This window comes from Triturus cristatus, chromosome 3_1 (genome assembly GCF_964204655.1).
Source record: "Triturus cristatus chromosome 3_1, aTriCri1.1, whole genome shotgun sequence".
Classification (NCBI taxonomy): Eukaryota; Metazoa; Chordata; class Amphibia; order Caudata; family Salamandridae; genus Triturus; species Triturus cristatus.
The window spans coordinates 727,368,621-727,512,799 of NC_140583.1; the positions used below are offsets into that span (position 1 = coordinate 727,368,621).

At 45.9% G+C, this 144,179-nt stretch overlaps 1 protein-coding gene across 1 annotated transcript; it reads left to right on the plus strand.

Annotated features, from left to right (window-relative positions):
• The first annotated feature begins 32,600 nt into the window (after positions 1 to 32,600).
• On the plus strand, positions 32,601 to 92,633 carry TALDO1 (transaldolase 1). Its single transcript, XM_085644864.1, has 8 exons — positions 32,601 to 32,838; positions 41,583 to 41,706; positions 44,650 to 44,757; positions 50,975 to 51,106; positions 51,536 to 51,711; positions 53,269 to 53,466; positions 68,705 to 68,850; positions 92,387 to 92,633. The coding sequence occupies exons 1-8, from the start codon at positions 32,745 to 32,747 to the stop codon at positions 92,423 to 92,425; spliced, it is 1,017 nt and encodes a 338-aa protein (XP_085500990.1). The 5' UTR covers positions 32,601 to 32,744; the 3' UTR covers positions 92,426 to 92,633.
• Positions 92,634 to 144,179: the final 51,546 nt, after the last annotated feature.

A 144,179-nucleotide genomic window follows, 5' to 3' on the forward strand; every position in this document is an offset into this window, starting at 1 on the left:
ACATTTCCTAATAATAGCTAATAAAATTCTGTTCTTCTGCACGCCTGCATTGGAGCTTCCAACAAAATTAATTAGGTACATGACGGAAAATTTCATTCAACAGTCTATTTGTGCTTGGAGACTTTAATTGTCATTTAGAAAAACAGGACGATCGTAACACAGCCCTCCTGGAGGACTCCATGGCCAGCTTCTCTCTCAGACAGATCATGGAACAAGGTACTCACGTTGCAGGACCCACATTGGATGGTATTTTTACGTTGAACCCTCTTTTAAAGAGAAGTATTACCTGTCCTACGGTCAGATCATAAGGCTATAATGTTCTCTGTGGGTATCAACCAGCACCCCATAAAATCTTGCAGCCCCGGGGTCGTAGCCAAAGGGTGGGACTGGAGCATCATCGATGCTCCCTCCTTACAAGCATCCCTCTCTAGAACACAGCTAGACCTTTCTACAGATGCTAATAAGGCAGCTCACAGGTTCTCTACCTGGATTAAAAATGCTGTTGACCCTTTGGCCCCGATTAAGACCTTTTCTAATAGACGGAACAAGCCTTCAGAACCTTGGTTCTCCGACAAACTAAGAAACCAGAAACAGATCTGTAGGAGGAAGGAGAGACGGTGGAGACCGAATTATGAAACAACTGATTAAACACAATACACGCTATCATTGGCCGAATATAAGAAATTAATTCTGATGAGAAAAGCAAATACTTCACAAGAAAAATACTACAGGCAAAGAACTCATGTAAGGAACTGTTTTCAACAGTGAAAAGCCTAGATAAACTTCCAGAGCCTCCTAGGCTGGTTTGCAGCACTCAGTTCTGCAATCTACTGGCCCAATTCTTTAGGGACAAAGTGGAGATAGTGTATAATGATCTTAATTGATATGGTAATACCTTAACTGGGAATCCCTCAGCAGACATAGCATAGCACCCTCCCCATCTGGCCTGTTGACCTCTTTTTCCATACCTCCCATAGAGCAGATCATCTAGGTGGTCAAGATCTCCAAATCTGGGGACCCACTAGATCCTTGCCCTCCGACAATACTGCACCTGGCCCCTGAAATTGCCATTGAGCAATTGTGGGTCGATTTCAAAGAGATCATTGGTTCAGCCATTTCCCCCACTGCGTGGAAAATAACGTCAATCTTGCTGCTCTTGAAGAAATCTGATTTCGACCCGGCTGAGACTAGCAGCTATAGACCCATGTCAAGACTACCCTTCCCGGCGAAAGTACTGGAGAAAATATTAAATATGCAACTTACAACCTTTATCTCCTCCTCTGACCTTTTGGATCCATCGTAATACAGTTTCCGGGAGGGGCATAGTACAGAAACAGCCTTGATTATGGCCACTGAAGAATTGAGATCTATTCTGGATGTCGGGGGGAGGGCCGCATTGATATTATTAGATCTACCGGCGGCCTTTGATACGGTGAGTCACGCTATTCTATTAAATAGGCTCTCAGAACTTGGAATCAGAGGATTGACCCTCAAATTGTTGGCCTCCTTCCTTTCTGATAGAGACCAATCAGTTGAAACCGGGGCCTTCGCCTCAGAACAATTCTCGCTCCTGTGCGGGGTGCCACAGGGCTCAGCCCTTAGCCCTACGCTGTTTAATCTATATGTCTCCCCTTTGGCCAAAATCATCAGGAAATGTGGTTTCTCAGTGGTTTCCTATGCTGATGATACCCAACTAGTGGTGTCATTATCCCGCAATATTGAAGAGACAGCAGATCGTTTTAAACTCTGTATGACTCAGGTACATCAATGGATGAGTTGGAACTGTCTGAAACTGAATGGAAAGACTGAGGTTCTTCTTTTTGGTTCAGATACCTCTTTGTGGACCCCTAGATGATGGCCGTCCAGCCTATGAGATAACCCAATCCCGGGGGACTAAGGCTAAACATTTAGGCTTTCTATTTGATGATAAATTAACCTTTAATAATCAGATCAGTTCCCTCACTTCCTCAATATTTTTCATCTTAAAAATAATTAGAAAAATCCGTCCTTTCATTCCATCGGAAGCAGTGAAAACCCTGGTGAAAGCACTGGCATTGTCCAAATCGGACTACGGGAATGCGTTGTATGTAGGGATCCAAAAGCAGAATCTTCAAAACGCAGCAGCTAGATTGCTGCTGGATATCCCAAAATCCCAGCCGGTCTTGCATAAATTGAGGACCCTGCACTGGCTCCCTGTGGACAAGAGAATTGTATTCAAAGCCCAATGCCTAGCTTTTAAGGCACTCCATGGTTCCGGTCCTGACTACCTGAAGAAGCGACTGAAATTGTATATACCAACTAGAAATTTGAGGTCTGCTCAATGCAAACTTCTACAAACACCCAGAGTCAAGAGAGCTTGATGGGGTAGAAGAAGTTTCATGATAGGGACTGTTAAAACCTGGAAAATGCTTACATCTGATATAAAGAACAGCCCAACAGTTTTAGCTTTCAGAAAAGCTCTAAAAACCTGGCTCTTCGTAAACTAACCCCATTCCCAGGTCTATGTGGCAACTTTACAGTTTTGAAAAAGTGATACTAGAGGTTCTCTAGAGTCATCCCTTCATGGTCACGCATTTTGTTGTCTTTTCCACAGAAAGAAAGACTTCCACTCTGTTAATTCAATGGTTTGCAGGTAATTTATTTCATTAGCAATTTAGCTTAATTTCGAGCATAATTTGTTATCCTTTCACATATTCTCAAACGTTTTTATCCCAGGCAATGTCATCATCATTTATCCTATCCAATGCATTTCGGGCATTAGGGTCATGCCCATCATCAGGGAGTTGACACTGTAAAACGGAATGGGATTTTACAGTGTCAACTCCCTGATGAAGGGCATGACCCTAATGCCCGAAATGCATTGGATAGGATAAATGATGATGACATTGCCTGGGATAAAAACGTTTGAGAATATGTGAAAGGATAACAAATTATGCTCGAAATTAAGCTAAATTGCTAATGAAATAAATTACCTGCAAACCATTGAATTAACAGAGTGGAAGTCTTTCTTTCTGTGGAAAAGACAACAAAATGTGTGACCATAAAGGGATGACTCTAGAGAACCTCTAGTATCACTTTTTCAACTTATGTTCTAGACGCCGTTGGACCCTCGGCGCCACCTTTTGGTGCACCATAAAAATCAACTAAACCTAATATAATCAAAGGTACAACAAATCTGCTGTGCATCTATCCAACCAAACAATTAACTTTACAGTTTTACCAGCTTGAGCACCTAGAAGCCTTTGGGCAGTTGCGCGCTATATAAATGCTCAAATCAAATCAAATCATTTGCGTGATAGCATTCTGTGTTCTGCAGAAACTGTGGAGAGAGAAGACTTACAGGGGGTAGCTGATTGGGAGGGGTGATGTGCAGGGGCAAGATGAATAGAACACCAGAAACTGCATCCATTTTAGTTAAATGTTGTCTCATACTAAAATGTGGCATAATTATACTACATTTTATTTCATTATTCGATCAATAACATGATCATACACAATACAAAAAAAAGTCTCATACACAAGACAAAAAATCTCAATACATACATAATTTCATCAATAAAAGTACAAATGAAATGTTAAAAATTAAGCAGGATTCAAACATCCTATGTGACATCCACAAATAGGATTACGAGTTTATCACATAATCAAAATTTAAAAGCATTGTGTTTTTAAATAAAAAAGAATACATTTTAAAAAGCATAGAGCTGTAACATTTATCCTACGTCATTTTTTGCACTTGGCTCGCAGACTGAGGCCTCACTGTGGGTGTCCTCAAACTCCTGTAGTGGGGCTTTATTTAGCCACTTTAGACCTCTTCCTCCAGGCATAGAGGAGATATCTAGATAAAGTAAAGACAAGCTATTTGGTCATGATGGCGCTGAATACACGAAGAGAGTCTGAAGGGCAAGAGAATGACAACAGCCGACATGCAGAAATGATCCATGTTTTCATCAGATTAGCATATGCTGGACAGAAAAAAACATAGTGATCAATAGTAGTAGAGTTACAGGACGGACAGATAGGGGTTGTGGTAGTGTTCGCCCACCTACTTTTCGTAGCATTCAGAGGTAAAGTGCCAAATCTAAATTGTATGTAAAGTGCTTGTGCTTGGGGTGGTTCGACATCATCCATATAAGTATCAAAGTTTAAACAGCTTTTAATATTTATAAAACGTGTGGTTATAGTGCCAAGTGACCTGGACTCCATGCCAAAAGTATCAATAAAGTTCCAATACATTATTTTTAGCTGTGGCATATTTTTTTTTGTTATACACCGCTGGTCGCCCACATATTCCCCAGCCCCAATTAAAAAAAACACTCTTTGACTTTTGCAAACCAGGGCAAAAGTCCTGATTTCCTTTGGAGTATTAATAACTCATCCAGAGCATTCTTTACTGGCACTTGGGTATTACTAGTCCAAAGTCTTATCCAAAACATGAGCACCTTTAGGATAGCAAAATGGGAAATGGACTTTAAACCAAGATCGAGGCGTGAGGGAAGTATTGATGTATTCTTTGGGAGATTTAGGAGAGCTCTTAAAAATTTATTTTCAGTAACTTCTAGTTGGTTAATGTGCTCCAACCCCCACAATTCAACCCCATAAAGACCTTTGGCCCTGTGTAGTTCTAATGTAGGACAAATTGGGCGAAAACCTGAGCGTTTGACTCTTTTTTACAATTGCACAATCCACATGCTGAAGGGTCAGGAATCTCTGAATTTGAGGAGTCCATGCCAGGTTGTCACTAATTCTGACGCCCAAATAGTCCTTGACCTGTTCAAATATTGAGCTTCTAGCCTCACTTTTCCCTCCGTGGATGTGTAAGGATTAAAAACCATGAACTTTGTTTTTGAGCAATTGATTTTAAGGCCCGAGCATTACAAGCTGGCGCAAATTTGGTTAACACATTCTGAATGCCCTATGCAAAAGTTGGTCGCACACTGCTCGTCACACCAGCAAGTTGCCCCAAAGGACTGTGGTAAATGTAGTGGCGACGGCGGGTACGCCTATGCCACGATGTGTAAAAAGAACAGTATGTGTTGCGTTAGCCATCCCTGGACACGTGTTTCGAGGTAGTTGCCTCTCGTCAGCAGGGAGCAGGTCAGTGTAAAGGGGTGCCGTGTGGACTGCCAAAATGTAATTAAAACAGGTCAAGTACCTCTCATGGCGCGCAGGTGCAGATCCAAGGCTCGTCAGCCCGTTGGCTCAAGGGAGCCGTAATAAATTATGCAAAAGTTGGTCGCACACTGCTCGTCACACCAGCAAGTTGCCCCAAAGGACTGTGGTAAATGTAGTGGCGACGGCGGGTACGCCTATGCCACGATGTGTAAAAAGAACAGTATGTGTTGCGTTAGCCATCCCTGGACACGTGTTTCGAGGTAGTTGCCTCTCGTCAGCAGGGAGCAGGTCAGTGTAAAGGGGTGCCGTGTGGACTGCCAAAATGTAATTAAAACAGGTCAAGTACCTCTCATGGCGCGCAGGTGCAGATCCAAGGCTCGTCAGCCCGTTGGCTCAAGGGAGCCGTAATAAATTATGCAAAAGTTGGTCGCACACTGCTCGTCACACCAGCAAGTTGCCCCAAAGGACTGTGGTAAATGTAGTGGCGACGGCGGGTACGCCTATGCCACGATGTGTAAAAAGAACAGTATGTGTTGCGTTAGCCATCCCTGGACACGTGTTTCGAGGTAGTTGCCTCTAGTCAGCAGGGAGCAGGTCAGTGTAAAGGGGTGCCGTGTGGACTGCCAAAATGTAATTAAAACAGGTCAAGTACCTCTCATGGCGCGCAGGTGCAGATCCAAGGCTCGTCAGCCCGTTGGCTCAAGGGAGCCGTAATAAATTATGCAAAAGTTGGTCGCACACTGCTCGTCACACCAGCAAGTTGCCCCAAAGGACTGTGGTAAATGTAGTGGCGACGGCGGGTACGCCTATGCCACGATGTGTAAAAAGAACAGTATGTGTTGCGTTAGCCATCCCTGGACACGTGTTTCGAGGTAGTTGCCTCTCGCCAGCAGGGAGCAGGTCAGTGTAAAGGGGTGCCATTCTGAATGCCCATTGGGGTTTTTGATATGAGCAACGTTTATCTGCAAATAAAAGGGACTGTATTAACTTGACTCCTAATTGGGGTGGTTCACATACAAATCTTTTAGAAGCTCGTTCATGTATAAGGTAAACATGTTTGGGACCAACACACACCCCTGGCGCACTCCTTTCATAATCTGTATATTGTCGGTCAAACTCCCATCAGGGGACCATCTGACTCTAGCATAATTATCATGATGTAAACAAGTTAAAAGTTGGAGTAGGCCAGGGGGAGTCCCAGGTCCCTCAAAACAGTCCAGAGCCTAGTGCAATGAATGGATACAAATGCCGTTTTGAAGTCAACAAACACTACATAGAGATGACCCTTCTTAAGCTTGACCTCTTTCCGTATGAGCAAAAGAAAACGAAACACATGGTCCAGGGTGCTTGTGGAGTCTCTAACCCCTGCCTGCAAGTGCGAGAGTATGCTATTGTCCCCTATCCAATTGTGGAGATGTGATAAAATCATTTAACTAAAGACTTTCTGAGACACATCTATAAGGCTGATAGGCCTATTATTTGCAGGATCCCCTTTTTTCTTCTTTTTTAAATATTGGGATTATTTCGGCACCCTTCCTAGTTGCCGGAATATCTCCTCCACGTGTAATGGCATTAAAAACTAGGTGGAGCAGAGGGCCCCAAATTTTAGGTTTAGATTTATATAGATCTCCCGGTAGTCTATCTAGCCCAGGGGCTTTCCCGGTTTGTAGTGAGCTAATTGCACTCATAGTCTCCATTAAGGAGAAACTAATCACCTCATTTGTATCAAGCACTTAATTGCTAGCCCCGGATGGCTCCACTGCGTCACCCACTCGCTCGCAATCCTTCTCAGAGTATAATGCCTGAAAATACTCTTCCCAGATATGTGGCTGCATAAAAAAATCTTCTTCGCTGACAAGGTGAGTTACCTCTTTAGAGAAGAGATGCCACAATAACTGACAATCCTTTTGCCTGGATGCCTCGACTAGGACATGCCAATTTTCTATTTCCCAGCTCCGTTTGGTCTCCACTTGTGTACTCTTATACAGCCTCCTTTTATTATTTATATCAGGCCGTATCCCTACTTTTACTGGCACCACTAGTTCTGATCTTGCTTGCCTACATTTCTCGTTATACCATGGGGCATTATTACATTTAAATGAAAGTGACTTTCCCTGACTGCTAAAATGGGACGAGATGTTGTTCAACAAATCTCGATAACTGGCCAGAATAAAATCATTTTTGTATTGGCATTACTCATATTCACTAAAGTCTGAGCCACCTCTTTATATATTTTAGGGAGAAGCTTATCATCAGTAACTACATTTACCCACTTGACTCTCCTGTTGTTGTTGGTCGTTACCACAGGCGCCTTTCACTAGATTTAGCTGGGGCTGTAAAACTGGAAGCCCAGAAAGACTTAACAGCAATGCATTGTGGCCACTGTCCTCATGATTGAGGTGGGAGGGGTGGTGCAGCAGAGCTGTGTGCGAGGGTCGGTTTCGGCCGATTTTGTTACAGTGGGCTGATATTGCTGACCTCCGGTAACAAAAACGGGGCCCAAAACTGGCCCCCCACCCTGGCGGCCCACCGGTGAAACGCCCGGTGACCACAACAGCCAGTGTGGCCCTGCTTGTATGTTGTATTAAAGTCACCAGCTATACTAAGGTGGTACTCATCTTTAGCGGTTTCAAGGACGTTTGTAAGTATTGTCATAGTTTCAGAGGGCTATGGGGTTTTTCAAACCGGTTATATATATATTAATTATCCTAAGATGGATATCCCCTTTGAACGAGACCAAGTCAGTGCCAAGGATCTCCTGTAAGTCTATGTCTAGACGCGTAATTTTACAAGCAAATGTCGTTTTGACCCAGATCAACATCCCACCCGCGGGCCTGCCAAATGATGACTGTCTTGCTTCTAAACTAAACATGGAAAAACCGACCCTGTGAATCTGTTCGGTTGACAATGTGTCTTGGAACAGACAGATGTCGCAGTTATCCTCTAATTTACCCCACTCCGGATCATTAAGTTTAGACTGTAATATTCTAGGATATGATATTCAGCTGCCAATCAGCAATAGGGCTTCCCTGCGGTGGATGTCTTATTTGGGAGCTAACTCTTGATATGTCTTTAGTGGACGCCTTATTCTCAGGTGGACGAGCCGGGATGTAATTCACTATTCCTTTGGTGCTGAGATGTGTTTGATCCTCCACAGAATTGTCGGCCGGAGGAATACCCTGGGCTGTCATAGGAACAACATTACTACACTTTAGTCAATCTAGTTTATCCAATGCTGTTAGTACTTCATATCTATTGCTAGTTGCAAAGGAGATTTGCTCCTTCCTCATCAGCTCATACCGTGTTATTCGGGCATTTTGTGAATTGACTCGGCCGCAGGGTTTAAGGTGTCTATAGAAGAAACCCAGTGGCATTATGCTTATCCCATGCTCTAGACCCCATCTTGATTGGTTTCTCACACTCCTAATTAACGTCGCTACAAGGTCTGGGTTTCTGCAATTTATCACAATACAATCTTTGTGAGTGGACTTACACAAGGGACCAACCCAGCTTACTCTTCAGACCATCAGAATGTCATGATAACTGGAGTTTTCGTACTCTGTATTTTGGGATAGCCAATGACATACCTTATTTTTCAATTGGCCTGTGGTTTCTTGTAAACTGCCCTGAAGCGGGGGGGCATTGATTAGAATTGCAACATATGGACAGCATTCGGGCGGAAGGTCAGTCTTACCTCGTTAAATAGTTTGCATGGATAAGCCACAACATTTGTTTGACAGAAAGGCTGACTCGATGGTCCATTACCCTTTAGATTAGTTTTAGGGCTCTGGGTTTGAGACCTAGATCTATTGCCAGCATGCTTGCTGCCACCTGTTTGATTAGTTTGCTTCAGTGCACCATTTTTAGATTGATCTTTCTCCGAAACAGGCCCAGCAACCCCTAAGGTATCTACAGGAGCTAATTGTGGGCTTTTATTATTTTGGTTTCCCATCCTATTGTGGAGATCTGCAAGACCTTGTGTTCCCCCCAAGGTGGGGCAGACCGGATATAATGCTCTATCTTTTCTAGCCATTTTACAGGACACCGCTTTTGCAAGCAAAAAGTAGGGAAAATATTTACTATGCAGAAGAAACTCTGCTGGGCTTCTTAGGGCCGAATCACATGCCAGGGAGCTCCCACAAAGACAGCAAAACCAAGAGAGTGGGCACGGCCCAGCCTCTTCTGTGCTCTGACGGGCGCAGACGGGCTTGCCCGTGGCTTGGTTTCACCTGGGTGCGTTCCGCGCTACAGGAGCCCTGGCCGGATTATATGCGCATCCTGGCGCGCTTCAATGAGTGTTAGCAGCGTCCGTGCCGCATTGCAGGCTGGACAATGTAGGCCTCCCCGCGACCAGTGTCAATGTAGGCCTCCCGGCAGCTTAGTCTATACGGGACAGTCAGCAGCCTGAGCTGTTTTGAGACATGGGGAAGGCCTGGGTTTTTTGTGTGTCAGACTTAACATCTTTAAGTTTATTCTCCCTGTGCCACAGGGAGGCAAGGGAAAGCCCAGAGTGATATGGTCCACCGAGACTTAGCCTGGCTTGTCTTCTGCGACCTTGTGAAGTTCATTATTTATTGTATGAAGGTGACAGAGGCTGTCACAGTTGTTTGATAGGCACCAGGGCCAGATGACATTAAAGGGCATTGTGTGCTGGAAACTGAGGATCGGGTCCCTTTTAGTAAGCACAAGGAGCTGTAAATATTTTGTGTCACTCACAGATGCCCTGTGTTGGGTGGATGATATCTGAGAGCTGTACTCCTTCGAAAAGGACATTGCCTAACAGTCAAGCCAATGGCACATCAAGTGGTTATGGTGAAAATCTCAAAAAAAAAAAAAAAAAAAAAAAATACTGCTCCCTTCATCCATTCTACGATTTGAATGTGGCGACGTGAAGGGTTCCCCTTGGCCACGTCACGACCCCCATGATTAAACTACATGTGGTGTTCCCCAGGGATCCTTGAAATGGAAACACTTTGGGGGAACATGTTTTTTCACACTAGGTCCCAGATATTTGAACCTCCAGAGATTAGGTCTTGCACAGACACCATGACTTCCCGCAAACTCCTAAACATGGCTAGTTATTGAGGTAGACGAGCTTATTGTGCTGTAGCTGTTGGGAACACAATTCTAAGCCAGGAAGGCCCCATATTTGGCCAATTGAAAATTCTTAACAGGATTGCAGGTCCATAAGCGCCTATTTCACCAATGCCTTGTTACCCATGCCATATTTTCCAGCCTGAGAAACAGATTTAGGTGTTGCTCTCTCGCTCAGCCTTTCCTTGGAGCCAGGGAGTTGGGAAACGTTCACAAATTTGGGTCCCCGAGCTGAGAGATGTATTCTTCGGCAGCTCAGTCAGTCATATTGGTTTTATCCGGAGTCATGATAAAAGGCGTCCATATAGCAGTTACGTTAGAGGTTTTGCCCTGCCGAGAAATCATGCAATCCTCGCAGCAGCAGCAATTCGGGAACCATGACGCCATCAATGCATCACCTTTGTAGACAAAGTGGAAATTAAAACCTTCTTCGTGCTAGGATATGAAGGGAATCGGCGGAATGAAGGATTTCAGCTATGGTTCAATTCTGGCTCCATATGTAGGTGCTAGATCTTCCCATAATTACGTTAGGAGATCTGCAGTGGCATCGCTAAGAAAGCTAGGAACACCATTCACGTCTAAGCTGAACGGCAGTGGGGCCAAAAGACATCCTTTGTTAGTCTGCCCTGGGCTTCTGAGTAATGTTGCAAATTAATGCCGTCATTTACGGGTTACAGAACGGGACCCATAATTTAGCCCACTAAAAGCTGGCTCGCAGGGGCAGGGCACCATAACAGCGAAGGGAGGAAGGGGGGCTCTGGCAGCGACGGAAGCCTCCCCAGAGCTGTGGCGGAGTTACAGGGCGATCTGGAGGCAGAAGGGTACAGTAAGGGTACCTCTGCGACAGGCGGTACAGTAAGGGTACCCCTGTCAGGCACAGTAAGGGTGCCCGAGCCAAGGTCCGGGAGCCGAAGGAGGTTCTGGGAAGACCGCGACGGCGCCCCGTTAGTCCTTCGGGCGGTTGGGGGGCCTGACCAACCGGGGGTGTGCCACAACACGCTCCGCCCCCGTCAAAAGGGGCGGGAGTAGTAAACAGATCACGTGATCCAGTGGATGATCTGAAAATATGTGCCGCACTGCCGGGCATCGACCCACCGTGCGTGCTGGCTCGCCAGGCGGGCGGAGCAGCGAGGGGCTGCTTGCCCTGGATCGCCCTAAGATAACCCACTTATCGTCATACCTATGTTGTATGAAATAAACCTGCAGCAGTTCTTCACCCACAATGAAAGTGTCAGTGTAATCCTTGGGTGACGTCTGTGCATGCGTATTGAGTGGAGCGGATGACGGTGTGGTCACTATGCCGCTGCCCGCGTCCCACGCAGAGGGACATCAGCAGGGCAGCCTTCTAGTGGCCGCCCGTCGGAGCCTCCCCCCCCCCCGCTCCGCCTCGCTAGCGAGGCCGCGCCTCGGGGAGGGGAGGCCCCCAATGGGTTTACCTTAGGGAGGCATGCCAATAGGGTGGGCGAGGCTAGACCCCCCTTTTAGGCGCCTCACCCCCTCGGTTCTTCCTCTGCTTCCTGCGCCGCTCCTCCTGGCCACGCGAATTCCCACCCTTTCCTCTTACCTTGCGCGGCGGAGGCAGCGCGCTATTGGAATGTTTTAATGTTTTTTCTTGCGTTGCAGGCGGAGTTACACGGCGATCTGGAGGCAGAAGGGTACAGTAAGGGTACCTCTGCGACAGGCGGTACAGTAAGGGTACTCCTGTCAGGCACAGTAAGGGTGCCCGAGCCAAGGTCCGGGAGCCGAAGGAGGTTCTGGGAAGACCGCGACGGCGCCCCGTTAGTCCTTCGGGCGGTTGGGGGGCCTGACCAACCGGGGGTGTGCCACAACACGCTCCGCCCCCGTCAAAAGGGGCGGGAGTAGTAAACAGATCACGTGATCCAGTGGATGATCTGAAAATATGTGCCGCACTGCCGGGCATCGACCCACCGTGCGTGCTGGCTCGCCAGGCGGGCGGAGCAGCGAGGGGCTGCTTGCCCTGGATCGCCCGTAAGATAACCCACTTATCGTCATACTTATGTTGTATGAAATAAACCTGCAGCAGTTCTTCACCCACAATGAAAGTGTCAGTGTAATCCTTGGGTGACGTCTGTGCATGCGTGTTGAGTGGAGCGGATGACGGTGTGGTCACTATGGTTCCCGAGCTGCGGGAGCCCTGGACGGTTTATATGCGCCTCCTGGTGCGCTTCAATGAGTGTTGGCGGAGTCCGTGCCGAGTTGCAGGCTGGACAGTATAGGCCTCCCCGCGGCCCCCGTAACCACACAGAACAGCAGAGAAAGGCTCCCGCGCTGAGGTAGCCCTGGCCGGATTATATGCGCCTCCTGGCACGCTTCAATGAGTGTTGGCGGCGTCCTTGCCACGTTGCAGGCTGGACAATGTAGGCCTCCTCGCGGCCCCTGTAGTCACACAGAATAGCAGAGAACGGATCTGGAACAGATGAGTTTTGCATAGATGATAAACAAAACAGAGAGGCCACGTTTAAAATGCTTACACCACGTACTTATTGCCGTCACGTCACTATGCTAATAAAAAGACTGGAATAAATCCTCGTGGGTGCAACGCTTTAACTCCTTATCGTGTGTCCAAGGCCGAGAGGAGCTAAGAGTTTCCGTGAATGGGCTGCTGGTCCTGTTAGGTAACAGCGATAGTAGTGGTGTTTCTCTGACGCCGGTACTGCGCGTCGGTGGGTGAGTGATCTGATGATGTCACGTGTGTGCTTTATCACACTTCTAAATGAAATAATTATATCGTTTTCAGTGCAAAATCATTAGTCCGTTGGTTACGGGCACATGCCCCATTAAAATTATTAATACATGCAAATAATTTGTCACTCAAAATAGCACATCAAAGAAAACGACATCTGCGTTAACCTTTTACAGGGATTCTGTCTCTATTTGATTTAAAAACATTTAGTAATAATCTATGCAGCATTTACATTGGGGAAAAATACTAGATCTTAATGATTTGCTTTTCTTTTATTCACCTACCTTGTCATTAAAATACTAGACAGGCCGGTAAAGTACTAGTCAAAAGACAACCGTAGCAGCACCTTGGGTTGCTAACTGGCCGTTTTTTTTACCAGTACGACCAGTATTTTCATGTTTTGGCCAGTACAAAAATTAGGAAAATACCCAAAGCTGGTATTTTTTCCACATATCGGTACATACTTTAAACAGCAATCAGAGGAAGAAATCAGTTTAAAATGTGTTCCACAGCTGCCTTAATGACCCCTGACTGAAAATTAATGTAAACAAAGACAGAAAAGCCATGCTGAAAATTAATACAGACCATTTTATATAAAGTTCAAATTAAGTATCATGTGAAAGCATTTGCAGAATCTTAAAACTTTAACAAGTGGCTAATATTTTTCTCTGGCAAAGGTGGCAACCCTATTAGTGCATTCCTACAATCTTGAACACAGCAAAAAATACAATTCATTTTTGTTAGATTAATACATACATGCCATTACTTGGGAACAGAGAATAGGAAGATTTAGAAAAGAACATCAGGGAAAAGAATTTCCTCATGGACTTGGATTTGTGTAGAGGTCTTTCTAACCTAGAGACAGGTGAAAGGGTCATGTGGTGCTTACAAAACAGGAATTCTATGTGAGGACTGGAGGCTCCGATTATGCTTCTCATTTCTTCACTGTTTATTCACAGCAGCTAATAAAGTAAAACTCAACACAAACTACAATACCCATGAATACCTCAATGTCACATGACAACCATAGAGTACATCCCTATATAAACCCTGACTGGGGAACAACGTCCTCTTTCTTTGCTGCTCGGCAGCTAGTTAAGTGTCGTTCCATTATACTAACAGTGCTAGTGTGAATAATTGCGTTGAATTATGCTAATACTGCTCTTGTGTGTACCAATTGCATATTTATTGTTGATTGTGCTTTTAGGGACGACCTTTTAGTCGAGTTGATGAGGGTTTGGTCTCCGACGTTTAGCGGATTCCCCATTCCTCGTTTTGCTTTGTTTTGCGGTCCTCAGTCGAGCGTGTAAGTTGGGAGCGCTCTGCCTCCCCTGCCGGGTGCCTCACACCTTTGTCAGTCACTCGGTAGAGAGGGAGTGAAGAGGAGCGAGGACACGCGTAGGTCTGACACGCAGTTCTCTTTCTGTTGTGATGAGCAGCCGTCACCATGCATGCGTGGAAGCCATTTTGCCAATGTTTAATTGCATTTTGGGCTTAAATGGAGCGCGGGAGCAGCGTTTAACTGCTCATTGTCCCACTTGGCTCGTTCTCAGGTTCCCGGTGATGCCCTAATTAAATATCCTGCGGGGGCTGGATAATTTGTGCATAAACTTTGCCTACAGAGGTTTGGCAAGCCCTCCCTCCACTTCATAATTGTTTTATATGAAAGTTGGCTTGCCTGGGGTTGTACCTCTCCCCCTTGGACTCCTATTACTTATAAACCCTTGCTTCTGGGTTAACCCCTCGTATTGATAAAGCTCCTGTGGGATATATATATATAGTGAGCGCATTTGTATACTGCCATGTCCGAATACTTTTATGAAGAGGAGTACTTTGAGGTAGAACCCTCTGGGTCTATGGAGCAGTACCTCATGGAGGCACTGGATGCAGGGGTGCAACACTCAGTGAATAGAGCCCTGGTTAGAGCAATTGAGCCCCTGAAGCACCACTTATGCAGTTATGCCTGGCAGCAGGGCTGGCTTCCCAGCTCTGGCCCGCGTCCCAAACCCAGTGGGAAAGGGGTCCACAACCCTCATGCTGCTGATTTTGCGAAGTTAGCCAAGGCTATGGCGAGTGACCATGATTATGCCATGTGAGAAACACAATGAGTGTGCAGTTCCTAAGGGAAGGAGGGGAAAGGAAGGTCTTTTCTAAAAAGTGCCCTCACACACCCCGAGGGATGTCGTGCTTCATTATTGGGCCTGCTCCTCGTCGAGCCGGCGCAGCAATGTCCAACAGGCACCCGCGAAGGGGCTCTTTAGCGGAGATCTTTTGGGATGAAGCCATTGGGTGAGTGCAGGTGTGTGGGCTGGGTAGTGCAGTTGGTGTGTGGATTAAAATAGGTCTAGGGCAACCCAAACTAAAGTGTTTATTATCAGGGAGCACTAGCCTAATTAAAAGTAATGGGTCACATTTAGATATAATGATCCTATAGGGCTGGTGTGGTGCTAAGGGTCGACATGTTTTGTGACTGGTTAGCACCAAACGGGTCTGGTGGCACTTCATCAGGACCAAGAGTGAAGTATAAACCGTGTTAGAGCACTACCGCAAGACTGATTCAAGAATTCATGACTGTTAACCAGAAGCAGTAGGGAAACCCAGGTAGAATTATACCAAGGTGAAAGACCTAAGAGAAAGGGGGGAGAAATAAAAAGGAGACAACCAATTGTCTAGTTAAAATAAACAGTAAGAACTGTCAGACGGTACACATTTGTGTTACAAGGTTTGGAAGTGGTTGGAGAGACCATTCATAACAATAGTGGCAAAACAAAGGTGCATTAAATGTGTATATTAATGCCAGTGCCACCAGTGGCTTAATTGGTGGTATGACTAAACACCTAGCTTCAAAATATTCAGTGGCTACGGTGGTGAGTGAGGCTAGAATTGCGCAAACATGCCAACATGAGAAGGTGCCGGCATAGTGAACTCAAATCAATGTTTTCATGAATGCGCAAGTTACACATGAGTAATTGTAATCACAAGCACTCCAGTGGCGAGTAGCCATGCGGTGTATATAATAGTTAAAAGGGTCCAGAGAAGGTGCAACAATAACACTCGTAAATATGTACAATACTACACAAGCGTTCATACTCAATGTATCTCACAGACACTGCTAGCAGGATAAACGCATATCGTGATAGGTATCTATGTAGACTTATGCCGGTGATACCACTGTGGTAGTGCCGGTCGTTAAAATGTGGTGCACGTGAGGAGGGGGTTCAACCGTGCCATGAGGCACTAAATGCGCTGCCTAGGACTCACCCGTAGTGGTTGGGTCTACTACTGACGGGGATGGCAGAGCACGTTGTTGCTCTGATGCTGCAGAAAATGGGATGCAAAGCCATAATTAAAACCAGCGGGGGCAAGATCTTACCATAGCCTTTGCAGGTCAGCATAGCTTACCGGCGGAGAAAGGCTTTCATACTCGTGCAGGGAGGCAGCACAACTAGCGTCCATCCTACCCTTGCTCCGGGCCCCGTAATGGTTACTTCTGGGTCTGTGGCTTATGAGGAGGCTTCGTGTATGTTCCTACGTGGAAAGACTAGACTGTCAACTAAGGCAGCCATGTTGGGTGAAAACTTTATTGGTAAACGAGTATGTCTGCACACAAGTGCGAAGGGGGGTCTGAATAACCCATGTAGTAATGTTGCCTGAAAGAAGCCCATGTGGCAATGAAGGTGTAATATGGCGAAAAGGCCCAGGTTTGGCAAATAACTTAAAGTGACTGTGTCCCGCTTCAATAATCACCATCACGGCTGGGGAGGAGGAACCTCATGTTAGTGTGCCAGGAAGCCTCACGGTAGTGAGTTGCTCGAGGGCAAGTGGGCCGCTATGATTTTCGTAATCCAGGCGGTTTGAATGTAGATGGTGGCAGAGTCTGCAGTCACCACTTCTCCCAGGGCATAGCGGTATTCAATAGGAGAGATCGAGACACTCTATTATTTTGTTAAAATACTGTGTGTGCTTTTAACTCGGGCCGTATTTTAGGCGTATTTCATGATTAATGTTTATGCTGCTTTTTAACAAAAGAAAACTGCTTTTAACTAATTAATGCAATCCTACCTGTGTTAGTCCTGTTCTTCCTTGCCCCGGTCCGTCGCGGCTCACCTGTGCCGATTGAACGGAGGGCAGGAAGTAGGTTGGGGCACTTCCGGTCTCCCGGTCAGTCAACGGGTTGACGGTCTAGTTGTGGAAGCGGGCGGGGCCTATATAGCTGGATGCTGGGAAGGACGCGCTGCGGTTTGAATGTAGATGGTGGCAGAGTCTGCAGTCACCGCTTCTCCCAGGGCATAGCGGTATTCAATAGGAGAAATCGAGACACTATTATTTTGTTGAAATACTCTGTGTGCTTTTAACTCGGGCCGTATTTTAGGCGTATTTCATGATTAATGTTTATGCTGCTTTTTAACAAAAGAAAACTGCTTTTAACTGATTAATGCAATCCTACCTGTGTTAGTCCTGTTCTTCCTTGCCCCGGTCCGTCGCGGCTCACCTGTGCCGATTGAACGGAGGGCAGGAAGTAGGTTGGGGCACTTCCGGTCTCCCGGTCAGTCAACGGGTTGACGGTCTAGTTGTGGAAGCGGGCGGGGCCTATATAGCTGGATGCTGGGGAGGACGCGCAGCGGGCGCGCTGGAGGCGCGCCAAAGGCAAGCCCGTCCGCGCCCGGATGGGACCTGGGGCCAGAACCCCTGCTCTTCCCACATTACCCATTAGCTACACCCCTGAAGCTCTTTATGGTCTTCGCCCCCCTACATCGGCTGCTTGCGCGCACAGCTTACGACCTGCTGTCATGAGTCAGAAGTGTAAGCACTGTCCCTTCGATCTGGCTAATAATCAGGACGCCGTTAAACAGGATCACAATTTCCGGATAATGCTTATTAATTGTAGATCCTTAATTAAACACCAACTGGATTTGTATGACCTCATCTCAATCAGCCAACCGGACATCCTGATGCTGACTGAGACTTGGCTGTCAGAGGACTCGGTCCCGGATGTCCTTGTTGTACTTCCCCCCCAATTATGGAATTGTGAGGCTTGACCGTCCATTCAAGAGAGGGGGCGGGATCGCGCTGATCCATAAATTATCAATTGAATGTGCTTTGGAAAGGGCGGACATAGAGGCATGTGAGGCAGGTCTTTTTACTATCTAAGTTGATAGCGCCTACATTATTAAAGGCCTCTTAATATACCGTCCGCCAGGCCCCATCCTTCAATTCACTAATAATCTTAGAGAATCGGTTATTCATCTAGCGCTACGATATGCGAAAGTGTTGGTGTTGGGCAACCTCAATCTTCATTTAGATGATAGAGATAATGTCTCTGCTCAAGATTTCTGTCAGGAGATGGCCTCACTGAACTTAACACTCCAATCCACTCTCCCTACCCATCAGTTGGGACACCTGCTAGACCCCATATTTGCCAACTGGGAAGGCATCCGGGTTGATGCCCCGACTCCGGTCCTGTGGTCTGACCACTATTTGGTCTCTTTTAGTTTTACGATCTTTAAACCCCAGACGGTGATCTTACCTAACAAACCTCAGAGGAAATGGGCCAATTTCTTGGCCTCCAGGTTTAACCAGGCCCTACTGTCAGGAGGGCCCCCAGGAGGGAGGGATGTTGAAACGGCCTGTAGTGCCCTGACTCACCGCATCAATGAGGCGCTTGATAGGGTAGCCCCTTTGGCCTCTTGTGCCCCTAGGAGACAGAGTAAAACTGCCCCTTGGTTCAGTGAAGAACTGAAGATCGCCAGATCTGCATGTAAACGTTTGGAACGTAGTTGGAGATTGGACTTTTCTATGGATAGGAAGCTGTCCTATAAATCCGGTCTCAAGAAATACCACTCCCTTATAAAAAAAGACACGAGCTGCCTACTACAACACTAAGATTGAGTCAGCTGAGAACTCCTCCAGGGAACTGTTCCGGATTTTTAAAGAACTGTCTACGCTGGACAGAACGCCACCCCCCAACAGGGACTCAGCTGAGGCCTGCGACAGGATTGCTGAGTTTTTCTCCGAGAAGGTGGAGAAAATTTATTCTACCTTTCCGGAGGCAGCTCGCAATGGGAAATTTATTTCTACAACTGATGAAAGATCGACTGTGGTCTCCTGTCTTGCAAATTTTAGTCTCCCTTCCATGGCGAACTTTCATGCTCTTGCTCTAAGCATTAAGTCAGGTTCTCCTAAAGATCCTATGAAACCTAAGAACATGAAGGATGTTATGGGCACGCTGGCACCTTATTTTAGACATCTCATCCAACTCTCGTTTAACACTGGAGTTGTCCCACGGGAATGGAAACAGGCTGTGGTTGTGCCTATCAAAAAGAAACCCGGAATGAAGTTTAGTCTGTTGGAAAATCTGCGGCCAATCTCGCTATTACCATTTATTGCTAAACTCGCTGAAAAAGTGGTTAATGAGCAACTGATGAGTCATATTAATCGGAACGGTCTGCTGCACCCCACGCAGTCAGGTTTCCGGGCTACCTATGCCACTGAGTCGGCTCTGCTCTTCTCCACGGAAACCATCCGCAGTCTGGTCGACGCGGGTCAGTCGGTTGCCCTGATCCTACTAGACCTCAGTGCGGCTTTCGACACTGTAGCCCATACCATCTTGCTGCAGCGTCTTATGGAAGGCGGAGTGACTAACCTGGCTCTGGAATGTCTCAGCTCCTTCCTTCCAGATAGGAGTTTCCAAGTAGCCCAAGGACCATTCTTCTCCAAGAATGTTAGGCTAGAACAGGGGGTCCCTCAGGGATCCATTCTGAGCCCTACGCTCTTTAATCTTTATCTTGCTCCCATGACAGAGAGTATTAAAAAGTTTGGTGTTAATATCGTGTCTTATGCAGATGACACACAGCTTGTTGTATCTCTGTCCCAATCCCGTGATGAGGACGCCTCCAACTTCTCACTGTGCCTTCAAGAACTGGCCAGCTGGATGGCTAACAACTGTCTCAAATTGAACGGTGATAAAACCGAGGTAATGATTGTAGGTAGAAACACCAACCTATGGTCTCCCAAGTGGTGGCCTCAGACCCTTGGCCCTACTCCTACCCCGAGGGAGCAAGTGAAGAATCTGGGTATCTGGTTGGACCCTAAACTGTCATTTGACCATCAATCCAGGACAGTGGCTGGTAGGTGCTTCGGCATTATGAAGAGCCTCTGGAAAGTCCTGGATGTGCTCCCTGTAGCGGCCAGGAAAACCTTAGTCCACGCACTTGTCACCTCACGCATGGACTATGGGAATGTCCTCTACTTGGGCGCCAACAAAAAGAGCACGCAAAGGCTGCAATATATCCAGAACGCTGTGGCTCGATTGGTCCTAATGCTGCCTAGGAGGACTTCAACAAAATATGCCCTGTCCACTTTACACTGGTTGCCAGTAAAGGAACGAGTCTCCTTTAAGGCCCTTTGCATATGCCACCGAATTCTCCATGGTAGAGCTCCGTCCTATCTCAGGGACTTGCTGTCTCCCTATTTTCCCTCCAGGACCCTGCGGTCCTCGGGTACAGGACGCGTTCTCATTCCTGTCATAAAAAAAGCAAGAATGGGGGGTCGCTCCTTCCGTTACCTTGCGGCCAAACAGTGGAACGAACTCCCTGTGGAACTGCGTCTGGAGCAGTCCGAAAGCATATTTCGGAAGAACTTGAAGACCTGGCTGTTCAGGATAGAGTAGATGGTCTCTCTCTCTCTCAGGTTTAGAATGACTAATTGCCCGATACGATCTGTCCATTTGCACCGCAGCGCGGGGACATACTAGATAGTATAACCGAGCGCTATATAAACTTCTTTATTATTATTATTATTATTATTATTATTATTTTAGGTAATAGGCTAATGATAGTGTGGCAATGAAGGGACAGCTCCTGCGTGGGGAGTCTAAGAGCCCTTAGGTGGAGACTAATAACGCCTGTACTGAAAGGCCAACAGAACACCAGATTGATGGTCCGTCTGTGGATCAAAGGACAAAAAGGGAATAAGGAGTGATCCAAGTAGAAAATGAGCCTCAAGGTATAGCCCTCTAGGGGGGTTATTATGTGGGAGAGGAAGTTATTAAGGCGGATATGGGAGGATTCACAGCGTGAAGGTTTTTTTTAAATCGGGGGTTGTTCAATTCAGCCCAGGGGATATCGTCATTCAGGCCCCTTAGCACCATACTAGCCCTATAGGATCATTATATCCAATTGGGGCCTTTTACTTTTAATTAGGCTAGCGCTCCCTGATAATAAACACTTTAGTTTGGATTGCCCTAGATCTATTTTAATCGACACACCAACTGCACTACCCAGCCCACACACCCGCACTCACCCAACGGCTTCATCCCGAAAGATCTCCGCCACAGAGCCCCTTCGCAGGTGCCCGTCAGACATTGTGTGCTGATGACAAGTAGACAGTATCTTCTGAAACACTTCTTTATTCAACGAAGACAGAGTTCACAAGAAGCGTGGTCTTGCCTTTAGCAGTGCTTATTTTTCTTTCAAGTGAAAACTCGGTACCATCCAAGGCTATGATGTAATTGTCAAAAGCATCAACCCATTCTTCCCAAAGCATTGAGGGTTGACCAGGTTGAGCAAGAAAAGGTGGTGAAACAACAATGGCAGACACGGCCATATTGTGATTGAAAAGTGCTTAAAATAATGTTTTGCTCAAAACTGGTTCTTAAAAACAGAATACAAAGGGTTATAAACGCAAAAGAAGAATCACTGTCCTAAAATGGTACGCAATCTCACATAAGGCCAGCAGGGGACGATGGATGTGAAAACAAGAGAACAGGAAGAAGACCTTTCATCTAATAGTCATGTGATGCAAGAACAGACATGGGGAAATAAGGCAGCAGTGAACAAACCTGGCTTTTAAAGGTAAGCCGAAATAACTTGTTTTGTAATCAACCAAGCTTTAACTTAGGAACGTGAGCACACCACGCTCCCAACGTTCATTAACATATGCGGGAAAAATATTTAAGCCGTGCTGCTTTAACAATCAGCAACGTTGATCTGACAGAGTGAGCACGCATTGCTCCCAACACCTGTCACGCGTTACCAAAAAGACTGCAGCAAAGCGGACATAACAGACAAATGAGGCGTAAAGGTTAAGGGCAGGGCACACATTCCGCGCAAGCACCTCACCAGCCTCCTCTTCCTCCCACCGCACAGTCTCACACGGGGCAAAAGAAAAATTCTTCAAGAGTCCTAGCGCAGCGTTGTGGTAGGATGCACGCTGTATTCAGACTCCTCACACAAAGCAGTTCGAGGGTATTCACAGCTGTGAAACACTCCGTGCCGGCTCCTCACCTCAAAGTAGATTGATCAAAATCAGATGGAGGCACACGCGCTGATAACAGGCTCCTCACCTCGATCGTTTAAAAGTAGATGAAGGCACACGCGGTGGCAGCAGTCTCCTCACCTCGATCGTTTAAAAGTAGATGAAGGTACACATGCTGGCAGCAGTCTCCTCACCTCAATTCAGCTGTTCCTCAATCACTCACAGCTGATTACCGCTTAAGCGATCAACGGCCCCTCTCGGTTTTTCTCCATCACAGCCACTGTACACTCGCGGGACTCGCTCTGTGACTCCTCTAAGCATTCATGTAGATAAACACCACCTGTGGCTGGCAAGCGTCGCCAAAAATGTGGTGATGACAAGTAGACAGTATCGTCTGAAACACTTCTTTATTCAACGAAGACAAGAGTTCACAAGAAGTGTGGTCCCTTCAATGCCAGCCACAGCACAAACTGTCGTTGGTGGAACCCACGCGCAGTTCACAGAGGAAAAGAACACTGTTGAAGATTCCAAAGGAAAAGAAGCACTGCTAAAGGCAAGTGCAACATTACAACACAGTGCAACGCTGGCCCGACGAGGAGCAGGCCCAATGATGAAGCATGACATCCCTCGGGGTGTGTGAGGGCACTTTTTAGAAAAGTCCTTCCTTTCCCCTCCTTCCCTTAGGAACTGCACACTCATTGTGTTTCCCTTGGAGCGTGTGTGCAGGACCTGCTTAAATATTGCACCTGGTTCCTCTTGTTTGAGACATGATCATGTCATCCCAGATAAAGAGGCGGCTGCCACTGATGCGTATCATTACGACGACGAGAACTCCTCGTCCGACCATACCTCTGACCAGGAGGAGGCCCTAGACCCTCCAAAAGATCTAAGAAGGAGCGCCCCTTCCCAGCCCAAGCTACTCACATTTGAGCCAGCTGAAATGATCCATCCTAATTCCACCGCATGGCTCCTGCTGCAGGAGGTCGCTGATTAAGTCCAATCGCACCCAAGTAGGCCTTTCACAAGGACATATGGGCACACTTGAGGTCAGAATGCCCACAACCAGATTTGGCAGGCAAAGTGGCGGAAACTCCGGAGGTGGACCCCTCCATGCTTACCTATATGAAGAAATATGCCAAAGACCCTAGAAAGGATATAGGCCGGGCATGGAAATCATGCCAAGACAAGTTATTGGACATGAAGGGTCCCTTGACCAAGATTCTAGAGTTGGGCTTTAGAGCCAAAGAGTCTGTGATGGCAATCGGCCTAGACGAGTTAATTGGATGGGCGCAAAGGGCGGTGTGCCAGTTAGGTAACGCGAACTGCACTATGTCAAGCGAGCGGAGACGCTCCATCCTTCTTAAGCTAGACCCCAAGCTGGCAGAATTATCTTCCTCAGAATCAGGGCCCCTGGCTCAGAGCATCTTATTCAGCCATCCCTACCTCAAGGAGCTTATGAAATTTGTAGCTACTTTCAGTGGATTGGATAAGGCGCAGGGCTCCCTCAAATGAGCTTTCCAGACGGTTTTCAGCAGGGCCGGGCAATACCAAGGGCGTTCGTTCGGCTGGGGGTTCAACCATGGCGCCCCACGCGGTCAATATAACCAGCAAAGAGGGGGTTACCAGGACCCGATCTACAACGGCAACTCCTCCTTCTACCCAACCCGGCGAGCCAAAAACAGATTCCGGAGGGGCAGATACGGAGGAAACCAGGGTGGACAACAAGATCCTGGAAATTCAGGTGAGACTGATCTTATGATCGGAGGTAATGTTGGGAGGAAGGATCCAGATTTTTCTGCACACATGGCACGCAATCTCGCAAGATGCATGGATCGTAGGAACAGTGCAGGGCTACAAGCTAGAGCTGTATGGCACTCCCAGTCGGGGCACCCCTCCCCCTCAAGTGTATTTTTCCCAACAAGTGCAGAACTTTATCTCAGAGGAGATAGGTTCTCTTCTGGGGAAAGGAGCTATAGTCACCACAGAACCACACCCCGAGGCTTTGTCAGCAGTATCTTCCTGGTCGAGAAGAAAGGGGTTGGAGCCAGGCTAGTTCTAAATCTGAAAGACTTCAATGGATGGATAATATATACAACACTTCAAGATGGAGGGCATCCATCTTCTCCGCGACCTTCTTCAGAAAGGGGATTGGATGGCCCGTCTGGACCTGAAGGACGCGTATCTGCCTGTGCCCATCTACGCTCCTCACCGTCAGTTCCTGAAGTTCCACTGGCAAGGTGTTTGTTACGAGTACAAGGTCCTACCCTTCGGCCTGATGTCAGCACAATGGTGCTTCACGAAGCTCCTCCGCCCAGTGGTAAAAACGTTGAGGGCACGCGGTGTTCGACTAATCGTTTACCTGGACGACATCATTATCAGGGCTCGCTGCCCTCAACTAGTGATTACGCATCTCGAATGGTCGATCAAGCTACTGCAGAGTCTGGGATTTATTGTGAATCCACAGAAATCAACACTATCTCCGGCGCAATCTATCGAGTTCCTGGGAGTCCAGATCAATTCACGGAGCTGCCAGCTTCTCCTCCCAGCTCAGAAGATCAGATCACTCAAGAGAGAATTGAGATTGATTCTGAACATGCAGATTTTATCCTTGAGGTCAGTAGCCTGGGTAGTTGGACTGCTGGCCTCTTTGATTCAAGCAATATTTCCGGGTCCCCTTCACTACTGGGCACTCCAAAGGCAAAAGATTCAGGATCTCCGCAAATGCCTCGGATATGCGGAACAGATACCTCTCTCCGAGGAAGCAAGGTTGGAGATGTTGTGGTGGCTGGACCACATGGAGGCTTTGAACAGCAGGGCCATCTTCAGATCCACTCCGGAAGTAGTGATCGAGTCCGAAGCCAGCCGTTGGGGTTGGGGAGCCCGTTGAGGCCAGATATCCACAGGGGGCCACTAGTCACAGGAGGGACTCTCTCTACACATCAATATTCTGGAGCTGCTGGCAGTCTCATTTGCAATCCGCAGTCTTTCACCTCGGAAGACGGACTGTTGTATACTGCTTTGCATGGACAACGTGTCTGCGGTGAGCTATGTGAACAAATTGGGGGGGACGAAGTCCCGAATCCTGGCAGAGATCGCCAAAGATTTTTGGCACTTCTGCCACCTGCACATAATCTCCCAGGGCGCAACAACGAGGTGGCCGATTGGCATTCTCAGTATCTTCAGGATTTCAGAAACTGGAGACTCCACCCCCGGGTTTTCCGGGAGCGGAACCTCTTGGGGCCCATGCCAGCTGGATCTGTTTGCATCACTTCTCAACAGGCAACTCCCAGCCTTCCACAGCTGGCGCCCGGATCCAGAGGTGATCGCCACGGACGCATTTCTTCAGACCTGACCATCATCCCTGTGCTATGCGTTCCCTCTGTTTATGATGATCCCCAGAGTTCTCGCACAGACTCAACTCCAGCAGTCGGAGTTAATCCTAATCACTCCACAGTGGATAGTGCAAGCATGGTTCCCCGTCCTTCTGGAGATGTCATGTGCGAAGCCGATCTTCCCTCTACAGAGATGGAACCTGTTGCTAGACCCTCAGAAGGTCCCGCATCCATTGATAGAGGGAAACTCCCTCTGGTAGCCTAATGCGTTTCAGGGACAGATGAAAAGTTCCGGGACTTTCAAGAGACGCTGACAGGTTCATTAGTAAAGCCTGTTCTGCTAATACCCACAAGCGATATTCATCAGCTTGGAAAAGATGGTGTGGCTGGTGCTCTCAACAGTAAGTGGATCCCACTAAGACACATATCTCTCTGGTAGTGAATTTTCTAGCCTCCATCGTGTCATCTGGCCTGGCTTACAGGACTGTGAACAACTTACGATCTGCCATCTCGGCAGGGCACGTCCCAGCAGATGGCAAGCCAGTAGGTGAACATCCTCTGGTATGCAAACTGCTCAGAGGTATCCGGATGGTCAAACCCCCTTGTTTAAATACTCGGTCCTATGGGATGTATCTATTGTCTTGAGATTCTTGGAGGGCTGCCCTTCCAATAAATACTTATCAAGAAAACAACTTTCGGCCAATCTGACTAGGTTGATATGCCTGGTTTCATGCAAGCGAGTTTCTGATGTCAGAGCTTTAGATTTAGCGGGACATAGGTTCTCGGTTCTCACCAGAAGGAGTCACATTTGTTATCACAAAACGCACTAAATGTGCTTTCCCTAACAACCCTAAACTGTGTGTTGTGCAATGTGTCAAAGCGTACAAGGTAAGTACTGCTGAATTTTGTTCAGACATGAAAGGTCAATAATTGATTGCATTGCAAAAGCCTTTCCGCCCAGTGACCCCAGCCACCTTGTCAAGATGGGTGCGTTGGCTCATGGGCGAAGCAGGCACTGATGTATCGAAATTTGGTGCCCACTCAGCACGAGAGGCTATGGCATCCAAGTCTTTCTCTTTAGGGGTCAGCCTCACAGACATAATGAATGCAGCGGACTGAGACCACTTTTAAATCATTCTACTATAAGCCTATTGTGGATGTAGCTCCGGTGGTGGTGGCTATGCTTTGAACAAGCATAATCGGAGCCTCCGGTCCTGACATAGAATTGCAAACATTGTGACAAGAATGTTCAATTTTATTAAGGACACGGAGGCGAGGATTATCCCACCCAAACTGTATGTTTTTGGACTTTAATATTTGCATTGTATTTTAATACTGCATAAATGGTGATGTGGGTTTTTTTTCCCTCCCTTCTCTGACTGTGATGAGTACGATATCAAATAGGGTGACCGATAGTATGGTTTATCCTTTATATTCCAGGCGCTGATAGGAAATAAAGTGTGATGAAGATCAGTGCTGGTTATTCTCAAGTCTCTGTCGAGGGCGAGCTATGGTAGTTGTTATTCAAGGAAGCTAACGCATCTCGTTGGTTCGAGTCCCATGTTCAGAAGTTGAGTCCCGTTGGGCTTCAAGTTGCCTCTTCACATGGAGGATTTCTATATTACAAAGGATGGATCTACAGGATCAAGTTCTTAATTTACTGACTTAACTGTTGGACGATCATTCAAAGAAAGAGGACGTTGTTACCTCAGTCAGGGTTTAAATAGGGATGTACTCTATGGTTGTCATGTGACATTGAGGTATTCATGGGTATTGTAGTTTTTGTTAACTTTTACTTTATTGGCTGCTGTGAATAAACAGTGAAGAAATGAGAAGCATAAGCATTGCCTCTGTGTCCTTAATAGAATTGAAAATTCTTGTTAAGAGTGTTTGCAAATTTTTAATCCTCTATGACGCGGTTGCATCAATAATCCTCATAAGCATTTAAAATGTCTTGGTAAGTGTATTTAAATTATGATCACAAGTACATTTTTATTCATCAGTACTGTGAGCAAATGTGTTAAAAATCAAACTTTTTGTGTAGTTTTAAAGGAAGGTTATTGTGGGAGAAATAATTTATCATTGCTTAAGGCAGAATCAATCGCACAATCCCCATTCGTTTGCAAGACGTCAGTACCAAGGGTAGCCCAGAATTATTATTTTTTTTTATATATTATACAGCGCAACTTTGGGCCAAGGGCAACTATAACGCTTTACACGAATCCTAAATTACATTACACAAGCTGAGTTTTTTTTCTGTTTTGGGCAAAGAGAGATGAAATGGTTTACACAGAATTCAAATATGATATGTAAACGTAGTTCTTCCGGCGACCAACGACCACCCATGGACAACTGGCTGCAACGCGCACCTCAACCCCATCGGCTGGCATCGGATTCGATTATCACATCCGGGGCTGATCCGAATAACGCTCGGCCGTTCCAGGCCTCCATGTGGTTTAACCACCAGTTCATCTCCAGCCTCGCCTCGCCTGAGAGGGAAATCTGTTCTGAGTAACTGAGGCCTCTTTGGAGATGGCGGATCTTGAGCCGCTGCAGGGCTCGGTTGTGAAGGGGGCCCAGGAAGATCGCCTGAATGGAAGATGCCAACAATCCCACTATACTGGCCAATGATCTCAGGGAGATCGTCTGCCTGTGAAGTGTAGACTTCAGTTCCCGTTTGACAGCCCTGAAGTTTTTGCATCGGAAGCAGAAGCTGGCAAGTCACTGAATTGACGAGGAAACCTAGAAACTCGATTGACTGGGACGGAATCAGGACTGACTTCTGTGGATTCACAATGAACCCCAAATTCTGTAACAGGTTGATCGCCCAATTGAGGTGTATTTGAACTAACTGGGGGGTTGTCGCCAAAATGATGATGTTGTCTAGATATATTATGAGGCGGACTCCCCGCGCTCTGAGTGACTCTACCACTGGTCTCAGAAGTTTTGTGAAGCACCAAGGTGCTGACGACAGGCTGAACGGGAGGACTTTGTGCTCGTAGCAAGCCCCTTGCCACAAAAATTGGAGAAACCGACGATGAGGGGGAAAGATGGGAATGGATAAATACGCATCCTTCAGGTCCAGCCGGACCATCCAGTCCCCTTATTGGAGGAGATTGCATAATAGATGGATACCTTCGATCTTGAAGTGTCTGTAAATAATTCACGAATTGAAATCTTTGAGGTTTAACACCAATCTGGAGCCACCCCCTTTCTTCTCCACTAGAAAGACATTGCTTAGAAAACCCTGAGGATGAAGAGTGGAAACCACTATCGTGCCCTTCCTTATTAAGGACATGATCTCTGCTGAGATAAAGGTCTGATCTCGTTGGGAAAAAGACAGGGGGGGGGGGCGAATGCTCTGTGATGGGGAATCGTACAGCTCTAACTTGTACCCTTGAACCGTCTCTAACACCCAAGCATCCTGAGAGATCTCGCACCAGTTGTTGAGAAAACAGCCTACTCTGCCCCCCAATATCACCTCGTAATAAGGGATCAGGCTCACCTGAGTTTCCGGCATCTTGTTGATTGTTGGAATTGCCACCAAATCTGCCACCCTTGCGGAACCTGTTCCTGGCTCGTCGAGTGGGGTAGAAGGAGGAGGTATTGGAGTTGTCTTGATATCCTCCCCTCTGCTGGCCACGCTGGGCGCCTTGAGAGTTCCCTCGGCCAAACGAGCGCCCACAAAACCGTCCGGCCCTGATAAAAATCGGGCAGAACGCCCGTCTGAGTGAGCCTTGGGCCTTATCCAGCCCGCTGAAGGTGGCCACAAATTTGGTCAGTTCCTTCAAGAAGGGTTGCCCAAACAAAAGGCCCTGAGACAGGGGTCCTGATTCCGATGTGGCTAACTCAGCCAATTTGGGATCCAACTTTAAAAGAATGGAACGGCGTCGTTCCGCTGAAAGTGCACAGTTGGCATTGCCAAGTTGGCACACCGCCCTCTGAGCCCAGCCAATCAGCTCATCCGGATCAATGGTGCTGGACTATACTTTGGCCCTAAAGACATGCTCGAGAATTTGGGTCAGGGACCCAGATACATCCAATAGTTTATCCTGACAGGACCGCCAAGATCTGTCAAGGCCCTTCTTGGGGTCCTATGAATACTTCTTTAGATAGGTTAACATTGATGGGTCCACCTCTGGCGTTTCTGCCACTTTGTCAGCTAGATCAGGCCTAGGGCACTCAGACCGAAGTCGTGCCCGCACTTCTTTCTCGAACGCTTGGCGCAGGTGGGAGTGTACATAATCTGCCACTTCCTGGGGTGGCAGCCAAGCCATTGAATTAGGATGGATAATCTCGGCGGGCTCAGAGGTGAGGACCTTAGGGGACGGATCCGGTTCAGAATGTTTCTCCTTCCTGGCTTTTTTGGAGGGACGAGGAGCCTCCTCCTAGTCAGTTGAAGGATCCAAGGAGGTGTCCTGATCACCATCCTCTTGGGAAATCTCCGTGATCATGGCTTCTCTACTGGAAGTAGAGTGCTCCTGTTCCGCCATTGTTTTGGCCAATTTAGCAAAATCCGACGAATGGGGGTTCGCCCTTCCTTTACCCCCAGATCTAGCTCGAGAGCCTGAAGAGGGAAGCCAGCCTTGTTGCTTGGCATAGGAGCACAGATGACGTTTTAGGGGTGCAATCGCCCTTACCAGTGCTGAATTCACAGAGTGCTGAACGCCCACATCTAATGCCTCAACGAGGTCTTGCTCTACAAACCCAGAGGGTTCCTCTTCATAGTAATAATAGTCCTCCTCATAGTACTCAGACATTGTAGCACACCAAGTGTGGAATCACTGACCCTGGAGAACTGCCTGCGGCTGCAAGGATCAGGCCAGGTAGGTAAAGGTAAGTGGAAGAGATCAGGGGGGAGTGGTAACCCCAAGCAAGCTCCAATAATTCACCCAGGGTGAGTTAAAATCAAAGTAGGACGTGGAGGGAGGGGAAGCTTGCTGAAAATATCCACTCTAGGCAGAGCCTATGAATGATTATGCAGCCCCACAGTATGAGCAACAATGGGGCGTCAGAGGAGCCAAAACGAGCCTTTGCGCGCTTTTAATCAAGAAAGCATGAGGGTCTGAGACATAAAACGCTGTCTCCGCGTTCACTCAATGCCTGATTGCCGAAAGCACAGGCAAATATGGCCGCCGCGCATGCGCGCTGGCCGAGGCTCGTGGCAATAGAAAGAGGACCGCGCGTCCTTCAGACGCGCGTCCTTGCTCCTCGGGACCTCCCGCTCCACTACCCGACCGCGAACAAGCGTCGGAACGCGCGAAGGTAAGCACTCAGGCAGACTCTTGAGACCGCAACCTAAAGTAATAATAGCTCGCACTGGCACCACAATAACAAGTAGGCAATCGCAACTCCTGAGAGGCGGAGGCAGCCTTCAAGGGCACATCAGCACGAAACTCAACCACAACAGGCAAACATGAAACCCACTCATAAAGCGCTGGCTTGTAACAGTCAAAATCGCTAATCTAACATTGTAAAGACAAAAGGTTTTAGCAGGGCCGGCTTTAGTGCTGGTGGCGCCCTGTGCGACAAAGTTTGTTGGCGCCCCCCCATGACCACCTCCACCACGGATTCTCTCACTAGCACCCTTTAACAGTGACCAAGGCTCCATAACCACACTCTCTCAGATGCATTGAATTAGTTATATAGCGCCACTCATACCAGTGTAGGGTGTCCGAGCACTTTTCATCACACACACATTACACAGAGACAATCAATCATACGTGTGTAAATCAGTGTATAGGAAATGTTACATAAGCCAAAGGACTAAAAGTGTAGGAGTCACATGTCATCCATACTGGTAGGCAGTATAGTTTAAGAGTGCTTTGTGTGGAGAAGCACAAACTCAGAGTCGAAAAAGAAACAGCATAGTTGGGAGTTTTCTTTAATAATAAGAATCGATTTCTAGCCAATTTAACCCTTTTTGCAACATTAATTAATGTTCTAATAATGTATACTTTGCAGTGTGTATGCAGTTCTAGGATGAAAGTTAATAGCTCACTATTCTATATTAGGACTTTGTTATAAATTGCACGTAACAAAAGGATGTCTCTTTTGAAAGCAGTAACCTGCTGATCTGTTTACATCATACGCACTCTGTAATCTACTTGATACACGTTCTTTGCAGCAGGCATATTAACCCTCTGCACTAACTTCACCTAAGTCAAAACCTCAACTATACAAAATGCTGATCTCTCTCCAGGAAGATAATTAATCACACCAGTTATCTTGACATTTTTGTGAGGCCTGGTAATTGCCGGCGGAAAGAAACTCTGCAGCAGGTGCTTCAAAAGCATAATAAACTTTCAAACAGGGCGCCCCCAGGAAGCCAACACCCGGTGTGGTGGCACCGGCCGCACCGCCCTAAAGCCGGCCCTGGGTTTTAGCAATACAACTCTTCCACAGTAAGGAAAGGAAAGGGTACTTAACTGGCTGCGGAGCAGCAAAGAAAGAGGACTCTATGTTCACGCAGGGACCTTATGTACCCTGGGACTCTATGGTTCATCACATGGTTTTCTACTTGTATTTTCATTGGCTGCTGTGAGCTTCTAGTAAAGAAATGAGAAGCATAATCGGAGCCTCCGGTCCTGACATAGAATCACAGGGCTCTTTCTGGCGCCGTTAGACAACACCCTGTTGCTTCTTCCAGCAGCAATGGCTCTGACCAACTGCCATCACCAGTTCACCTTGGGTACTCAGTAATCGATATTTCACAATTCGCATGGGAATATTGCTTGCAAGAAAGTGTCACTCATAGTCGTTGAAATGTCACTCATAATTACACTGAAATTATGAAAATGTCAAACATTGCAATCTGAAATTTGGCATACAATGTCTTGAGCATACGCCTGGACTTGATTCTAGGTCCCTCGTTTTAAAACGGGCACCGTTGGCCGTAAATCCACATGATCATTTCCCTTTCAAAAACGGGTACACTATGATAATGTACGAACGGAGCCCAATTGCTCTGGATTACGTACAATACACACCTTCAACCCGCAAGGCGTGCTTGAACAAGTCACTTGACTTTGCCTTGGTCCTGCCCACTCCAATTACGAAATTGCCTGATCCTGGCATGGCTACCTTCCAAGACTTGGCCACACCTTTGCACATGCGTACTCGCGCAGCAAGAGCAGCGCCTGATCTGTCCTAACGCACGCGTCTTTCGAACGTCGCTCTTCCGCGGGGTGTCTTTGCGTCGTTCACGTCGGGTATTTATAGTCTCGCGGACCCCTCAACTCGTTATGTCCACTGGGAAGCGGCAGAAGATGGATGAGTCTGCGCTCGATCAGCTGAAGAAGTATACAGTGGTCGTTGCTGACACTGGTGACTTCAACGGTAAGGGTTGTTTGAAAGGGCCCTATGTCGATCTCAATCTCGCCGAGTCTACTGTATCTATTTTCCTGAATGTTTAACTCCAGAAACGCGGACTGAACTTTTTCAAAGCGGCAGTCTAGTATATAAGGAAGTGGCAGCAGTTTTCGCCAGGCCGTTTCTCTTGGGTTCAAGCCATCCACGTGGAGATAGTCTTAACTGTTGGCCTCAAATTTCGGATCTGCTGTGTGTGTTTTTTAAAAACTATTTATTGTCTAGCACGCCTCTTTTTTTTATTGTATAGAGCAAATGGAGTCCCAGATGTGTTACTTTCTTCTCCGCCTCCCGGGGAAGTAGTTAGCGTAGGTCGGACAGAACGGAGAAGAGGTGTAGATTGAAAGGATGACAGGTGTGTGTTTTTTATTTTTTATTATATGTCATCATTGCTCTGTGAGGCCTTCCCACAGGGACCATCGTAGACTCCTCGTGTCCCATTACTGCAGGCCCTCTCTGCAGTATTTTATAACTTGAGTTTTTTTTTTTTTTTAAATGGCATGTCGTTTTTTTTTTTCTTCTGTAGTACAGACATTATCCAATGAGATGTTAGTGCTCTAATTAAGAAAACGGTGGTAGACAAAATAGATTTGCTTATCAACATGGCATCCCGACACTTAAAGTACTGGTTAAGAGATCACTTATTACCTATTTATGATAGATATTTCATTGATTACACAGGGTTCTACGTTCTCGGTGTTTTGTACAGTCGGAGTTTTCAGCTTGGTTAATAGCAGGCGTTTGTTGAGCCTCCGTTGTAAGATGTGGAGTCTTGTATCTCAGTCGGTATTAAAACCATTTTTGGGGGCCAAACCTGTGCGCGGTAATGTATAGGTCATGCTTATTAGTTCCCGGAATATGCTTCTAACTTTGAGAAGGCACGTTTCTCCGATTTTTTGATGTTTCAGTTTCTGTAAATTGAAACTCCTTTTCTCCCTAAGTTGCCGATCAACCTAGCATTTCAGAAGGAAAGTATCCTGTTGGCGACATCAAAAAAGAAAATGTGCTGGACTGAACTTACCTCAGCTGGTCGGCACAGTGCAGAATTTATCTGAGCTAATTACGAATAAGCACTTCGCTGCCACAGTCTGTCTCCAGAATTGTATCCGTGAATCGTTAGTCCACTCTGACCCGTGGCTTGTGCTTATTTCAACCCCGTCCGCCCCCAAATGAACTAGGTTTTTGGTAGCTTGGTATTCTACATTGCCATTTAATGTTGGCTAATGGATGTGTGTTGACACGTACTTTGTATAGTAAGCATATATTGTTTTTAGGTTCATCCTAGGTAGAACTAATTCCCAAAGGTGTTTTTTTTTTTGTTGCATTTCCGTCTCCACCCCACACAACTGTCCCGTGTTTCTACACACTTTTTTTTTGTCCGTTTGCAAAGGATTATCTTATTGCTAGTAATTTTGGACCATCTAGTACGGTATAAAGTGAAGGTACTTGGTGCTTCCATTGGCAAAGAAGTATTCACCTGGTAAATACAATTTTTTTTTTTATTCTTTTTTTTAGTTTTAATAAAGGACTGGTGGCACTACAATACTGTAGATTGGAAACTCCTTGATGTGATAACTATTTTGAGTCATATAGACCTACATCCCCGCTGTTCATAGACATTTCAAGATGCATTTACATTTAATATCGAGAGATGATGATCGATGTCTCTTGTCTGGAGTTGCCAAGGCATGTGATTTGAAAACCGTATTCTTTCTAGACATTCAAGATTCAGCTCAGAAAAGGAGATCTGTTAACATTTTAATTGATCTGAAGTTTGATACATTTGGGTTTTTCTAAAAGGACGTAAATACCCTTTTGCTCAGCAAGTTTGTGGTTTATATTTAAGTGTGGCTTTTTTTAATATATATATTTCGACGGACTACTATACAATAGTCCAGCACCAACTAAATCACAATAGGCAAGTGTATTTGTATCTCGTTCTTGTACTACACAAGGCTTCCAATCGGTTCTGGCAGTGGGCCTTTCCATACAGTTGCATAAGTCGCTCAAATCTAGGGTTTTTCCTCCTCATTCCACCAGGGACTTGCTGTGCAACGTAAGAATTGAACTGGTACAAACCATGGAGCATTGACACTTAAAATATTCCTGGGCATCTAAATTGTATGGCACATTTGGAGTATGCATCTCATTTAAGGTAAACTGATTTAGGATTCGAGAATTGTAGGTGGGTTTGTAGCCCGTGATGCCATAAGCATGGAGGTTTTCTGAATTCTGGTAATGTACATAGCAGCGCACACAGACCTTCATTCTGAACATATTGTTAAATTGAAGACGAGAGGTGATGTCTGATTTAAAAATTGGTTATTATGCTCTGGGCCATGGCAAAATGTAAATTGCGCCGTGTAATTTCAGGAATTTGATATTGCGTTGTTATACAACTTCCGAAATCATGCCACTTACTCTAATCACATGACTTTCACGGTAAAAATCTACTGGGAACCGAATGCAAGCAGCTGTTCACGGTGTCTTTAAGTCCTTGTACCGAAAATAGACGCGAGGAGTCATTTAGTACTAACATTAATGCAAAATATCACTTATTTTGGGTAGCTTTGATGAAATTTCATTTAATTACACTGACACCTAGTTTTCTCACTTCCTCCCGTAGGAATGAGTACATTTTCACACTTAAATACTTTAATGTGTCATGTACCCTGAGCTGATTTTGCTCATTTGGTTACACATTGCATTAATAAGCAGGCAGGTTAGTTTCATTGTGTAGTTAAATTCTAGTTTTCTTTTACAGTAACATTGCATTATGAAATTCTTTATCTGCAGTGTGATGCAACTGTTTTGAGTCCATCTAACTGTATGGTTAGATTAGTCGTCTTGATATTGCAGCAATTGCACTTTTTATGCTACAAACGGTCAGGTTTTTTTGGCATTTTAACTGGCAGTCATCCTGCAGCTTGCTACATGAGGTTCGGAGGAATTTGGGGTGCTTAGCTAATTTTTGGATAAGGGGTTTGGCGGTTGGTGTGTATTTGTAGAAATTGTTAAATTTGAAAAATTGGGGCCTTAAAAGGTGTGAAATCATAATTTTGCCATTTAAGTTTTGAAAAGGTGATGGACTTTACACCAGCGAAATTGGAAGTTGGTCCATTTCCTCTATGGCAAAATTCCCCTTTAAAAAATGAATACATTTTCTTTAAAAAAAAACGAGGCTTTCTTAAAAATAGACTGTCTTTTGTTCCAACCATCTATTGGTTTGTTTCATTGGCATTCCCATTTTGCACCTGCCCACTAAAGCATAAACCATGGGGCAGGTCAGCCCTTCTAGCCATTGGCTGTCTTGCACTGTGATTCTGATAATGTGCTCAGCTGCTTGAAAAGAAGTGTCCTTAAGTACCAATGTTGGCACGACCAGGCTGCTGGAACACTGAATTTGCATTTTTTTCTATTTTGTACGTTATACATGTTCCCAAAATACTTTAATTAAAAAAAAAAACATTGCATACTTTATATGGATAAACGGAAATAATTGGTAATTTCATTTCTCCCGCTCCTTAAGATTTTTACTGTGCCTAACTTATGACTGCAAGAGATGTATATTGACAAGTAATGCTCACTAGAAGAGGTGTTGTAATTCATTGTCGAGTGAAAATTCTGTTCTTTATAGACTGTATTTTATACACCTTATTTTTTCAAAAATGTGCTCTAAACATCTTATGAATTACTGAATTCTACGATTGAGAAGGTACTTGCAGATCACTTTTTTAACATGTGGCTAAAACTTTGTATTCTCGTTATTAGGGAGTTGATTGTTTAGTGTGTTCACAAAATCGGAGGCTTCAACAGCAAAGTAGGTTTTGGGTATGTACAAAACCCAAATTTCGGTAGCAAGTTACTTAATCGCAAAATCCTCTTACGATTCTTTAATGTATGTGAATCAATAGTTTGCAACCACAATTGTGGTCATAAAGTATTGCAAGGTCACTGACATTTCAGAGGAGGAGGGAACCATTTGCAAATGGAAGGGGTCCACAAGGGACCCCATCCCCTTTGTGAATGTTGACATTTTTAGGTAGTGGTCCATGAGACCACTGCTTGCACGTTAAAGAGAAGTTTGAGCAACTTCATCAAATATATATTGCAATCAGACATGGTTTTCTGCTGACACCCAGTAGGCCACCATCCCTATGATGGCAGCAAATCGCAGGGATTGCAATTTGTCCTACCTCATTACTATGAGGTAGAATGAATTACGACCCTCTACAACCCAATATTCTGTTAGCCAACCTATTGTTATATAACAATTAGTTTAGTAATAGTTGTGCTCAAACTGCGACCATTCTTATCAAATGCGTTTGTACGTTAGGTCTTGTGTTTTGCTGAGTCCCTCTACACTTGACTTTGACTAGTCATTAAGCATGACATGAACTGCTATGAGCCTTTAAGCTTCATTTGCCTTGCACTGCATTTTGTTTCATTGTCTTGGCACTGGCCATACCCTTGGCACTTGGGGCCACATGTGCAAGACTTTGAAATAGTGAGTTCCCAATTATGACTTCCTTCAAATCTCAATTAGGAAATCTTTATTAATTTCAAATGTATGACACACTTTTGAGTTTCATTTACAATTCCCAGTGGGGAGCAAATAGACCTACCTCATGAATATTTATGAAGTAGGTCTCGGTATGGCAACCCATCACGGATGGTGGCCTGCTAGGGTCAACAGACCCCAATGTCTGCATTTAAATCCTTTCTTGTTTAAATGAAGCCCATTTTTGAAGGTTTTTTGGGTTGATTGAGTTGGCAGTGGTCCATGAAACCACTGCCTGCTCCAAAAACGAGCAAAAAATGCTTTTACAAACCTTCTCAAATGGGTAGGGAACCCTTCCCATTTCCAAATGCGTTGCCACTAATTTGAAATTGGGGGTATATTGTGAATTTTGTTGCAGTTACATTTTGGTCAAGTCACATACCACTGATTGGGTATTAGGATGAGATGCCCTAAACATGTCCCTTCCCGATACCGCATTGCAAACCCAATTTGCAATTCGGTAGTAGGTTATCAAATCACTAATGCAGTTTTTTTTCATCCCCCCCCCCCTAAAAAAAGCCTTTGTGCGTACGCAGTAAGTTTGCATCTGGCAAAATGGTTTTTACAAGTGGCCCCTACTGGTTAGATCTCAACTTGGATCGGAGTTTTTAATTTGCAGTTGGATTCTTGCCAAAATAGCTTATGTTCTAAAACTTCATCCTAGGAATACAGTTTTTTTTTTTTTTTTTTTTAGATCCGTGTGGAAGATATGTCAATGTGGATATTGTTTCTCAAGAGGTGTGCACAGCATGTTTGCTCAATTCTCTATTGCAGAATGCTGACTTGTGGTGACTTTGCAGAGTAGGTTGGGCTTTGAGTGGGTGGTGTTATGTAACATTTGTATGTATCAAATTGCTAATATTTGGAAGCTGTCAGCCATCAATGGCTACATTTTGCATGCCTTTGGTATTTAGTCTTGGGTTGGTGTAAAGGAAGTGTAATTTTGAGATTGTTTCTCGAAGTGTGCAAAAGTCTTGCTCAATCCTTTATTCCAGAATATTGACTGAATTGCAGGGCTTTTGCAGAGTAGGAGAGATGGAGCGTGCAGGGTCTCATAACAACCCCATTCCATGTTATCGAATAGATTCTATTTAAAGTTTACCAGACTACAGTTCCTAGATTTTAAGACCATGCCTTTAATGTGTCTGGTTACATTAGACTTTATAGTCTATCCACTGTCCAATAAAGGCAATCTGACACAATGCTTACAACTAAAAGTTGTGGTTCTTAGAGTGAAATTCTTGTTTTCTCTCAATATTGGTCTCCTTTGAAAGGTTCAAATTTGGACTGCACAGCCCTCAAACTACAACGCTTTGTTAGCCGTGTAGATGTTAGGCTGTAAAAGTGCAGCTTTTGGCACCCTGTGAACTTCCTCAGGAGATAATGTAAATACAAAGGTTAATGCCGTTCGAGTTGCATCAGGCGGTGCCTCCTGTTCAGTGGTCTGTCTTGCTTATCCCTTTCAGACATCACATGGTGGTTGAGTTGCATCTGGTAGAGACCAGAGTGCGGAAGAGCAGGCTTTTGAATGGATTTTTCGTGTTTTTGCTTTAAGCTGAGGATAAAGCAATTCACATTATTGTCCAAGTAATACTAAAGCCCTTCCTGTTCTGTTAGGTCGAGCCTAGAGTCAGCATGTGCTGCTCTGCAAGGCATGCTGTATTGCAGTATGTATGTACTTGTAGCTCTGCTCACTCTCTGCCCATATCTGGCATTGGCTTGTCATTGTCCTTCGTAAATGTTGGCTTCTGACTGGTTAATAGGCTTGTTGGTCCCTCCTTAATACCGCCTTGTCTTCATTTGTAACCTCCCATGACGACTGGCCCTTTTACTTCGGTTGTGACATGTATGTTTTAATTAGAGCCTGGGAGCACTATTCTTGCCTTTCTGCTGCCTGTTGTTGCAGGCAGGACATGCTTGCTCTCCACAAAATATAAGCAGCACAGCCGCTTCAGATGAGAATGGCGGATGTGCTTTTCTTTAACCTGAACAAGGGTGCGCTTGTTTTGTTATAGTGGACCTCAGCTGTCCACTTGTGTCACCACAGCTGTAAGACTTTAAACCTATAACTGCTCATATTTCAAGCAGTTGTGCACTGTTTTGCTTGGGTAGGTATGATGCTCACTAGGGACCTTTAGGAGCAGCTTGTGGCACTGCACTTAATCATGCAGTACTGATGCCTTGCTCACTAGGGACCTCTAGGAGTAGCTTGCAGTACTGCACGGAGACATACAATGCTGGTTCCTGGCTCACTGTGCAAGCATTTGCAATGCACTAGGTTTTACAATGCTGAAAATATGAGCTTTTGGCTTTGCATTATTTGCAACACCAATACCTCAAACTATCAATGCAAGACCTTATTGCATTGCAGGTGCTGGTTGTACTAGACCTTGGCGATGGAAACTACCCTTTTTGAGCGTCAAAGTGCTTTCAGAAATACTGTGGGGACAGGTTTTATTGTATTTGGTACAGCATTTGATTGGGCAGAAATTGTGTTTCCACGGAGTGCTTGAATTGCACTTTTTTTTTCTTGTGGGAAAGCTTGTGCTCAAGGGGCAGGAGTGAGTTGGTTACAACGCCAGCGTGACTGACAATGTAATTTTGTACTAATGTCTGTCTTATTACAATATACCTAATGGTTGCCTTGTGGGGAAAGTGTGTTCAATACAGTAGGTTGTATGAATTGGTTATGGTGACAAGCCAATGATAAAGCGGATTGGTTAATTGGGTAAAGTTTTATTTCAGAAACCGTAGGGGTATGTTTGAGAAGTTGCAACAAAGACAGTAGGCCAGGTCTAGTTAACTATGAAACTCTTATGTTAATGCCAATAGGCCTTAGGAGGTGGATTACTGCACTGTTAAAGCATTCAGACATGTATCTTTATATAAAATGTCACTTTCTTTTGGGCAACGAATTTGATGCCAATTACCTCCTGATACAGCCTTTTGAGCAATACTTACTATAGTGCAAATCTGCAAGCCAGTCTTGGAGACCTGAACAGCCTAGTTGCCTGCCAGTATCTTGTAATCCAATCCAGTTGTGTGGTATTGTGGTAATCATAGTACAGTCCCACATCTAAACTCCGTTTTAGATGGTTCCTGCACCCAACGCAGATTTATTCTGGTAAAATAAACAGCTTTCAGGAATCGGACAGTGGATGCAGTGTTTTAGTATTCTGATACCTCTCGAAGTGTACCCAATTTTTTTTAATCGTAAAGCCCAAGCAGACCTTTGAAGCTGGAGATGTGACATTCATGCAGGATTTTAACACTGTCAAAGAGGATCACAGCCCCACCATGGTGGTAACTCTAACCCAGCTATGGAGCATCTCTTCCATTGGGATTGGGGGCCTGGGTGCATAGGACAAAGAATGGCAGGCCTATGTGTGAGCTACTTCGGCCTGTGACTGGGAGGCATCTTTGAAGCCCACCTAAGGTCTGGGTACAGCCCTCTGGCCATCCTGTCGAGGGGAATTCGCCTCCCCTCACATTTTTGTCTTTTACATTGGGTTTTGTTTAGCTATTAAATAGTCCTTTTAATAAGTCTGTAGCTGTTACAATCCAAAATTGGCATAATATCCAGTGTTTTCTATGGAAGCAGCCAGCCATGCTACAGTGTAAGGTAGCTTTTATAATTTTTCTCTGTAGGGGCATGTGAAATATCAAACTTCCGTATGTCCCACTTTTAAATACCATACAACCTACCCTATGGGCAATTGGGCCTACATTAGAGATGGGCCTATACCTCTTTAGTATTAAGCTATCAAAAGGGGTTGATGGGTTGACTAGGCTGGCAAACTACAGCCATGCTACTGATTGAAGCCCTGCAGCCATGTTTGTGTTATCATTGCAATGGTTGACACGGAGTGCTGTATCCTCTATCCTACTGTTACTATGTGGGTACCATACACTAGGGCTTTATCTGGAATCCAGAGTATTGTGCAAGCATCTGTACAAAATAGATCTGCCTTGAATTTCTCAGAATCTGGATCCTGCATACTCTGCCTGCTGGCTGCTTATTCTTGTCCTAATTTTCAGTGTCCACTTTGAATGAGAACACCCCATTGGCACATTTAGTTGTAGTGGTACAACATGGCTGCAACTGACCAGTAACATGTACTCCATTTTTTCGTTCCTTTGTTTAATTTTTTAGCTATCGACGAATATAAGCCGCAGGATGCTACAACAAACCCATCCCTCATATTGGCTGCTGCCCAGATGAAGGACTACCAGCAGCTTGTGGATGATGCTATAGAATATGGCAGGAAGAAAGGAGGGTAAGTACAGCTGAATTCACAGCAGGTGTTCACTGTTGTGGTCACTAGCTGCATTCGATTGAGCATTGTGATGGTGTTCTGTAGTTTATTTCACTTAAATTTCCTGAATACTAAGCGTTGAACTATTGTGTTCTGTATTTTAATACTTGAAGTGCAAACTTGCTCTATTGTATGTAGAATGGAAATTGTGTTCACTCTGTGTAGAATTTATTACTTGGACTGCTGACCTGGCTTCAGAAACCTAGCTTCAGAAACCTATCTTTAGACTTGAAAGCTCCATGTGATTTGCTAAGGCACCTGCTGTTTTTATGATTAATCTTTCACTTGAGAAATTGGTGTTCATAACTACATATGAAATGCTTCGTTGCAAGTAGCTGTAGGAAAGTGCCCCTTTTTTTTGCATGGTTGCCCCACTTTTTGCTAAACTGTTTTACTTTGACTGAGTGTGACCTGGGTTTATGCCAACCAGGTACCCAGGGCCCATTTTCTTTCCTGTACTGTTGCAGAACCCAATCACCATGTTTCTGGACCCCTGGGTCAAGAGCCTGCCGCTCTTGGGGTCCTCTAAACCATGCACTTCCTGGGACGAGTTGCCAAGCCTTTTCCAGGATGGGCAGGGTCCATGAAGGGGCAGCTTCAAAGGCTTGTCACCTTTGTGAGCTACCCAGCCAGTTGCTGCTCTCAGCAACTGGCCCCACCAGTTCTGACCCCTTTTTTGGGGTGAGAGAATCAGCAGAAAAGCAGATTAGGAAAGGTGCCCCCCTCTGCCAACCCCATCCCTCGGGTAGGGGAGGCAAGGCGAAGCTTAACTCTGTCCCTGATTTTGCTGATAGGGGGGGGGGGGGCAGGGATCCAGCCAGAGTGAGTCTTATGCCCTTCTCCCACTGCAGGGTGGTATAATAGGGGGGTGTACCCACCTCAAGGAAGGGACCCATTGGTCCTGACCTGTAGCGCCCCTAAATCTAGTATTTAGGGGGAACCCGTATCTTGCCTCGGGCGAGAAGGACCGAAGAAGCCATTCTGAAATAGGACACCCACTGACCTGGCCCCAGCCCTACTGGCCTGTTCCAACCTCAAACCTGCTCCAGTGAAATTCCGGCATGTTCTGCAGCCTGCAGCCCCGAAGGACCTGCCCTCCCAAACCAAGAGTCTCCCATGAGCCCTGGTCTTGCTCACTCAGACTCTGGCCAAATCTGTGAGTCAAACCCAAAGCCCACCTCCCGAGTTAGTTGCCCAACACCCCAACGTCTACCTGGCGATCCTGAGATCTGGTGATATCTGACCTGCCTCGAATTTCCAATCGACACCTGCAGCCCCTTTCTGGAGGATCCCCTCGACCAGAGCCGGTAAGAAAAACAAGTTGCCTAAGACACTCTGCACCAGATGTCCCACGGTCTTCGGTGGCCCAACTGACTGTCCCAGCATCCCAACTTACCTCTCCACCCGGTCGCCTCCAGAAGGCCTTTGTTCCCAAACCTGCAGTGTTTATTGCAATCAGAATCTCCATTGAAATAAGGCACCAAACGCCAAAACAGCCCCCAGCCACCTTGAAAAATTGCATGTGTAAAGTGAATTACTTACCTTTTTTCTCTAGGAAATGTCTCAATGTGATATCTAGGCATATCACTGATTAGCTAAAGTAACTTAAAGTCCTCCCAAGAAGTAACGTGTACTGTAATCTACAAAGTAACTGATTATTGACTCGCCTGTAAATCCACCAAATGCATTTGAACCTGCATCCAACTAATTTACTGCATAAATATTAAAGTATTTCACTCACCTGCACCAGGCCGGGCATGGTTCTAGAAATACTAATAGTTTTATACAAACAAATTGGTCTGAGCTCATTCTTTGAGTGACATCATTTCTAGCCTGTGTACAATAAATGCTGAACACTACCCTCTTATAAAGCCTTACTGCTCGCCCACACTCCCACAAAAGGAGAGTAAAATATCTACTTTTACCTCTGCCTACTTTCAGGGGTCCACTGGACTCTGTGCACTAACTTACTTTGGTATAGTATATACAGAGCCAGCTTCCTACAGTCGCAGATTTACAGCTTTTCCAGAGAAGGGGGGAAAAAACAAGCTTTATACTATACTTCCCATCGGATGTTTCTGTTGCTAAAACTATTTGAAAACACTCTGATACCATAATGTACATGTGTGCTTTTTAAATTGGCTTTAGACAACATCTGTTGGGTTCAATGATAAGCTACTGTTTGGTTTCCTTAGTAGATGTGTTCCTTTTGGGCTAGTTTGACTAGAACTGTTTCTTTTTGTGGCCAATGGCATTTAAGTTATCCTTTTTATGAAGGATAGACTCCATTCCTGAAGCTTGACTTTCACTTTTTTGTTGCACATACAATGGCAAAACCACCAGTTTCTATTCACTGTGCGCCACAGTCCATGTAAAAGGCTTCTATCTAAGGGTTTGGCAGGATTGAATAGCAGAATTCATCTTCATTAAGTAATTCAACATATATACTTTTAATTGAAGCCAGTAACTTACAAGCCCAGTGATGTAAAATGTAAATGTCCAGTATTTGTAAAGAGCGAACAATTGCCCGAAGGTGTCAAGGTGCTGGGTGGCCCTCGGGAAGATTAAGCGAGCTATTGCCCAGAGTAACATGGTGCTGATCTGCCGCCGGCACCGGGGATTGAACCGTGAGACCCCGGGGTTCCAGTGTCAGTTGCCCTGGCCGCTGCACCACACCTCTTCCCCACATTTTGGGATAAAAAGCCAGCCTTTGCCGTTATGTAATGGATTGATGCAAGTTATTGCAGGCCTCTGGTATTGCTTGCTTGTTCAGTCTTGGCAATGATTTGACTTGCTTACCCCGGTAAAATCCACTTAAATGCAATTTCAGGCTAACTGGAGAAACTGCATGAGAGCTTTGCCTCTAAGATGACACTTGCTAAAAGTAACAATTTTTCTCAACAGGTCAGACGATGAGAAAATGACTAGTACCGTGGACAAGCTGTTTGTTTTATTTGGTGTGGAAATCCTGAAGAAGATTCCAGGTCGGGTGTCAACTGAAGTAGATGCTCGGTAAGGGTTTTGCCTCTTGGGTAAAGTTATCATCACATTAAATGATGAGATGGATTAAAAACCACACATCTGGCAATTACTACTCTGCTATGCATCCCACCGACATGGACAGAACAGAGGGCAGAAGTCCCAACTTCCTCCCCATTCCACCTACTTACTTCTATTGTACTTTGTCTTTAAGTCTACTCCCATAGAATTGTGCCTCAAACAGGCCTTTTTTTGCTACTCCAGTGCATACATCCTGTCAATCACTGGACTTTAATCTGTCTCCTCAGTCTTGCACAAAGTGAGACTGCAACCTTTCAGTCAAGTAAAAGGCTTTCACAAGCAGACACCCCAACGCAATTTTGGAATTGGATGCCCTTAAGATGGACTTATATTTTTTTAATTTAATTCATTACACGAATGGTGTGAAATTGGTTTGCTAGTGTAGCGTGAATAACGTTTCCGTGCAAGTGCATGCACACAATACTGGTAGGATTCTGTTGCATGGAGAAACTGTATTGATCAAGACCTTTTTATGCTTGATTGGTGTAGTTCGCATTACCCAAAATTTGGGGTTAAACAGTTTATTTCCCAAACAATTAGTTTCAACCAGGCCTATTTTTTGACCTCTTTGCACTCTTCTAATTAATGAAATCCTCACTGCTTATTTGGGTGGGGTGCTTTCTAGGGGACTCAAATATTTCTACAGTTCCCTCAACACCCACACCCAGGGCAATGTCCAAGCCCAGGCATTCTCGCACCTCATGCTGAGTATCTTCACTCTCTGAACCCAGCTTCATGGATTGTACGGTCCTGAGTCATGCCTCCGCCACTTAGCCACCCAAGATGGTGCTGCCTTTGATGCTGCCCATTGTTCTTGAAACTCCATCTCTGCCAGACTCCTCAAGCTCCAGATGTTGAGCTTCAACACTGATGGGATCAGTGAGCTGTGTTGGAACAGATAGATTTTATATTCTACTTGAGTACAAACTCCACCTTGTCTCAATTGTCTGCTGAAGACCAGGGCAAGAAGCCTGACTTACAATAAACTGACTTGCATTGACCCAGGGTCTGGCCACATCCCGCACTGTCTCCTCTGGCCAATACTACACCAAGATTGTCGTCGCCCCCGCCCCCCTCCGCTCCGAAGAGGATAAGGGAATCCATACACAATCCCCTTCACTGGCCCTGCTCAATCCGTTCACACTTACTCCGGCCAAGCCCTCTAAAGACCAGTCTGAATGATGCTATGATCTGCTGCACATGAATGATGGCAGCAGCCCTTGACATTGCAATGGAGACCCTCCAGACTACTAATCATGGGGCCAACAGCCTGTTGATACTTCGGGTCTGGTGATATAGCTGCCTATCATGCATTCATACCATGCCCAGCAGACCGCCAGTGTGAAACTCCATGGAAAGGAAGATGGTTTGCTTGTCAAAACTCTCTAAAATTGAATTGTCTGTTGCTTAAGCATGCGCCACTGACCATTTCAAATAAATGAGGCGGTCCCATCTGAATGGTGGAAAATATATGCACCATCTTCATTTGTTTACTTGTTCCTTTTGAATCCCTTGTCATCCACATGGCATGGATAAAAGGGTATCCATATAGGGTATGGGGGAGTGGTACTCCAGCTGATTAAGTCAGATGTTGGGGTCATAAACAAGCTAGAGGCTGGGGGCTGTGTAAGCAATAGGTGTATGGCAGGGGGCGGAAGCAACACTGGGGAAGGGCATGGGACAGGGATGCAACATTGTGTGGGGAGGTCTTGTTGCCAAAGACCAGTACTTCTGTCTTGTTGGAGTTTAGCTGCAGGCAGTTAAGTTGTATCTAGCCTGCTACCATGGTCATGCAGTTGTAAGTTGTTACTGGTGGTGGTTGTCCTTTCAATTGGGGAAAGGACGAGTTTGGTGTAATCGGTGTAGGAGATTCTGCACGTTATGAGCGATAAGAACTCCTGTCCTACTAATTTGGTCTGTGTATGCATGTAGGAGTCCTGGGGAATGCAGGGGTATGTTTGGTGGGAGGAAATGTGACTAGTCAGGTAGGTGACGCTTGAGGTGTGGGGGGTGTCTCCCTGTATCTGAGGTTTTAAGTAAGTTCTGTGTGGGAGGTTGCTGATGAGCCTGGTTGCTGCATTCTAGATGGTTTGCGTTCTTCTAGTAAGTTGTTTTATGATTCAGACAAAGTGTATTCCTAAAGTCTAATTTTCTGGTGAATAGGACATGACTGATTTTTTTTTTTTCTTGTAATGTTGCTTGGGAGCCATTGGAATAACTACTTCCACAGCTGCAGGATTCATTGGCTTGTGCAGTCCTGTCCACTTAGCCGTCTCTGAATATTTAGCTTTTTCTGGCATTGGTGTGGGTCTGGCCTCCAGTTGGAGTCCCATGTTGAGATGTTCTTGCTGAAGATTGCTACTTCATCTTTTTGGTGTTGAACTTCCAGTTAGTATTTCAGTCATGCAGGCAGTGAACCTGTTTCTTTTTTTTTGGGGGGGGGGGGCTTTGCCTGAGAAGGCGATGTGTGTTGTCCACATAGGAGAGCATTTAATGTTGTGTGCATTGATGTTGGCCAGAGGGTAACTTATTAGTTGAAGAGGGTGGGAGTGAGCGATTAACCTTTAGCCACTCCAGAGACTAGTTTGTGGCATTCAGAGGAGTAAAGTACCAGGCTCCCTGCTTGTTTCCGATCGGTTAAGAAGGAGCAGATCAGTGAGAGCGGGTCCTTGGGTGGCCTTCTCATGCAGGCGTATGATGAAGCTGGGCAGTGAGACCATGGCACAGCCTGCAGAAAGGTCCAGGAGAAAGGGGGCTGTTGTGTATTCTGTCAAGGATCATGTGGCTATCTGTGGCAGCCATTAGCACCATTTCTGCATTGTGGTTGGGCCTTAATCCGGACTGCATGGCGGCATGGAGCTGGTGGTTGCTGAGGTGGTTGGCGAGGCATCTATTTGTTTCTCTAAGACCTTTGCTGGGTATGGTAGGAGGGAGATGGATTTGTCATTAAAAAGCACAGCTGGGTCAGCAGAGGGGTTCTTGAGCAGGGGCATGATGGTGATGTGTTGCCTGGTGTCCGGAAATGTGACTCAATGGAAGCTGAGGATGGGTGTTAATGCTTCTCTGATCATTATGTCTGTGGTGGGTGTCTGGGCTTCCATAGTGGGTGCTATGCATGGTAGCAGGAATTTCAATGGCGGCGACATTGCCTGAACAAATGGCATAGCAAGTTCCAACAGTCTTAACACCCTATCAATAAATGGCAAAACAATAAATTGAGTTTTTTTTAGATGGATTGCACAATATGTCTCAGGAAAATAGCAGTTTCACTATTCTGTATAACACTACTCATCGTTCCTAGGCAAAAGCTGTAAGGCTGAAGGCCACATCCCTGCACCACTCCTGAAGTCTCCAATGACTTGGCTATTTGTTGCTGCAGTACGACATGAAAGTCCTAGCGCAGAGCCCTCTAATGGTCCGATACCTGTGTTTTTAAAGTATCTAATCTCCAATTTTTTTTTTAGCTCATTTATATAATTGGGCCACTCTTGCTGACAGTAAAGCCTTAAGACTAAACAAACATGGTTATTAATGTGTCCTTTATTTACGTGAAGATGGAAGTGTCTGTAGCTAAAAAATAAATATCTTCCACAGATGTCCACCATGTTCTGTCGGTCGATAACAGTCAATTATGGCAGTTTATGTTGGAGTCTGACATGATAGTAACACTTCTGCTCATGTTACACTTTATACGAAGATAGATAAGCATGCGCAAACAAGCGCATGATGAATGGAGGTCTAAACCAGACTTGTCCCTGTTTTCATGACACCCCTCACCCCACCACTCCTTTTGGGTGAAATATCAAATTACTTTCCCTAGCTGTATGTGTAAACCTGATGTCTGTCCTCAGACGAGATTTTTAAAGCAACTTGTGATCCGACCAAGAACCAGCACAGGATTCTAAACTACTACAGATTGTGAAGCAGAACATTTGTAACTATATATTTTGTGGTACATTATTTTTAATTTTCATATTCCTCATCATGCCTGATCTGTTTAATCGCCAACATGCATCCCTCTCAATTGGCATAATGCTTTTATGATGCATTTCATTATACATTTTTGATCATTTATTGCTTGCAGTATGGAAAGCTTAAATTAAAGCACAGCTTATTGCATTTGTTCTTGGTTTTTTTTTTTTAATGTAATCACACTTGTCATTGACTTGACATGCAGTTTGAGATTAGTTGGTTATCTATTGAATTATTTTATCTCCATGTTCAGAGTATGGAATTCCCAATTAAATAAATATTCTCCGCCCATATGATGTCCCAATTTAGACGTACAGGCCGGGGATGACCTCTAGACCGCAAGGTTTGACTCCATTTTGATCAGGCCAAAGCTGCTCTTTTCTCTTGACTGTAGGTACTTATCTTTCCAAGATCCAATGAAATGAAAGTGTCAAGTTACTCTGACATTGAAAAGACTCCTTATCTTATTTTAAGGTCCAACAAGAACAATAGCCAAAACAGTCTGAATTGTTATATTTTTAACTTTATGAGAATGGCTCTTGTACTGCAAGAGTCTGATGTGCCCCCAGAGTTAAGCAAGACATTCCTAAGGTGATGTGGGAAATTCCCATCTTAATTTGAATATGGTATAAAAGGCCCGACCTATCCTCCTCGTGACAGAGGTCCTGCATTACACTTAAATCTGATATTGAGCCGAGTCCAAGAGGAGCTGATGTGACGCGTGTTTTCCTTTCGCAGGTAAAGCAGCCTCCCCCAACGACTGATAATTACAGCTTCTACCTGTAAACAGGTATGCAGTGTGATTCCCTTAAACTCTAGAGGCAAGTTGTACTACGACATGCTCTCCTAGCGTAGCGCATGATATAGGTGTTAGATTTTTAGGCTACTTTTTAACTATAGTGTACATTTTTATTTTATTCTTGTAGTTGGGCACATTTGTGCTGTTCTAATATTCTGTGTGGTTGCTTTAAATGTGCTAAGCAACAGTCTAAACATTTTTATTTTGTTAGTGTCTTTCTTATTGCACTTGTGTGGTATAGAAGAACGAAATGGGGTTGTTTCCAATCACCACAGCATTTGTGGATTCCTCTTTAGAGACCGTTCATGACCCAAAAGTATTGACACCACTTCAACTATGTATTGGGTGGGGGTTCTGTGGGGCTACAAAAACCTGTCTTTCACCTTAAAGTGTTTGAGCATTGCACTAAGTTTACTCGTAGAGCTGAGCCAAAGACTTTGTTTATGAAATGGCATACCTCAGTTTCTCACCCTCGCATGATCTGGAGTTTCCCACAACTCTGGTTTCCTTTCTCCTTTTTTGTTTTTCAGTTTTGATACTGCCTTCCCCCTAAGTCTCAATTCGCTGAATGAACTCTGTTAAACTGCATGAGTGAACTGGGAAGGCATATGATGAACAAGCACTTGAAGCAACAAACTATCCTGACTGCAATGCTCTTGTTGCCAGTGTATAATTGATGCCTAGATGGAGGTGGCTTGCAGACATTTCTGCCCTTCTAAAACTAGGACTTTCCGCTGGAAAAATCACGTCCTTCAGCATAGTGGGCTGTTTTTGTAAAGGATGACATTGACCGATTCCACCACTGTGGGCAGGTACAGATAGTAGATTCTTAGATTCTAGCTGTCACAGTTGGGAGACTTTTTTTTGGTAGATTATATGTATTCTTAAACCCTTGTCGCAGATCTACAGGACTAGTTTTCATGATGTTGTTCCTCTACTCATCCGTCAATTCTCCTGTTAACCTGGCTGCTGGAGCCACTAAATATAATAATCGCAGATTCTAAAATTGCAACCCTGACTACCCATTGACGTTTGTATGGAGTTCCAGGTGGGTTGACTAGTGAACAATGCATGTATTCTGAAGCAGCTTTAATCTGGCTTCTTCAAAGATGGTCTAGTTAACTTGCCATCCTCTTGTGCAGAACATTCAAGACTATTTAGCTTTAGTGGGCAGAAGTGAGATGAAAGCTAGTTTCTGTTCCATGTTTCAAGATACTTTGAACCGAAATCAGTGAATTTCTGTTGTCTGCACAGATAGCACACTCTAACTGTATACTTCCCTTTTGTCTAATCCAGACTGTAATCTAAAATGTGCTAATTTCTAATTGTCCTTGTATTTGAGTTTGCTACTGGTTTGTCTAGTGTAATTTCACAATTTACCTTTGTCTCCCATCTTAGGTTGTCGTTTGATACAGAGGGAATGATTCAGAGAGCCAGGGCTCTCATTAAACTCTATGAAGAAGCTGGTATTGACAAGGAACGGATCCTCATCAAGCTCTCATCAACCTGGGAGGGAATCCAGGCAGGAAAGTAAGCAGTTATCTTTCTAAAACATGCACCCTCAAAGCTTGCTCTGGAGCCTTTCCTAATACACTATTTCTGTGTGTGTGTGTGTGTGTAATATATATATATACCCCACTCTATTAATGCTACCATTGTGTGCAGAACCTCTACTTGGATTTTAACATTCCCTTCTAGACTAATGTGAGCCTCACTAAATTAGTATATAGTTTCAAACCAATCCAAGGAATAACTTTTTTAACTTAATATTTAAGTTTGCTGTTACACCACCATGTTCTTGAGCTGCAGACCTTTCTTTCTGATGGCTCCTGAACTGGGCTTTCTCTATTGAGATTAAACTGCACTGTTAGTGTTAGTTGCCTTACTTTCTCTTCTTGTAGCATTTGCTTTTCATTCTCCTTGGGAATAGTTTAAGTGTCCATCTTCAAACTGTTTCAGAATTCTGGAGAAGGAGCACGGCATCCATTGCAACATGACCTTGCTCTTCTCCTTTGCCCAGGCTGTGGCTTGTGCGGAGGCTGGGGTAACCCTGATCTCTCCTTTTGTGGGTCGTATCCTGGATTGGCATGTGGCAAACTCTGGAAAGACAACATATGCGCCTTCTGAGGATCCAGGTAGGTTAGCTGTTGGTTCATAATTCTATTTTTTTTTCCTGTAAAATTAAATTGCTTCATATTTTGAGGCATATTGCAAGAGTAACCAGTGAAATCTTGGGAAGTTTACCAGTATAAAAATAAGGTTCGTTTTCATAAGGGTTATGTTTTATATTAATGCAAAATTTGCACCTCGCAATAAATATGCAGAGTAAATGGGTCTCGTGCAGTGAAGTTTGGACAGTAGGTATAACTTAAATCTACACACCAAGCCTTTTTGGAAAATATAGAGGTATTTGGCAGGGGTGTTCACAAGTAAGCCAAACACATTTGTAGAGATGCCTGACCCACAAGGGTAACTACTCTGAGATTAGTGCAACTGGAGAATAGCAATTTACCTTGGCATTTTCCCAAATACCTCCCCTTAAATCCCCCATTGCAATGGGTTTAGGGCTATTTGAAAGGCCCCCTAGCATTTTGATAGTGTTTAATAATATTGGAAACTATTCATCTAGCTGCAGTCTGCTTTGACAAAAGCATACCCATACGGGCAATACACCATAGTAAGCCGCTAACTGGTTTGATTGCCTTGTCTAGGAAGGATCAGAGTCCATTTTGCATCCAGTGTGTGAAGCAAACTGTCTGCCGAAGTAGAATGGTCCTGAAAAAATGTTGGAAGGACAAGTTTTAATTATGTGGAAATCTGAAGTGACTTTAGGAAAGGACAACCTATTCACCTTAGTTTATAGGGTCTCAGGGCAGAGTTTGAAGCGGACTAACCCTTCTGGCTTAGGAACCATGAATTTGTAAAGACTTTATTTTAGAAAATACAGTTAACTCAATTTTAGGTCATAAAAAAAATCACATCTCTCTAAAGTGGTGTAGCACGTTAGCTATTTACAACGCCAATAGCTTAAAGTTTCAAAATGCGAGACCAAATGTTTGTTTTCTGATTGCACAAAATGGCCTGGTCGAACTGCAGAATTGAAGTTAGTTTCTGCTGCTCAGACACTCATGAATGGCTGTAACGCAGGCCTTCAGATTTCAATGTAAACCATACATTTTAAAATGCATACTCAGGAGTGACCGAGTTGGTTGAAGTTTAAGTGGAGTTCACTGTAGTTTGTTGAAAATATGACCATGGCACTATTGGCAATTTTTTACAGCCGTTAACAGTAGTGTGAGCCAACTGTAGCAGTCAGTTGAACTGAATAGCTTCCGAACAACTTGCATTTCACTTTTTTTTCTGTGCACAACCCTCGACTTCAGAGACCATGCCTCACTTGATGATTTTGTCAAACGTGTTGATTTCCCTACATAAAGAGGGCTCTAGCATTCCTACACCAGTGTCTGTACCATGACACTTCCCCCTGCATTATCTGAACTCCCTGTATTGAAAGGTTTTTATTGTGTTTGGGCCTTCTAATTTTAGTTTAAAAGTTTCTGAATTAGTAATGCAAATAACTTGGAGAGAACCATCTATTCTGCCAAACCTCGCAATGTAGTTGAATGGTCATTGTGACTGAAGTGACAAAAGGCCTGGGATTGTAACCTTTTTTTTTTTCTCGAATTTTACAGGAGTTCAAAGTGTAACTGCAATTTACAATTATTACAAGAAATATGGGTATAAAACAATTGTGATGGGTGCTTCCTTCCGTAACATTGGAGAAATCAAAGCACTGGCTGGGTGTGATTACCTCACTATTTCGCCCAAACTTCTTGGAGAACTTAGCAAGGATGACAGCAAGCTTACTCCAAAGCTCACCGTAGAAGAAGGTAAGCATTACATATGCTGGTCTTAAGTACTTCAGACCAGTGTGTTTTAAAAAAAAAAAAAAAATTTTTTATTGCATTGCTGTAAACTGAGCTCCTTTATTCTTTACCTCTAGAGGTATTCCAGAATTCATGAGTATAAACAGTAGATTGCAAAAGCTGTGCAGAACCTATTTCTAGAATGTAATGCCTTCTCCCACCCACATGTAGTACATTGCTAGAACTAATTTTGTCATGTCTGCACTGAGCTTATGAAGGTTGATTACCTAGGTGGGTATACCCTGAGGCACTTTCAAGGAATAAACAACCCTGCCTAAATCAGCCCTTGGGTTCTAATCTAAACTTTATGATCAATGTCTGGGCTAACTTACTTTGGCCTGACTACAGGATCCAAGGCTCTGGGATTCATGGGAGAAGGCTACAGTCTCTGCCTCTGGATGTAATGCCCAGTCCCTTTAGCAATCCAGCTGTTTTGTGTGGAGGGAGGGAGAAATGGGCCTAGTTGAGATTCGGCACCAGTTCATCAACATTACTAGTAAGTGTTTTTTTAGGAAACTGGGGACACTAGAGGAGACTGGGAACAAATGTGGTGTAAGTGTTCATGGGTTTTAATTACAGATGAAAGTAGCCAATTCTTTTTGGGAGCCAGTTTCATATCTACTCGCTATATTAGAGGTGAGGAGAATGTACTGCAATAAGTATCAAAGACCTGCGCATTGGGACTAAAGGATCATGAAACTGACTCATTCATTATTTTAGAAGATGATTGTTGTGACCAGGTCTAAGTGAAAGAGGGAAATCCATGAGGGAGGAAGAGCAATTCCATGTGTTGTGGGTGGCTTTTTTTTTTTGCTACCCTACAATCTAGCATTCTCCCATGACCATTAAATACAGCACTCTTTCAATTAATGAGGAGCCCATTCCAGTCCCTTAAAGCAGAAGTGACATTTCTTTCCGGGAAACTGGCACTTATCTCCTTGTTGGCGTCAACGATGATGTGAAATGCAAGCTTTAATGATTAACTGGTTGAGTGCTCATGATGAGCTCAGCTCGTCATAGCGGCCTGCCCACGCGCGATTGATTCCCTGCCTGTGCTGGAGAATTAATGAGTGGGCGGGGTCGTGACGAGCAGAATTACTCCTGCAGGGGAAGGGGTTAAAGCCATTCAAGCATGGGAGTTATTTTGGCAACAATTCCCCTTTTCATTTGAACATTCCATCTGTAGTTCATTTAAATGAACCAATTGTTTGAAAATATTTTTGCCAAACACGAAGGATGTAGCAGAAAAGGCACTTCAAACTCTGGATGGTTAGACATGATGTAATGTAAAAGATGCCTTGGAGCTTCCAGCAGAAACATTTGTCTGCGCTCTATATTCTGATGGGACAGTGTTTGCCCTTCAACATATGATCTGGTCCTGCCCCAATATTGCCAGCTACTGGCATGCCATGCACACCACCCTGGCCACTATCGCAGAATTTGCTTCACTGAACTCCTGGGAGTCCACAGACCGGAGTATCTCCCTCGGAGGAAGAATCCTAGTGTAGGCACACAAAACCCACAGACGTGCAAGATTGGCAGAGGGTCTGCTCTCTACACATTGGAGACCCTATTTAACGATCTGGTTAGACTATACCCGGCCCCCTCAGATATATCTAGCCATGGATGTTCCTGTCCCTTACCTCCCATCGACTTCACGGCTCCCCTGCTGCCCACCCTTCCTCCAGTGGCACCAAGGGGTGTGTTCAGCCTATCCTTTCAGCTGCTGCCTTCACACCCCACCTCTGGCAACTGAAAGCCCAAGTCTCCCTCCTTTCTTCCATATAGTCACTTATCGATTCAGTGCTGCCTTCTCCCTTGTTTCTTACCTTCTATATGCCCCAACTCCCCTGTTGAATGCAGAGGTTTTCTTTACTCCCCCTCTACATAATATCTGTCTTGTAGAACGCCTGTGATGCTGAAGTTCAGCTCTTCCAACTGATTCAATTCACACTGAACATCCTGAGACATAAAATTCAAACCATGCCACATTTATTTCTGATATTGCTTACAATCATCGCTTGTGAGCCAACATCCACCTGTTCATTATTTTTAATGTATCATGACTGTCGTTTTTTCTGCATTTGGCATGTTTTCACCAGCACACCCCTTAAAAATATATTTAATAAAAGACCGTGCTTGACTCTAAATGGACCACCAAGCAGAAACAAGTGCCTCGTTTGCAGTGGTAGTTCGGAGGGCAGATTAGGTTCTAGAATTGTAGCTGCCCATTAAGATTAACACTTTTTTGATAAATTCTAGTCTTAAACTTCTGAGCAGTTTCTCCCATTCAGTGATGCCCCTCAAAGATACTTTGATGGCTACTTCGTTGAAACTATTTTTGCGCACTACTGAGCCAGCAGGTGGCTAGACGCAAGTGTGATTCAGGCTTTCATCAAGCATCCTACTCCAGAGTTGACCAGTAAGGTGAATCCAAATTCATTTTCAACTAATCTACTGATGGATAATCCAAAAAGATTGCATTTTGCAGAAAACGTTTTCTTCTGCAGGTTAGTGCTGCAAACCATAAATACCTCCTGTTGAGCAAGTCTATGCAATCCTTCAAAGACATGGCAAGCAATATATTTCTGGCAGTCCTGGAGGATGTTGGGGCTTCTCTGGCCCCAATGGGTACATGACTGGTAGGACTTGGTAAAGTATGTTACTTTGTGCCAGTTTGGCTACCACAGACTGGATTCACAGTGCAGTCCCAGCAAGTTTTGTCCTACCTAGACATACCTGGATGAGGCCCACAAGAATGCACAGCGATGTACATGATTTGCTAGTGGACATAACCTTTGAAGGGTTTTATCCTGTCTGGCAGAAGGTGAATTCACTTTGCCATGCTTTTAAACATCAGAACGCTATAGCTTACTCTTTGAGGCTGTTGACCCCCCCCCCCCCCCCCCCCTTCATACTATTTCCAAACCAGTTCTGGAAATATAGGGGATTTCTGGAGATCTGGAGTATAGACTGAGACCGCCTTCCTAGCCGGTTTTGCAACAAGCTGATCAGTCCTTTAAGGACTCTGATCCAGTAGGGGCACCAGGCCTCTGCTTCCTATTCCTGTTAAGACCCAACAGACTACTTTAGTTGTCTACAGCGATTTCATGCTCAACTAGTAGGGGTAGGGGCAGGGGCAGGGTTTAGCATATTCTCCGGATTGGCAATCCATTACAACCTACCTATTGGTCTTGCAAATTTTCCATATAGGTTACACCCTGCCTTTCTCTCCTCCCCATCCAATATTCATCTTGCAACAAATTATTTCAGAGAATTTGTCCATCCTGCTATAGAACTTGCTCTCCAAGGTTGCCCCAGAAAGGGTACCCGATTCAAAGGAGGGATGTTGATGCCACTTCTGAAAGATTGGGCCCCTCAGCCCTTTCATGAACCTCCAATCTCAGAACTGTTTTAGCAGAAGGATATAGTCAGAATTCTCACTTGACCTACAGAATTCTCACTTGACCTACATGTATCTGCTCGGGATTGGAAGACTGGATAAGGTCTTTGAACCTACTGGAGGCTTATTTTCATTTACCTGTCCTGCAGTCCCACAGGTGTTACCTGTGTTCTAGGTGCGTCGCAAGTAATTTCAGTTTACTGTACCCAGTCAGCCTCGGATGATCATGATAGTAGTGATTGCTGCTCATGTTCAGATGTCAGTTCTTGTATTCCTGTATCTGGCTAGCTGCTGAACCTGCTCGCTGCTGTCTTTAGTGGTTGATGGTAGAATGTTTCCCATAACTGCTAGGGAATGTGTATAGTTTCGAACCTTTTGCCAGTGATCCAATACATAGAATTTGCATCCCTTGCAGATACATCAGGAGAGGCCTCAGGTTTCTGTAGTTTCTTTTAGATATTAGAGTCCAGAGCATTTGATATAGAGAACCTTTTACTTTGTCAGGATATAGCTTCACTCGTGTATCTTCCCTCCTTAAATTCCACCTGCTTGCAACATCCGGAGTGGTGTGGCTTTTCCCTCCCTCAAACCCCCACCCCCAAAGAGGCCTTGCATTCCCTCCCATCCCCCTGTAAACTGAATATAACCTTTGTAGAGTGGAGATAACATGGCAGATGAATATCCATGCAGGGCTCAAAGATGCATTCTACATCAAAGTGGGTGATTCTGCCTCGTACAGGAGTACTTTTTGCTAGGCATTGGCTGATTGCAGAGTCCCTATGACAGAGGGTGTCCTTCTTGAGAAAAGCTATGAGGACAACTGTCTTTTCGAACCCTTTTTCAGTCTAGTGTGGCACCACTCCCACCTTGCCAGAGTTTGGTATAACATGAGTCACTTAAGAATGCAAACCTATAAAAAATGCTGAATAAGCCAGTTAACTGCAAGTACATGTTTGTAGCTTCTGCTTGGATTACATGCTCTGGATACTCCTGCCGTAATTTAATGGTGGGGCATAGATGCTTGCATGTTGCCTTTTCACCCCGCTGAGCTGCCAGCTGCTCTCTGCTCCAAGGAGTTGATTACAATGGCAAATGCCTATGCAGCATTCCAGCAGAACACTAGTTGTGGAGCCCCAAAATCCTCTCTAAGGCTCAATGTCCAGCAAGAGCCTATTTGATTGCAAGATAAAACCTGGGACCTGTGCAGACTACACCCAGATCTTCCATAACGAAACTAGAGGATCGACCTTCCATAATTTGACCTCAAAGTATTGGCTAGAGGTCGAACATTGGTTTCAAGGGAGTTGGTGGTCAAGCCCTGAAACCTCTCTGTAGGCATCAACCTTTGGGTCTGGGCACAGTGATTGCCCTGCTGCAGGCTCTTGCGCTGGCTTCAGAGAAGCCTCAGCCAACGGTGCTCGGCCTCACTGTAAACTCACTCCAACTCTGCCATGAGGCACTGACCAGCTACCCTTGCAGCCAAAATCTGTATTGGAGTGGGCTCACATCGTCCATTTCCATAAGAGAAGATTCACATTTGAGAAGTATATTGGAGTTAAAGTGACCCATACCAAAAATGTAGGGACCTAGCCACTAGCCCTGTTCTGCAACAGTTATTTGCTCCAACTTCCTCAAACGCCCTTCACCATAAGTTAATTGGCTGCAGCTAGCAACTATTGGTTTGAAGCATTTGGTGCTGTATGTCACATGCTTTGCTTATTGCTGTCATGTAATGGTAGTCATAGACCTTTGCATTCCCTCCATTTCCAGGCATCCCTTCCGTACTGACTCTGATCATATTTGCCATGATCAAACCCCTATATTGACAGTGCCACCTCAGGATAGAACTTTAACCATGAGAGTACTGTAAAGTAGATCCTCAAGACCGTAGTTTGAAAAAAATACCCTGCCAAGGCCTCTCCTTCTGGTGACATTACAGAATATCATGCTGTGAATACAAAGTTCAGCCGATCATCACAAAGTCAAGCTTCATGTGGTGGAAGAGTACCCTTTCCTAGGGAAACTCTGGCAAAGACATAGGTTACATTTCTACCGAAGTTATGAAGTGTGGTGAAATGCACAGCTGAGAATTTAAGTAAATAAAAAATGTATTTCATAGTTGTGATGCCAAGAGTTGAAACGGTAAAAGCCTGTTGCAGGCAACCCGTTATATATTGAGCAATTTTCAAGCCTTCTCATCACCAAGTCTAGGACGTTCAGGATATGGTCCTGATGCTTCAGCAATGGGCCTAGATCTCAGTGAGTGGCTCGAAGGCTTTCTGGACTGTGCAGCCTGCTAAAGGACAATGCAAGGTGGCACATGAGGACTGTGCATTGGAATCTGGAGTCTCCGACTCCACACCAAGGGAACCTCTCTAATTCAGTCTCTTTGTGGAAGGAGTCTGGAAAATAACTGCTGTGGTGGCTATTAGACCGTAATTGGCCTGGTGGCAGCCTCTCTCCTGCCCACAGCTGATTGCCATCTTAGCAACAATGTGTTTTTCCATGACCATGTCCTCTGAGGTGAAGATCCATAGACTCTGGTCTATGGTAGTCCTGCCTCCACATCAGTTTGCACTTGCGGGTAAATCACCTGGCATTGAGGGCCTTCCTCCCACCTATAAAGGGTGAAGTGGTGGAGGTCCTCAATGAACACACCAACGCTTTGTGGTATTGTACCAGATTGGGTGGAGTGGGGTCGTGGATCCTGTGGCAAGAGACTGACTTTAATACTGGCTGAGCCATCAGGGCCATCTCCCAGATATTCAACCATCTGGTGGAATCTTTGAATGCCAGGGTGGATGAACTGTCTGCATTGCCAAGCAGATCACATATGATTATACCTTGATTTTGGCGTTTATGGACCTCTTGATACCTGATGCAAAAATAACAGCATGGTAAAGAGCATATTTGCAGTAAAGTTTTTAACATTTTCTCCTCCACACGAGGAGTGGGGGCTTTTGGGGGGGGGGGGGGGTCAAGAGTGCCTTTCAGAGTAGTGCGGTGTCTTTCACAAAGCTTCTGCCACCCCAAGTAGCCAGTCTATGGTATATCAATTGTTTTTTCCAGGCTAGAGTGAAGAGGTCTATTGGGGATATACCAACCGACTTTTTCAGGCAGAAGTATCTATGCCAGTTAATGCCTTGTAAGCACTACATAAAGACCTAAAAGTTCACTCTTTCACTGGAGGTCATTCAGTGCAGAGGTAGAGTGAATTTTGGGTAATTAAGCATTCTAGCTGCAGAATTCTGTACAGTTTGTAATTTCTGCATAGTAACTTGGAGGCTCAGATGAAGGCCATTGCAATAGTCAATACATGAAAGTACTAAAGCAATGACAGCTGTTTTCAGAAGGTCAAGAGGGGCTCAGATTTTTTTATTTAAAAAAAAAATAACTGCATTGACCTGGTTTTATGATTTATTGTCCAAAAAGACTCGTTCCTGACTCCCTCCTTTGGTATGGGAAGGGTCACCATATCTTTAGGCCATCACGAGGGGGTCCAGAAGATTGTTGTGCCCAAAAAGCATCACCTCTGTCTTAGCTGAATTTAATTTAAGACCATTTTTAGGTCTTTGCTGCCGTGGGCTATGCACATGTGCAGTCTCGCTGGCGAGATTGAATGATTTAGAGGGAATTCTGTAAAGGGCTTCAAGCCCTGCCCCTCTTTCCCATTGGCCGGTGTCACAGTTTATGCTAAACGGTGGCCAGCCATTGGGAAAGAGCACTTTGTGACATAGACTTTTCCATTTTACGCCTGGCCCACTTGGACGGGGATCGTCCGCTTTCCGTTCCAGTATCTCTGTGTCCCAGTAATGACTTGTTGAGATTTAAAGAATATATGGGATTGAGGTTACTGTCACTAGAATATATTGCACAGTTCATATGCAGGAGTCTGTCACAGAAATAAGTGCAGACTCAGTGCTCTAGTAGGTGAGCAAACCTGACCTATAGAAAAGACACTCTAGTGCCTATGAAGTACAGTTTCATATCTACATATTAGGATGCTGTGGATGTTATGTTAATTTGATTTCTTATGCGCAGTGATTACCCTGGGGGTGTCCTGGCGCTGGTCACTGCCGATCGATTGCTGAGGTGTGTAGTGCCCAATGGGTGAAAAGCCATGTTTTCAATCTCTTCCTGAAATTAATGAGCTCGGTAGTGTTCCTGGGATGAAAAGGAAGTTTGTTCCCGGCCCTTGCTGCCCCTGTAATGAAGCTTCTGCCACCCCAGCTAGCTTTTTAACTCCTTTTGCTCCCATTGAACAGAGGGCCCTTTTTGGAATGTACCATCAAATGCTGTTTCAGATGGTCGGGGCCAGCTCCTTGGAGGGCCTTAAACCGTGCACAGGGCTTTGCATTGAATCCGTTTAACTGGGAACCAGTGTAACTATTTCTTTTTTACCTCTGGCAAATTTGGTTGCCCCGTCAGTAATCTGGCTGCCGCATTTTGCACAAGTTGTAGCCTATTTAGATGCTTCCTTTGTATATTAAGATGTAGACTATTGCAGTAGTCCAACCTGACAGGATAAGGGACGTAACCACTGTCCTGTGGCTATTCGCTAGTAAGAATGGCAGTACCTTCCTTATCATTCTGAAGATGAACTACCTGAGATCCGCATTTACCGGATTCCTCCAAAGGTAAGCTTCTTGTCATCTATATTATTCTTTGCTTTTTGTTGGTACAGGGTGGTTCCCTATTCTTCAGCCCACCAGTCTGGCACCCAGAAATTGGAATTGTTCCCAAAAAAGACCTCAGTTTTGTTGGAGTTGATCTTGCAAACAGTTCGTAGTCATCCGCAAACAGGCTGCTTTCATGCAGTTGTGAAATCTTTTTCCTGTCTCGGCCTCCTGCCCCGGCCATTGTGACATCACTATCTGGATATCTGCATATGTCTGCTGGAACCCAAATTATCTCAAGGCTGCCAGAGGTGTAACGTAAATATTAAAGTGGGGGGGGGGCCCCAAAAGTGGGCCAGTATTTGGTCTCCCTGGAACGCATACCGTGGTTACATATGTGCCCCACCAGAAAATCCTGACAGTGATAGTCCCCCCTCACCATAAATTCCTCCTTTCATACTTCTTTCTCTGTATGATTTGTCTTGCTGTGCTCTGTTAGTGACCTGATGGAAATGTACCCATGTTGTATATATTGCATAAATTCAATAAAGATTTTTAAAAAAAGTGGGGGCTTAGGCGCGAGCCCTGTGGTACTCCACACGAAAGGGTTTTGAGTATGAAGTCCACAATTTGTATTCTTTCTGTGAGGAAAGATTTAAGGAGATTCCAGTCGTTGCCTTGTACCCCACCTTCCGATAGACTGTACATCAAAATGTCATAATTGACCATATCGAAGGCTGACGAGAGATCGAACATAATCATAGCTGCATAACCGCCCTGATCCTAGGCTCCTCACTTCCTCTGTGGATTTTATCAAGGCCAGCTCTGTGCTCTGTTCTGAATCCACATTGCATTAAATCTAATATTTATTTGGAGGAACTTGCTGAGTTGAGTTCATTACTATTTTGGCCAGTAGGGGGAGACAAGAGATTGGTCTTAGAATGAAGATTTTGTTTAAGCAGCGGAAGAATGGGTGCAGTTTTCCATCTTTTGGGAAACTGGCCAGACTCTAGCATTGCGTTAAACAGTTGGGTAAGTGCAAGTTCTGGGACTAGTTTGATCACGGATACTGGGCATGGGTCATGGTGATCTCGATAGAATGGAGGCCAGGAGACCAATGGAGTCCTGCTCCTCCATGGGTGAGAAACAGTCTAAAGTAGGTTGTCTGGGTTATACTAGGAGCCTGAACAGCCATAACACCTGACTTCCTGTCTGGGAGAGCTTATGAGAAAAAGAGGACTTCCACTTTCTGCTGGAAGAAAGTGGCTATATGCTCACAGTTCAGGGCTGCTCTGATTTTTAGGTGCATCAGGGGTGGTCAGTTTGGTTACTGTTTTGAATAAATCTTTGGAAGATTTTGCCTGAGTTTTTTGCTCTAGGAAAAAAATTCCTTTTAGTGTTAGTCTTTTTTTTTTTCTCTTTTTTTTTCTTCTAAATTTAGAGGTCAAGACTCTATATGCCACTCTGTCAGTGTTTCTCCAAGCGCACTCTAAGCATTTGCAGGCATATTTTTGCTTCCTCAGTTCTTCAGAAAACCAGGGAGCTGATGGCTGAAAGCTTAGGGGTCCATAGATTCGCTGGGGCTAGTTTATTGCACGCTGTATCTATCCACTCCATATAAACTGTTGTGGCCTCTATTTCTGATGGAAACAAAGCTGTTGTTTTGAGTAGGTCTCTTAACTCAGGACCTCTGGTATTCTTCCATGCTCTTGTTAGTATCTTTTTTTTGGTGGGGGGGGGGGGGGGTTAGGAGATTTCAATTCAAACTGAATGGTGACCTGGTCTGTCCAAGCCGAGGGTAACACCTCTGTACAAGTGAGATTAGTGTTGGTAAACATCCCATCTAAGGTGTCTCCTGCTACGGGAGTCTGGCCTTCTTAGAGTTGCCAGAGTTCCCCACTATTCTTCACCTCTCCCAAATAAAGTGTCTGGCTCAGTGAGTGATTCCAAATGGAAGTTAGTCCCCAAGAATCGTGAAGGAGTCAGAGCAGAGCCCATCCTCCAAGAACCAACACTCTAGAAAGCTGCCTTTTGGGCCAAGGGTGTTGGAGAAGAATCCCCTTGAAGACATTGATGCAAAGTGCAAAAGCTGAACAAAGAGTGCTTCACAAGCTGTGTTGGATGCTGTTTGGAAAGAGGGCTGAAGAGAGTTATGAGCTATGACCGTCAGACCTATCCCCCACCCCCTCTCCTGAGCAATCGTATCTTGAGTGAAACACGAACCTCTGAGATGTGGCTTTGGCCAGGTCCTGCCCTGAGTATTTATCCGACCCTGATTATGTAATGTCAATTTTACATTCTGTTCAAAGAACAGTGCGCACTTTGTACTATTTAACCAGTGATCTAGCATTCAGCAGTACGCAGCACAAGGGGCTGATTATGTTTTTTAAATACGCTTTGTTTTCAAGTAGTAATGCAAATCCATCCATTTAGTCTGATCTTAAAATACAATTCTGCTGCTGCAGTCACCACCTGCTCGGGAGTGCTGCCAAATCAATGCCATATGCGAGAAATTGATGCACTATGCCCTCTGTTCTTGCACCCCGCACCTTACAACATCCACCCAACGACTTGGAGGATCAGCTCTATTTTGCAGCAGGAAGTGTAAACCCCATTTGGCCATAGGGGCTCTTGAGGGTGCCTGTGCCAGAAGCAAGTCAGTTGTTCCCACTGCTTTCTGGTTCCCAAGAAAGATTGAGGCCTGCTTTACACCTGCGCCCTTTCAATGTCTTCCTCTGGAAAGTAGTTCAAAATGCTCACCTGGCCCTATTTCTGGTTTGCTCGCAACCCTGAAGACCATGTTGGAGTTGGGCCTGCAGGACAACTATTTACATATCCCTCCTCCTGCTGGCTGACCTGCAGTGAGTGGTGGGACAGGAGCATGTTCAAGTCTCTGTACTTCCTTTTTGGTCTAACAAGTACCCCTCTGCTGTTTGCAAAAGTGATGGTGGAAGCACACTTTTAGAGGTAAGAGATGCCCCCCACCTTGATAACTGGGTGTTGAAGCAAAAGAATCACAATTGATGGCCGGAATGCAGAACCAATCTAAACCTTCACCCCAGTCCAGAGATCTGAGTTAAATCCATCTTTCTTTTGCTCACCATCCCACCCCAGTTTAGACCTGGCCATGTGCAAATCAGTCTTGACCCTGTGCCTCAACATCCCCTTTGGTATCGCTTTGTTTGCCCTAAGTTGGCAGGGTATGCCCAGAGGTGGGTACCTTACTCCCTTTGCCACTGGATTCAAGATAGCCTGGCTGATGGTTATGAACCTGAAACCGGTCCCAGGATGCTTGTTTCCGGTCCAGGGGAGACCTGGCTTGGCAGTTCGGACTGGTCCCATGAGGCACACGGTCAAACTGATTTGCATATGGCCATGTCTGAACTGGGGTGGAGTGAGCTAAAGAATGATGGTGGATTAAACCCAAATCAGTTGACTGGGGGTCAGTGTTTGATTTGCTCAAGCGCTCCGTCCATCATCCCCTTTGGTATCTGACTGGGTGTTGAAGGCAGGTGTTCTTTAGGTAATTAAAGGTACACTGTCATTTGAGGTGGCCAACAGTCATTTTTGTGGGGTTCATGATCAATGTGTCAGTCACACGGGACTCCTCCTTAAAAAAATGTTTTTAAGGTTTCGCCTAAGCCAGCGCATGCACTGCTCTGGCGAGACTTAGTAAGGGCTTCAGAAAATGTTACCACTGGCCTAGAGCTTGAAGTTACCAGCACGTGCTTACGAGCAGAGGCGCCATGTCTCTCGTCATTATCTTTCAAGATACAGGAGTTTTCTTTCACATTCCTGAAGTCGATAGCTTACTTTTCATTTGCCTATATATCCCTACCTCTTCTACCCCCTCGCTCAGACACCACAGCATCACTCAGTGCCACCTTTGCAATAGTACACCGCCACCACCGCATCGTCTCAGCACCAGTCACCACCACTACCACCTCAACATCACTCAGCAAGACCTCCTCCTGCTCGCTGAATCAGCCATCTGTTTCTATCCTAGCGTCTGGCCGCTGCTAGTGTTATAATACAGGTACTAGTTCACAACCTTCAACCTCCAATTGTTTATGCCCCCTAAACACTTTAACAAGCATTGCAAGAACAAAAGAAATTAGGATTTTTTTTATTGTACATACATTTTTTTTAATATGGTCATTCTGTTGGACATAATGCTGCCTTGGTCATATATGCACATGCTTCTGGCACTTTATTACAACTTTTCAGCATGCTGCACAGCAGCCGCACTTCTCTACAGCACAGCTTAAAGACATTGGCAAAGTCAATAGCTCTGCCTAAACACGAAGGCCCCAAAGGTGAGACCTATTGGCTATGCTAATGCTTGTTTAGACATCCCCCCTTTCATCTGAGCCATGTTGTGCCTTTCTCTGGGAAAGTCAGAACATTCAGGCTATGATCCTGATCTTTCAGCCCCAATCCTGGATTTCAGTGAGGTTGACTCTAAAGCTATTGGGACTGATGGCCTCCTGTATCCTACTGGTAGAGTATGGCTGGTGGCATGTGCAGGCTCTGCAGTGGGATCTAAATCTGGGGGTGGGGGACAGGCATCCTAAAGGGGATCTTTCTGACCACACCCAGATTTTGAGAACTGCAAAAATATTCTTTGTTACTGTAACATGACTGGGGTCAGTAGTAGATCCCACTATCTTACCTACCCATAGCAGACCGCGATAACTGATGCATTGCATCGGAGTTGAGGCAGCGATTTGAGAGTTCCGTAGCTTCTTGTCTCCAGAGGAGTCAATACTTCAACTATCGACTTCCTTCAATCTAGTAAGGGGAGGTGGCTGGTACAGGTGCTCATGGACCACACCACAGTTATGTGGTACTGCAAAAAACATGGCGGAATGAAGGTAATGGGGCCTGTTCCTTGAGCTTCTAAAAACGGCTGGACCAACAGGGAATCTTCCTGTTGGTGATTCACCTGGAGAGTTAATTGAATGTCTGGGTGGACGAGCTCCACTGTGCCTGCCTTGTGCCAAGAGGCAGTTGCCCTTCGAGGTGGTGCAAGGTCTCTTCTGCAAATGAACATCTGGGACGAGGTTTTGGAGCCAGAAAAGAATGGTAGGCGCCTGATTACAATCTGTCAAGTAGCCACAGATCAAAGCATGGCACAGACTTAAATCTCAGACCCTCCCGCCTCGCCATTGTCGAGTAAGCCCTCTAATCTTTCGGTGCTAGTACAATTGGCGTTTAATCTCTGCATCAAAAGTCCTGTTGCCAAGGGACAATCTAAACTCCCCATAAGAGCAATTTGTTATCAAGATCGTGTAAGACAAGCAACCAAAGTGGGCCTAATCTTGACCATTTTGCAGATAATAGCCAAATATGTCCTATTCCATTTCACATGTAATAAAGGCCACGACTTTGCCCGAAATGCGTCTTGTTTGTAAAGTAGAATTTGGCATCCACGCAAGTCTGAACATTTCCTTCCTCTGGTTGGAATTCTTGTCACATTTACTGCTGGTGAGCTTGTCCGGCTTTATGCTCCACTCCTCATGGGGCCCAGTGATGTATCGATGTTGGTGTGTGGATTTCTCATAGTGAAGTTTCTACTTATGAGGGTCAACAGCTGTCCATCCCTGTCCCAAAATAAATTTTGATAAATTTAATTGTTTTGAAATGGCTGTGAAATATAAAAATTTAATGTATTCTTTGCCTGGGCAAAAATATTTTTAGTATCGGATTCCTGCTAGTATGGAATGAATGGCAGATATAAAAATTCAACAGAGCTAGAAGTAACTGACAAGGTGGCAGATTGTTACTTTAACATCTAAAAAAAAAAGTGATGTACTAAAAGCTTAGAATCTATGAATATAAAATTGTGGTCTACTTTCTAGACGTTGCGACGTGCTGTATTGCTGGATTTTTCAACCATTTTGTGGTAATAAAATTGTCGCGTTGGCAATAAAATTATGCATGGAGAGGCTGCATATGCAGAATATATTGGCTCTGCAGTAGGCTGGTCCATTGTACTTTGGGGAAAAATTTTTAATCATGACAGTTTGTATTGCTGGGGGGGGGGGGGGGGGGTCGGTCAGGCGTAACGGAGGTAACGCCTTTCCATAGGGTGCGCAGCATTGGAGTGACTATTAGGCATTTGTAGATGTTAGAAAACACATCCGGTCCAGTTGCGCTTTTTGGATTTGGTGCTCATAGTGGCTTAGAGGTCTATTACCATGCGCTGGAAGTCAGCCAAGCCTCCTGCGCTACGCACATGACTGTGAACTGACCAGGTGGCCGGGGGGGGTGAAGTGCAGCCCTGCATAGGGAGGAGGCCCGTGGCCTACATAAAAACCTAGTCTTCATGGACTAGGACGTAATGTTAAAGTCCATAAAAGTACCATCCCCAACTATATTCCAGACGATCCAAAAACACAAACCGAAGTAGTACCGAGTTTATATGTAGTTATGCAATAATGGATATGGGCAGTACAGCAATCCATTGCACCACAAGGAAACTTGTTGTTCGGAAAGAGACTAGTATTCAAGACATTGAATTATGCATCCAGAGCTGGGTGGGGGTGGATAGTAAAGGGAGGGGGGAGGTTTGTGGGTTATAGTAAGTACTGATGCACATACCAGTTTACACAATGACCTATGGAAGCATGCTGTGACATAATACATTTGCTCTGTTTACAATCCTGGTCTCTACGTTTAATATGTAGAACCTATAGGAAGATCATGTTGATTTAAAGTCATGTCATAATGAAATTTTCATATGGAAAAAACCCAATAAAGTTTTTTTAAAAAAAATCTGACTCTCTTTTGATAACTTTCCAAGTAATTGGAATGACTGCAACAGTTGTCACTCAATTGTTGCCCTATCGCTACTTAAATCTGTATAGTTGTGAATGTGGAATAAAGTGGAGATCCGATATGTAAAGGACTCTTGACTCTAGCTCCTTTATAAAATTAATGGACTAGCATTTAATTTAGGTTTTTCAAACCACCTGCCCAACTTCCACGAGGGTATTTGTATAGCCTTGTTCAATAGATAAATGATATCATAGCAATTGCACCATAAGCATGTGGTTCAGCCAATTAAATTTGATATTAGTTTTCAGTGCCCACCACCAACACTTATCTGGAAACATTTGTATTCAAGTACTCCTGTTTGCTGGCTTGGACTTATTTAGGTTTCTTTGGTTTTCTCTTACAGCTCAGAAAAAAGACTTGGCAAAAATCCATCTGGATGAGAAGTTCTTCCGCTGGCTGCACAACGAGGACCAAATGGCAGTAGAGAAGTTGTCTGATGGCATTAGAAAGTTCGCTGCTGATTCAGTCAAGCTTGAAAAAATGATTGCGGTAAGGAAAGCCTTGCTTTGCCCTACCACATCTGCCCTTTACCAAAAATGTTTTTACCGTTCAGCTTTGAGAACTGCCTTAGGCATGTCTCCAAGACAATGTTTCTTATAGAGTAGTTTACCCTTTGTAAAACTAATGTAATCTGCCTGGAACTTACTTATGACTTTACATTCAAACATCCTTGGGTAAGTTCACTTTCTTCATGCTGCAAAAACTCCCTTTTTATCCAAATCTGTAGCAGATTATTCTGTTGCAATTCTTCTATACTAATTCCATTTAATGAAAAATGCTTCAGGAGGTTGCATCTACTTTTACTATCCATTATCTCCCTTCACCTGCCTTATGCTAAACAGTGCTTGTTTCAGCTTCACATTAAGCTCTACGTTTGTATTGATATCAAGTGCTTTCGTATGTACATCAGATGCTCTGCACATTCCCATCTAGTGTTGAGCATGAAAGTTTTTGAGTTGTCTTTGAAGTGTGGAAGTTCTGGTTTTAAATTACTTGTGAGGTATCACCAAGCCCCACTTCAGATTGTATTTTTTGTTTTTTCTGCACCTTCGGGTATACTTCATGAGCTCTGGAATGGTGGAAATAAAATTTACATCAATTTGACTCCACTTAATGGAGTTGCAAGGTACTACAGAGACCCCTTCAACAACCGCTTCAAAGTTGACCCGGAATTGAAGAGGTTTTCCGCATGAGCCAGGCCATATGAGTGACTTGTTGGTGGTTATGAGCAAGTGTTCTGGACCAAATATCACAAGCAACGACTGACCTCCTCTGCCGCACCTCGTGCCAGTTCCTATCTGTGCAAACTACCCCTGCGTCAGTCGTTGAGTGACGTTACTGTGCTCCAGATCAGAGAATGCAACAAGTGGGGGTGCGCAGCTCCAAGTCCAATAGACCAATGTAAGTAGAAAAATAGCTTCTTTATTCATTAAATTCTTAAAAATGAATTGCATTTAAGACCATCCAGCCAACGCGTATCATTCCCTCATAGGGAACTTCCTCGGAGCAAAAAATATGTATGTCACGTGTAATGAGTCCATGATGGATGTATGAATCAGTCGCTCATCACGGAGTGATACTCCAATTTACTCCTGTGTATCAGGCAAGCATCTCCCACTGGGATTCCTTGGAGAAAGGGTCCAGATAAGATGAGGGCCACCCCATATGGCAAGATCGGCAACCAGGTATATGCGGTTTGTGATAGAACAATATTTCCACCAACTATCTGGAAGAAGAGGAACCAACTTAGATAGGATGATCCCAAAGGAAGGAGATAGCAACAGGTAAATGTCTGTTGTGGTCTCCCAGGATGGCTGGTGATTGTAGTCATTATGGCGAAAGTCAAATAACTAGACGGATGCAAGTCTTCACTTGGCAAGAAGAGTAAAGGTGCCTCTATTTTTATGGCAGCAAAATGAAATGGCCCAACCCAAAATCATCAATGGGAGCAGTGTATTGCACCGTAACCCGAATATGCAGTAAAACTAGGGATTCCTCCGTCTTCAATGTCTTTTTTCCTCTTAGTCAGTTTTCCGGACCATTTGCTATATTTCTGGACCGTAGAATCAACCGGTTAAGCCTGTCAAACAATTCAAAATAAAACCAATCTGCTATAGGTGGGCTCCAGGGCAGTCTAAGCATCACAACTCTACAGGGACTACACCAGTCTTCAGTCCCTTTGAGGTCTCCAGTTCTGAAGGGGCAGGCCAGTCGAACCTTGGCAAGTCGAGGGGAACAGTCCAGATACCCTCTCTTCAGAGTTGCTCCAGTGTTGAGAAATAAGCATCTGGGTCCCTAGAGGAAACCTGGCCACAATTGTGATGTTAGCCTGGCAGATGCTGTCCTCCAATTTAAAATGGGCACCTTGCACCAGTCCAAATGACCCTTATGTATGAGGTCAAAGAATCTTTAGAAAGCTATCCCAGTGGTAGCTGTGGAGAGCAGCCTTCAGGCTTAATTTTGAAGGAATGTTAAGCAGCTTGTTTTAACAGAATATCCCCTCCTGTAGTCACTAAATGAAAGGAGAACCACTCAGATGTGTATTTATTAATAGAACACTCTCTAGTATCCTCTACCGGGGGGGGGGGGGGGGGCGCTACAAGGCCCATGGCAAGATGGCAGTGCTCCGCCAGCCGACTTGCTAAATTTGTCATTGTCCTTCTCCCTGGATGCCATCCCAGATTAAAATTGTGCAGCATCTTGTCTCGATACTGGCAGCTTCACTGGGGTAACTGTGCCCCTGGTGTCCTTTAATCCCGCTGACTGTTCAGCGGCACCATAAGAACATGGCGGCTGCAGGAGAGGCCCTGTCACTCTGAATCCCGGAGGCCGGCGGTATGAGACTCTGCTGTGGTATGTTCAGTTGCTGGCAGAGTGTTCTTGCGGAGGGGCCCGACCGTGCATTACAGAGGGGACCAGAGCTGAATAGATGTGAGTGGCGAGGTGCAGGCCTGAATCTGCTGCCCATTACTTGAGTGCTGCAAGCTCCAGTGTTGCCCGCAGGCCTGCTGTGGGTCTCCGGGTTCAAGGTGTGGACTGTTCAGCAGGCGGGGCAGCAGTGCCTGTGCTCCTCGCAGCCTCCCTCCCGGATCATAGCGGGACCTGATTGAAGGCGTGAACACTGTGTGGGCCTACAAGCTGGCATGGGGGTCTTGCAGGAGGCACTCTGACTGCTGAACACCAGAGGGACATCTGGAGGTGGGCGTGACTGCAGAGACCAGAGCCTGGATATCAACTTACCTGCCGGAGTCCCCTGCAGCTTCTTGCACCCTGCGAGGTCTGTCTCTGAAGGAGGCGTGGGTCATACAGTGGGGGCGCTATTGTGTGGTCTGCATCCCCGGCTTGGACGGAGCCTGGTTGCTTGCGCGCAGCCCCCGCCGGTCTATTGGCAGAACTTTGTGCAGCGTCTGTGGTGGGACCAAGCCATGCCATATACTCGCCCGGGCGCTTAGCATGTACCCATAGCTGGGGGCAGTCTGTGATTAGCTGATTTAGTTGGGCTGCCAATGCAGTGCATCAGGATTGCAAGTTTATGGACATTCTTACTGCTGCAACATTAATCACATTACAATCACGCTGGGTTGATAGATGTTACCTCTTGAACAGTGTACCAGGCACCGTTCCTGGTTAGGCTCGTTTTCACTAGCCCCACCAACATTCATCACTAGTTTACCTCTATCCCGCACGGAGGACTTCTTGTACCCCACCTATGCTGACGCGATCGGGAAAGAAATGGGTCAATACTTAAAAAAAAATGTATGCAGGCTCTGTGGATAGTGCTGCAACTCTTTTTGTGAGTCCTACTGCCCTTTATCCTTGATTCATTTGTATGCAAAAATACTAGCTAAAATGTTGGACTCCAGCCATTAATGCCCTTTCTGATTTACCAGACAAATCTGGCTTGATCTTTCAAAGACCAGGTTAGACAGTGGAACCCTACAGGGCACAGCACCTGACGCACTATCCCTATTCTAATATGTCCATCTACTGGGAGTAGCTAAAGATCTGTGTGCACACTGACAATGCACCCGCTGCCACGATGCAATCCAATACAGGATTATCACAGTAAAAACTAAGCAAAGGTGCACCACAAGAACATTGAAAAATACTCAATCCGTGTCCAGTTTTGTTCAAAGTTCTCCTTTTATTCAAACAGCTTAAACCTTAATCTTGATAGCTTTGGGCAGCCATACTAGAAATATCCACGTCCCATAACTTACTATCTTCACAATGTTTCATGTGTTAGACCCTGCTCTCCCCGCAGCTGCTGTGATGTTGGATGCAGCAAAAGCATTCCACTCCATTGAATGGAGTTACATGTTTCAAATCCTGCAACACATGAGGTTTCCTGAGATTTTTATTAACTGGGTGCATCTATTATACTCTGACCCCTCATCATGAGTGCATGTGGGTGGTCTAACCTTGGAGCCATTTAAGATTGACAGGCACTCAGCAGGGATGCCCCCTATCACCGCTGCTGTTCTCTCATGCTGGACCCTCTGGCTTGCATAATACATCAGCGGCACAGGGAGACAGCACTAATTTCATACACCGCATCTCTTTATGCCGACGACCTGGTTTTTTTTCTTTTTTTCTTTCAGAGCCTCCGCGATATTTGGCCCCCTTGCTGCGCAAATGTATAAGATTTGGCCTGTTCTCAGGTCTAACCATTAATGGGAAGTCTGTGATAATACCTTTGACATCGATAACGACCCCTCCTAGCTTGGATTATCTGTTGATGTGGTCTACTGACGCAGTAGAGTATTTGGGTATCTGGGTACATCAGGACCCTTATTTATTTTAAAGGTTTTATATAGCGCTGGCTGGACCCAAGAGTATCAGAGCGCTTTACATGATTAGGTAAAACAGATTCAATATAACTTTTTACACATGTCAAAAGGCATACAATGGTTTGTTGAAAATGAGGTAATTGTTAACAAATGTCAAGTCTAACAGCATGGCAAAGATGAATAGGCGCGAAAGAAAGCAAATTAGTTTTTAGATGGGGAGAAGGTGGGAGGGAGCAGGGTTACTAAGGAGGGTCGGGGGGGTAAGGGGGCGGAAGGGCGTAAAGTATGATAAGAACAAGGGGAGAGGTGGTTCAAAATGAAGGAGTTAGGGCAGGGGTAAGCAAATATAACCAGTGACAGTCCATTAAGGACCCCAGTATTTGTTGAGAAGGAGCAGTTTGAGGTCTTTTTTGAAGCTGGGGTAGGAGGGGTTGCAGCGTAGTTCCTTGGGGAGAGCATTCCATACGGTAGGCGCATTTCCAGAGCGAGATTGTGTAGCTTTCTTTTTAAGGGTGGGATAAGGATGAGAGCATTGGTGCTCCTCGTATTTCTGGTGCGTCCTGACTTGTGGAGTTTATCAGAGAGGTATGATGGGGTGTTTTGATGGAGGGCTTTGTGCGTGATGCATGCAGTCTATTAAGTGGATCTACCTTCAATAGGGAGCCATTTAAGGTCTTTGAGGACGGGGGAGATGTGATCAAACCGTTTGCAGTCAGTGATCAGCCTGGCAGCAAGGTTGAGAACAGATTTGATCGGGGCAAGGTGGACTTTGGGAGTTCCTGAGTGGCATTACCGTAGTCCAGTTTAGATAGGACCAATGATTGTACCACTGATTTAAAGTCATCAGCAGGAATGAAGGGTTTAATTTTTTTTAAGATGGTTTAGTGAAGAGAGCGCCTTTTGCTGAATTTTTTATATGGGGAGTAAGACAGGTTCTGGTCCATGCTAATGCCAAGGGACTTGATTGAGCTCGAGACGGAGAGAGGGTAGTTAAGAGCTTTGATGTCAGGGATCCAATGTAGGATAGGGAGAGTTGTTTTTGGGAGAGAATAGAATGATTTCGGTTTTCTTAGGGTTTAGTTTTAGGTGGTTGTGATGGAACCAGGATTGGATCTTAGACAAAGCGATGTTAAGGTGCAAGACATCTGCATGGGATTGGATCTTCTAGTAAAATTGGGTGTCATCGGCATAGAGGTGGTAGCTGATTTTAGCTTGCTTCAGTGAGTGCGAGTGGTTCCATGAAGAGGTTGAGTAGTGGGGGAGAGAATCGAGCCCTGGGGGGACCCCCAAGGTGACAGGCAGAGGTTTGGAAAGACAGTCATTGATTTTAATTTGTTGGGTTCTATGTTGGAGGAAGGAGGTGAACCATTTCAGTACAGCGCCATTTAGACCAACGGTCTTTGAGAATGTTAAGTAAGGCAGCATGATTGACAGTATCAAGGCTGCAGAGGTCGAGGGATGAGAATGGAGGATTCACCTTTGTCTAGAGTGGTGAATGTCATCGACTATGTTGAGCATAGCTGTTTCTTTGCTGCAGCCCTTTCGAAAGCCTGATTGTAAAGGGTCCAAGAGGTTGAATGATTCAATATGTTTGTACTGGAGCAGAGCGCATTTTTCTAGGGCCTTAGATAGGAATGGAAGGTTAGAAATAGGGCGTAGATTGTTTAAGTCATTGGGGTCAGCTGTAGCGTTTTTGATGGTGGGGGTAATTTGTCCTAGTTGGAGGGAGGCAGGGACATTACCAGTAGTAAGTGAGGAGATGATGATGGTGGTCCAATAAGGAGCAGTGATGTGTTTAAGATCCTGAACAAGGTATTCTGGAAGGGGATCTTTGGTATGAGAAGGTTTAAGTTTGGAGATGATGTTGAAGACCTCCCGTTCCGTGACTGGACAAAAATTACTCCAGAGTGCATTATTTTTTAGTTGGGGGGCGATTTAGTCAGGTTCATGGGGGGTGTCGAAGGGGGGGGGGGGTGTTGGGGAAAAGTCCGGGGGAAGGTAAAGGGAGGGAGGAGAGATGGGGGGGGGGGGGGGGGGGATGTTGGTGTAGGGTGTCTGGTCATCAAGGGGGGCGTTAAAATCAACAAGATTGAACAATCTTTCATTCTATCTGAGAAGAAGCTTGCGATTACTTCACATCTCTCAATCGTAGCCATAAGTTTGGGTGGGGCTGAGGCCGTTTGGCTTTTGACAATGCTCAATAGTTCTCTAGGTCGGTTTGTTGCCCAGTCAAGTTGCGAACAGAAGAAGGAAGTCCTTTTCCTTAAAGAGGTGTTTTTTGTAGTTTGTTCTTGCGGCTCTGAGGAGGATAAGGTTTGAGGTGGAGGGCTGTTGCCTCCAGGAGCGTTCTATCTGTCTAAGAGCGCGTCTTTCACTGTTTAGGTCGCTATTGAACCGGGACTTGAAGGGGTTACGTATCAGCTGTTTTAATTTGGCAGGAGCAATTTAGTCAAGATCAACAATAGATTTGTTGTAGTGTTCTGTAAGGTCATTAGCACTTTGGGAGGGAGGAGAAAGGTTGAGGAGCTTTAATTTTTTTTCTCCGGTTCGCCTGGAGGAATGCGGTGGAGATTTCTAGTTAGTTTTTTTTTTTTTTTTGGTTGGAGGTGTTTGTGTATGGTGGTTGTACAAAGCTGTTTATCGTGAAGTGGATGAGGTGGTGGTCAGACCAGTCAATAGGGATGATGTGGGAGAGAAGCCAGTTCCTTGTTTGTGGTGATAGCGTCAAGAGTGGCTCCTTTGGTGTGTTATGGCATGGCAGAGCTGTTAAGTTATTAATATCAAATAAGTCATGGATGAGTTTAACCGAGGGGGTCATCGTTTTTATTCCAGTGGAGGTTAAAATCTCCGAGGTTTCTAGATTTAGAAGACTATGATTGAGTGAGAACATCAGATGGCTCTTCCACAAAGGATAGTGTCTCCAGGGGGGTGGTAGATGGTATGTAGGCGGATAGGGGGTGATCCTTGAGTTATAAGATCAGCACCAAGGTATTCAAAAGTAGTGAGGTCAGGGTGTTGGACAGGCAAGAGTTGAAGTTCTTTATAGATTATGGCGAGTCCCCCTCAGATTTTATTAAGCCTGTCTTTTCTGAGGATGGAGTAGCTGGGGGGAGAGAGCAGGTAGAGTATAGATGTTGAGTGGGCATTGAGCCAGGTTTCAGTAAGAAAGGCTATGTCAATGCCTTCACTAAGGATACTTTCAGCGATATCTGTAGCATGACAGGCTGCCGATCGGCAGTTAACCAGCATGCAGTTAAGGAGTTTAGGGTCAGTTTTTTGGGGGAGGAGGGGTGGATGACGGAGAGTTGTTGCGGGGGGTCTAGGTGAGGCTGGGGGAGGACGAGATTCGGCTTGTCCCTAGGATCACAGGAATTAGAGGAATGTGGGGAAGTGTTTGTCGTCTAGGTGGTAAGTGTATTTTATTTGGGTCGTGGAGGTCAGGAGTGGGGAAATGGTTCGGAGAGGGGTGAACTGAGTAAGCCATTGTTGCAGGTCGGTATAGAAAGAGGATTATAGTAAGGAGAGGCATTCCCTTGGAGGGAGTGTGGACTCAGATTGAGCAGACTCCAAAGGATAGGAATGATTGGAAGGGATTCTAGAAGCGAGGGAGTTAATTTTGTTTCTGAGTGAGGAGAGCTCTTGTACCAGGGTTGAGAGGTGGAGTTCTATATTGAAAAGTGATTGGGAGAGAAGTGAGATAGGGAGGGGGGGCAAGAAGGTGAGGGGGGGGTATGGTGTTTGTTAGTCAAGGATGGCGGTTTAGGGTGTGGATGGAGTGGGAAGCCAGGAGGGTGGGTGTTGTGAAGGTGGGGGGGGGGGGGGGGGGGGGTCTGTTCTTTGTTTTTCGTGGATGGCAGATTAGAGTGAGTTGAGTGCGTTAGGGTTGCAGGGTAGATGTAGAATTACAGGTTGAGAGGGCACTCTCTGGGGTTAGCTGGGCATCACAGGACAAAGGGGGCATGGGAGGGGTTGAGAAGGTGGTTGATTAGACAATTGGGGGGGGGGGGGGGTTGGTTACTAGGAGAGGTGGAGATAGGGGTTGTAAGTGGAGTCATCGAGGGATCATAAGGAGGGGGGGGGTTAGGGTGATTGAGGGAGTAGTTGGAGGGTTTCTGGGAGATAAGTGGATAAGAGTTAATGGTGGAGCTGTCGGGGGATCAGGGAGTGGGAGATGTTGTGGTAGGTGGTGGGATTGTAGGAGGGGGTAAGGGAGCAGGGGCTGTAGGTGGATCTGTTGGGGGGGTAAGGGAGCAGGGGACTAAGGGGATGATGAGGGGGGGGGTTGGTTGGCTGTGGGAGGAAAATTAAAGTCATGGGGAGGAGGAGATGTTGCTGAGGTTGGTGGAGAATGTAACAGGGTATTGAGGGTTTCATTGGGTGATGGGTCAGGGAGCGGAGAGGTTGGGGCCGGGGTGAGAGGGGGTGAGGAGATATCTTGCGTTGGGGAGGCTGGGGTTTAGAGGTAGGTGTAGGTAGAAGGTATTGGGATAGGGAGTAGAAGTGGTGCTAAAAAATGCTGAGGTGGTTCTCGGTGGCTTGTATAAGGATATTTCCTGATTTGAAGATGGAGATGTCGACTTTGCCAGAGAAAGTGTGTGAAGGAGTGGTGGATAGTTTCATGCCGTAAGGGATTTTGCAGGAGTTTGATATCGGAAGGTGGTGGAGAAAGATACTTTTCCATTTAGAGGGGCGTTTGGAGTAGAAGATGTAACTTCTGGGATACAGTATCATACTATGAGATATATATATATATATATATATATATATATATATATATATACACATACCAACATCACTCTTAGTCAGATAATGACCCTTCCTGGGCTGCAAGCAGAGGTATTGATGCAGTTGCATGGAGCCTGTATAGAGCACGGGCACAGCTTTGGACAGAGGGACTAAGTCTGGGCCCAGTCGAAGTCCTGACAGTCGCAGGTCTGGTTTCTTCTTGTAGATTCTTGTCCACGTAAAATCTTAAGAGCTATAGTCAGGTAAGCCCTTTTGTACCCACGGGAGTGGGTTGGACCGATTCAGGGGATTATTCTAGGGGAGGGTCAGGACAGAGGGGTGGTTACACCCATGTCCTTTGTCCAGTTTCCTACCAGAGCAGGAGCCAATGGCTCCCAGAACTGGTTTGAGCTGGACTATGCACAGGGACACAATGTGCCCCAGGTGCAGACTTTCAGGCACTCTCGGAGCACCCACCCAGCCCCTATACAATAAATCCTGTCTGGGAGGTCACACCTCCCTGTGACAGAATGCCTGTTTTCCCTTCCTGTGCTCCTGCTTGGCTCAACAGCAGGAGGGCAGAAATGTCTCTGGTCGACTGCATCCGTTTTGTGCTGACTGGGTCGAAGGCTGCCACTGGATAGACCACTGCCGCCCCCCCCCCCCCCACCACAAATTTCACCTCTCGTGTGGAATCTCACCTCTCACCAGTTACCAGTGTGGAGGTATGATTCCCAGGTTTTTGATAACAAACACCATGTTTCTATGCAGCAGTTTTCAAGATGGCATTTACTGCAAGTTATAATTCACCTTTACCCGTGTCTGGCTGAGTCGCAGACAACCCAGGAGAATTGTCTCCGAAGGCTGCAGAGGGGCTCTGTTCATGCAGGGGCACCCTGTCTTCAGGATTGGGTATATAGGGGTGACTTACAGGTTTTAAGTGTAGTGACCTAGAGATATAGTGAACTTTTATCTAAAGTGAGTGGTGCAAGCACCAGCTTACACAGGTTGCAGTAGCAGACCTGTAGTTCTATTTTGCATGGCCTCTCATGGTGACGTAATACATGCTTCAGCCCGTGGGAGTCCTCTGGGGTACCTATGCCCTGGGTACCATATACTAGGGACTCCTAAGGGTACCCCAGTATCCAATAAGGGTACCCCAGTATTCAATCAGGAGTGTTTCAAAGTACATGTATGACAATTTGAAGGAGAAAGCAGATCGACTGGGGTCCTGATTAGCAGGATAATAGTCAACAGTGCAACTTCAAGCAAAAAGTGGGGGTAACAATAAGAAGCGGATCCTACAACATTCTATATCAAACACACACCTACCATGACCAGTATCGGAGGATGGACTAATCGCCCCTAACCCTTGATTTGGCGCATGGAGGCTGAACACTAACAGTCTCCTTTTGACTTAACCCAGGACTCGTACTTTGAACAAATCCCACCAGATGGGGAGGATCTATAACCACTACATTGACACTAACCTCAAGCCCTACCAGTGAAGGGGTCACCCTGTTGTGGGATTGTCCACATAGTGATATAAAGACCGTTCTAGTGGACTAATCTATCTTTTTTTTTTAAACAATTTTATTGGTTTTCAAAAGTTGCACGTTTCATAGTGGCGTGACATTGCATAATAACTATCATGACTTGTAGTATGAAATAACATCATGCCTGCTTTCCGCAGCTGTTCCCTACTCCTGCAATTGCTTACCATAGTGCTCCCACAACAATAGCGTTCCCTCCCCCCTCCCTTTCTTCCTGGGTCCATACACCTCTCCCGCTGTCATTTTCGGCATGTACATAATTGCTTCATACACTTTTCAAATTTCTTACTGCTTTGTACATGTCTGCCCGTATCCCAGCCTCATACACTACCCTGTGTTAATAGTGCTGCACTCTGCTTCCCCCTCCCCCCCCCCCCAACCACTTCAGTATGCCATGCATAGATTGTGGGCGGCGTTTTTGATTTCCATTTCATGGTGATCGCTCACACTGCCAATAGAAGTGCTAAGTTCACAAACCTGTTCTGTACTTTATATTTGGAAGTTCCCTTCCTTAATCCCAGTATACAGCTCTCGATTGTATCTCCCTGTGTAATCTCCGCCGTATGGCGTCTGATCGAGTCCCAATACCCTCCAATTCTTTGGCAGGACCATATCGTATGTATAAGGTCTGCTCCCTCTAATCGACATCTGGGACAATGATGTGTAGTTGGGTACATCTTGTCTAATCTGTGCAGTGTAAGATATGCCCTGTGTAAAATCATGGTTTGGATGTACTTGAACCTCGCATTTCTTGATGCCTTTTTCAGGTGTTCCACTACCCTCTTCTTGTCCTCTAAGGCTCTGCCTATGTCGACCTCCCATGCTGTGTGCAGCGGCGTCTGGTATATTTGTGTATGGGAGCGCAGCCCTACATATAGCCATTTGATGAGGTGCTGACCCCTCCCCATATAGTAGTGTTTTAACCAGATCATTCGTGGATGGCTCTTGTCTTTGTGGGGCCCAATTTGTTCAGACGTATTGCAATAGTGCTGCATGTAAGATATAGGTGCTCCGGTTTCTCGCACGAAATTATCATGGTCCATTAATACCCCGTCTCCGAAAAGGTCTGCCACCGTGCTGACCGCCACATCAAACGCAGGATCCTACTGTGCGGTAGCAAGAGGGTGTGTAGAGCCCCTCTTTCAACATCCTGTTCAGTCATCCCTATTTCCTGTAGGTTACGCCCTGCTGTCCAGAAGGCCAGCCACTGCAATTGACAGGCATAGTAATAACCTGAGATCAGGCACTCCCAGGCCGCCTCCAGAGGTGCTGCGTTGTAACTTCTGAAGGCTAATTCTCCGCCTACCTGTCCCCAAATAAGGTCAATTAGTAGTGTATTCATCAATTTAAAAGTGGTGCCCGGGAGCATAAGTGCTATGTTTGTAAAATAATAAAGCAGCCTCGCCGCCCTGCCTGCAACTGACAGTGGCAGAGCAGTCCAAAAGGTAATGCTAGATCGTAAGGCTCTAAGGGCTCTGTTCAGGTTGCCCTCTTATGTCTGACTGGGACTGATTAACTTGGATGCCTAGATACTTAAACGTGTGAGGTGCCACCTTGAACTGTAGCGTACCAAACAAGAAGTCCCGTAAGGGCGCCTGTTAAAGTGAAATACCATCTATTTTGTTGGGTTGATGGCTAGCTCCGACACCTGCTCAAAGCGCAGAAACATCGCTGCCATGGCGTCCACAGGGGTACGGAGATCACGCAAGTGTAATACAATGTCATCTGCATACACCGATATCAAGTGCATGGTACGTCCCCCACTCGATCGCCACTTTTAGTGGATTATGATCAGAAAAAGATTTCGCCAAATGTAGTATCCGACACCTGCATCACCATGTTTGAACAGTACATCCTATCAATTCTCGTGTGTAGCATGTGCACTGGTGAATAAAAGTAGTATTCCCTATGGGTTGGGTGTCATCCTCAACATCGCACAACCCCATCCCTCCGCCCATCCACACAGCGAACTCGCCTGTTTGCAGACCCCTGTCCCATGTAGGGGTGGATGCGACCTGTCAAGGGCCACATTCATCACAGCTTTGCAGTCCCTACTGATAATCCATGGATGACCCTCCCATCCAGCTAAGGCAACCGACAGCGCCCCCAGGAACCTCTCCTGCTCTGAATTTGGCGCATATATAGAGCCCAGAACTACTGGTCTGCCATCCAGGGTACCCCGCACCAAGATGAACCTCCCCTGTTGGTCCACTCTTTGCTCCACTGGCGTAAAGGGCACTTCATGCCTGACCCGTATTGTGGCGCAAATCCCGAACATGTGGTAGAAAAAACCTGCCCCATCCATTTTTTACGAAGTTTCCCAACCTCCAGCTCTACCATATGAGACTCCTGTAGACTATCTGCGCCTTGCGCCTCAACAGCTGTGCGTGTATCCTATGGCGTTTCTGAACTGAGCCAGTCCCCGGACATTCCACGTTATTATGGTGTATTTATTCTGCATGTGTATCGCTTATCCAAGTTTGGCCACCTCATGGTCGCCCTAACTTGCATACTACCGTGCCACCCTAAGAGCACACAACCCAGGACCAGTTCCCATCCCAATAATACCCAATACTTGGTCTGATTGGAAAAGTAAACTGAACCACCAAACCAAAATAGCATTCAAACGAGGCTTTTGCATATTGGGGTACATGGCCAAACCTACCCATCCAACGCATACGCCGACTCTGGGGTTCATAGTAGTCACGCATCCCCCGGGCCGTGTATACAACAAATACAATGCCGTTATAACTATGATCAGGATCTAGCAACCAGGTACATTACTGTTTGGGTCCAGGTTCACAGCGCAGTCCAACCCACGAAGATCAGCCCGTCTGCGGAGTCACCGAAGGAAACGGGGCCACACTCCCATCAGAGTCTGATCTGAGTGTCTACCTCCGAGGTAGTCAGATCACTGATCCCTGCCGTGCCTCGGAGGGAGGAAACCGCAAGAATCGCAGTCTCCTTGTCCTTCTGCATCTGTTGGGACGTTGGGCGGAGCTGCATATCTCGCCTGAGCGAGTTGCGCTGTCCTGTCGACCGACCATCCCGTGTTGTAAAGTTGAGGTCTGTGAGGCTGTCCTCAATCGTCTTTCCGGCTCCATCACCTCCAGCCACTCCTCCGCTTCACCAGGGCTTTCAAAGAAATAAGTATTCCGTTCGTGAATGATCTGTAACCGTGCCGTGAAGAGAAGGGCGTTCTGTAAATTCAATTTCCACAAGTTTTTTTTTAACTGCCTTGAAGGAGGAGCGCTGCTTCTGTACTATCTTTGTGTAGTCTGGGTACGAGACCATAGTATTCTCGCTCTAATTTTGGGCACGTCTCTCGCTTTCTGCAACACATCCCGATTCCTGTAATTGAGCAATTTAATTGAGTGGTCTTGGCAGAGCCCCCGGTTTCGGACGGCCCGCAGGAATCCTGTGTGCTCGCTCAATGCAGAAATGATCGAAAAGACCCTCAGAGGTGACTTGTTCCTTGAGCCATCCCTCCATGTATCAGACAGCGTCGGCCCCCTCGCTTCTCTCCGGCATACCAGTGACGTGGATATTATTCCTTCGTATCCTCCATGAGCTCCATCAAGGTGGCGACCTGGGTCTGTAGCGGTTTCATATGGGTTGTTTTGGGTCTGCTGGGGGGGGGAGAGGACACCCAGCTCCACAGCATGGTCCTTCACCTTGTCGGCGAGCTTAGTATGATCCGCTCGAAGTAGCAACAGGCCAGTCGTGAGGGTGCCGATTTGAGTTTCTATAGCTTTCCTCAAGTCCCTCACTTCTGTAAGATAAAGTCCAGTTTGTCCACTGTATCCACTGCGTTGGTAGGTGGTATACAGCTGGCCTGCGAGGAAGCGTCCATGGATGCTGCTGTGTCAGGGACACTGTCAGTGCCCGCCTAGCTTTCCTGTTTGCCCTTCACTCGCCCCATCACTAAACTACCAGGGGCCGTGACCCTTGCCACCGCAGGGAATCCGCGCCCACTGTCGCCGTTGGGCTATTCTGTGCTGCCTGCTGTGTCCACCAGGCCCCTTACTATCCAGCTGCCCCAGCCAGCCCCGCCGTCTGTCTCCAGAGTAATTATTAGCACCAGCTCAAGCTTGTTGACCCCTGGTCCTCTCTTCGGTGCCCAGTGCCGGGCAACCCGACTGCAGCTGCGTGACAGTGTAGGTGCGCAGGTCTATGCCCTCCCAGGGAGGCTGGGGGCAAAGTCGTCCAGGCTTCCTGTGTGGCCTTCTCTCTATGGCCTCACCCAGTGTGCTATACTCTGTAGCGCAGTACACGCTCTGTCCACATTCTCTGTGCAGGCCTTTACCTGCCGCTGGCATCAGTGCTGCCCCATTCACTCGATATCCGGCAGTTGCCATCCAAACTGCACCGCTACCTTTGGGGTCCGTCCACACAGCGTGTCGGGATCTCCTCTCCTGCTTACCCATGGCAGTGTCACTCTGCCGCTATCCGCCTTTGTTCTCCGGGTTATTTACTCCTCCAGATTGTGCCAGATACAGTAGGCCGCGCCGCATCCCCGGCACTCGCGTTGTCGAGATTCTCCGGCGCTCGCTCCCCAGGTCGCGCCGCACCACCTGTATCGTTCCGGGTTCTTGTGCACGACCCAGACGGGGCCCCACCAATCTACTCTGGACTCTCCCCTCTTCCGATGGTCTCTGGGCCGCATGCGCTGTTTCGCAGCCCTGCGATCACCGGCTTGGCTCTCCGCCGCTCCGGCTGCTGAGGGGCCAACGAACACTCCACTCCACAGCGGGGGCTTCCAATGGGCACCAGTGCTGTACCATGGTACCCGGTCCCTGGTTGCAGGTAGCACCTCGGAACTGCTATTATCAGGATGATTGCTGCCCGGGTCGAGCTTCCCTAAGAGGCGACCGCCATGTTTGGCAGTTGGCCACGCCCAGCGGACTAATCTATCTTACTTTGAGAGTTCATTGTGTTGAGATGGGGCAGGGAGGTGAATACCAATCCTCTGTAGACCTGCTTCGGAGGGTCTGTGGGTTTGTTCCCAAAGTCAAACAACCTTTAATGTCCCCTTTGATGGCAAGCACCTCTTCTGACGTCAGGTGGACACTGTTGGAAATGGGCCAAAAGGTACTGCAAAGTCACGCAAACACTCCAAAAGCAGCTTTCCAAGTCTATGTTGGTACAAAAGGAAGGTGTGAAATCCCAACAGCAATGCAGAATTGGCCCTTTCATGCAGGACAGGCACAAGTTCTATACCTGGGAATTGTTCAGGGGCAATGATCAAGGAATTGGTTCAGGTAACTCTGGAAAGTGCACCTTCACCAAACAGTAGCTCAGCCACTATTGTAAATCGGTCAGGTGGAGAGGAAATCAAGTCCTGTATAGTAGTATCCTCATTGATAGTCCTTCACTCTTGGATGATCTCTCGCTTTCTATGTGGATCCAGAGCTCTGTTTCAATATTTTGCAGGGTTCTGAAGTCCATTTGTCCATAGGAAGGCTAACACCCTCTAACGATCTACCAGAAGTGTCCTATTTTCTGAAATACCAAACCGCTCTAACCTTGCAACATTTTAAAACTACATTGAAACATCCTGGACAAACTTTTCTTGTAACCCAAGTGGTAAAGTCCTGTCTCTTTCGGAACACAAGGAGATTCCTCTATCCATGATGCTTTGTATTAGTGGTTTGCCTCACCTGCCTTGGTGTTTTTTCTTCTCCTGGCTCATGCAAGCAGGATTTGAGAGCATGTGGGATGCATTTATTTTCACCTTTTGGAATCTTCTCAAAATACTTTCTTTGTTCAGAAGTATCCCTCTTGTGGTAGAAAAAGCTTTCTTGGACCCTCACAAGGTCTTCAATACCTGCCAAAAAATGTCCAGAAGATTACCGGGATTAGACTTCAAGGTGTTTCTGAATGGAAGCTGAAGAGAAGGTGTTTCTGAATGGAAGCTGAAGAGGAGAGCTAAAGAGAAGGTCAAACAGTTGGAGAAAACCACTTCTCAAGCATCTCTTGCCTAAAGTCTATGTACGGTTTAGGTACTATTCAGGTCTAATACAACTGCATCAAAGTAGATCAGAGGGGAAGCCTGCTCTGAACTCTCTGAATCAGACCGCTGTTTAAGTCTCAATGACTTACTCCAAGGCATAACTTCTTGACTTTGACTAAGCCTTCCACTCTAGTAGAAGTGCTTTGACTGTCCGTTAATCAAGATTCTCCAGACATAAGAAGTTTCTCCTCATAAGTGCAGAAATAGAACAGTCTCCGTTATGGTCTCCTGTCTTAGTGGATCGCCTACTCATTCTTAAGCACTTCTATATCCCAGGAACTATTCCTACACCAAATTTAAGAAATATATAAATCTACACAGTAAGAAATGATTTTTTTTAAAAAGACTAGGCCAGGCTCTGTCACTTCTCTGAGAAGGTGACTTGCAGCCCCTTCAGAAACCAGTGCACCTCCTCTAAAAGCAAAACCAGACTAATGTATTGCTGTAGTCCATCTGAAGTGCCAGTTTTCTTTTAGGTTGATAATAAAGAAATTATGGATGGTATATCTTTTTGTTGTTGTAGGGTTACTTGGAACAGTTCAAATAGAGTTCCTTGATTTCCAACCAGATAATCAGTGCAGCAATAGACTCTGCCACTCTGGCCTCCAGTTCTTCTTGGCATGATGTGGGTATCAGAAGTTCATCCTGGCTTCGTTTGAAATCATTGAAACCAGGTGCTCAGTTCAAGGTATCAAATCTACGTTTTTCAAATTTCTTTATTTGACCAACTCGCAGAGGAGGAAACTGACCAAATTAAGAATGAGGCAGAAACCTTGTATGCAGTTCTTTTGGAGAAGAATCTTCAAGTGTTCAAGCTCAGGAAAAGACTATTGGCAACAAAGGTGCCATTCCTCTTGATTGCATTATACATTGTTCCAATTAAGGCAAAAATATAAACTGCCAAAATCGAAGAAAACTACTCCAGTACCCCGCCCTGCGCCCCCCAGAAAGGGAAGACCTTCAACTAAACAAGACCGTGACAACCTTTCCCCTCACAATCCATTCCTCCTCCTAACCCCCGAGAGAAAAAAATGTGCCCCCAACAAAGCACCAACTCAAAATTCTAAACTACTGCACTAATTTTGGGAAAAGTCCATAGATAGGTTTCCACATATCCAAAAAAGTCGGCACAGTCTTCAAGATTTGGGTTTTTTGGTGGTGAGGTTGGTTATCCTCCAGTTGCCTGCAAGAGAACACTTCTATCCTCTGCAGTGTTTTGTTTCGAATGGTCCTTAAAGACTACACATGAGCCTGCTCTAGTAGGGTCTAGAGCAGAGGTCTTCAAACTTTTTTACTCTGAGCCCCCCTTGCAAAATGTTTTGAGGTTGGGCCCCCCTCAAACTTTGACAAGGATTGGGGGAGCGGGAGGCTGCGTGCAGGGAGCAGGGCTTATGAGGATTTCAGGAATATTTTTTCTATAGCTTATGAATTTCACCAAATATAAGACTTATAAAACAGCAAAAGCATCAAACAGATATCCCAAACAAACTACTCCCCATAATTGGGGTGTTGTGAGCCCCTCACTCTTAGACCCCAATGCAACTATACCTGCTGCACTAATGATAACGGCAGTCCTGAGTATCAGGCTATCTCCTTCCCCTCCAGGATGGATCATCACCTCTGTCCTAATGCTTGAAAGGACAATAAGCTCTGATGCCCCTTTTTTAAAAGGTAGACAGTCATAATTGTGATGCAGTGGGCCCACCAAATCCCTGGGCCCCAGTCCTGCTGCATCTGCTCCTTTATGATAAACAGCAGTGGCAACTTACACACTTGGCAGCAGTACCTACCAGCTTCACTAATGAATGGGCCTTCTCTTTGACAATATCTGTGAATCTCACTCTTTCCTGTCTCCTAGACCATTACTGTGAGGCCCCAGGGATCGAGAAGATTAGGGCTATGCATCTGAATGCGACCCTGCTGGCCTACCTGCCACCCCATGGACCCAGCTTTCACAAAAAAACTGCCCCTGAATGGTTAATACTGACTTTGAGATGCCTCTGCCTGAAATCAAAGTGTGGGTGCTAGTGCAGAAAGTTAAAAAAGAAACCATGGAATTGAGTTTCTGCAGCAGCGTTTTCCACATAATTATCAGTGTACTGCATTTGCTACATGATCTCAAGATTTCACCAAAAATCTAGCTCAAACGGAATGAAAGTTACTTAAAGCGTGACAGTGTTCCGGAGCAGTGGAAGGCCCTTTGCAAAGATTGACTGGTAATCTTGTAGCTGCTTACTGCTGTATTTGGGCGCTACACTGGTGCTAATGAGGTGAGATATTTCCCCCGACAGCATTGCCGTGAGTTAAAATGACAAAATAATGAAGTAATGCTAACCACAAAATGTGGCGCATTGTGCTTCATAATTTACCTTTTCGTGCTGCATAATTTAGTCCAACCTTCCGCATAATGTCCTCTTCTGCTGAATAATTCCAGTGGATCTGCTTAAAGCTTTATGGTGGCAACAATCTATTTTTAAGATGTAATGTTAAGGAGTTATCAGCTAGAATAGTGGAGACACTTACAAAAATGTCTGCATTAGATACAGTTTGATTACATATTACTAAAGTATGTTTTGTAAGAACTTGTATTATCCCAATCACTGCATCCTTTTGCAGCGGCGTAGTTTGGAGTATGTAAATACTGTTTTAAAATAATGACTTGTATATTCACAGTGCATTCTGCCACAGGCTGGAACCTCATAGCACTAGAAACAGGGCCATTGGAATCGTGCGGCAGGAGAAGGTCAAATTATGCAGCATGGTTGACTAAATTCTGCAGCAAGCTAAGGCGAATTATGCTGCATATTTTGTGATGGAACTACTGCACTAATTTGCTATTTTTACACTTAACAGTGTCCTGGCCTTTATTGACCCTCATAAGTACCACATTAACACCCACATATAGCAATAAGCAACAAAGGTGACCAGTCAACCTTTAGAAAGGGCCTTCCACTGTGAGGTAACATGTGTTGCTGCATTTTTTAATCTGCAAATTATACAGCAGACAATAGAGTATGTGGCAAATGCGGGAAAACCATAACTATGCGCTGTGAGTGCAGGGTGAACGTGAAAGTGAAGGGTGAGAATGAGGAGTGAGTTGTGAGTGCAGGGTGAATTCCCAGACACTTGAAGTTGATCAGCATGTTATTGACGGGGCGTAGGGTTTCAGATACAAGTATTGTTATTATGGCATTAATCAGGGAATCGAGGGTGAAGGAAATAATGTGCCGATCCTGCAGCAAACTTCCAGTCTTATGATTGGGATTGCTGCTCATTTTTTTTGATGTTGCAGATGGTACAAAAATAAACAGTCACCTAAAGCCCTATTTTCAGCACTTATCTGTGCGTACTCCGAGAAGCAAATATAAAGCACTTTTAAATGTGTTCTGGGGCTGCCTGAAAGTTTCATGACTGAAAATAAAAGGAATAGACAGTCAAATTACAAATGAATACATACTTTTATTTAAGACCCTATTTAGTATCAAAGCAAGGTCTTTGCAGGCTCTTTAAACATACATGGCTGGCATTTTTTCTATTGGCAATCCTTTTTTATATTACTTTCCATCAAATGCATTTTCACACTACAGCAGTTAATTTACAATACAAATGTAAAGAGGCAGTCGGGGCCCAGGGGTTACTGGAAAGAAAAAAAACTAAGCCTCCTTGACCAGTTTAAAAGGTATGCAAATGGTCTTTACCTGTGAAACTTGGGCATGCTGCAGTCTTAAGACTCCAGACCCTGCCCAGCCGAGACCCCAGCAGCACACCCACTGACCTCTGGCCCCAAGGCACTTCTGAGGGCTTCGGAGAAAATGAACACAGCCTGGAAATGCTGCAAATGAACATCGCTGCACTTCCAGGCGTCTCTATTTACATGTCCTTGCAAAGGCCTTTGCGCCCCCCTGGGATCCCATCTACGCCCCCCAGGGGGTCGCGCCCCACAGTTTGAAGACCTATGGTCCAGAGGGTAAGTAGGGATAGAAAACCACAACTGGAAACAATTGCAGTAAAACCATCTCGAGGGTGGTGGTTCTCAAACCAGCTAATGCAATTTTTTTGTTTTTTTTGTTCCCCCCCCCCCCCCCCAAGAGAAAATGGAACCAACAGTTGTCACAGATGCTTCTATTGTGGCTGGATGAATTCCTCCCCCCCCCCTTCTACCCCTCGATGTTACACGGTCAAAGCCTGAATCCAGACCAATTGTTTATAAAGTTATTTTGTTTTATTTCTAGAACCAAGAAATACTTAGTAGCAGGTAAGGTTAACAATTCATACAACTCCACTTTTCAAAATGCAGTGAACACTGGCTTTGTAGGAACATTCAGATTCATTTTGCAGTTGAAAACCGCCTTCCTCAGCAGATCGTGTGAAGAGTCACACATGGGTTCTAAATATTCTCTTCAATTGGAGCACACAAACACCAGCAAATGCTTACAATTTGCATCTAGACGGCCAGAGCATTGTTTGAAAGGCAGTGCTCTTTTAATTAATTAGTCACAGGTGTAAATGCATGTTTTAGAATAAACTGCATTTGTGGGTTTTTTAAACTTTGGTTATCCAGAAATCTATTGCATCTCCAAGCCAATACAGTGGTTTATGAATCTTTTAATGTCAAACCACTTGACTTCCACTTTAACCAAACCTATTGTGACTTCAGAGCCTTGTTCTACACCCAAACCTAATTCTTTAAATTTGTTAGCAATGCTTCAAAAGTGAGACCATGCAGTCTCCTACCTGCATGGATATTTTAAAATGGGCAAAATGTCGGTCTCCCAGGTAACGTTATTCCATGAAGTAAATGCTTTTGCATTTGAAGTCAGAGGATACAATCCAGTTACATGTCGGGACTTAATTCGGTACAGTCAGAATTCCAATTTGCTTCAATACAGGTGGTCTTAGGAGATTTTTCCCAAGCTGTGATGGCTGCTAAGGCATTTTCCTTTAAAATTTTAGTAGTCAAAATATTTTTGGGAAGGTCTCACAGTATGTCCTCCAATCCGATGTCCACACTACAGCAGGCGATCATTCAAGCCTTATGACTTCAATGAAGATTCCTGGGGTGCAGTACCGGGACTCCCAAGTAATCTTTTTTTTTTATTCCTTCACCAGACTATTACCTCAAACAAGTGGGTTCTATCCACATTACAGCTAGGATGGTGCTTAGTTTTACACCATTTACAGTCCATGCCAAAAGTCCCATATCAGGCCTCTGCAAATGCAACCCGTTTTATGCGCTGTTCGAAGATAACAAGCAAAGCCTATGCTCACCTGCAGAGGGTGATCGCCTTTCAAAGGCTTATTTTTATTTAAACAAAATTCCTGACTTCATATCTGCTAATAGGAAGCATGATCATGAAACTGTTGGAGATGCCCTCCTGCGCGGAGTGTCTATCCAAGTATTGCTTAAGTGGCCGGTCCATAGGTAAAACGAATATTGGTAGAGCCTAGAGTTCAGTCTCTAAGGGTGGAATAAGGAGAGCTTGTTACCAGGCATACAAATTCTGAACCCCCTGCGCCCAAGTCATCATTACCACAGACTGCTCACATACAGGGTGTGAAGCACAACTTAATTACATAACTAGGAACGAGATTCGGATCTAACTTCTTGAGCAGTCATAAATCCAATTGGTACTCATTCAAAATAAGACTGGTCTAGGGAGGTCCAATATAACCACTATTTTCTGCCGCCAAAAACAAGCGGTCCCCTATTCTCACCAGCTGTCTGCTTAAGCACAATCTATTTGGCACTGGACTATCTGACATTAGCTCCAACTACTAGTGGAACATCTGCCAGAGATTAACAGACTTTGGTTACTTAAGTAGGGTGCAGCAAACTAGTACACGAGTTAGAGATGAAATAACCCAAATTCTTCAGCAGTAATCAAAGTATGCCCACACTATCTAAACGCCACCACAGAAACTATATGCTCACGTATCCCCTCCAGGCAACACCAACAGTCCGTGGGCATGCACTACAGGTGACCTGGTAGACATTTGCTCATTTTCCTCCACTACTTATGGTCAATTATGCAGCGAGATGGCAGAAGCAGACATCCACGACTCCTTGTTGCTCCAATTCATTAATCTGTGCTTCTGGGAAAGTCTATCCACCCAAAATTGTCAGTCAGAGCAGACCTATCTCTGTAGTCGGGTCCATAACAGCGTCCAATTCTCAGGGAATTTGACCTTGTGATGTGGCACCTGAGGTCTGAATTGGCTGCTTTTCTTGGTATTCATGGTTACCGGAGAAGTGCATGAATATTCTGTACAAAGCTCACAAGCCAACCACTGGAGCTTGTGCAGCAAAATGGAAGCATGTTGGCCCTTACTACGTACATAAACCCTTAAGTGTCTGTTCTGGATATTATATGCAATTTGTTACACCTCGAAGGCTGGGCTGGCAAATGCTTCCATTAAGCTTCAGTTGGCAGCAGTGGCTTCTTGCATACAGAGTTGGCCAACTAAATCCTTAATTAAAATCCCAGCATTTAATGATTTCATTAATGTCTGAAGTAATTCCTCCAAGGACCCCCTATGGTTCAAGCATGGGACCTCTATGCAGTCCTCACTTCGCTTGTGGAGACCCCTTTTGAGATCTGCATTGCATTTCACATTAATGTAACATTTTGGTGTGAATCAATTTCTTGTGCAGGGTTAAGTGAGTTGCACTCTTAAAGTAAAGAAGCCTTTATTCAAGTTCACATGCATTGAGGGGAGAATAACTATCTGAGGCTGAGTCTTTGTTCTAGTGCATTGTGGGTTTTGGGAATCGGAGTAAAAGTTTTATTTCCAAGTTAACTCAAAGTATACTTTGGAGAAACTGCTTGTAAATGTCTGCATCTAACACTAGATGACAGGGGTGTGCAGAGCTTGTGAATCTACAGCACTACGATCTATACACTGATAGCTACATGGCAAATAACCTTTTTTCTTTATTTTCTTAGGAGCGGTCGAAGAGCTGCATTTCTAAAAACGGAAACTAATGAACATTCCTACCAAACGGGTTACAGATTGTCAGCAGTTTGGATGCTCACTGTTTTTGAATAAAATGCGACCTGCAGTGTAGACTATGTTCAAACCTCATACATGAAGTCTTGCAATTGAAATCAAAATCCACTGCTTAGTTGTAGACTAAGATTCCATTTTTTTTGTACATGTTCATCTTGCACTAATAAACAAAAATAGCACTGACTTGAAGCTGTCTGATGGTTTGTTTCTTATGTAAGCAACTTGGCTTTGAGGACTGTATTTATGTAGCTTGCCATAATTATCTAAAGTCTTGCTGTCTTCCAAAATCGAGGAGCAAACTGCAGGTGAACTGTGCAGAATATAGGAGCTTTCATCAAGGTTTTTGGAAAAATTTACTTTTCTATAGATCAAACAAGTACTACTAGGCCTTATGCTGCTGCACTGCGCCTTACTTTGGTGTACAGTCCTAATTTGCAAATCTTAATTTCATCAGCGGTTTTCTCTGCTGCAGTTCTACTACCATACATTTCAACCCGATCTCCGGCACTCTAACCTACATTTAAGTCCCTGCTTGACATTCTTATGAATACTTTTAACTACAGATTCCTCGCATTGTGAATATTCCCCAGGTGTCTGACTGGATTCAGACACTTCAAAGCAGTACTTCTGGCACCAGAAGGTGGTGTGCAGATTCACGCTGACATTTTACTCGAAGTGGCAAACTCCACCCATGCATGATATCAGATCCTTCAGTCATGAATCCGGAGCTTCTTGCTTAGTTTCTTTTACCCTAGTTTTCAAAATATTTGTGTGCCAGTGATTTCCCCTCCCAAAACAACGAACTGTCGCAAGCAGATGGCTGACAGAGCCCCATGAAGTATGCCTGTGGTGCCTAGGATATTACAACTCCAGGTCCTGTAGCAAATGTGCCCATATGAACCCAAAGGCCACCTGGAGCTGTGAAGAAAAACTTTACCTCACCAGCCACTGTGACTCCATGCCATGACACATGAACCAGAATGTCCATTTTATGCTCCTGGAGTTGTTCCAGTGGCAGATTTTCATTGCAATCAAAGTTTTCTTGTAAGTCTACAAAGACCAGAAGTCCAAGCAGTAATCGTCGTTCCCCCCCCCCCCCCCCCCCCCCCCCTTCCTCTACTCCAGAGTAGGCACCATTATTCAGACTTCATCTTGACTGGTTCGCCCTCTGCACAGTCTATGCCCTCTGATCTGCTACTGGCTCCACTGCCAACTTTGGCCTTGCCTCCACTGCCCATGCCTGTTCTTTCTGAATCCACGATACTGGAGGATACCCAGCCCATCGTGCACTCCCAACTCGAAGCCAAAGTAGTCTGCACCTCAACCAAGGCCTCACCTGATCCTTCTGGGAAACTGCCATCTGGGTCTTTACCTCCCGGCTGTGTTCAGGAATTACACTACCTTTGGCACAGACTCTGATTTATAAATTTAATGAAGGGGAAACATTTAGCCCCCTCACTAAATATAAGGACAATTGCTATGAGAAATTGCAGGATACCAGTGGCCAAACACCACCCTGGATATTGGCCTGTCTTCCCATCCCTGCCATGGAAAAAAGTGCCTCCTGCACCATACTGATGTGGCAGAAGTGCGGGACTTGTAACTACCCACCATATATGGACTGTGCTAAAGGGTCCTCCAACCATGCCAGCTCCTACAGAACTTGCACTCCAACAAAGCGCTCGTGAATATCCTTTTGGGTGCTTTGGTGATCTGCTTGTGATCTTGAGTCAACAGGCAAATCACTAGTCTCTGTAGATCAGCACCAGGCAACCCCCGACTTTACCACTAAGCTCTCAGGCATATGGTGCTGGGTAAGTGCTCGAAGTAAGGTGAATCCCAACCACTACCCTACCACCCCACCTAATTGTGAGTCAAAGCTCCATAAAACCTACGGAAAACCTATGGTTCAAGGCATATGAGCTGCAGATTACACACTGTGCATAGATCGCCGTCTGGTGTTGGGCCCGGAGGTTTGCAGTGGTTTTTCCTCTTGGAAAGTCTTTGGAAGTCACGAGGTATGTGACTCCTCCTTTGGATCGTATTGCGCATGTGCTTCTGCTCCATCCTCAGATTGGTTTTTTTACGCCATCATGCTCGGATGTAATCTTTGCGCTCCGGTTCCGAACAGTTTCCAGTTCTTCTGATCGGTGCGCAATCCTCCCGAAGATCTGGTCCTGGCTGAAGGAATGACTCCATTCAAGAAGTGTCCTCTATGCGGGTCCAAATTTCCCCATACCGATCTCCATGAGGTGTGCAACCTCTGCCTCTCCCCTGAACACGAGGCTCGAGACTGTCCGGCGTGCAAATCCTTCCAGTCCAAGACCATTCGAGACAAAAGGTCGAGGAGAACCATGGCACACGTCAACAGCAATCCCAGACCACATCTTCGGAGAAGGAATCGATACTCCAGAAGAACAGCACACCGAAGAGGGCCTCGTCAGGCCTCCGAGGCCGACTCAGGATGTCGAGAACATCACTCCAGCACAGAGGGGCGTGAGTACTAACATCCACACCCTCAACTGCATCGAGGCTTCGGTCACGCCTTTGCCCTCGGGCCTAGGCACGACCAAAGGCCTGGCTTCCCATACCTCCCCTTCGGGCCTGGTTAAGCCTATCAAGCCTTCTGGCGGCTTGGGCTCAAGCCAGCCTACCGTCTGTGCTGAGAAACACTGCTCGGCGCCGAAAAAGAAAATATCCTCCTGCGTGCAGAGCTCCACACCAAAGCACTCTGCGCCAAAGACCAGCACCAGCTCCTCTGTACTGACACCGTCCCTGGAGCCGAGCAAAAAACCCAATGCCATCGACACCCACACCTCAAAGCCGAAAGTCCTCTCTGAGCAGAGTTAACAACCAGCCATCTTAAAGCCACACAGTTCAAAACAACGAACTGATGCAGACTCCAAGACTTAAAAACCTACGGCCCGACGCTATCAGCGCCGACGGATCGGCCACTCACTGAACTATTTCGGCCTGATCCACTACAAAAAACACTTGTCAAGGACCCTAAAACTTGACATTTGATGATCTGCAGCAAAACTATGCTGGACAAGCCTGCCCCAGCTCCACCTCCAAAGAGGAAAGACTTTGCCTTTGAGAATACCTTCACCCCTCCTCCACCTCCCCCACACCCTCTCCAGATAATGATTGTCTGATTACACAGGGGACGAGCCCCATGGCAACCCACAGGGGACCCCACTCCTACAGGCTCCCCAGACCCATGGGACGACTAACCTTCCAGACATCCCTAACGTCACACAGAACTATCTATACCCTTCAAGACCGCCCCCCTGGAAGACACAATGGGATTTAACCAACTACTCCATAGGGCTGCACACTACCACGGAGTGGATCTCCATACAGACCCCATGGAGGAGGACTTCCTCCTAGATACCTTCGACACAACACTGTGGGCCACTTCCATCCTGCCCATGCTTAAAGGCGTTATCAAGCACGCGCCGGATGTCTTTAAAGACCCGGTCAGGGCCATCAACCCTCACATCGACAAGGTATAAGGCCACCCCTACAGACCCCCACCTACATCAGAGGGCCAGCACCACTAGACTCCCTAGTAGTGTCCACTGCAAGAAAGCGTGCAAACTCCCAGGCATCAGGCAAAGCGGCACCACCTGATAAGGAGTCCAAACTCTTGGACGCATCTGGCAAGCGCACTGCATCCCAGGCTGCCAACATATGGCGCATTTCAAACACAAGCGCTTTTGGCAAGATATGACGGGGCACATTCTGATGAACTGGAAGCCATAATGAAACCCCTCCATGACAAATACAACAAGCATTGGCATAGCCAATGGGTCTCGCTTTTGGGACCTTATAAGTATTTAGTTATGAAGCACAATATCCTATAACTGTTGCATGGCTAAACACTTATAAGGTCCCAAAGGTGAGACCTATTGGCTATGCCAATGCTTGTTAATATGGCCATACCAGCCTGAATGCGCCCGATCTCATCCTTATGTACTGTGCTGAGATCATGAGTAATGTTAATCTATTGGTCGTGTTCTTACGGAGGCGGCCAACATGAGGCAAAGGTTGGAGGTGGTGAAAGCGTCTGCGATTCATAGATTGATCTTAAATTCTTTGTAATCTTAATAGAACGCACCAGGCAGGTTAGTATCATGCGATGGGAATTAAGTTTTGTTGGACCCCCTTCAGTTTATTTATGTGAAGTTGTTATTGTAGGAAATCGCTGGGCGCGGATTAAGCTACATTGTTCAAATGGCTCTAAGCAGGGGGCCCCCTGGGGTGCACCAGGACTTAAGGGTGTGCCCCCCAACCCAGAACAGTTGCCAGAACAAGTCAATCAACAAACATTGGAAATTCCTAACCTCCAGTGGTCTGCGTTATGCCAAACCACTGTTTGCTTTTAGTAGAGGATGCTTAATTAAAGACAACAATATTCTCAACAAACCAAGACTACAAGTATTGGCAAAAAAACTATTGTGTGACCTTCCCCCATGAAAGGACATTTCCCCTGCAGCAAGTGCAACATATGCACATTTGCCAAAAAACACAACAATTGGAACTGGGGTTCAGAACTCCATGGTTCCTGAAAAACTTTACCAATTTCAATAGCTTTAATGTAATCTATATTTTAACTTGACCCTGTGCCCTAAGGTATATAGGAATGACACTGAGAAAGGTTAAAGTTCGAACTAATGAGCAGAGTCTCTTGATGCTGTAAAAAAGCACTAACTAAATTGAGACATTACTTAGTAAAATTAAAACAAATCTGAGAATGTCCCTACTTGGTCCATAATAATTAAACTCTCACCACGAACCACTATTCTGAGCTTGGAAAGGTTCTATGAACAATGCTGTATTTCTCGATTGTACATGTGTAATAAGGGGCTAAAACAATGAGGTTGCATGGAATCAACTGATATAACACCACTTTACAAAGTTACACTGCCCTGGTTTTGAGAAATCGTTTCATTGACAATGCAGGACCAGCAGCTTGATGAGCGTCTGAGTATTTAACAAATTGAGATTTTAACTGTTATGTTTTGCTTTTATAGATGTTTTAGAATCCGTAATAAAGGCTTTGAGGAATAATATCTAATTCGTTTTTTAATATACATCTTTGTGGAAAGTGGTGTATCTTATAAACTGATTATATCTGTTTTGTGTGACTCTTTAAATAGGAAGAGAAGCAAAATGGAAATTAACATGTTTCATTTAACAAACCCCGATTTATAGACAGTGCAATGAACATAAATTTGTGTAGAAATATGAATCCGCTGGAGGATAGTAGTAAAAGTTTCATACATGATATTGCATCATTTTAATGTTTCCTGTTAGACCCTTTTCACGACAGTTGCCTTTTGGTATTAATGTGCAGAAGTGAAGATGTTAATTGGGAAGCAAACTAGTTATACTGCCACAGAGCATTGGACGATGTCAAGTCTGTTTCACGTTTGCAGTGTGACTGTTAATTTATTATGAAATGCTTGCGGATTTAGTGCGGACACGAAGAGGGCTTTTTGTATTTGTGCATTCTGCATTATAAAATGTACTGAACGCATGTACTGAATATATTAAAAATGGGTTTAACTAATTTCTGCAACATTATTTTGAACGCTGTAAAGGGCAGCAAAACAAACCAGCACGAACAGCAGCCATCCCTGTAACACCCCGTAACTGTAAAAAAACAAGTATAAAATAACAAGCAGGAAGTGGGATAAGGGAGGGGGGTGGCAAATGGTGAGCACTTTCGTGGCTGCTTTGATGTTCTCAGTGGCCGTGCGGCTCACTGAGAACATCAAAGCGGCCGCGAAAGTGACCAGGCAGGCTGCCAAATGGTGAGCGCACCCGGCGCACATGCACTGTATTTGGTGGCCTGAAAAGCACTAGTTTGCACTTCCAAATCCCTCGTTTACAAAAGCTCTCGCGAGCAGCGCTGGCTCAGTCGAGACCTAAAAAGGGAGCCAATGAGCTAATCCAGGAGGGTAAAACCAACACTCTCTGCTCCCTAGATGCAGCTAACACCGCCTCTAGGGCAATTAACACCAGCGTCGTCCTCCGTCAACATGCCTGGCTACAAATTTCAGGTTTCAAACCAGAGGTGCAGGCTTCCTGCCTGAACCACCCCTTTGACCAGGAACATCTGTTCAGCCCAAAAGTTGATGATTCCCTGGAAAAAATGAAACTGATACGGCGAAGTCTATGGGAGCCTTACAGTCGCACCCTCCCAGGCGCTCCCACCTCCAGAGGCTACTCCTCCAATACTGCTTCTACTTCCTATAAAGCCCCTACCCAATCCACCTTCACAAGGGGTTACCAAAGAGGCGGCTACAGGGGCAACAAAGGCAGAGGCAAGACTAACACCGCCCGCTCTGCCTCTACCCTACCAATGACTTCCCTCCACTCCCCCAGACCATCCCACTCCGGTTGGGGGCGGACTCTACAATTTCCTTTCTGTCTGGACTACTATCACCTCAGACAAATGGGAAACACAAATAATTCGGTCAGCCTCAAACTAACATCTACCCCCAAACCACGCCGAATGTCACAGGAACATTTGTCACTACTAAAGCAGGAGGTAATCTCCCTCCTACAAAAGAGTGCAATAGAACTAGTTCCTATCCTCCAACAAAATATGGGAGTTTACTCCCTATATTTTCTCATACCAAAAAGGGACGACACTCTAAGGCCCATCCTAGACCTCAGACCCCTAAATCACTATATACACTCACACCATTTTCACATGGTCACTCCAGCAGGTACTTCCCCTGCTCTCCCAAAACTACTTCTGTGCCACCTTGGACCTCAAGGACCCCTATTTCCACATTCCTGTTCACAACGCTCACAGGAAGTTTCTCATTTATAGTGGACGGTCAACACTATCAATTCAAAGTGCTCCCCTTTGGAGTCACCACAGGTGTTTACCAAGTGCCTAGCGGTAGTGGCAGCACACCTGCAAAGACAACACATCCATGTCTTCCCATACCTAGACGACTGGCTCATAAAAGCCAACTCGTACAACACACTTGCGCCACTATCCAACTACTTCACGAACTGGGCTTCACAGTAAATCACATGAAGTCCCATCTGCAACCGTCCCACATAAAGCAATACCTCTGTGCCGCCATAGACTCCTCAAAAGTGCTAGCCTATCCCAGTCCTGCCAGGATAGCAAACATTCAGGCTACACGCGCCAAATTTCAACCCGAACACACTCTTCCAGTGCGAGTGTTCATGCAACTTATAGGAATGATGGCCTCTTGCATATTCATAGTACCTCACGCAAGACTCCAGATGCATCCTCTCAGAGTGCTTAGCGCGCCAATGGAACCAGGCCCAGGGTCAATTGACAGATCTGGTGTTGGTAGACGGTCGTGCCCATCGCTCTCTGCAGTGGTGGACTACCAAAAACCTTTCAAAAGGGCGACCGTTCCTGGAACTGGTTCCTCAGATAGTACTGACAGCGGACGCATCGCTCTCAGGCTGGGGAGCTCACCTACATCACACCATGCAGGGCAGGTGGACGCCTCACCAAAAGTTACTCCACATCAACCATCTGGAGTTACTAGCCATATTCTTAGCCCTAAAGGCTATTCAAACGCATGTCTCAGGCAAGGCCGTCTTAGTCCGCACCGACAACATGACAGCCATGTACTATATACAAAAACAAGGCAGCACACTCTGCAGATCTCAGCTTGCAGAGAGCATATGGAGAGGTGCCATACCCCAAAAAAATCTTTCTCCTAGCCCAACATGTCCCAGGAGTCCAACACTATGGCAGATCTGCTGAGCAGACCAACATAACAGATCCACGATTGGGAACTCCATCCACAAGTTCTTCACCCATACTTTCAAATGTGGGGGCATCCACAGATGGACCTCTTCGCCACCTACCAACGCCAAATGCCTAAGCTTCGCTGCAAGGTATCCACACCAATCGTCCAAAGGCAATGCGATATGGATGAACTGGCCAGGCAGATTTGCGTACACCTTTCTGCCGCTCCCACTCATTCCATTAGTAGTGCACAAACTACAACACTCCCCCACTCATCCTAGTAGCTCCAACTTGGGCCAGACAACCATGGTACACCACACTGCTGGAACTATCTGTAGTACCGCACCAAAAGTTACACCTCTTCCACGCCTCTTAACCCAGAACCATGGAGAGATCAGGCACCCAGACCCTGCTCAGCTCAACCTTGCGATCCGGCTCCTGTAATCTTAGAATTCGGTTATCTAAATCTTCCCCCTGACTGTATGAACATCATTAGAGAAGCTAGACGACCTACCACTAGAGCTTGCTACACAGCCAAGTGGAAACGTTTTGTGGTCTATTGTCACAACAATAACTTCAATCCCCTAGATGTGTCCATTCAACACATCATAGGCTATTTACTACACCTACAAACATGCAACCTAGCCTACACGTCTATTCGACCACCTTGTGGCCATAGCGGCCCATCTACAAAACAGACAACTATCACTCTTTAGAGTACCTGCCATAAAAGCTTTCATGGAAGGCCTCAAAAGAATAATTCCCCTCAGAGTGCCACCCTCACCTGTGTGGAACCTAAACATCGTTCTCACCAGACTAATGGGGCCTCCCTTTGAACCTCTACACAAATGTGAACTTCAATTCCTAACATGGAAAACTGCTTTTCTGGTAGCAATTACTTCCCTCTGAAGGGTCAGTGAGATACAAGCACTCCCCATTCAAGAACCTTTTCTGCAAATGCATCATAACAAAGTTGTTCTCTGCACTAATCCCAAATTCCTCCCTAAAGTAATTTCTCCCTTTCATCTAAACCAATCGAACTGCCCGTATTCTCGCAACCACAGACCATTGCAGAAAGAGCTCTCGACACACGATGTCAAACGAGCTTTCTCTACTACATCGAGAGAACACAACCCTTTCGTAAGACCAAACTGTTCGTATCTTTCTCACCACCACACAAAGGCAACCCCATCTCCAAATGTGGGATAGCTAGGTGGATAGTTAAATGCATACAGATTTGCTCACGCAAAACTAACGCATCTGTTCCCCCTAAAGCCCACTCTACACGTAAGATAGGGGCTTCCATGGCATTTTTAGGAAACATTCCCTTAGATGACATCTGCAGGGCAGCTACATGGTCCACACCGCACACTTTCACTAAACATGATTGTGTAGATGTGCAAACTAAGCAACAAGCTAGTGTGGGCCAGACTGTACTCAAAACATTGTGTTCGAGGCATATGAGCTGCAGATTACACACTTTTGCATAGATCGCCATCAAGTGTTGGGCCCGGATGTTTGCAGTTTGTTTTTCGTCTTGGAAAGTCTTTGGCAGTCACGAGGTCGGTGACTCCTCCCTTGGTTGGTATTGCGCATGGGCTTCGGCTCCATACTCTGTTTTTTTCTGCCATCTCGCTCGGATGTAATACTTCGCGCTCCGGTTTCGAACATTTCCAGTTCGACGATCGAAGCGGAATCCTCGCTCATCGCGGTATTCAGATCCAGATCTCCTCAATCACCTTTTCTTCGACACATCTTCGATTCCAGTCGACGGCGCCCTTCGGGCCTATCCAAGCTCCGGTCCCGGCTGATGGAAAACTCCATTCAAGAAGTGCCCTCGATGTGGGTCCAAATTACCCCACACCGATCTTCATGAGGTGTGCAACCTCTGCCTCTCCCCTGAACACGAGGCTCGAGACTGTCCCGCCTGCAAGTCTTTTAGATCGAAACACTATTCGAGATCGAAGGGCCAGACGAAACATGGCGCACTCCTCGACCTCCGTTCCAGTCGACATCTTCGGGGACAACGTCGAAGCTCCGGGACAGCAGCACACCGAAGAGGACCTTGTCGGTGCTTCCGAAGCTGACGACTCAGATGTGGAGGACATCACCCCGGCGCAGAGGGTCGTGAGTACTATACCCCCTCCCACACCCGCGCCGACACCCAAAAAGGCTTTGGTCACGCCTTCGCCTCCAGGCCTAGGCAAGACCAAAGACACTGCTTCAAACACCCCACCTTCGGGCCCGGTGAAGAAGCCTAATAAGCCTTCTGGCGGCTCGAGCCTGCCAGCTGTGCCGAGAAACACACTTCGGCACCGAAAAAGAGACCAGCCTCTACCTCGACACCGAGCTCCGCACCAAAGTCCTCGGTGTCGAAACCCAGCCTTTCGGTACCGACTAAACATCAGGCCCTCGGCACCGACACTCCCGTGCTGAAGCCTACCTCGGCGCCGACCAAAAAATCTGAGGTTCCAAAAAAGCACTGCATGGACAAGCCTAAAGTCATCGGCCCCAAAACCTTCGGCGCCGACGGAACAAACATTATCTCAGGAACGGTATACACCGGATCCCTTGCAAAAGACACTTACCAAGGATCCAATAACTGGACATTTGGCACTCTCTTCTAAAAAGACATTTGGACAAACCGGCTCCGCCTCCAAAGAGGAAAGACTGTGCTACCTCCCTTTTCAGAGTGCCTTCCCCACCTCCTCCACCCTCTCCACCTCCACCCCCTTCTCCACCCCTGCCTCATCGCTCTCCAACCCTGTCTCCAGACCATGATGATCAGGGGGACCCATACTACGATCCAGGGGATGTGCCACAAGACCCCACCCCTACAGAATCCCCAGACCCATGGGACAATTATAATAATCCAGACATTCCAGATGTCCCACAAGATGACCTTTATCCATCCAGGCCATCTCCACCAGAAGACTCATTAGGCTTTCACCACCTACTTTAGAAGGCGGCACATTATCACGGGGTAGAGCTACACACTGACCCGGTAGAGGAAGATTTCCTCCGACACCTTTGATACCGCACATAGGTCTACTTCCATACTACCTATGCTCAAAGGGGTAATAAAACATGCATCAGAGGTTTTTAAAGACCCAGTCAGGGCTAGGGTCATTAACCCACGCATAGAGAAAGTATAAAGCTGCCCCCACAGATCCTGCCTATATCCAAGGGCCAGCGCCACTAGATTCCCTAGTGGTCTCCACTGCACGGAAGAGGTCAAACTCCCAGGCGTCAGGCGAAGCACCACCACCTGACCGAGTCAAAGCTACTGGATGCGTCAGGAAAGCGCACTGCGTCACAGGCAGCCTATATATGGCGTATTGCCAACACTCAAGCGCTATTGGCCAGATACGACAGAGCGTATTATGATGAACTAGAAACCATCATGCACCACCTCCCAGAAAAATACAGAAATGGGGCCAATGAATTAATTCAAGAGGGTAAGACCATAACTAACACCTCTATACGCTGTGCCTTAGACGCAGCAGACACAGCCTCCAGGGCCATTCACACTAGCGTCGTCCTCCGTCGCCATGCTTGGCTGAGAGTTTCCGGCTTTAAACCTGAGGTACAGGCCTCCATATTAAATCACCCATTTGATCAAGAACATCTATTCGGCCCAAAGGTAGATGAGGCCCTCGAGGATGGACACAGATACGGCAATCTATCGGAGCCCTGCAGTCACACCCTCCTAGTCGCTCCTTTCGCCGCTCTTCCTTTCAGGACACAGCCAGAGGCGGCTACTCAGATAGCGCTTCCACTTCCTACAAATCCCCTGCTCAATCCACCTTCATTCCACCTTCACAAGGGGTTATCAAAGAGGCGGCTATAGAGGCAATAACAAAGGCACAGGCAAAACAAATACCGCCCGCTCTGCCACACTGCCTACCCAATGACTTCCCCTTGCTCCCTCCAGACCATCCGACTCCGGTCGGGGGCAAGCTACAAAATTTCCTTCACGTCTGGGAGACCATCACCTTAGACAAATGGGTGACCCAAATTATTTGTTCAGGGTACTGCCTAGAATTGACATCTACCCCTCCCAAACATTCCACCCAGGCAACGCCCAATGTCACAAGAACATTTCACGTTACTAAAACAGGAGGTAATCTCCCTCCTACAAAAACATGCGATAGAACAAGTCCCCACCAGTCAACAAAATTTAGGGGTCTACTCCCTATATTTTCTGATGCCAAAAAGAGACTAGACTCTACGACCTATTTTAGATCTCCGGCCTCTAAACACATGCATAACATTCGGACCATTTTCACATGGTAACACTTCAGCAGGTACTTCCGCTCCTCTCCCAGAACGACTTTCTCACCACACTGGACTTGACAGACGCATACTTTCACATTCCGGTACACCATGCTCACAGAAAGTACCTCAGATTTGTAGTGGACGGGCAACACTACCAGTTCAAGGTGCTCCCATTCGGGGTCACAACAGCACCAAGGGTATTCACCAAGTGCCTAGCGGTAGTGGCAGCACACCTCAGAAGACCGCACATTCACGTCTTCCCATATTTAGACGACTGGCTAATAAAAGCCACGTCCTACAACCAATGTGTACATCACACCGCCACTACATCCAACTACTTCACCAGCTAGGTTTCACGGTGAACTACCAAAAGTCCCAGCTAATACCATCCCACACAAAGCAATACCTCGGTGCCACCATAGACACCTCAAAAGCCATAGCCTACCCCAATTCTTCCAGGATTGCAAGCATTCAGGCTTTGCGTCAAAGATTCATACCTCAACACTCTCTCCCAGCAAGAGTGTTTATGCAACTAATAGGGATGATGGCCTCTTGCATTTTCATAGTGCCTCATGCAAGACTCCAGATGCGTCCACTCCAAGAGTGCTTAGCGCGCCAATGGAACCAGGCCCAGGGGCAACTGACATCTGGTGTTGGTAGACGGTTGCACCCATCGCTCTCTGCAGTGGTGGAACACCACATCTTTCCAGAGGTCGACCGTTCCTGGACCCGGTTCCACAGATAATCCTAACAGACGCATCGCTCTCCGGCTGGGGAGCTAATCTACTACACCTCACAGTGCAGGGCACATGGACGCCACAACAAAAGTTACTCCACATCAACCATCTGGAGTTACTGGCAATCTTTCTAGCCCTCAAATCCTTTCAGACAGATTTTAGGCAAGGCAGTCCTTATTCGCACAGACAACATGACAGCCATGTACTACATTCAAAAACAAGGCGGCACACACTGTCTACAGCTCTCAACTAGCACAGAGCATATGGAGATGGGCAATTCCACAAAATCTTTCTCCTAGCCCAACATGTCCCAGGAGTCAAACGCCATGGCAGATCTGCTCAGCAGACAGACGCAGCAGATCCACGAGTGGGAACTTCACCCGCAGGTTCTTCACCTGTTCTTTCAAATGTGGGGGCATCCACACATAGACCTCTTCGCCACCCACGAAAACAAAAAATGCCCAAGCTTCGTCGCAGATACCCACACCCATTGTCCAAAGGCAATGCGATATGTATGAACTGGTCAGGCAAATTTGCGTACGCCTTTCCAACTCTCCCACTAATTCCATTAGTGGTGCGAAAGCTACAACAGCACTCCCTCACACTAATTCTAGTAGCTCCAACATGGGCCAGACAACCGTGGTACACCATGCTGCTGGAACTCTCGGTAGTGCCACACCAAAAGTTACACCTCTCACCATGCCTCCTAACCCAGAACCATGGAGAGATCAGACACCCGGACCCAGCTCAGCTCAACCTTGCGATCTGGCTCCTGAGATCCTAGAATTTGGATACCTTAACCTTCCCCCTCACTCCCCCCGACTGTATGAACGTCATCAGAGAAGCTAGATGCCCTACTACTAGAGCCTGCTACGCTGCAAAGTGGAAAAGATTTGTTTATTGCCATAAGAACACAATCCACCCTCTAGACGCATCTATACAGCACATCATATGCTACTTACTCCATCTACAAAGGTGTAACCTAGCATATACATCCATTCGGCTACACCTCGCAGCAATTGCCGCTTACCTACAAAACAGACCGCACCTATCACTTTTCAGAGTGCCTGCCATTAAAGCCTTCATGGAAGGCCTCAAACGAATAATTCCCCCCAGAGTACCACCCTCACCTGTGTGGAACTTAAATATAGTTCTCACAAGGCTAATGGGACCGCCTTTCAAACCTTTGCATAAATGTGAACTGCAATTTCTCACATGGAAAACCGCTTTCCTTGTAGCCATCACTTCCCTGAGAAGGGTCAGTGAGATACAAGCACTTACTATACAAGAACCTTTTCTCCAAATGCACCCGAACAAGGTTGTCCTCCGTACCAACCCAAAATTCATACCCAAAGTCATTTCCCCCTTTCATCTAAACCAATCGGTAGAATTACCGTTTTTTTTCTCGCAACCTCAAACTGTTGCAGAAAGGGCTCTACACACTGGATGTTAAAAGGGCCTTACTTTACAATATCCAGAGAACACAACCTTTCAGAAAGACAAAACGACTGTTTGTCCCTTTCTCTCCACCACATAAAGGCAACCCCATCTCTAAATCAGGGATAGCTAGGTGGATTGTAAAATGCATACAGATTTGCTACCACAAGGCAAAACGCACGCTATCTGTTCCCCCTAAAGCCCCCTCTACACGAAAGATAGGGGCTTCTATGACTTTTCTAGAGGGCATCCCATTAGATATCTGCAAAGCAGCTACATGGTCAACACCGCAGACTTTCACTAAACATTACTGTTTAGATGTGCAAACCAAGCAACCAGCTAGTGTGGACCAGGCTGTACTAAACACTTTTTCAAACCACCAACAGATAGCTGTGGTCGCCGCTAGGGTTGGGAACTGCTATATAGTCTATGCAAAAGTGTAATCTGCAGCTCATATGCCTCGAACGGAATATGCTACTTACCAGTATGCATCTGTTCTTGGCATGTAGAGCTGCAGATCTACACACGCCCACCCGCCTGCCCGGCTACCTGTATCTGTTCCAGTCTGTTATTTAGATACAACACACATGGGTTTCTTCACTATTACTACGCTCCATCTTTCCCTGTTGGCGAAAAACAATGAGGATGGAGCCGAAGCCCATGCGCAATACCAACCAAGGGAGGAGTCACCAACCTCGTGACTTCCAAAGACTTTCCAAGAGGAAAAACAAACTGCAAACATCCGGGCCCAACACCAGATGGCGATCTATGCAAAAGTGTGTAGATCTGCAGCTCTACATGCCAAGAACAGATGCATACTGGTAAGTAGCATATTCCTTCAAACCACTGCAACAGATACGGGTGGGCGCTGCTAGGAGCGAGTACTGCTATATAATCTATGCGCAATGTGTAATCTGCTCATATGCCTCGAACGGCAAATGCTACGTACCAGTATGCATCTGTTCTTGGCATGTAGAGCTGCAGATCTACCCACACACACACACACACACACACGCACACACACACACGCCTCCCCGGCTACCTTTATCTGTTCCAGTTTATCTTATTTAGATGCAGCACACATGGGCATCTTCACTGCTTATTACTACGCTCCATTTCCCTGCTGGGTCAAATCAATCGGAGGATGGAGCCGAAGCCCATGCACAATACGATCCAAAGGAGGAGTCACATACCTTGTGACTTCCAAAGACTTTCCAAGAGGAAAAACTGCAAACATCCAGGCCCAACACCAGATGGCGATCTATGCAGTGTGTAGATCTGCAGCTCTACATGCCAAGAACAGATGCATACTGGTAAGTAGCATTTGCCTTCTTGTCTACAAGCATTGCTTTCAGACATATCAACACCAGTTGTCACTGCTCACATGCCCTACATCTGCTGTAGAATGGAACCAACTGACTTTAGGTCTGGCAATTTAATACGTGTGGCACTTCTGCGCCATGCATGGATTAGGTCTTCAAGCTTCTCTGGGCATGTCTAGGCATCATTAATTGGCATGCTGTGCAAAATGTTGGCTTTTTGGCGAGCAAGCAAAACAAGCCCTGGAACAGTTTCATCGGACGTAGGAGCTGGGTGTTCAGTGCCAAAGGAGGACAGAGGCCTTGGTCCTATTTTAGATCTAGCTTTGTGTCTCCAACCCCCCCCCCCCCCTTCATGTTCAAATTAAAAATGCTCCCGCTAGCCCAGGTTTCTCCTAAACAAGATTTGATGGGGTTTTTTAAACAGCAAGACGCGTTTTTTTTTCTATCCTCTCCTTGCGGGTCAACAGGTGCTATCTGTAGTTAGCCAGGAGCATTTTCAGTTCATGGTTCTTCCGTTTTTGGTCTCGCAGTGCCTCTCGGAAAGTGAAGCGGGTAGAGGTTTGGAGTACCAGTCTCCCTGTACCTGGACTACTGGATGAAGACTGGCTCGCCCCAGGAGCTGTAGACCACCTCAGATGATGGCAAACCTTACATTGTTGGATTTACTGTGTGCTAAATTTATACCAGACTCTGCAGACGCTCCATTATTTGAGCATTCTGGGTTGTGTGGTTTCGGACCACTTCCCAAAGCAGTGTGTCCAGGACGTTCTGACTATAATCCCTGTGATCAGCCTCTCCTGGATCTCTGTGCGGTTTACCCTGAGGCTGCTTGAATTTCTGGCCTCCTGCATCCTGTTGGTGAACCCTGCTGCATGGCATATGTGGACTCTGTATTGGAATCTAAAGTTCCAGTGGGTGTAGCACCAGTGAGATTTGTTGTATTACAGTCCGATTTTGGAGGATATGGCATAAGATCTGCAGTGGTGGCTGCTGAACCACAATGGAGTCAGTGGCTGACAACTCCTCCTTTCTCCCCACCCAGATTTACAGTGGTGATGGATGCATTCCTTCTGGGTTGAGGCTATCTGGGAGAGGGGGAGATCGGAGGCCTCAAATCTCCAGCAGAAGCTCGACTCTACATCAATTGTTGGAGTTACATGTGATTTGCTTGGTGTTGAATGCCCTCCTGCTCACCATGAGAATAAGGCTGGTGCAGGTACTAATGGGCAACACCCCATGTCTCACAATAAGTAGGGTATGGTGGGGCTTTGGGTCCCATGGCAGGCGGTTCAACACCTGTGTGGCTGGACAGCCAGGGAATTTCCCTAGTTGGGATCCACCTGGCGGGGGTTTCTAAACAGCAGGGCAAATAAATTCCACTGCCGATGTGTGGTGGACCATGAATGGCCGATGTATTCCACCTAAAGTGGACCTTTGGACTCCTGTATGTCTTGGTGCCGCCGCTGCTACTAATGCCTGGAGTTCTGAAGATCCGGAATGGCTAGGCCCAAGTCGTCCTATTGGGCCAGGAGTGTGGTATCTGGAATTCCTGGTTGAGCATCTGTCCTCCAATCAAGCTGCTGCTTGTGTAGGATCTTATGTTGCTGTAGGAAGGCAGGCTCTCCTCCCAGGCTAAGGCAATCTACTTTGCCATGCTTGGACATTGAGCAATGCCAGTTGACAATGTGCATTTCTCTGAAGTCTTTGACATATTTGCAACAAGATGTCACTCCAAACAAATGTCTGTATTCGTCATTGGGACAAATTTAGGATTTGGTACAGCGCCCTTCAGATTGACAAGCTGCAAGCCAAGTTGTCTGTGGTAGTGTTTTTGCCACTGGCCCAACTACTTGCTTTGGGCACTACTAAGGCTACTTTGTCGGCTGCCTACTTTTTTCTGTGCAGTCTTCAATGCTCAAATCACCGGTTGTAATGAGATTTATTTTTAAACGTTTGCAAAACTTATTTCTTCCAAAGCCTTTTGTGAGGCCAAAATGGGATCATTTCTTTTTTTTAATGTGTACTCCTTTTGAGCTGATGCAGTGTCCATTGTTTCCTGCTTCTTAAAACTGTCTTACTAATTGCCATTATGTCATCTAGGTTTAACTTCATGCTCTTTCTGCTTAACTGCCTTACACCACGTTCTTTTCAGATGTGCTGGTGCTGAGGACCAGAGCTTCTTTTCTGCCAAAAGTGATCAGACCTGGTATGAGCCCGTGCCGACCCACTGCCTGGGGAGGTCTTATTATGGTATCTAATCCAAAGGTGATGAATTTGCGGTTAGAAATGGTAATCCGACTACAAATTACTTGCCTTTTTGGTAACTTTCAGGCACACTATCCAACTGCAGATTCCTCACCGACCCCCCCCCCCCCCCCCCTCCCACCGCTTTGTTCTGTGAACTAGCCCCTCTCCCACCCCCCTTCTATAAAAGTCCCAGTCTAGAGATCTGCACACTGATCATGCCATTTTCCAGATGAGCTCTACTTCTGGAGGCACAGACAACCCAAGAAAACAACTTGGAATGACGTAAGAGCCACACAATGCCACACACCAGCACTCATCTTATTAACTTCTGAAGTATTACCTAGTCTTTATCTGAAATCTCATTGCCTAGTAAGAGCTGGATGAATGCAAACTCGACTTTTCAAAACGGAGCTGATACTTTTTTGGCACAATGTACAGGGCTGAACTGTCCTTTCAGTGCTCAATATAGGAAGCTGGTGGCCCCTGGCACAGCTTTGTGGGGGCTGGAATTTATTCATCATGCTTTCTCCCTTTTCTGGCTTTCAGTCATTCTGGGGGACAAAAGAGTGGGAGGAAATGGAAAAATGGCAGCAATGGAGAAACCTAGAATGAAAAAGAACCTGCCAGATTTAGACCGGAAGTGCAGAGCAGCAGAAAGAGGCGTGAGTTGGAATTATGAGAACTCTGCTTTGACAGCACAACTGAAGGATTCCTAAGGAAAATTTGGACCCTCAGATCATTTATTTGTTCAGAGCAGTACTGAGCTTCATATTTCAGCCTCTGAGTTGAAACTGTCTGAAGACAAATTTGGGTAAACAGTTTGATGCAGGGGCCTTCAAGTCTGAAGTACATTTTTCTGATGGATACTTCTAACTGGAGTAGCCACCTTTTGAATTCCTCCAAGTGCCAGACTTGATTTACAACTTTTCATAGCCGCGCTCCCATGTGCAGTTAAGTGGTGCCATTGGTTCTGAAGTGAGCTTGTGCCCTCTCCTACCCTTAAAGTGACAAGGATTAGCATAGGCACCATTCCTGCATGCTGAGGTTTGTGCTCCAAATTGACTGCTATTACAGATTCCAAAACTTTCCTGATTCAGCACCAAACACCCTTAGTGCTTGGTGGTTCAAGCTTTCATTAGAAAGGTAATTCCCTTGTTTGCCCCCCCCCCCCCCCCGGGCCCCTAGTAAGGCATGGAAGCATTTTGCAAGTTTCCCTTTCTATTTCGGTAGGGAGGTCAGGGAATTCAGTCTACCTTCTGGGAAGCTTCACAGGCCTTGTGGGATAATGATCAGCAATTTTACTAGCCTTCAGAAATGCCTTTGCTCCAACATTCTAGGCTGAATGTCTTGAGGGCCATCCAGAGTATGATGAACTGCGTTGGTCACATCATATGCATCAGCGTTGTGATCATACGTCAAGCCTGGATGCACCCACAAGATTGTTGTGATGTGCAGGCATCTATTAAGGTCATGTGGTTTGGTTCCAAGATTCCTGGTGAAAAGGCTGATTCTGGGGGCAGTGAGTCTTAATCCCAGATTTCACAGTAGAACGTGCAACTGCTAGTGGGCATACCCACTCAGCTGTTTTCCGTCCAACCACCTTTTAGTCCATCCTCCCTTAGAATCCGCTGATGTTTTAGTTCCTTTTCGAAGGTTCCCAACCTTTCCCCCTTAATGCGAGGCGTTCCCCGGTTAAATACTTTCACCGCTCCTTTATTACTATTATGCAACCTCTTTTGTTTCCTCCTCCCCTCGGCGGTAGCCTACTTCAGTTTCTGGAATCTGAAGAGCCTTGAGTGCTTGGATATGTGAGGTGTTTGCAATCTCTGGCAAAATTATCCAACATGGTTTTGTTTTTTAGAATACTAAATGTCCATTTGTACCATGTGACATTTTCATGTGCCTATATTCTTTACGCCCAGTATATGGCATAACTAGCGTGCCATTCGATGATAACATTTTAGAAAGACCTGCTAAATATTTTCAGGACCACACTGTCATCTAAGTTGCTTATTCATCATGAAGATCATTTTGCAAAGCTGGCTGTAGAAGCAGTACTCACTCAAAGGTTCTGGCAATTTGGAAGCCATTTTAGTTATAAAAAACTAGCAGGAAGTCTTCGGGAATATCTTGATGAAGGTATGGTCGTTTTTGATCTCTGGCTGTAGCCGAAACATTTTGAGTTAGTAAAATTATAATATATTTAGTTGTAGAGCTGTCAGCTAGCAGTCTTCATCCAGTAGTCTGGTAACATCTTTAACCTTTTTCTTCTGCCCCTGTACAGCATGCAGCATGGTCTAGTGGAAGGCCCACTTTAGGCTTTGGTTTACCATACTGTAATCTTATTCTGGATTTTTCACAAGGAGCATATCCACACACAATAGTTCCCTTTATTGCCTGGGGCTACTATGCCAATGAGCTTTGGAAAAAATATATTTTACTTGAAGACATTGTTTTCATATTTGAAAGGGCCTCACAGCTCTCCCAACAGTTAGATTCTTTCAGAAGCGATAACAAAACAAACGGTGACAAAGCTGATAGGCTGACAGCTAATGCAGATCTATTGGCTTTGCTAATGCTGGTTTATCCATGTTGGGTGGTACGAGTTGCCCATATATTCCTCTCCTAGGTTTATCCTAATTAACCTGTTTGTAGCATGTGCCGTTGTAGAGACATGCTCTGTGTACTCCTGCCATTTAGTTTTGGGTGTAGTTGTTAAAGTGGGTTGTTTGGATCCCACATTATACCATCGTCCAGACAGGATAAAGTGGATCCACTCTCAAGGCTTCAGAACATGTTCGTGTTGACTCTTTAAAATCCAGTTTTCCTACTCCTTTCCAGACCAAGCCTTTGTGCAGTGGTGACTCACAGCAAGTAGTAGTGGCTCAAAGCAGAAGTACCCAAAACACGGGTACAGTGAACTGTGAGCTCTCTGCTCATGGCTTCCCCTTACCTTCCTGAAGCAGTTATCCGAGACGGGCAGAACCTGCCTATCCATTTCCTTACCTTGAAAAATAAGCAGTAGTCTGCTCTGCAACCCTACCATATAGCAAATGGCAGGGTTTAAGACTACCTAATCAGCAGTCCTTTGCATACAAGAACTTCATGGAATTTCTAAAGGTATCCCTTTCTCCACCCTTTAATGTCTGTATCTCCAGTCACAGGAATGTAGGCTATACGCTTCATTGGTAAGCTGTACCATCCTCCATATTCTGTCATGCTAAATCGGGGGATTTCATAATTGATCCCACTTGCCTCAGTTCTCTGATTCACACAACACTTTGTCAGCATCTGCGGGGGGTCGGGGATATGAAGCATTAGCCCTAGTTGCCAGTCAGTAAACGTTCCTATTTTAAGTTGATTGAAGTTTTTCTCTGCTACCCTCTACAAAGGGGGCACTAGAGGGCGCACGGTAAAATGGCCACTCTGTTGAGCAGCCCTGCTGGCCAAGCCCACAATCCTTTCATTATCATGCACCATCTGCCTTTGAGACCATCTCGGCGGAATCTACGTTTGTGAAGGCGTGTGGAACATTACAGCCAGAAATTAAGGACGGCGGAGCTGAATTCACAGCGGATCTGTGGCGTGAGAGGTCCTGGGCCTGCGGCAGCTACGTGGTGGACTGCGATCTGCCTTTCCGGTAAGGACTGGGGTGGGCCGCAGGGGCACCAGCTTTGTGCTGTGGGGGGCACGGAGCCGCTAGACCTATGCCCCAGGGGCCGTGGGGCATGCACTGAGGTCCGGTAAGCTCCTGTCGCTGCAAGGCATCTGGCTGGGGGCGGGGGGGGAGTAGGCCGTCCTCTGCTCTCTGACCTGGCGGACAGCTGGTGCGGGGAGCTGTGCTGCCCTCCACGGCTGGGGGCCGGAACCTTGTGGGGCTGCCTAGATTTGGCACTGAGAGGCTGATTAGTGGCTCCCCGGTGTGGGCACTGCAGCCCTACCTTTCTGCTGTGGTGTGGCGTGGCGTCCATTGGTGCCAGGACCTCCTGCTGGGTGCCTGCGATTGCTGCCTGTTGCCCAGGAGTGGTTCCGTTATGCTTCCGGCGGCGCCATTTGCTGTGAGGAGACTGGCGGTTTGTGGGCTGGTGATATCTAAACCATCCATGCTGCCGTTGTGGATCCTGAGCGCTGTGCTGCAGTGGTGCTTTGGTGTGGGTCTGGTGCATTTGTAACTCACCCCTGTGTAGGGGTCCTGTGAGGTGCTGCTCTGATGTAGATCTGCTGTGCTTCCCTCCTTCCTCCTCAACATTGCGGTTGTGGTCTAATGTGGAAGTGAGACCCATATTGTTGCCCCGTCGGTGACTGAGGACTTGTGGCCGTGCCTGATTATCATCTAGGTCTCATTGAACCCCTACCTCTCATCGGACTGGCGCGTTTGTTGCTGCATTATTTCCTCCACTGCGCAGCTGTGCCTCTTCAGACCACGTACAGGCCTATATTTCTCCTGCTGGCCTAGTTTTCACTAGTGTGGTTTTTTTTTTTGGCTGGCATTTTACACTGCGGGCGGGCCTGGCAGGTGATAGTGGTGGCGATCTGGGGGCACATTGACAAAAAAGTTGTACTGACATCTGTGCAGCATCTCCTTCCCCTCACCATCTCATCAGTCCTCTTGGCATGCTGCCTGACTAAGACTCTCCTCCTATTTTTCTGTCCGGGTCTTGCTCTGACCATTTTTGGCTGAGTCATCATGGGTAAATCAGTCAGGATTCTCAACATGCAGCCTCTGAGGTGGACGCTCCCGCTGATCGTCTCCCTAATATTGGAAAAACTCTCCTAGCGGTCCAGGCTAGTCTTCAGTCCATAGATGGTAAGATTGATCATCTGAATTTACGCATGGACCACATGTCCGTGAAACTGGATAAGCACGTGCAGCGTCTGGGTGAAGCGGAGACCCGCATATCGGTTGCGGAGGATGAGCTACAACAAGCTAACGACAAAGCGGCCTCTATGGAGAAGGTGCTGGCAGTCATACAGGCCCGTAATGAAGACTTGGAAGCAAGATCGCGCCGCAATAATGTGCGCATTACGGGCCTACCAGAATCCACAAATGCAGGACTGTTCGAAACATACATGGAGAATCTTCTTTGTGAGCTCTTCTGGGCGGAACAGTTGCCGCCGGTCCTGATAGTGGAATGTGCGAATCGCTCTCTGGCTGCCCGCCCACCTCCAGGCCCCATCATTACCCGCCTTCTGAATTATAGAGACCGGGACACTGCTCTGGCGCGCGAGAATGGCTCCATCACACACACCAAGGAACAATCTAGCCTTTTACCCTGATTTCACGGTGGCAGTTCAAGAGGCTCGGAGAGTATCAACCTGTAAACAAACTTCTCATCGCATCGAAAATACCTTGCGCCGTGCTATACCCCGCAAGGATGTGCATAGTGGACAATGGGTAGCACAAGATTTTCACTTGCCCAAAGGTGGCAATGACTGTCGCTAAGAACATTACACAACAGTCGCTCCCCAACCTCTAGTGCGGGGCCTGATGCTAGAGGAAGTAGTGAACTGATGGATGAGTGATAATGTCTGCATGTGATGTCTCAACTTCGTTTATTATGTTATTGCTGAGCTGCATTGTTGTCCATTAACCTCACTGCCACACTGGCCTTTAACAGTGGGTTAATAATTGACATCTACTGTTACAATGCTATCACTGATGTTTGGTGGAAATATTTGCCTTGCGCTAATGGTTTTGTTATTGCGAGGTGCTGTAACAATTAGCGAGCGTGTGTTATAAAGATGGCTTGACCACCTCCTGTTCTCACTGGGAGGGTTACTGTGCTCAGGCACCACCCTTATGGGTGATCCCCGCAACTGGTTTCTCCCTTGGTATTACACTTGGGAATTGTTTTGGGACGTTCGGAAGGCTTTGGTATGTTGGGGCCGCAAAAGTGGGTAGAGCGGTGTGGTAGGGATTGTTAACCTGACGGACTTTTTAAAAATCCTTTAACAGCAGCATGTATGTTCGTTCAAACACCCACAGCAGTACTCGCTTCTTTGTGAGGATAGGCATTTTGATGCAATGGGCTCTGTGCGTCTCAGATATAATTTGCTGCAATTGGCCATAGTAATGTGATGTCCGTCTCCTGTTTTACATGGAATGTACGGGGGCTAAATTTGACAAAAAAGATTAGTCAAGTTCTGGCGCACTTGGATCACCACAGTATTAGCATTGCCCTTATTCAGGAAACCCATCTGACACAAATAACGGATATGCTGGTGGGGTGTTGCTGGGCTGGATATTAGATTGCTTCCTCGTGCTCATTCTACAGCCGTCGTGTCCTCACCCTTGTCAAAAGGTCTCCCATTCACACTGCAATCCAAACTCATACAGACACAGCAGGGCGCTATGCTATTCTGCATGGGAAACTGATGGGCATGCTTGTTACTATTGTCAATACTTATGGTCCTAACATTGATGATCCTATATTGTATGAGCATATTTTTGCTGTTCTCCGTGCACTTCCGGATGCGCTCATTCTCTGGGCCGGGGACGTTAATACACATCAGGATCCAACTAAGGATAAATCTAGCGGCAGGGAGGTGCACTCTCCTGGGGCAGCGTTTGCGATTAAAAATGGAATGGAAGACTCCTGTCTGCGCCATAGACATCTTGACACACTGGAGGGCGCAAATCTCCACTGCACATGGCAGCTGGTCCTGTCTTGATTACTGGTTGAGTGAGGGGGCAGTGGGCTGGGTGGCAGACGTGACTGGGTTACCGCGCACATTCTTGGATCACTGTCCTGTCTACCTCGTCCTCTCTGTCCCGCAAACTGTCTCTAGCGCCTTCATGTGGCGCTTTAGTCCTGAAGTGCTGTTGGACCCGGTGTACATGGAGACGATCCGAGAAGCCATAACACAATACTTCGCACAGTGGATCGCGCTGGGGTGCTTTGGGAGAGGTTTAAAGCCACTATTCGGGGCACCTGTATCAGCACAAAATCCGATATAATTAAAGACTTGAGAGGACAATTGTCTGAGCTCGAGACTATGATAAAAAAAACTAGAGCAGGTCGACCCTGGCTTCCCTTAAAGAGGTTATCTGTTATTCTCATTACTTTTGTATGTTATCTCTTAAAATGCTCCTATTTTATCATTCTGTTTAGAACATTCTGCCTGCCTAGGCTTGTTATGTTAAGAGTTCTATGTTCCAGTTCAGATCTCTGGAGCCTGTTAGCTTACAGGTTGTGCTGTGCTGGACTTCTTCAAATAAAGTTACAATTTTTATCCTTGAATATGGTACTTTAGCGGAGGAAGAGATGAGATGTATATCTAAACGACAGAGCAAGGACCTATGGAGAGGGTGGCAGGCCGGGACATAATTTAGCTTGTAGGATTAAATACAGACTGGAGAGAGAATTACTGAAGTCACTGAGGCGGGCCAAGACTATCACACTATTCCAGACATAGCAAATCAATTTTGACAATTTTATGAGAAGCTCTACACCTCCCAAGGTGAGACCGATGTTGCTGCTCTTGATACATACCTCTCGCAGATAGCCATTGCGTGGCTATCAGATGGCCAGAGGGAATACCTCAATCAACCAATCACAGTGGAAGCTTTCGAATGGCGATAAAACCATTACCTAATAAAGCGCCGGGCCCCGACTGCTTCCCACGTGACTTTTACAAGGCTTATCCTGAAGAACTTTCCCCTTATTTATTAGAAATGTACACTGAAGCGGATGATGTAGGCAGACTACCGCCGTCACCTTGCGAGGCACTAATCGTAACATTAATCAAGAAAGATAAATCCCCCTCTAGTTGTGAAACTTAGTCTTCTGTCACTCATAAATATAGATGTAAAAATCTTGGCGAAGACTTTGGCTACTCGCCTCCAGCCGCTAATGCAAAAATTGGTCCTGCCGACCAATCGGGCTTTATTCCAAAGCGCTCTACCTCTCATAATTTGCAGATGCTGTTTGCCACACTCAATCCTGAATTGGCGGCGGCGATCATGCTTGACGCCGCAAAGGCATTTGATTCTATAGAATGGGGATATCGGTTTTGTATGTATCCCCTCTTTATTAACTGGGTGCGTCTTTTGTTTGCTGGACCAACAGTGCGGGTGGAGGGCTACACATCGGACCAGATACAAATCACCAGGGACACCCGGCAGGGGTGCCCTCTCTCACCGATGTTTGCTCTGACACGGGAGCCCCTAGCCTGCCTTATTAGACAATATCACAAATGCGCGGCTCAACTTTCTACATCGGCCTGTCATCATATCCCTTTACGCAGACGATATGCTGCTTTATATACGAGAGCCCCGCACTTACTTAGAACCAGTTCTTCGTGAGTATATCCACTTCGCCCGTTTTTCTGGCCTTGATATTAACTGGTCCAAGTCCGTAGTGATGCAGCTGACGGAGAGCACCATCCTGCACAACTTGAATTTCCCCTTGTGTGGACCACTGATTCGGTAAAATTCTTGCGTTGTGGATCCACCCGCAATCCTGAGGTTATCCACAATGCTGGAACAAGTGGATAGATGGGTAAAGCTTTCGCTTGCAGACCGTATTGCATTGGTCAAAATGGTGGTGGTACCCACATTTTTATATTTTTTCAGTAACATTCCGCTTCAACTCATGCAACAGTTTTTTAAAACTCTGTGCACTCTGCTGCTTCGCCTCATCGGTGGAGGGGCGGGGACATCCGGCGCGGGTGAGCTGGAAGATTCGCACACTGGATTACAAACACAGGTTTCAATGTACCTGACTTTTATCTTTGATTATCTGTGTGCACATGCACAATACGCACATTTCTGGTTCACCCTGCATGCATTTGTCCCTCATGTGGCTGTGAAGTACTGGGGTGCACACCCAATCGAGTTCCTTATTGACTCATCCCAGGTCCAGTCGGTGGTTGGCACTTGTTTTGGTCTTTTGAGGATGATGCGCAACTTTCTTCCTTTACTCTCAGTTTCTCATAGGAAGATAGTTGTGCAAGCTTTGATACTGTCACGACTTGATTATGTTAACGTCCTTTATCTTGGCCTACCTGACTATCTGATTGGCTGCCTTCAGGTGGTTCAGAATGCCATGGCTAGAGCCATACTTATGGTCGACTTTAGGACCCATATGACTCCACATCTCAGATCTCTGCACTGGCTCCCAGTACGCACTAGGGTGATTTTTAAGGCCCTGGTATTTGCTTTTAAGGCATTCCACATTATCGGGGCCCTGTGTTTGAGGAATAGATGCCAGCTTTATGTTCCATCTCGCAATCTACGGTCCTCAACCTCATGCCTGTCACTAATCCCAAGGTTCTTTCTGTGGAAGATGGATTTTTTTGGTCAGTTATGTCCCCTATCTTGGACCCCAACGGTTCTATGTGCATGTCACAAGTACATGTATGTTCCCTCCAGTTCCAGTTATGAAGACGCAAATACATGTGCGTCCACCGTCAACATGCCCTCTGTCAGATCCGCCATGAATAGGTCGGATATTCCATTCCGAAGTATGAAAGGCCACCGGCTTTGTATGGATCACTTATGCCATTTTACAGTCCAGGCAAGTAGGCCCTGATTCTGTCATCAAACTCCTCTTGCCTTCTGCCTCTGAAAACTCGAGTCTGAGCCTGCATCTGTGACCATGAACTTTGTCTCATTCTCTGCGCGGCTCACGAAGCCTGACATCAGCCTATTCTCTGCCAAGAACTGTATTTCACCTTCGAATTATCTGCTTCACCCCTCAGCCGATGCATTCCTGTCTAGTAGTTTAAGTAAACATCCTTCCAGCTACCGAGCAAAAGGCTCGGCTTCTCTGTTTTTATGCAAGTAATTCATAGCCCTGTTACCATGGAATATTCCTACCCCCTCACATTCAGTGTAGACACTTAGACGCTTGTACACGCACGCACAGTCAGTATAGAATAGATTCTGTCCGAGAGTCCTTCTTTTGTGGATAACATAGTTCTTTAAACATAGGATGTTAGATATGATTTGGGATTAGGTTGACTTGACCCCCCAGACTTTTCGTCTCCACATGTAGAGCTAAATGTCAAGTCCCCTTCACCCCCTAGTTGCACGTCAATTACACGTCATGCTGCTGCGCGCGCATCTATGCCAAGTATTATCTTATAGATCCACCTATATATGACATTATAACCAATTATGTTCCTTTTTACTCCTTATTACACCCATTTTCGGTTACGCATATGAGTCGTCATTTTCCTTATCAATTGTTACGCCTACTGCATTCGCTTCATTGTAATGTATGTTCTATAAAAATCATTTCTTGTCAATAAAGTATGTACTTCACTTCCTGAACCTCCGTGGTGATGGAACTTGGAGCAACCGATTATAATCGTCCATTGGAATAAAGCCCATTCCGAACCTCTAATACCACGGATTCTGCCTCTTATTTTACTGAGCTATTTTATTATGTTTCTGTATCAAATTAAGTCCCGGTAAAGAATTTTATTTACCACATGAATGGCGCCCGAACAGGGACACTTTCTCATCTCACGCGCCGGCGGTGAGTTGCAGGCCCGGTCTCCTGCCACAGCTGGACGGACAATAACGCGTACCAGCAGGATTTCCTGTATCTCCCTCCGGTCAAGCGGGGGCGACTGAGGCTGCGATCAACACCCAGACGAGGCGGTGAGAAGTGCGAAGTATCCCGACCAGAGCCTAGCTGAGAGAGCAAGATCCGAGGTATACAGAGGCCCACCAGTTCGAAGTCGAGTCCAGTTTCCGACGAGCCGAGTCGAGTCGAGTCCAGTCCGGTCCAAGTTCAGTTTCCGAGGCCTTCCGTTTCCGAAGCTACCCGGTGAGTACCATTACTGGGGAGGCATTTCTGACGTGCACATAGGTTGTGCCGGTCAAGACGGGTTTGGGTACACAAATCCGGTCTGCACTGTTTTAGCAGTGTATCTGTACTGTTTAGCAGTATATCAAGTATTCCGAAGTATCTAGTTATTGTCAAGAATTATGCTTGGTGATTAGTTATGCAGACGATCATCATTGTTGGTTATTTTAAAGGTTAAAAAATGTTTAATGTTTAATGTGTTAAAACGTCCTGCATATTGTGGTATGAATGGTTGTTCATTATTGTGCTTTTGTACTAAGTGTGTTCAAGATTAAGTATCGGATCAGTTGTCAATATGCCGCTCTTTTCGAAACTAAGACAGATCACTACAAGAAAAGGGGTACTCGAAGAAGCCGTCCCTATTCCTCCTAGGGACACTCCAGGGCACTTCATGTATCACAAACATGGCTTAGACGCTATATTATTCCTTGATTTATGGGTAGACTATACCAAGGAATTACCAGAAAGTCAGAGGTGGCCCGCAGCGGGGACCTGGGATGCAGAGTGCATCATGAAAGTCGAGGAAGAGTTATGGAAAAGGAAAGTCAGACAGTCACAGAAAGACGCCGTTGAGTTATGGCGTAAAGAATCTCATAGACGCACAGAAAAAGCACTCCGACAGGAAGAAAAGAATAAAGAGAGTTCAAATAAAGTTCGAGAAAATCTATTAATTGAGGAAGGTATCCGAGTGAAATCAGAACAAGTAGATAGACAAAGAAATGCCCTTATGAATGGTATGTATCCCCTTCTAGCCGAAGGATTACCTAAGGCTACTCCAGAGATACCGAAAGACTTGCCACCCCCATTATTCCCAATAAAGGTACATCCTAAGGGGCATCCTAGAACCGCAGAAGATGTTTTTCTTTCTTCATATTTAGATGACGCAGCTCCCGAGTATGCTAATTCCGCCCCACATAGACCGCATACCAGGGAGGTCCAACGCCAAGATCCAGCACCCGTATCCCTACAGCAACAGATCGAGTCACAAGTTCCGGCAAGCACATCTGTTTCTGCATCTGTTCCTACAGCTACTTCTATAGCTGTGTCCACACCTATAGTTGCTGTGTCACGTTCAACGAATCCTTTCACACCCGACACCCCAGATGGGGCTACGGGAGGTGCTACCAATATTTTTTCTACGCCACCCAGAATAAATAAACTTACTTTTCAAGAGTCAGCACATTCACGTACACCCAAACTCATAAATTCCCGTACGCTTAAGGAACTTCTTATAGATTGTAGATATGACCCTGTGCCCGGTAAAGAGGACGAAATGACACTGGCATCATTGCGTATCAGACGAGCCGCAGTGTATTTAGGGAAGTTACCAGGAATGACTGCGCATCTAGATAAAATATATCATTTTGTCCAAACAGGGCGAGATCCAGAATGTATTAACAGAGCTATGGAATACCAGAAAGTGGAGATACAGGGGGAACTGTTACGTTTCCTCATAAATTGTGTGATCAGAAATCAAGACCGACCGGGGTAGACCCGGAAGCAATGCAAATTCTTACCAGATGGAGTCAGAATATATCAGAAGGTAGACATGATAAGCAGAATTGTATAATAGCCATGTGCCGGAAGATCCGTAAAGAAATAGAACGCCTACACGAAGAAAGATTAGCGGTAGACGAGTTCGAACAAAACGAGGAGGAAGGGTCTGGACTGCCCGCAGGACAGTCAGACACCATAGCCTATGTAGGTAGAGGAAGATCTTGTAATAGTAATAGATGTCCTATTGACCCGATACGTCCGATATGTCCAGATAATAACAGGAATTTCCAAATACCTATAATTAATATAAGGTCTAACGAGCATTCGTTCCAAACCGCCGACAAACTACTCCGAGAACGAAGGGGTTATCATTTTCTCGATTCTATGGATGAACAAGATTTAGCCAGGGCAGCTGTCCATTGGGTGGACAGTCCCGGAAAATATAGTGATGATACAGTAGCACGCACATTTTTGAATCTCACCCCAGATGAACAGAGGTTAGCTGGGATTTATATGATTCAACAACTCATTATACTATATCGGAGTCAGCATTCGGACCCTGGTCCCTTACCTGACATATTGACTGAATTGCTTATGAATAAATGGAGAGGTTCAGGTACTAAATTAATTAAAGACATTCTAGAATCAAGAAAGCAGTATATTCTTTTTGTATGTTCAGAACGTGTCTCATTACCCGTCAAGGAAAGAACCACGTATTACATGGATAGACAGAATCCCTTACGAGAAGTGCACCCAATAAAAGGCGAGGACAACGAGTTTAAGCGCGTATTTGTATATACGCCCATATCGAAAATAGAATTGTTAGAAATGAAGAAAGTGGTACCCAGTCATGACAAAGATCCAGCGGGTTTTCACCGAGAAATTAAAGACATGTTACTCATGGGAGAGTATACCTATCCCGACATTATGACAATATTAAAGGTATTGATGCCTGCTGGTATTTATGAGAAACTTAGGGAAAAAGAGTGGGAGGTAGGAGACCAAAAGATAGAATGGTCAGTATTAGAAGCAGAAGAAAAGGCCCGAACTGCAGGAGCAGGACTTGGGGATAAAACTAAAGCCCTACCAGGTTTATTAGTACAGGTACTGCCACGTTTATTAACTACGAAAAAGGAAGATTGGGGTACAATTTCAGCCTGTAAGCAGAAGCAAGATGAAGACACTAGTGATTATTATGCCCGATTTGAAAAATGTTTTGGTATAAATAGTGGCCTAAAAGCAAGTAGCGAATCATACCCACATCTGTTTGTAACAAAACTAGTAGAAAATGCCCTGCCCCAAGTAAAGAATAGAGTATTAAAATTCGAGAGTACCTGGCAAGGTAACACTCCATCACAAATGTTACAAATGTTACAGTACCATCACAATAGAATTAGAGAGGAACAAGAACATGAACACAGACGCATGAAAGACACGAAAATGAAAATGCTAGTTTCCCAGACAGTTCCAGCTGAAGGACATAAAAAGGGTATGACACATTCCGATTCAGCAGGACCTGTAAAAGGGACATGCAATTATTGTAAAAAGCCAGGTCATTACGTACACGATTGTCCAGTTTTAAAACATAATATCGCCATAGGTAAAACACAAGAAAGACCACGGCCACTCAGACAAGATCAGAATGAACAAGGAGCTCCGCAGCATGCACAGGCCATGCCAGCCGCACAACAGCCAATACAGTTTGTGCCAGCTGCACCAGCGCTGCCTGTTGCTGCCACACAGACAACAACACGACAAATGTATCAGACCGCACAGTATGAATATCCTGAGTATCAGCGTTACGCATGAAAAAGCCTAGAGAGGGAAGTTGACTTACCCCTTATTGAAATCCCAGTAGATCAAGAAGGACCTTATGTACATAGTGAATTATTAGGCCAAGATAGAAAATTCTTACTTGATACAGGGGCAAGTCGAACAACTATAAAACGTAGTGAAGTTCCAGGGGCACCCCTCTCAGGCTCACAGAATATTTCCCTTGGTTTTTCAGGAAAACCTATTGTTAATGAAGTGTCACAGCCTCTTCCACTTACGATAGGACCTTTGACCCGAACTACAGATTTATTGCTTACTAAATCATGTCCAGAAAATCTGTTAGGAATAAAAACACTGAAAGCTCTAGGAGCTATAATATGTTGTTCTCCGGAAGGAGTAAGGTTGTTTTTACGTGATTTTAAAGGTCACTATGTGTCTAGAGACATGGATCCCCGACTGCAGACTTTACCTGTACATCTATGGGCACAAGGCCCTACTGATGTTGGTTGCATGAATATTACACCATATCGAGTCACATTAAAGGCAGGAGTGGTGCTACCACGAATGCGACAATACAAGTTACCACCAGATGCTGTAGTGGCTTTACTACAAATCATTGACGAGCTCATTGCCCAAGGAGTAGTTGTGGAAACAGACTCCAATGTATGTAATTCACCGATAATTCCGATTCTTAAACGAACAGATCCAAAGGCCCCGCCAGTATATCGATTGGTTATTGATCTGCGCGAATTAAACAAATGCATTGTGCCACAATTTCCTGTGGTTCCAGATATCTCGTCATTACTGACCGCTATTGATTCCGAAGCGACATTCTTTACTGTAATCGATCTCAAGAATGCCTTTTTCAGCGTCCCAATAGATCCGGAAAGCCAATATTTGTTCGGATTTAGTTTAAATGGACGTAGCTTTAAATTCTCACGCGCACCTCAAGGATTTACAGAAAGCCCCAGCATCTATAGCCAAGCACTGAAACGAGAACTCGACAGTATCCACATGCCAGTTGACACTGCTCTGCTTCAATATGTCGATGATCTGCTGATCACCGCGAGAAGCGAACCGGAATGTGAAAAAGCATCACTGACAGTTTTACAATTTCTAGCCGAAAAGGGGCACAAGGTGTCCCCTTCTAAGCTGCAATTCTGTGTCCAGCGAGTTATTTATCTTGGACACTCGCTGTCCAAGGAGGGAAGGCAGCTTACACCCGACCGCATTCAGTTAATAGCTAACATGCCAATACCCAAGACGCAAAAGGAGGTGCGGGCTTTCATAGGCCTCACGTCATATTGCAGGCAGTGGATCCCTCAGTATGCATTTCTAGCAAAACCACTCATTCAGTTGACAACACAGGAGGCAGCCACATCGACTGTCCTCCCTTGGACTCAGGAACATACACAAGCTTTTGAAAGCCTAAAGAAAGCTTTATGTCAAGCACCTGTTTTAGCAACGCCATGTTACAGAAAACAGTTTACACTTTTTGTTACAGAACGCGAAGGTACTGCCTTGTCAGTACTCACACAGGAACAAGCAGGAGCACACAAACCATGTGCTTATTTTTCTAGTACATTAGATCCCGTAGCCCAGGCTCTGCCTGCATGCCTAAAATCAGTAGCAGCGACAGCTTTAGCAATCAGACAAAGCGATGCCATAGTGTTAGGACATCCATTGACAGTTCAAGTACCACACGCAGTAGAGGTTCTTGTAAATAGAACGCAAACACAACACTTGACTATAGCGCGACTTACAGGGTACGAACTTACATTGTTTCAGCCACATATAGAAATCAGACGCTGTAACACATTGAATCCTGCCACACTTTTGCCAGTAACCGGAACAGACCCACTAGCCCATGACTGTATTGAAGTTATTACTATAACGACAAAACCCAGACAAGACTTAACCGATGTCCCATTGTCAGATCCAGACCTGACATTGTATGTAGATGGTTCATGCATGAGAACAAATACAGGAGAGTTAGTGGCTGCTTACGCAGTCACAACAGATACTGAAGTCATTGAAACTAATCGTATAAATACCTTGTCCGCTCAAGCAGCAGAGCTCATCGCTCTGACACAAGCCTGTATTCAAGCCGCAAATAAAAAAGTCAACATATACACTGATTCACGTTATGCATTCGGAGTTGTACATGACTTCGGCGTGCTGTGGCGAGAGAGAGGTTATTTAACTTCCCACGGTGCCCACATTCAGCACGGACCCCTCATTCATGCCTTATTAGATGCAATACATCTACCCACTGCAATATCAATTATGAAATGTAAGGCTCATACGAAGGTTACTGATATCATTTCCCAAGGCAATGATCTAGCCGACAGAACAGCTAAACAGACTGCTCAAACTCAAACCCCCGACATGACAAAGACAATAGTCCCGATGCCGACACATTGTATGACAGTTAAAGATCCTACTCTTGACGTAATTGACATACAGACACATGCTACACCAGACGAAATAAAGAAATGGACTGAATTAGGAGGGATCCAAACGGACCAAGGATGGATGATGAAGGAAAAGTCTGTATGGTTCCTTCCTGATTCAATGGTCCAAGTTATAGTTAACACTATACATAGTCCAGCACATCTCGGAGAAAAAGCTATGCTAGACAGCATTCAACACATTTGGTTCAATAAACATTTACGAGCAGCAGCCAAACAAAAGGTCCGTACCTGTATGATCTGTTGCCAGTTCAACCCAGGAAAAAGCGTTCCCGTAGAACAAGGTGGATTTCATCCTCCTAATCACCCTTTTGAAGTCCTCCAGATGGACTATATCCAGATGGAACGATGTCGAGGATTCAAATATGTTCTCGTAGTTGTCTGCGCTCTGTCCCGTTGGACAGAGGCATACCCGGTTTCAGATTACACTGCCCCGACTACTGCCAAACAGTTGGTTCGAGAATTCTTCCCACGATACGGTTTACCACGTGTTGTTCACTCAGATAACGGCCAGCCGTTCTCATCCGAATTAATGAAACATGTTTCACTTCTGTTAGGTTATCAGTGGAAATTCCACTGTGTCCGACACCCCGAGGCAGCAGGTCTCGTAGAAAGACATAACCAGATACTGAAAATCAGATTGTCCAAAATATGCAGAGAGAAAGGTGTCGACTGGGTAGTAGCGTTACCAGTTGCACTCTTTTACATGAGAATGGTAGCACACTCTCGAACAGGGCTATCCCCGTATGAGGTGATCTTTGGCAGACCACCAAATATGTGGGGGACGCCTATACCACGCAAAATAACTGATATTGACTGTAATATGCTGACAGATTACTTGGCTTCCTTGATGTCTGCACTACAATCTTGTCGTTCACAGGTAGCTGCAGCCTTTCCCGACAACACTGAGGTGAAACCCCATGACGTAGTTCCGGGGGACCTCGTCCTTGTGAGGAATTTCGACCGAAAGACTCAGCTGGAGCCCAGGTGGAAGTCACCCAAGTTGGTCCTGCTGACCACAAGAACAGCCGTGAAGATTGAAGGCAGAAAAGGCTGGATTCATTCAAGTCATATCAAGAAATTTCATGGACTACCAGCCGATGTGAATACCCCACCTCGTGTGTCTTCACCCATTGACTCAAAACTTCCTTTTGTTGAACAGAGTAACTCTGAACACTATAAACTAAAGCTTAGGCCCAACCAGTCGAGCAATTTGATTGTTTAAGTCCTCTCCAAGGTGAAGCGGTTGAATTGTCTCTGACATGTATCCCTTGGACCTGAGTAGAGAAAACACCCGGAAAATGTTGAAACGACAGGCGTATTGGAAATCACTGCGTAGCCACTGCATAGTGACATTATTAATCTTGTTTTTCTTGAGTCTTTTAATAATTACTGCAAGTATATTGTTGCACATATATTACCCTATTTCTAGACATGTTTACAATGTTACTGCTGAACATTCTTTTAGTGACTTACCTCCGCATGAATTGTCTTATAGACTTGCGTTGCGCAATAACACTTTCATTAGTATGTTACATCATTCCCACCAGACTAGTAATGCTACTAATTGTTGGGTGTGTGGCCGGCTCCCTCCCTATCAGAATTATGAAGGAGTCCTGCCTTTCTTTCCACATCCGTTTACACATAATGGCTCCTGTGGAGCATGGTTTAGTTTAATCAATTCCATAGACTCAGACACAGCAGTTTACCAAGATCATTGGGTATGGGGAAACCTGAACCTAGTTTTACTCAAGGTCTGCTACCCTGACAAGGAGGGTCGCCCCAAAAGAACAGGAACTGATCTAGAAAATGAAGTATATGGATTAGGTAATTTTACACCTAATCTCATGATTCTGAATGTCGAATCCGAAGTTGAACTAATTTTACCCACCATGTCAGTATTCCCAGTAAAGGGTGAATTGTGTGTAAGAAAGGTTGGTTCCATACATATGGGCCATAGTAAATGCACTACTACAGTAGAATTCAGTGATCAAGGCAAATCTTCATTTAGAGCTTATCGCCACTCCTACTTTATATGTGGTCAGACTGCATATATGCGTCTACCTCTAGACTGGGATGGTACCTGCTACATTGCATTTCTTTTGCCACCTGTTTTCCTAGCTCCTCCTGATTATTACAGAAATATTCATTTAGTACACAATAGAGAGCGGAGAGATCTCCCCATTGTCGATTACACTGAGACGGCATGGGACAAGTATGTAGATTTTAATAAAGGCATCTTTCCCTATATAGGTACTGTTACTAATAGTAAGCTGATACGTAGATTAACTAGAACCCTTGAAGCAGTAGTGAATGAGACTATTTCCGCCTTAGGCAATTTAACAGAAGAGCAGTCTGCTATGCGGATTGTTGTGCTTCAAAATCGTCTTGTCCTTGACGTCATCCTGGCTGATAGGGGCGGAGCTTGTAGGGTCATCGGATCAAGCTGCTGCGTATTCATACCAGAAAATTCGCCATCTGTATATAAAGCCATCACTCGCCTTCATAAGATTGTAAACCAGATACACCAGAACCCAGGCACTTGGACTTGGTCCAGTTGGTTTTGGAGTGTGATATCAGCCTGGGGATGGAGAGTTTTATCCTTCCTAGGTATTGGCCTTCTCATACTATTCAGTTGCTGTCTATGTCTACAATGTGGACCAGCGATCTGTGGCCTGTGTGCCACATCGTGTATTCCACCACCAAGATTTCATTTGTCACGGAAGAAGAAAGAAGAACAAATGATGTTATATGAACAGATCAATGGATTGATGAAGATTGATATCTCTTAACGGGCAAGTAGGGGACAAGGAGGGAATGTGGAAGATGGATTTGTTTGGTCAGTTATGTCCCCTATCTTGGACCCCAACGGTTCTATGTGCATGTCACAAGTACATGTATGTTCCCTCCAGTTCCAGTTATGAAGACGCAAATACATGTGCGTCCACCGTCAACATGCCCTCTGTCAGATCCGCCATGAATAGGTCGGATATTCCATTCCTAAGTATGAAAGGCCACCGGCTTTGTATGGTTCACTTATGCCATTTTACAGTCCAGGCAAGTAGGCCCTGATTCTGTCATCAAACTCCTCTTGCCTTCTGCCTCTGAAAACTCGAGTCTGAGCCTGCATCTGTGACCATGAACTTTGTCTCATTCTCTGCGCGGCTCACGAAGCCTGACATCAGCCTATTCTCTGCCAAGAACTGTATTTCACCTTCAAATTATCTGCTTCACCCCTCAGCCGATGCATTCCTGTCTAGTAGTTTAAGTAAACATCCTTCCAGCTACCGAGCAAAAGGCTCGGCTTCTCTGTTTTTATGCAAGTAATTCATAGCCCTGTTACCATGGAATATTCCTACCCCCTCACATTCAGTGTAGACACTTAGACGCTTGTACACGCACGCACAGTCAGTATAGAATAGATTCTGTCCGAGAGTCCTTCTTTTGTGGATAACATAGTTCTTTAAACATAGGATGTTAGATATGATTTGGGATTAGGTTGACTTGACCCCCCAGACTTTTCGTCTCCACATGTAGAGCTAAATGTCAAGTCCCCTTCACCCCCTAGTTGCACGTCAATTACACGTCATGCTGCTGCGCGCGCATCTATGCCAAGTATTATCTTATAGATCCACCTATATATGACATTATAACCAATTATGTTCCTTTTTACTCCTTATTACACCCATTTTCGGTTACGCATATGAATCGTCATTTTCCTTATCAATTGTTACGCCTACTGCATTCGCTTCATTGTAATGTATGTTCTATAAAAATCATTTCTTGTCAATAAAGTATGTACTTCACTTCCTGAACCTCCGTGGTGATGGAACTTGGAGCAACCGATTATAATCGTCCATTGGAATAAAGCCCATTCCGAACCTCTAATACCACGGATTCTGCCTCTTATTTTACTGAGCTATTTTATTATGTTTCTGTATCAAATTAAGTCCCGGTAAAGAATTTTATTTACCACATTTCGCTCCCGTCGGGGTGGCCGCTTCTTTCAGGTGGTGGCCTCCGGGCTCTGGAATAATTTACCTCTTGAGCTGCGTCGGGAGGAGGATCTTTTGTGCTTCCGTCACAAGCTCAAAACTGGGCTGTTCATATGATCGGTGGCTCTGAGACGCTGCAGCTGTGTTTCTGTCACTGGTCCCTCTTGTTTCTAGCGCCGGGACACTCCTGGGAGTAGCCGTGCGCTTTACAAATACCCATTAACATAATCATAGGACTACACCTCGCAACACTTTCAACACAATTGACTCTACGATTGCCGCTTGGCAGGCGTTTGGTAGAGAGGCAGGAAAACTACCATTATATTCCCCACTCTTACCGGTGGCTTACCACTCGAGCGTATCCATAACACACGAGCAGGGAGCACTGCATACACTTGAGCAAGTGGGCATAAGTAAGCTGCATGATCTATTCCCAGGTGGTACTTCTCTGACTACCACTGACATGGACTACATTCAGAACAAGACACCGCTCTGTGTTTTACATGCATAGATTAAAAAAAGGTGTTGCAGATTCACTACCCTTCATTCCCCACGGAGCCACCGGAGGCCCTGGCGCTGCACACACTTATCATTGCCCTCCACCCGACACAAGCTAGTCACTAAGCTGTATCACGCTGCTCAGGAAGACGGGCCTCTTGCATGTGACGAGCCTCGACACCTGGCATGCGTACCTTGATCCACCACTGACGCAGAAAGAATGGGAAATTAGCTTCCAATTTACTAGCGCCCTCAGCTCTAATGGAAATTTGCGTATTATACATTTTAAATATTTGCACCAGGTTTAATGCACTCCATATAAGCTTTTTAGGTCTCGGCTGCGAAGGCTGCGCTTGCGCAGTCTCGCTCCGAGATTTAATGACTTTGAGAAGAGGGGCTTGCACCCGCCCCTCTTCTCTCCTGTTCTCCATTGGCTGGCCTCTTAAATGCTGGCCAGCCACTGGAGAAGAGGTCCAGTCACTCCGTTGAAGCCCCGTCCTTTTCGGATCGGGGGCGTGTTTTTTGCGAGAAGTCTCCGGGAGGAGACAACAGCAAAACACGCCCCCAAATCCGAAAAGGACGTGGCGTTTCTCCGAGGCATTTTCTGCTGTGCCTCGGAGAAAGGCGGTGGTGTCCCGGCGTTGCTCCCTCACCTGATCTCCTTGTGCTACCAGAGAAAGCAGAGGAGGAAACCTAGAAGGTAAACTTTATTGTGCCAATGTTTGTTTGATAGACGGAGATAATCCTCTGACAGGCCATGTGCGTGTGTGTGTATTTTTCTGCCAGGTAGTCTGTGAGCATTCGCAAAAAACTGTTGTACGTACGGTGGCTCCATCACGCCTACTTGGGAGCCTGGGTGGGTGGGCCGTCGTGAGCGTGGCAGTAAACCTTTTACAGGAGTAAAGTGTTCAGTTAAGGATGCTCGCTTTACACGTGACGTCGACCCTGAGGTTTAACAATTAGGGGTTAAAAAGGGGGTATTAAGGGAATCTACACTGTACGTTGTGTCGTAGTCTGCTGACGCTGAGGAGATGGGGTTCGGTCCAGCAGTGAGATGCGCCCGTGGGCACGTTACAATGGGCTTTGCTACTCACAGACCGTGCTCTCTGGTGTTGTGATCCCTCTCCCAGAGTTCATGACGATTGCTCATCTTGGCAGCTGACCGTTCACAGGCGCCCTCACCCGGAGCTTCTACCACCATGAAGTCTTCTGTGATGTATACCCGCTCCCTACTACGCTCACACACAAAACCTACGTCAATATTTTTGTACCCAATGAGCTTGCTTCATACGAGGCACAAAGAGAGGCGGGAACATTCTAATTTTTAACTTGAGCGCTTACCATGTATATTGTGTTCCACGCGATTTGCCCTAGAATCTGTGCTCCCATCAGCCACGCGTAAGCTTCCATGCACGTTCGAAGACATTGGACATCGCAGCTACACTTCAGCGACATGTAGGCGCTGTAGAAACACTGAAACGCGTTTTGATAATATGACCGAAATTAGCATACATGTTTTAGACCAGGCCGTACAAGCAAGCAACATCTATTCTAGACCACATGTGTCTCCCATTAACCTTTACTAATCCAGTCAAACCGTGAGGGGGCGGGGCAGGGGGGTTGGGCTGGAAGTGTTGAAGAGCTGAAACCTGATGTTCCCTGAAGGCAGTAAGAATCTTAATGCCCTTGTCCACCTCCGGTGATTTGCGGTCTTTTATTTTTTTTCGTCGAGCAGGGAAAGGTCTGCGTAAGACTGTGCTGCAGCCGTCAGTATCACTAACCAGCTGTCGGAGGTTAGATTTGTTAAACTGCAATTAGTCATGTCATCCCATTCTTCCACCATGTCTGTGAATCAAACATGTGTTCACTGCGTCTACTAAACAACTGATATTAGTTTACTTTTACTTCACAAACGCATAGACGATGTGACATGAATTTCATCTAAGAGTGCGTCCACTACACAGGCTCAAAGAGGTGAGCGCGTGCTACGGCGGTCCGTGTGCAAAGCTCAGAGCACAGAATCGAGGTCCAGCAGGGCTGATTCCCCTATTCATCCTTCCGTTCTAACAGTTGAAGAAAGGCGTAACACAGCAGATAAAAAATATCCATAACTTAGAGTGTCATACTGTTATTGCTGCTAAAAAAAACCTTCAGATTGAGCAGTAGTTCGGTTTCACTGCTGAATTTTTAAAAGAAAAAGCCTGTTCACTGAGCACTCATTTCAGCCAGTGCACAACATTAATAGTGCCACATCTGTAGAAAATAAACCGGAAAGACATTCTGCCTATTAAAAATATCAGCTGATTTAAGGATAAAGTGTTTTCAGTCCCCAGCTTCCCCCCGCCCCCCTAAAAAAGAAATCGGTACCGGCAAATTCTCCATTTTGTGCGCAGTGGCCTTTCTAAGGGCTGGAATGACACTCGCAGCATTTACGATCGGACACCTTTAATTTAATTTTTTTTTTTTTTTTTAATCGGGTGAAGGTCAGGTACATGCATCAGTTACCTGTGCCTCATACTTTCTTATTGTTTAATTTATTGTGGCATCAGGCAGCTCATTTGGAATTAAAGTCGCAGATGGTGGATTGAACAAACATTAGGAGCGCAACCCTTCCCTCACTGAGCCACCCCTGCCACCGAAGATGGAAAAAACAAACATTGCTGCCAGGGCGCCCCCTGCCTCACTGTCCTCACAGCCTCCGATCAGTGTCACCGAGAAGCATTAATTAGATGCAATTTATTCCCTTTTTGCTGCTTGGAATACCAGATAATCACAGGGTGTTAATTGAAGCCAGCCAGACACTTAGCTTTCTTAAACACCGCCAGCACTTTCTGCTGGGAGCATGTTGTGGGTTTTTTAAGACAGATAAATAACAGTTCAGACGGGGCGCTACTCCTGTAGTACTCTTTTACATACTGTTAAATGCCTTTGTGAACGGTCCCCAAAACATCTAAAAAGGGAATAAAATGAGAATATTAAGGTAATCGGCATACTCAATCAGTTCAAATAGAAAGGAGTGGTGCCCTTTTTGCACTTCTACTAATAAAGAATTTGACGTTTGAGATCTGAGTCACAAAGAAATGTAAGAGTACATAAAATTTTACTCCTTAAGTACTACTTTCCCTACTCCAAATGTTTTTGCAAATCATCCCCCGAACTCCCTTATAACGGTTGGGATCACTCGCTACGCTCGCTTGCCACATGCCACTCATCCCGAACTTTTATGCCTCACCACTTTCATATGTCATCAGCCGCCACTGTTCTACGCCCAGGCTTAACAGTTGTGACAAATGCATCATTGCTGGGTTGGGAATGGTGTGTCCTACAACTTGAGAAGATTGGTGAAACGTGTGAGAATCAAATCAACTGTCATCCAGATGCTGCAAAAAAAACTTTTCATGTGATATTCCTGGTTGAATTTGAGCTTAAAATGAAAGCAAAGAAACTCTGGATATAATGGTCCCTGTCTCTGTAAGTGAGAGTGCTTCTCAGACCTGCTAGTAAGCTCAGGTCAAAGCCATAGGTCAACATGTTTCATGCATTAGGTGGTCATTGAGCGATCTGGTGGCATTTCGTCCGGCCCAACCATTTATACAAACGGGTAGATGTGACCTAATATTCTCTGCAGAGAGAGGAGCTCAATGACTCAAAGCCCCACACTGTGAATATCTGATGAGGTGCCGACTGACATCTTACCACCACTGGCAACCACTGTTCTAATAAAGTGCTCGAATTGTGGAAACCCTCCTGCAATTCAGGGCAAATCGACCTACCCGATTGCGAGGATGCCAACACAGAGCACAATTTGTCAACTCTGGGCAGTGCCCACTATCTCCTATCCCCGTCCTTGCCTCAGAAGGTGTGGTGTCCATGCCATGAACATTACATGTGATTATGCTGACTTTGGTCATCCTGTTGTTACAACATAAGAGTGGGCCCCAGAGAGACCCTTAAACCACATGGCGACAACCACAAATCTAGGCACCAGAGCCACATTTCTTGGAAAGGAATATGATAGCACACCATATGACTCTGCAAACTGCAACAATAGAACCTACAACACACAGGGCAACACTAGAACATGTAATCACCCCGACTGAAAATTACCTCTTCTGGACCCTTTCTATGCTGTGCTAAGTATGTATGTAATATTGTGTCAAATGCAGTCAGATAACGTGTAGACTCGAGGAATGCCGTTATATGCCCCCACATTTTACACAGTCTCCATAACTTCTCAGCCATTAGGAGAAAAAAGTGACAGCTACCAGCAACCCAACACGTCTCAGCAGCTTCCTGATGTTTCAGACCTAACCATACAAAATCCTGAGACCAATGAGTAATCATCATGGCAAACCTAGAGAAAACCTCAACAGCTTCCTTAACTTTCCGTTCTTTTGCGAGGCAGAGAGTAACGACTACGGCATGAGTGTTCGCTGACCAATCGCCCCCACTATGGCCACCTCAGAAACCTTTCTGATAATCTGTCCATTTTTATTAGTCATTTATTTTTTAAATGCTTAATTTTTAGTGATAAATGCAAAGATCTAGAAACAACGGTGCCACTTCTGCTTTGGCTCCCAAGATCAATGTGTATGTGTCTAGATCCATGTGTGTGTGTGTGGTTCTGTACGTGTGTGCGTGTGGCTGTGTGTATGTGTATGCGGCTCTGTGTATGTATGTGTGGCTCTGTGTGTGTGTGTGTGGGAGGCTCTGTGTGTGTGTATGTGTGTGCCTCTGTGTGTGTGTTGCTCTGTGTGGGTGGCTTTTTTGTAGGTGGCTCTATGCGTGGGTGGCTCTGTCTGTGTGTGGGTGGCTCTATTTGTGTGGCTCTATTTGTGTGTGGTTTGCTCTATGTGAATAGCTCTGTGTAGGTGGCTCTGTGTGTGTGGCTCTGTGTGTGGGTGCAAATGCAATAGGTCTCGCATTTGAGATAGATTACGCTATTGACATTGTAAATAACAATGGCGTTTCTTTAAATGTTTTAAAAATAAAAACATACACAAAAATAATGTCATGAGCAGTGCCAATAGCTAACTTTAACAATGCCGAGACCATTGCATTGTAAATGCTTGTTAAATATGGGCTCCGGGACACAGATGCTTGTGAGTGATGGTGGGCTTTGAGGGCAGACTTCTGGCCTCTAGCCTGGACCTGTAGACGGGTGTCTGAATACTGGGCTGCTGTGATTACCACGCTAGCAAAGATTATTGGTAATGCGCTGCGGTGCTCTCCAGATATGCTTACTGGGTCTAGTTCCCTTCATAAAAGGTGCCGCGGGTAGGTTAGTGAGTGGCACTGCTTGTCGCCAAACGCCGGGTGGCGATGGTGTGGGGGTAGTGCACGGAGCCCCTCAGTGCAACAGTGGCTTAAAGATCTGTCACTCTGTAGACAAAAATGTAGTTCTGTATGCGGAGGATCTACCACCGTGCTCAAGGCCAAAAGACATCTGGGAGCCCCTTTTAACATACCTTCGTACTGCTGCTCAGCCCGACTCACAAGAAGATGATACGTAAACATGTATGCCGTATGCTGTATGTAATGTCAGTCTGTTTAAGTTCTCCCATGTATATTTCACACATACTCACGTGTCGTGTGCTTTTTTTTTGTGTTTTGGTATATTGTTTAACTTGATTAAGATGTAATGTATGCTGATGTTTTATCATTTTGTTTTTCTATGTTTTTCCGTAATTGTATTTTGTATAGGTTGTGAAAATCAATTTTTTAAAAAAGGGAGGTCACCCTTCCCCCCTCCCCCCCACGGACAATGACGTAGGCAGTTGCTGCCGAGGGCAACTAGATGGTGGTATTGGAGGGGCAGTATGTCAGCTGTGTGTTAGCAGCGGCAAATCTGAGCTGCTAAGGCTTCCCTGCTGAGTGGTATTGCCAAGTGCTTGCCACCCAGAGTTAGACCCTCGAACATCGGGTAGGTCGGGAGTGTAGGATCGCAAAGGCGGTTGTGCTAAAGCTGCCGATGAGGCCTGGGCTTGAGCCGGATATGTTGCTCTTCCCCCCCCGCCCCCCTCCCCCCCCCCCGCTCCCCTCCCCCCCCCCGCTCCCCTCCCCCCCCCCCGCTCCTCTCCCCCTTCTTCTGGCAATGGTGTCATGGGGTAGAGTACTCGGACCTGTGTTTCGAATGGTATGCAGGGGATCGGAGCGCCAGCTACTTATCCTTGACTATAGGGTATCCACTGATCCTTTCAAAGAACCAACAGTTTGCCCTAGTGCTGAGATCCGAGTGTCAGACCCATATAGGGCTGAAATAATCTTCCTTTCAAAGTCTTTGAAAGAAGCCAAACGACTGTCATCTGGGGTGTCCTTCCTCGTAACTTCAGGATAAACCACTGGAGGTGTAGATGGGTCATGCACGCGCTCTGCGCAGGAAAATTATCCCAATTTGTTGACAGTGGGCAACCCCAGGGTGGAAGTTGTCTGGTTCCCACCACATCTCTTTTTACTCATCCCAAGTTTCCTCCTACTATGACCTCCCAAAAAATTAATATTCTAAATCCTTCACTCTTCTATCTCTCCACTATCCTGTTCAATCAAAATAACAGACTAACATGTCCACTTCTAAAATTTCATATTGCACTATACTAATTCACCACAAATCCTTTATGGGTTCCAGAGTAGCGTGCTACTCACCAAAAAAAGTGCTTCAACACCCCCGTCAGGGGTAACCAGCGCTATATAAATGCAAACCTTTTTCCCTTTTCTATCCGTTTGCTATCCTTCGCAATCCAAATAACTGACTAATATCCACCACTCATTACTTTCATATTTCACTATACTAATTCAACACTAATCCTTCATGGGTTATGGAGTAGCGTGCTACTTGCCGAAAACGTGGTTCAACGCCTCGTCTGGGGTAGTAAGCGCTATATAAATGCAATTACAATACAACTGCGTTGTGTACGGAGTTACCAAGTTGATTAAGCAGTGAAGTCCTTTCCGTCAACCCCAGTTTAATTCTGACATTACTCACAACGAATACTACAGAGTCTCTGGTATTTTTACCTCATTTTATTTGCAATAGCTGTACAATCTTACACCCCCAAGAGGTCTGCCCCACCAGAATGAATTATTGTGCCCACTTGAACCTCACATGAAATGAAAAAACCATTTGTTAAGCGCGATAGCTACCCTCCGGCGTCTTAGCACTACGGACAACGCGTGCAGTTGAACAATTGGAGACTATTCAGGTTTGTTAAAAAAGCAGGGTTTTTAAATGTTTGCGGAAGGAGTGTAAGTTGGGCTCTGATCGCAGATGGAGGGGAAGGGAGTTCCAAAGTTTGGCTGAATTATAAGAGAATGAACGGCCCCCACATCTGGCTCTCTTAATCCTGGGCACTGTTGCGAGGAGAGAAGATGCTGATCTGAGCTGTCTGTTCGGGTGGTAGGGGGTGATCAGTGATTGATGGCAGTGCCCGTTTTCCAAAAGGCTCGGTGGGTGATACACAGGGCCTTAAATTCAATTCTTTCCCTGACTGGGAACCAGTGAAGGCTTTTTAGTGTGGGTTTAACTGGGAGTCGATGGGGAATCTGGAGGAGTGTTCGGGCTGCGCAGTTTTGGATGATCTGGAGTTTGCGCAAGGTGGTTTAAGGAGCCCCTAAGTAGAGGGCATTCCCAAAATCCAAGTGAGACAGAATGAGACCCTGGACCATTATCTGTCTCGCTTGGAGAGGCAGTAAGGGGAGAATTTTCCGTAGAAGCCTGAGTAGACCGAAGCAAGTGGCTCAAAGTTTAGCTGCTTGACAATTAAAGTTAAGGGACTTGTCCAACCAGATGCCCAGGCTCTTGATTGTGTCATTTGGCACGGGAGCAGGGCCAAGACAGGTAGGCCATAATCAGTCGATGGTGAGCTTGGGGGAGTTACCCAAGAGCATCCGCTCAGTTTTGTCTCTTGAAACATGACAATGTCATCCATTTGGTCACTTCTTCTAAGCAGTCCCTCAGGCTGTTATACGCAGTGTATGGTTGATTGAGAGCCACCACTAGCTGAGTTTCGTCGGCATAGGTGATAATTTTTATTCCAAAGGGGCAGACAATCTCAGCTAAGGGGCTCATATATATTGAATAGTGTAGGGCTCCGAGAAGAGCCCTGCGGCACACCGCAGCCAAGAGTCTTGCTGGGGGAGGCGATTTTGCCCTCAAAAACCTGGAAGGAGCGATCTGAAAAGAAAGATTCAGACCAGGCAATCTCTTTTCCTGAGACTCCTAAGCTGGTAAGTCGATGTAATAGAATGTTGTGGCTTAGTGTCGAAGGCGGCACTTAGGTCAAGGAGGATGATTGCTGCAGAGCCTCCTTGATCATGGCCTCCTCCGTCACTGCAACCAGGGCGGGTTCAGTCCCATGCATGGGGCGGAATTGTGTCTGGGAGGGGTTGAGCAGGTGGTTGGTCTCTAAGACCTCCGCCAATACTGAATTGGCATGTTTCTCAAGGATCTTGCTCAGCCAAGGTAACGGAGATTGGTCGATAATTACTGGGGTTATCTTGGTCTAGGTTGGGTTTTTTGAGGAGGGCTTTAACCACGGCCCGCTTCCAGGGAACCGGGACGGTGCCGGTAGATAGGGAGGTAGTAAGTAAGTCTAGTATGGTGGGTAGGATTTGCCGGTGACTGGCAGCTGGGTGCGTGGGGGTGCCGGGTCATTGGGGGAGCCGTATTTCACCTGATGCATAATGGATTCTAGCATGGTGGGATTAAGAAGGGGGAGGGATTGGAGTGTAGCTAGGGACTGGGGCCTTGATTCAAGAGATTTGGTGGGCAGAGTGAGAATCTGAGGGGGGGGGGGGGAGAGGAGGTATAAATGGTTTGTATTTTTTGGAAGCAGAACTCTGCCAAGTTTTCACAGCGGGTTTGTGTGTTGGTGGGGTTTGGAGGTTTTTCTGGGAGCTTGAGGAGGGTTTTCGCAATGTGATAGATTTCCTTGGGCCTGGAGGCAGCTGCGTACATTTTTTCTTCGAAGGTCGATTGTGCGATTTTAATTTCGTTTTTGTAAATTTTTATCGCTTCTCTATATACAGGTTTACTGGAAGGGGAACAATCCAGTTCCAGTTCCTCTCGAATTTTTTACAGTGACGTTTCCTTTCCAGTAATCCAGAGGAATACCAGGGAGCAGTCCCAGTGCTGCGCTTAGGTTCGGTGCGTTTCATAGGGAGTACGGAGTCTAGTGAGTTGGAAATCCATCTGTTGTAATCCTCATTGGCTACGGTGGGATCAGGGTTGTTGGGTGGTCTGGAGGTTTCAAGAGCCGCCTGCCAGTCGGCTAGGGGGAGTTTTGACCAGTTTCTTCCCCTACGAGTAACTGTATTGGTATGAGAGAGGGGGTCTGGGGTGACCCAGGAAAGGGGATCAGGAAGTGGTCCGTCCACGGGAGGGGGGGGGGAGGGAGTTCCCACTATGAGATCTGCGCAATTACTAAAAACTGGGTCAAGTGACCTTTGGTGTGGGTTGGTTTAAGCACTAGTTTAAATTGTAGTGCGGAGAGGCTGGTGGTCATTTCTAGGGTGGTATGGTCCAAGGTGTTGTCAAAATGGATGTTAAAATCCCCTATTATGTGTAAAATTAGATGGGCTACATGCTAGGTTGACAATAGTGGGGGGAAGGGTATTAGGAAATTGTCCCAAAGTTCCGGGTGGGCGATATACAAGTATCCCGGAAAAGGTGCTAGTGGGGGAGAAGTCTATGGTGTAAGGGAGGCTTTCGCAGTCTGGTATCAGGTTAGGGGAGCTGCGGCACCTATAACAATCTTTATGGATGACATCCAAAATAATTTAGCCCTCACACAATTGATCAAGTACAGGCACGAAGGCATCTCCTTCCATCGGAGAAGTATTTTAGCCTTTTTCTTCTACCCAAGAATGGTATCCCTATATATTGTGTCCGATTATGAAACTGATCCTACATCCCTCTCTAATTTAAGTTGATAACCTTTCTGATCCTAAGAATCATTGGGAGCAGCTTATAAACTTATAAACCCTGGAAATAAGGCCTGCCTCAGAGTCCACATATCGAAGTAGCTGTTAAATCAGTGGTGGTCTCTTATTTATTTTAACCAGGGACACTGGAATTATGCGGCAGGATTGAGTAAATTATGTGGTAAGAAAAGGCAAGCTTTGCTGCACTTATTATAGTAATCATTATTTTTTCATTTTTAAACGTGGTAACACTGTATAGGTATTGATTGCACGATGTTAGCACTAGTTTAGGGGTTTCAATTTGTCACTGTATTTTGTCAGACTGCCTCACTTGTTACATCTAACCCTGTGCCATTCACGGAATTCCTTTCTGTCTAGCATTGGCTCAGCTTCTAGATTTCCCTAGACTTGTGTGCATGGAAAAAGGTAAATTATTTAGAACTTTTATTGCTAGCTCAGTACCAGACCTGAAGGGTGGCCTGAGTGGGTGATCCACTGATCCGGATGTATTGACTGGTCTTTTTTCCAATGCCAGCCAAGTGTCTTCCCAGAGGTTTCCTCACCAAACAGTGTATTTCGGTTAATGATGGATATATCTGCCTGTGTATTCCTCACCTTTTGAATTACCCCTGCCCCAGCTTTTGACGGAAATATCTTTTCTTGGCTCTCCCATGTCGACGAAGTCACAATAGCACCGCTCGCGACTCCGTATGACATCACCGGACCCATAAATGGACCTCGTCGGCTTGCTGACGTCTGGTATCTTTTTTCCGTGCCGTCGACTCGTTTCTAGGATTCCATTTTACGTGGTATAGCTTTGTTTCTATCATTACTTCGTGTTGCACTGAGAATGGCTACTTCGAAGAAGTCAGGTTTCAATCCCTGCAGGGAGTGTGTGGGGGGGGGTGTGTCATATGTCCATCACAGATCCCCCACGACATCGAAGGGTGTTTGTGCTGTCTGAATATGAACCCGAAGGAGCGTGAGGCAAAACTATTCATGGAACAGACAAGAGAAGTCGCAAAAGATCAAAGTCGTCGACCTCGCATCCTTCGAAGTATAAGAAGTATAAGAAGAAAATGCATGGTTTTTGACATCTGTCTTCAAATGGCACGACATAGAGGAGAGCCTCCCTGTGAAGCGGTGCCATGAGAAGGATTCAGTCTTGTCGTTGCCTACTCCTTCTCCACAGGTGTCTCCGGCCCACTCTCTGGCGTCTGGGAAGGGGAAATTTGCCGGCGCCCAGAGATTCTCTGGCTCCCAGAGTCTTCTCCGGTTCCTATGGCTTCACCTGTACCAGCTCTGGTGTCTCCGGTGCCGCAGCTTCAGCCCCAGCTCCCTGTAAGGCCTTGAGTGGATCAGGACCAAGGGGCTTCTGATCCAGAACCTCCTTTTCCAGGACCGGGAGTGGATTTGTCACATTTCCTTAATGCAATGTTTGGCATGTTTGCCAAGGCATCTTACCCTACCAGTGTGCTGTCTGGCCTTTAATTTGGGCATCCCCCAGCAGTATGCCCAGGCGCCTTTCGTGTTGACGGCTCCGTCATGGCAGTTTCCAGCGCTTAGGTTTTCCACTCCGATACCTCAATCTCCGGGACAGTCTGGTGTTGGACCGACATCCTAGATTCAAGCGGCGCTGTTGCCTGCTTGGGAAGCACCTCCTTTGCCGGTGCCGTTGTCACTGACGCCAAGGCTGGCAATGCCAATCCTGAAGCGGTGTTCCAGGAGAGAAGCGCAGAGATTGCTGGAGGAAGGGGAGATCCTCAACTCCCGTAGACCCTCGAAGTTGTCCACGGAGGCCAGTGGCTTGGATACATCCCCGGAATGTGAGCTTGCTTCTCCGAAGGCCTTGCCCTCACAGGACGTTGCCCCTTACCACACAGTCATCAGGAAGGCTGCTGATCTGTTGGACCTTCAGTTACCCTCTGCTGAGGTGAGGTCAAATATATTGACTGAAGTGTTGCATTGTCCCTCCTCTACTGTATAACCTCTGCAGCCTTTTAACGAGGCGTTGACGGACCAGATTATGGAGGTGTGGCAGAAGCCCTTGTCTGCCCCCTGCAGTTTCTAGGTCAGTGGCAAGACGCTACAAGCCTGCTTGTGGTGGTTCAGCGTTCCTTTCTGCCCATCCAACTCGGGAAAGCTTGGTAGTTCAGGCTTCTTGTTCCAGTCAGTCAACCGGGTCTTTCCCTACTACACTAGGGGACAGACTAAAAAAACATACAGTCTGCCAAAAAGGTGTTCTCGGCATCCATGGCTCTAAAGTCAACTAACGTCACATGTTTGCTAGGGAGGTACATTCATGCACTAATGGCCACTGTCAAGCAAGTAGCTCCTAAGTTGCCTGAAAATGATAGTGTTTGCTTTTTGGAGGCGCTGTCAGACACGAGCCAGTCAGGTTATGCAGTCTGGTCTGGTGGACTCTGTTGCCAGGGAAATTGGCTCCTCGGTGGCTACCAGGAGGCATGCCTGGCTTAAGTCTTCAGGTTTCTCTCCAGATGTACAAGCTACTTTGCTCAATCTACCCTTCGATGGGTCCAGATTGTTTTGAACGAAGGCTGATTCTGCGCTGCAGCGCTTCAAGGCCAGCAGGGCTACTGCAAGATCCTTGGGCCTGCAGTCCCAGCCCAGGTGCTATGGATACTAAAGGTATCGAGGCTTTGGGAAGGCAGCTTCCTTTCGAGGCTGTCAACAGCCACAGCCGAACCCTCTGTACAGGTTGTACACAGGAAACGGTAGAGGCTGTCTGCAAGGAGCTTCTCTACTTCAGTCTTCCTACTCTACTGTCAACACCACTGGTACAATGGGAAAGCACCTCTAGGTCCCCCAGCTTGGAGCATGCTGGGGGGTGGGTGGGGGGGGGCGGCAGTGTCCCATTTTCTACAAGATTGGAAATCTGTCACTTTGGACTGTTGGGTTTTCAATCTTATGGAAAATGGGTACGCCCCACATTTTCAAGAGTTTCCACCTCCTTACCCTCGCC

Coding starts and splice junctions, on each gene's coding strand:
- TALDO1 (XM_085644864.1), top strand. CDS start 32,745: ATGTCCACTGGGAAGCGGCAGAAGATGGATGAGTCTGCGCTCGATCAG. Junction 41,707..44,649: donor TATGGCAGGAAGAAAGGAGG/GTAAGTACAGCT, acceptor TTTTCTCAACAG/GTCAGACGATGAGAAAATGA. Junction 51,712..53,268: donor TGCGCCTTCTGAGGATCCAG/GTAGGTTAGCTG, acceptor CGAATTTTACAG/GAGTTCAAAGTGTAACTGCA.